This window comes from Oncorhynchus keta, chromosome 21, assembly GCF_023373465.1.
Source record: "Oncorhynchus keta strain PuntledgeMale-10-30-2019 chromosome 21, Oket_V2, whole genome shotgun sequence".
NCBI classification, from domain to species: domain Eukaryota; kingdom Metazoa; phylum Chordata; class Actinopteri; order Salmoniformes; family Salmonidae; genus Oncorhynchus; species Oncorhynchus keta.
Window position 1 is genome coordinate 25,294,002 of NC_068441.1, and position 139,204 is coordinate 25,433,205.

The window sequence follows — 139,204 nt, forward strand, 5'->3', positions numbered from 1 at the left end:
TACTATGTGAAATGACCATACAGACCACTGACTAAGGCTGAACACAGTGATGAAAGCAACTAATACTGTTACTGCCCCCTGCTGATACGAAGATAAACATTTGGTAAGTGTGATGTTTGTTACCTCTTGGATCAGGCAACTATAACACCACACACTACAAAGTCAAGATAATATCAATTAAGCATTGTATTATTTGGTCTGACAGGGACCGGACGACACGTATGGATGACATTATGCAGAACATGTAAAACAACATGGCATCAAGCTCTATGTAAGTTCAGACTATGAGTACTGGTGGTGGATGAGAGCAGGGACTGAGTGGCCTCATCGCCCAGGACCTCTCCCCTCCTCCTGGGACTGAACAATGAGGAGGATGGGTCCATGAGGGAGACCGCCACCTGCCCACACCCTCCATCACCAGGCCTCCCTGCACAGACCCAGCCTACCTCTTCGACCAGTAAATTCAAATGCAGCGTTGGCAGCCATATTACCTCCAGGACAGGTCTTTCTATGGTACCTGAAGTGGCACCTGACCAGGAGCGTGGCACAGGACAGGTTACAGGAAACCACCAGGTGGTAGACCACCATCAGGCAGTAGGTTAGTTGGCTGAAGATGAGCCACTTGGGATTGGAAAATGGCAGGCCAGAGTACATACACCAGATCAGGGTGTAAAGCAACACCCTATACAGGAGCCAGACCCAAGGGGCTAGAGAGTAAGTAGTCTAATTTTAAACAAAGACTACACCTGTTGCCCTTGGACAAGCTCGAAGACCCTAAGCCTACTCACAGAGGAGCATTATGTGGTGGTGATGTGTCAGTGAAAATTAGACTGAGTAGATCAGTATGACTGACATCTGTCTGTCTGTCCATAGAAACCTGTGGCTGCAGCAGGAGCTCAGGTGTTACGTTCACGGTCTTCAAACTCCCTGTCATAGATGAGCCAAGGCGCAGCGTGCATGTATTTCCACATCTTTTAATAAAGTGAAACTTTCACCGAAAAAAAACAGGTAAACAGAAACCAACCGTGACGCAACCGTGGCGCACAAAAACACAAACAGAAAATAAATAATTACCCACAACATAGGTGGGAAAAAGGCTGCCTAAGTATGATTCCCAATCAGAGACAACGATAGACAGCTGCCTCTGATTGGGAACCACACGAGGCCAAAAACAAAGAAATAGAAAACATAGAATGCCCACCCAAATCACACCCTGACCTAACCAAATAGAGAAATAAAACAAGTCTCTAAGGTCAGAGTATGGTCAGGTAAGCTCCTCCTTGATCTCCTCCTTCCAGCATCGTGTCCAGCTCAAAACCATATGGATCAAAGTCATAACAGGACTACCTATGCAGAAAGAGAATCAAAGGTCCCTTAAATCATTAACTCAAACAAGCCAAGGAGTGGTGTGATGCAAAACAGATACGAATCAAATCAAATATAATTTTATTAGTCACATGCGCTGAATACAACAGGTATAGACAGTACAGTGAAATGCTTACTTACTAGCCCCTAACCAACAATGCAGTTTTAAAAAAGTACAGATAAGAATAATAAAGTAACAAGAAATTAAAAAGCAGCAGTAAAATAACAATAGTGAGACTATATACAGGGGGGTACCGGTACAGAGTCAATGTGCGGGGGCACCGGCCAGTTGAAGTAATATGTACATGTTGGTAGAGTTATTAAAATGACTATGCGTAGATGATAACAACAGAGGGTAGCAGCGGTGTAAAAGGGGGGAGCAATGCAAAGAGTTTGGATAGCCATTTGATCAGGTGTTCAGGAGTCTGTCGGCTTAGGGGTAGAAGCTGTTTAGAAGCCTCTTGGACCTAGACTTGGCGCTCCGGTACGACTTGCCGTTCAGTAGCAGAGGGTACAGTCTATGACTAGGGTGGCTGGAGTCTTTGACAATTTTTAGGGCCTTCTCTGACACCGCCATGTATAGAGGTTCTGGATGGCAGGAAGCTTGGCCCCAGTGACGTACTGGGCCGTTCGCATTACCCTCTGTAGTGCCTTGCGGTTGGAGGCAAAGCAGTTACCATACCAGGCAGTGATGCAACCAGTCAGGATGCTCTGGTGCAGCTCTAGAACCTTTTGACGATCTGAGGACCCATGCCAAATCTTTTCAGTCTCCTGAGGAGGAATATGTTTTGTCGTGCCCTCTTCACGACTGTCTTGGTGTACTTGGACCATGTTAGTTTGTTAGTGATCTGCTCCACTGCAGCCTCGTTGATGAGAATGGGGGCGTGCTCGGTACTCTTGATCCTGCAGTCCACAATTATCTCCGTTGTCTTGATCACGTTGAGGGAGAGGTTGTTGTCCTGGCACCACACGGCCAGGTCTCTGACCTCCTCCCTATAGGCTGTCTCGTCGTTGTCGGTGATTAGGTCTACCACTGTTGTGTCATCTGCAAACTTAATGATGTTCTGGAGTCATGCATGGCCGTGCAGTCATGAGCGAACAGGGAGTACAAGAGGGGACTGAGCACGCACCCCTGAGGGGCCCCCGTGTTGAGGATCAGCATGACGGATGTGTTGTTACCATCTGGGGGCGGCCCGTCAGAGTCCAGGATCCAGCTGCAGAGGGAGGTGTTTAGTCCAAGGGTCCTTAGCTTATTGATGAGCTTAGAGGGCACTATGGTGTTGAACGCTGAGCTGTACTCAATAAATAGCATTCTCACATAGGTGTTCCTTTTGTCCAGGTGGGAAAGGACAGTGTGGAGTGCAATAGAGATTGCATCATCTGTGGATCTGTTGGGGTGGTATGCAAATTGGAGTGGGTCTAGGGTTTCTGGGATAATGGTGTTGATGTGGGCCATGACCAGCCTTTCAAAGCACTTCAATGCTACAGACATGAGTGCTACGGATCGGTAGTCATTTAGGCAGGTTACCTTTGCTTCCTTGGGCACAGGCATGATGGTGGTCTGCTTGAAACATGTTAGTATTACAGACTCAGGCAGGGAGAGGTTGAAAATGTTAGTGAATACACTTGCCAGTTAGTCAGCGCATGCTCGCAGTACACGTCCTGGTAATCTGTCTGGCCCTGCGGCCTTGTGAATATTGACCTGTTTAAGGGTCTTACTCACATCGGCTGCGAAGAGCATGATCACACAGTCTTTAAGAACAGCTGGTGCTCTCATGCATGGGCATCTCTCGGCTATGCTTCCTTTTGTAGTCTGTAATGATTTGCAAGCCCTGCCACATCCGACGAGCATCAGAGCCGGAGTAGTATGATTCGATCTTAGTCTCCTGTATTGATGCTTTGCCTGTTTGATGGTTCGTCGGAAGGCATAGCGGGATTTCTTATAAGCTTCTGGGTTAGAGTCCCGCTCCTTGAAAGCGGAAGCTCTAGCTTTTAGCTCAGTGTGGATGTTGCCTGTAATCCATGGCTTCTGGTTGGGGTATGTACGTACGGTCACTGTGGGGACGACGTCATCGATGCACTTATTGATGAAGCCAATGACTGATGTGGGGTACTCCTCAATGCGATCAGAGGAGTCCCAGAACATATTCCAGTCTATGCTAGCAAAACAGTCCTGTAGCTTAGCATCTGCTTCATCTGACCACTTTTTTATTGATCTAGTCACTGGTGCTTCCTGCTTTAATTTTTGCTTGTAAGCAGGAATCAGGAGGATGGATTTATGGTCAGATTTGCCAAATGGAGGGCGGGGGATATCTTTGTGTGCATCTCTGTGTGTGGAGTGAAGGTGGTCTCTGGTTGCACATTTAGCATGCTGATAGAAATTTGGAAAAATGGATTTAAGTTTTCCTGCATTAAAGTCCCTGGCTACTAGGAGCGCCGCCTCTGGGTGAGTGTTTTCTTGTTTGCTTATGGCGGAATATATCTCATTCAATGCTATTATAGTGCCAACCTCTGACTGTGGTGGTATGTAAACACCTACGAAGAATACAGATGAAAACTCTCTAGGCTCTAGGTAGAAAGTGTGGTCTACAGCTTATCATGAGATACTCTACCTCAGGCGAGTAATAGCTTGAGACTTCCTTGGATATCGTGCACCAGCTGTTATTTACAAAAATACATAGCCCGCTGCCCCTTGTCTTACCAGACGTTGCTGTTCCATGCTGCCGGTACAGCGTATAACCAGCCAGCTGTGTGTTGATAGTGTCATCGTTCAGCCATGACTCTGTGAAGCATAAAATATTACAGTTTTGAATGTCCCATTGGTAGTTTAATCTTCCGCATAGGTCATCAATTTTATTCTCCAAAGATTGCACGTTTGCTATCAGAATGGAAGGAATTGGGAGTTTATTCGATCGCCTACGAATTCTCAGAAGGCAGCCCGCCCTCTGTCCCCTTTTTCTCCATCTCCCTGTCATGCAAATCATGGGCCTGTTCCAGAGAACGCAGTATATCGTTCGCGTCGGCTCGTCAGAGTTGTGAAAGGAAAAAATCTCAGTCCTAATGTCCAGAAGTTTTTTTCAGTCAAAAGAGACGGTAGCGGCAATATTATGTACAAAATAAGTAACAAAATAAGTTACAAACGACGCAAATAAACAAACAAAAAAACACAATCGGTTGGGGACACGTAAAACGTCTGCCTTCTTCTCCGGCGCCAATCACACACCAGGTCTAGTCTTAACTATGTTAGCTGTCAGTATTCAATGCTCATGACTTGGCCCAAGTTGAGACATTCCTGCTACCTTGGCTATTCCTGCATCATCTAATGAGTTATTACACTGATCTGTGTTACACTGTGACTGTTAAATCCAATATTAACCTGGTGGAAAACAAAGACACACACATGCTTGACTTTGATGAATTGATTTTGGATATAATACTCCTAGTCTATCAAGAGGAAGCCAGGTGATATCACATATATGTATAAAACATCATTGTCTCCGGCATCAGGAGCCTGCTGGAAATAGGGTTTGATTGTATGCTTAAGCAGCAATGTTGCTGTTCCGCTGCGCTCCATAGACTTAATCATGTGCATTCCACACCTGTATACATTCAAGGGAACCTCTATGTCTAGTAGTCCAACGCCACAAACAACAGGTTACAGTAATATCAACCACTAATAAAGAACAACAGTTTTTAATTAGTCAAAACATTTCCATTAAGCACAATTTGTCAAACCCCAATGGAGGAATCACATCTGTTCTGGTGGGTACACTCAAAAGCCAGGTGAGGTGAGAGATCAGCAGTGGTGAGGAGTAACGTTGTGGTCAGGGATCCAGCACACTGTCCCAGGAGGAACAGCTCAGTAATATCCAGTGAGTCAGACAGGCTCTGTGGAGGGGCAACTCACATCACAGTACTGCTCCTAAGAACTCAAACTGCCTTATTAAATCACAGTGCCTATTTAGTCGCTACACTGAAGGAACAATTTAAAGCTCTCAGGACATAATGCAAAATATTGACTATAGTGCTCATCGGCATACTGTAACTTGCAGCATCTCTTCATGCGTCTGATTTGATTCTGTGAAAGGCATAGGATTGATCCCTATCCTTGTAATGAAAAACGTGCTCTAACATTTAAAGACCAGAAAACAAAAAGTGCAGTTCTAGATGGAAGCACGCGAGTACACGTCAGGTTAAATTCTGATCTGTTTCAGATAAACAACTAGAGAGAAGCTCAGAACAGCCACATCTGGATTCTGTACAAATGTATTAACTATACAAACTGTACAGAATGCTAATGACAGCATTTTATATGAACAAAAATATAAGCACAGCATGCAACAATTCCAAAGATTTTACTGAGTTACAGTTCATATCCCTAATCTATGGATTTCGCATGACTGGAAATACAGATATGCATCTGTTGGTTACAGAGACCTTTAAAAAATGGGCCTCACAATGGTGCACCTGTGTAATGGTCATGCTGTTTAATCAGCTTCCTGATATGCCACACTTGTCAGGTGGATGGGTTATCTTGGCAAAGTAGAAATGCTTACTAACAGGGATGTAAACAAATTTGTGCACCACATTTGAGAGAAATGCATGTGGAACATTTCTGGGATCATTTATTTCAACTCATGAAATATGGGACCAACAATAAGTGTTGCATTTATATTTTTGTTCAGTATATATGGAAGGAAAACAAATACACGAAATGGACAAGAACTAGCTTGGCCTGTGGTTAATAGAATGCCTGATATCTTAATTTTTTGTAGCTGTTGTACATGGCCACAGAAAGGAAGAACAAATAAAGTAAACCAAACAAAACACTTAAATAGCAAATGTACATGCTCCTCTTGTTCTTATAATTTTCACAGTGATGGGGATAATGGGGTAACAAGGGTGTAGGGGTGAGGAAGGAGAGGGCGGCTGTAGTCCCTGTTCACGCAAGCTCTATGAAGCGTGCAAAGATGGCCTTGAGCACGGTGTCCTTGTAGGTGTCCGATGCGTAGAGTTCGTAGTTGCTTCCCTTGATGCCCAGGCGTGTGCCCTTGGTCCGTAATGATGCCTGTGGGGAGAGGGCAAGAAGATGCCTATTAAAATAGACAGATTGGGGTCAGGGACCCCTCAGGTACACCTGCTAATTGGCCACACATATACAAACTCAACACACCTTCACACACCAACCCCATCTGCCAGGAAACAGCCCAGGGACATGGAACTTCAAGCCATCTTTGCAGGTGAAAAGGCCTGTATAGTTTCTAGTTTTGTCTGACAGTGATGCACGGCTAGTTGCGGCCCTGGCCCTTACCTTCTTGCCAGCTCATTGCCTGCAGCATCATGTTCCCAATGTTAGCATTAGTCAGACCGTCTTTGGTGGGCTGCTCATAGTTCCTGTGTGTCAGGTGGTTGAGAAGAGATGGGAATTAATCAAATTATATTAAATCAAATGTAATTCATTTATTAGTTATGTTAACTTGAATTGATCAAGGCTATAGTTGGACAATAACATATGTTAGGGGAATATGAGACCCCTGCTTTTGAGATAGGGGGGAACAGCAGGCTGATAGAATTTCTTCTTCTTGGGCGCTGGTGGTTCAGGAACACCATTCTTATCCCTTCTTTCAGCTGCTCTGTCTCTGTATTTCAGCAACACAGAGAATCATAGAATAATATCAACATGATACAACTCAGAGGTGTCTTTGAATATCTCAACTTTCTAAAAGTCACCCTGTAAATGGTAGAAATCTTCAAAGAGTAGAGCCTACCTCTATATATTTTCTCTCCAACTCCTCCAGCTCGGCTTCCAATAGTTTGGATCGTCTGTGAATTTCCAAGTTTTGCTAAAACGATTTTAACAGAATAAAAAGGTTAATTCCCCCCGGGAACTATGCAATTCACACATTTAAAAGGCACGACTAGTCTTGGCATGAAAGTGCAACAGAATGTATGTTCTCACCTTGTTTAAGCTAAAGGACAATTGCACACCCTGAGCAGATGGCAGGGCTAAAAATAACCCAAAATATTTCCACCCAGACTCATAGAGATTAAAGTGTCATCCTGCTGTTGCCATACTGCAGGTCTGAAGCTGTTGGTGCCGCAGCAGGGCGTCTTCGCTAGGGAACTGCCTGAGACAGAGCAGATAGTCCAACTTCCTCCAGTCTGTCGGCCTGTCTGACCGCTCATCGCCTCCAACTCCCTGATCTGGGTCTGCTGCCTCCTCTGGGTCACTGTCCCCACTGTAAAATGCCACCAGGCTACTCTGCAATACACACACAAACATTTTACTACTAAGTGAGAACCATGCTACAGTACACAAGCCACTGGAGAATCGAGGGCCGGGCTTTCCAATAGGGCTAGATACACAGTGACAAGAAATCTCACAACAAGATGGCCTCCAAGGAGCTAAAAACACTCCTAATCCAAACTGCAAATATATTTGTTTGCATCCTAAAACGCTTCATTGTCATCTAAAGGTGTCTGCATGCTTCCCAGACGAACAGCTCAGAAGAGTTTGTAAATATATTATGATGACATTTTGTGACGTTTTTGGCCTTCGGTTAGGAATTTGTCGGCTGTTCGGGCACACAAAAAATGTTCTGGAGGCAAGTTGAAGTTCCAAGCCGCATTCTACGCCCCCTCGTCAGTGATTGGTCAACAGTAGGGTTCTTCAATAAAGTTATTGTTGTCATTCAAGGAGAGACGACTCATTTTCATGCACAGACGGGCGGCTCTGGCAGCTCAGGACAGACGGGCGGCTCCGGCAGCTCAGGACAGACGGGCGGCTCCGGCAGCTCAGGACAGACGGGCGGCTCTGGCAGCTCAGGACAGACGGGCGGCTCTGGCAGCTCAGGACAGACGGGCGGCTCCGGCAGCTCAGGACAGACGGGCGGCTCCGGCAGCTCAGGACAGACGGGCGGCTCCGGCAGCTCAGGACAGACGGGAGGCTCCGGCAGCTCAGGACAGACGGGAGGCTCCGGCAGCTCAGGACAGACGGGAGGCTCCGGCAGCTCAGGACAGACGGGAGGCTCCGGCAGCTCAGGACAGACGGGCGGCTCCGGCAGCTCAGGACAGACGGGAGGCTCCGGCAGCTCAGGACAGACGGGAGGCTCCGGCAGCTCAGGACAGACGGGAGGCTCCGGCAGCTCAGGACAGACGGGAGGCTCCGGCAGCTCAGGACAGACGGGCGGCTCCGGCAGCTCAGGACAGACGGGAGGCTCCGGCAGCTCAGGACAGACGGGAGGCTCCGGCAGCTCAGGACAGACGGGAGGCACTGCATCACTGTGCCACTAGAGATTCTGGGTTTGAGTCCAGGCTCTGTTGCAGCCGGCCGTGACCGGGAGACACGTGGGGCGGCGCACAATTGGGCCAGGGTCGTCCGGGTTAGGGAGGGTTTGCCGGCAGGGATGTCCTTGTCCCTTCACACACTAGCGACATCTGTGGCTGGCCGGGCGCAGTGCACGCTGACACGTTTGCCAGGTGTACGGTGTTTCCTCAGACACATTGGTGCACATTGGACACCTTGACAAATGTGTCACAAGCTAGATTAGCATTGGATATTGTGAAGCAGTTCTCCAAAATCTCAGGTTTAGTATTAAATCCTTCCAAATGTGAGATGTTTATTCTGAAAGGAGCTGTCAATCCAGCAGATGGTAACATCTCTGAAAAATATACTGTAACCTACCTCGGTGTAAAGATCACCAAAAATCTTAAGGCTGTGACTGATCTTAATTTGAATCCTGTAACTGAATCTATCAAAATAAGTATCCTCATGGTTAGGGAGGGATACATGTCTTCAAGGGAGGGTGCTTTTATCCAAAGCTGAGGGGCTATCTTGTGCATCCTATCTTTTTTAATCTATTGACATTCCAAATCCACTTGCTGTACCTTAGATAGGCCATTGTACAACTTCATATGGAAAAACAAGCCACGTAAGATAAACTGGGTTAAAAGGTACTAGAGAAATCCTCATAGTTTCTGGAATATTATACCTCATATGGTTATTCATAAGTTTGGAGGGCTTCATTTCTTACTACAATGTCCATATATTGTGATTAAACTTCCTGTGAAATTGGTGGCTTTTCACAAACATGCTTTAATGTTCTGGGCTTTGATGAAAAACACAACTTTTCACTTCATACAGTATTGTCACGCCCTGGTCGAAGTATTTTGTGTTTTTCTTTATGTATTTGGTCAGGCCAGGGTGTGACATGGGTTTTTGTATGTGGTGTGTAGCTTAGTGGGATTGTAGCTTAGTGGGGTGTTCTAGGAGAGTCTATGGCTGTCTGAAGTGGTTCTCAATCAGAGGCAGGTGTTTATCGTAGTCTCTGATTGGGAGCCATATTTAGGCAGCCATATTCTTTGGTTGTATTGTGGGTGATTGTCCTGAGTGTCTTGATGTCCTTGTTAGATGTTAGTTGGACACATGTATAGGCTGTTTCGGTTTTTGTTTGTTTTCGTTTATTGTTTTGTAGTGTTTGTGTTTAGTCGTGTTTTACGTTTGTTTAAATAAACATGGATCGCAATCGACACGCTGCAGTTTGGTCCGACTCTCCTTCACCATTAGAAAACCGTGACAAGTATTTGTTTTATATGGAATAATGGGTCTATATGACATAGAAACAAATTATTATTTTACCGTAACTGGTTCTCGAAAAAAAATAGTCCCAACATCTGCATAGTATGGAATAAAAGTGGGGCTTTTGATAGTCTTAAAGGGGCAATCTGTAGTTGCGACATCCATTTTTGGATTTATAAATTATATATATTAATGTAAAGATATAATGTAATCATGTTATTATATTTAGTAGAACATCCATATTTGGCCAGCTATGTAAACTTTAACATTGGTTTATCCTGCAATAGATGTTCAATTGGTAACATACATTTTTGTTTTCTTCTAATGCCTCTTCAGTGGAAAGTAATCGAAAAAGTAACTGAAAGGAATCAGATTATGTTACTGAGTTTGGTTAATCCAAAAGTTGTGTTACTGATGTCAATTTTGGAGAGGTAACTAGTAACTGTAATGGATTACATTTAGAAAGTAACCAACCCAACCCTAATGACAAAACAGCATGGTAGCAACACAACATGACAACAACATGGTAGCAACACAGCATGGCAGCAGCACAACATGGTGGGGACCTTTAACAGAATGTGACTGGCAGAACGGGTGTTGTATGTGGAGGATGAGGGCTGCAGTAGGTATGTCAGATAGGGGGAAGTGAGGCCTAAGAGTTTTCTAAATAAGCATCAACCAGTGGATCTTGCGACAGGTATACAGAGATGACCAGTTTACAGAGGAGTGTAGAGTGCAGTGATGTGTCCTATAAGGAGCATTGGTGGCTAATCTGGCCGAATGGTAAAGAACATCTAGCCGCTCGAGACCACCCTTACCTGGCGACCTATAAATTACGTCTCCGTAATCTAGCATGTTAGGAGGTGGTAGGTCTGGTGAAGTCCTCGAAGGCCGAGGCTTGCCCGAGGGTCAGGATAAAGATGAGTCTGTGACAGTAGGAGTGAAGTTTTTGGAAAAAATTGACCCTTGCCTTTTGGCTGATCCATTTGTGGTTTAAGGGTGTGTGAAAACAGAGTTGGGTACTGTGGAATCGGTGAGGGTAACCAGAAGTGGTCTTGTGTTAATTGTTTGTGTTTCTGCTGGTCAGAGGGAGAATGGCATATATTAAGGCGCTCTGCATTAAACGAATGTGGGCAAGAAATGGGAATTGTTGCACTCTCAAGAAAAGGGCGCCATTGAAAGGAGTGATTACTGGGGTAGCAGTAAATGTTAAAGTTTACCAACTGAAGGGGAAGATTCCTGCTGTTTGTGATGCTCATTGTTTGGTGCGACGCAGACAGGGTGGCAAAGGTGGTGAAACAGAACAGTCATTGTCTGTTCTTTTGAGTTTTGATGTTGAGTCTTTGCCCGACAAAGTGATGTTAGGCTATATAAGTTATCCTGTACGAGATTTTGTACCGAATACATTATGTTGTTACAGGTGTCAAGCTTATGGGCATGTTGCAGTAGTGTGTATGAGGGAGGTTACTAGGTGTGAGAAGTGTGCAGAAGGGCATGAGACAAAGGAATGTATAGCATTCCTGAGAGGAGTGGTGTGAGTAGAAGATCTGTACCAGTACAGAGAGATAGGTCAACAAGTGATATATGTTTCAGTAAGATTGGATTTTTAGCATTTATAGCAATGGTTACCAACTGTACTGAAGGGATGGAACATAAGTCACAGAGGCAGCAGGTAGCCTAGTGGTTAGAGCGTTGGACTATTAACTGAAAGGTTGCAAGATTGAATCCCTGAGCTGACATCCGTCGTTCTGCCCCTGAACATGGCAGTTAATCAGTCTTTTATAGCCAAGATCCACCCCCTAGTCGACATAACAAACCAGATGTTTTGAACAGGTCACAGGTGAGAATTTTTAAATGAGAAAGGAGTATCCCATAGCCAGATAGCATTCGCTATAAATTATCGTTCAGTTTGGTCCCTAAGACAAGGTTTCAATCTCGTTCCTGGCACTTCATAGCACAAAAACACCAACTCATCAAATGGCATAAATCAATTGTCAACTCCAGATACTCCCATCTCAAGTAAAATCCCTTCTTGACCCCACTCCTGGACAAGCTCACTGAGGGGAGTGAGCCTCTAGGTCATACACTATCCCAGGATAAGTGCAACATCAGAGATGACATACAATGGTTCCAGACACTACCACACACATCCCCCATTGCCAAAGGAGGGAGTGACTGACGCACAGACATTGTGGAGACAATGAATTGGTTCCCCATTAATCACACCATCCCTTCACATGGTTTAGAATAGGTAAAGACACATTCACATGGTTTAGAATAGGTAAAGCCACATTCACATGGTTTAGAATAGGTAAAGACACATTCACATGATTTAGAATAGGCAAAGACACATTCACATGGTTTAGAATAGGTAAAGACACATTCACATGGTTTAGAATAGGTAAAGACACATTCACATGGTTTAAGAATAGGTAAAGACACATTCACATGGTTTAAGAATAGGTAAAGACACATTTACATATGAAGACAATGTTCCCTCCTGTCCTCTTCCCTTTCTGATATTCTGCAGAGCACCAGGGACATGTAAAAGACAAGCCTGACCTCTCCCCTCTCTGGGCCCCAGGTGACTGACCCCCAGCTGAGGGAGGAAGTGCAACTGCCAACACCAGAGTCCAAAGGGATACATTCTAATAACAAGTATATCACATAAGCATATTATGCAGATAAGACATCTTAATTATCTATGTTACACAACTAATTCTGATTCTTCCGCCACAGATGGTCACCTGAATCAGGGTTAGTTTGGCAGCTGGGGGGAAAGAGGAGCGATTACGATAAAGGAAACCAAGTCTAGATTTAACCTTAGCCTGCAGTACTTGTATGAGGTGACTACCTCAAGCTCTAAACACTCAGAAGTAGTTATCACATAGCTAAGGGATCAACCCTACTCCTCAGCCAGAGCGTCCAGTGTGCGCTCTGAGTTTAGTACGATTTTCGTAAGATGTCTAGCTAATCATTTGTTATGCTAGCAAGAGATTGCATAGCAACAGCATCAATTTCCGGTAGACAGGCAAAACGTTAGTAGGCTCAACTGAAAGTATACTGTTCATTTACAGGATACTAAAATGAACTAATAGTAAGTAGTATATACTCATGTAATATACAGTATGTTAGTATGGGCATTTGAACACAGCTACTGTCTGAAGCAGTTTGCAGAGGCAACAAACCAGGCGAGAAGCAGAGCTGCGCAGCATTGGCTGTATTTTGCCAGCGCGAGTTTCTTGATTGTTTTATTCTTTCAAGTAAAAACTACCAGAATACAGTGGCTACAGCCCTACAATCGATAAAAACATAGCCAAATACAACTGAATTGAAAATGTGCCCCATATGTCTCTTCTGTGCCTAGGCGGAAATGATTTGCTGCAGTTTATCCTTCCATAACTAGAGTAACTCATCAACACCAAAAACAACATTACAATATAACCCAACTCAGATGTAGACTTACCTTATAAGTAAGCAATGTTATTAGACTAGTAGCCTTCTGTGTTACAGTTCCGACTTAGCGAGAAGTGTGGGTCAGTGTTAAGCTATGTGTGATGTGGTGGGTGTGCTGTGTGAGTGTGTGGGGATGCTGAGAAGTGTGTCTGTGTTAGGCTGTGTGTGTTGTCGGTGGTGTATTAAGTATTTCATTTGCATAAAGTTGTATAAAAAGTTGTATTCTAATTTCTTTAATTGTACCGAGTTGGAGCGAGCGGTCGCATCCGCATTTCGCTCCGCAGGTAGTATAACTTTTTCATTACATTTCATTATAGTACAACGGTTTGATTTGTCTAATCTTAGCAATTTCTTCTTAGCTAGCTACATAGCCGTCTTTGTATCAAAGATAATTGCGTAATTATCGTATTTCGTCGTCCTAACGTAGTCTTCACTGCTCTGCCCAGCAGCTAGCCAGCTAGCAAACCTCCACCGATTAGCAGCACTGTAGAAACTATTACACTCAACTGAACGACTTGATTAGTGTAGTGTTAGCTAGCTACATAGCTGTCTTTGCTGTCTTCGTATCCAAGATAATTGTGTAGTCTTAGAGTGATTATCTTAATTTACCGAGGTTAGCTAGCCAGCTATTTGTCGTCCTTAACTTAGGAGACACTGCTAGCTAGCCAACAGCTAGCCAACGTCTTCCGAATAGAACTCAACAACCCGGTCGCATTCCGCTTCGCTCCACAGGTAGTATCACATTTTCATTTAATTTCATTACAGTACAACGGTTTGATTTGTTTGATCGTAGCTAGCTACCTAGCTAGCTACATAGCCGTCTTTGTATCAAATATAATTGTGTAGTCTAGAGCGACTTTCTAGGTTAGCTAGCCAGCTATTGTCGTTCTTTTAACGCAACGTAACGTAATCAACACTGCTAACTAGCCAGCTAGCCCCCGAATAGCAGCACTGTAGAAACTATTACACTCAACGGAACGACTTGATTAGTGTAGTGTCAACAACGCAGCCACTGCCAGCTAGCCTACAAAGTCAACAACGCAGCCACTGCCAGCTAGCCTACTTCAGCAGTACTGTATCATTTTAATCATTTTAGTCAATAAGATTCTTGCTACGTAAGCTTAACTTTCTGAACATTCGAGACGTGTAGTCCACTTGTCATTCCAATCTCCTTTGCATTAGCGTAGCCTCTTCTGTAGCCTGTCAACTATGTATCTGTCTATCCCTGTTCTCTCCTCTCTGCACAGACCATACAAACGCTCCACACCGCGTGGCCGCGGCCACCCTAATCTGGTGGTCCCAGCGCGCACGACCCACGTGGAGTTCCAGGTCTCCGGTAGCCTCTGGAACTGCCGATCTGCGGCCAACAAGGCAGAGTTCATCTCAGCCTATGCCTCCCTCCAGTCCCTCGACTTCTTGGCACTGACGCAAACATGGATCACCACAGATAACACTGCCACTCCTACTGCTCTCTCTTCGTCCGCCCACGTGTTCTCGCACACCCCGAGAGCTTCTGGTCAGCGGGGTGGTGGCACCGGGATCCTCATCTCTCCCAAGTGGTCATTCTCTCTTTCTCCCCTTACCCATCTGTCTATCGCCTCCTTTGAATTCCATGCTGTCACAGTTACCAGCCCTTTCAAGCTTAACATCCTTATCATTTATCGCCCTCCAGGTTCCTCGGAGAGTTCATCAATGAGCTTGATGCCTTGATAAGCTCCTTTCCTGAGGACGGCTCACCTCTCACAGTTCTGGGCGACTTTAACCTCCCCACGTCTACCTTTGACTCATTCCTCTCTGTCTCCTTCTTTCCACTCCTCTCCTCTTTTGACCTCACCCTCTCACCTTCCCCCTACTCACAAGGCAGGCAATACGCTCGACCTCATCTTTACTAGATGCTGTTCTTCCACTAACCTCATTGCAACTCCCCTCCAAGTCTCCGACCACTACCTTGTATCCTTTTCCCTCTCGCTCTCATCCAACACTTCCCACACTGCCCCTACTCGGATGGTATCGCGCCGTCCCAACCTTCGCTCTCTCTCCCCCGCTACTCTCTCCTCTTCCATCCTATCATCTCTTCCCTCTGCTCAAACCTTCTCCAACCTATCTCCTGATCCTGCCTCCTCAACCCTCCTCTCCTCCCTTTCTGCATCCTTTGACTCTCTATGCCCCCTATCCTCCAGGCCGGCTCGGTCCTCCCCTCCCGCTCCGTGGCTCGACGACTCATTGCGAGCTCACAGAACAGGGCTCCGGGCAGCCGAGCGGAAATGGAGGAAAACTCGCCTCCCTGCGGACCTGGCATCCTTTCGCTCCCTCCTCTCTACATTTTCCTCTTCTGTCTCTGCTGCTAAAGCCACTTTCTACCACTCTAAATTCCAAGCTTCTGCCTCTAACCCTAGGAAGCTCTTTGCCACCTTCTCCTCCCTCCTGAATCCTCCTCCCCCCCCTCCTCCTCCCTCTCTGCAGATGACTTCGTCAACCATTTTGAAAAGAAGGTCGACGACATCCGATCCTCGTTTGCTAAGTCAAACGACACCGCTGGTTCTGCTCACACTGCCCTACCCTGTGCTCTGACCTCTTTCTCCCCTCTCTCTCCAGACGAAATCTCGTGTCTTGTGACGGCCGGCCGCCCAACAACCTGCCCGCTTGACCCTATCCCCTCCTCTCTTTTCCAGACCATTTCCGGAGACCTTCTCCCTTACCTCACCTCGCTCATCAACTCATCCCTGACCGCTAGCTACGTCCCTTCCGTCTTCAAGAGAGCGAGAGTTGCACCCCTTCTGAAAAAACCTACACTCGATCCCTCCGATGTCAACAACTACAGACCAGTATCCCTTCTTTCTTTTCTCTCCAAAACTCTTGAACGTGCCGTCCTTGGCCAGCTCTCCCGCTATCTCTCTCAGAATGACCTTCTTGATCCAAATCAGTCAGGTTTCAAGACTAGTCATTCAACTGAGACTGCTCTTCTCTGTATCACGGAGGCGCTCCGCACCGCTAAAGCTAACTCTCTCTCCTCTGCTCTCATCCTTCTAGACCTATCGGCTGCCTTCGATACTGGGAACCATCAGATCCTCCTCTCCACCCTCTCCGAGTTGGGCATCTCCGGCGCGGCCCACGCTTGGATTGCGTCCTACCTGACAGGTCGCTCCTACCAGGTGGCGTGGCGAGAATCTGTCTCCTCACCACGCGCTCTCACCACTGGTGTCCCCCAGGGCTCTGTTCTAGGCCCTCTCCTATTCTCGCTATACACCAAGTCACTTGGCTCTGTCATAACCTCACATGGTCTCTCCTATCATTGCTATGCAGACGACACACAATTAATCTTCTCCTTTCCCCCTTCTGATGACCAGGTGGCGAATCGCATCTCTGCATGTCTGGCAGACATATCAGTGTGGATGACGGATCACCACCTCAAGCTGAACCTCGGCAAGACGGAGCTGCTCTTCCTCCCGGGGAAGGACTGCCCGTTCCATGATCTCGCCATCACGGTTGACAACTCCATTGTGTCCTCCTCCCAGAGCGCTAAGAACCTTGGCGTGATCCTGGACAACACCCTGTCGTTCTCAACTAACATCAAGGCGGTGGCCCGTTCCTGTAGGTTCATGCTCTACAACATCCGCAGAGTACGACCCTGCCTCACACAGGAAGCGGCGCAGGTCCTAATCCAGGCACTTGTCATCTCCCGTCTGGATTACTGCAACTCGCTGTTGGCTGGGCTCCCTGCCTGTGCCATTAAACCCCTACAACTCATCGAGAACGCCGCAGCCCGTCTGGTGTTCAACCTTCCCAAGTTCTCTCACGTCACCCCGCTCCTCCGCTCTCTCCACTGGCTTCCAGTTGAAGCTCGCATCCGCTACAAGACCATGGTGCTTGCCTACGGAGCTGTGAGGGGAACGGCACCTCAGTACCTCCAGGCTCTGATCAGGCCCTACACCCAAACAAGGGCACTGCGTTCATCCACCTCTGGCCTGCTCGCCTCCCTACCACTGAGGAAGTACAGTTCCCGCTCAGCCCAGTCAAAACTGTTCGCTCCTCTGGCCCCCCAATGGTGGAACAAACTCCCTCACGACGCCAGGACAGCGGAGTCAATCACCACCTTCCGGAGACACCTGAAACCCCACCTCTTTAAGGAATACCTAGGATAGGATAAGTAATCCTTCTCACCCCCCTTTAAAGATTTAGATGCACTATTGTAAAGTGACTGTTCCACTGGATGTCATAAGGTGAATGCACCAATTTGTAAGTCGCTCTGGATAAGAGCGTCTGCTAAATGACTTAAATGTAAATGTAATTGTTTAAAACTCTCAGTTTTGCATAAAGCATGAACATGTGTTAATATGACCACTCTATCCTAAATTATTGGGCTTATATTACTGAAATATGTATTCCTTACTGCCTAATTTGCATATGAAGTGCTTAATTTTGATTTGCATAATGTAACATTTTAATGTAATATTTTTTATTTTATTTGAATCCTCTATGTGTTCTACATCAGCCCTGAAAACGTCATAACAATATGACCATCCTATCTTGAGATATTGGACAAAACATGTTGAATTTAAGAATCCACAGGTGATTTGGTACCATTATTGGTACCATTACAGCCATTATTGCTGTCACACCAGCCTTCCCTTTGGCTCCCCCTCCTGTCCAGCTCAAGCGTTTGGCATCGCCAAACTTATAGCTGCTGCTGAACCTACTGCTGGCTTGCTAATTGTCTATAATTTCTACCTGTTGTCTATTCCATGTGCACAACAGCATGTGAAATTTATTGTCAATCAATGTTGCTTCCTAAGTGGACAGTTTGATTTCACACAAGTGTGATTGACTTGGAGTTACATTGTGTTGTTTAAGTGTTACCTTTATTTTTTTGAGCAGTGTATTTTGAGCACAACAGCATTTGGTTTTCGTCCCGCTTTGTTCTATGGTGCTTAAATAAATTCAGTAGTTCTAAACCTGCGACATAGGCAGGTTTCCATTGACCCAGTTATATTCGACAAAACCAATGTAGCAATTAATATATTTTTTTTCACATGTGTAATGAAAATGGCAGGGGTGGATTTGACTTTTGTTAAACTTTCTTTATTGTGACAAATTACGATGTAACCTGTATTTTTTTAAAGAAATTATAATTGCCGAATCATTTTGAAAGTACGCGGGGCACGTGATGTCGTCACGTAACCATAAAGCGCCACTCCACATTTAATTCTAAATGCCTACTCTGCTTGCAAAGTCATTTTCAACTATAACAATTGTTCTTTCAGGACAAGGATTGTCTTGACTTTCAAGAATGCCTGAACTGCTTCGCCTTGCTTTTCTGGTTGGCTGGCAAGTTTCACCATTCAATTATTTCAGATCTACAGGAGTGAAAGTTTCACCATGGCACGGACCATGGCGATATTTTGCCACACGTGACAATTATTATAATAGGGTCAAATATTAGTCAATTATTGCATTCTATCCATGCAGGCTTTCATGGGCTACCTGAGACATGAAATGGATGCAGTGCCTTCAGAAAGTATTCACAGCACTTGATTTATTCCACATTTTGTGACACAGCCTGAATTCAAAATTGATTCCATATATTTTTTCTCTCTCACCCATCTACATACAACATGTTTTCAGAAGTGTTTGCTCATATATTGAAAATGAAATACAGAAATATCACATTTACATAAGTATTCACACCCCTCGGTCAATACATGTTAGAATCATCTTTGGCAGCGAGTACAGCTGTGAATCTTTCTGAGTAAGACTCTAAATATTGCACACCTGGGTTGTGCAATATTTGCACGTTGTTCTTTCTACAATTCTTCAAGCTCTGTGAAGATGGTTGTTTATCATTGCTAGACAGACATTTCCAAATCTTGCCATAGATTTTCAAGACGATTTAAGTCAAAACTGTAGCTAGGCCTCTCAGCAACATTCAATGTCATCTTGTTAAGCAACTCCAGTGTATATTTGGCCTTGTGTTTTAGGTTATTGTCCTGCTGAAAGGTGAATTTGTCTCCCAGTGTGTATTGGAAAGCACTAAGTAGACTGAACCAGGTTTTCCTCTAAGATTTTGCCTGTACTTAGCTCTATTCGGTTCATTTTATCCTAAGAAAAACTCCCTAGTTCTTGCCGATGACAAGCATACCCACAACATGGTGCAGACACCACCAAGCTTGAAAATATGAAGACTGATACTCAGTGATGTGTCGTTGTGTTGGATTTGCCCCAAACATAACACTTTGTATTCAGGACCTAAAGTTAATATCTTAACCACATTCTTTGCAGTTTTACTTTAGTGCCTTAACAGGATGTATGTTTTGGAATATTTTTTATTTTGTATAGGTTTCCTTCTTTTTACTCTGTCATGTAGGTTAGTTTTGTGGAGTAACTACAATGTTGGTGATCCATCCTCAGCTTTCTCCTATCACAGCCATTAAACCCTGTAACTGTTTTAAAGTCGGCCTCCCGAGTGGCAAAGTTGTCTTAGGCACTGCATCGCAGTTGCTAGCCTTGCCACTAGGGATCCTTGTTCGAGTCCAGGCTCGGTCGCAGCCGGCCGCGACCGGGAGACCCATGAGGAGGCTCACAATGGGCCCAGCAACATCCGGGTTTGGGGAGGGTTTGTCTAGCAGGGATGTCCTTGTCCTCTAGCGACTCCTGTGGCGGGCCGGGCATGCACGCTGACACTTTCCTCCGACACATTGGTGTGGCTGGCTTCCGGGTTAAGCGGGCATTGTGTGAAGAAGCAGTGTGGCTTGGTTAGGTCGTGTTTGCATGGAAACCAACCTTTCAGGTTTATCCAAGTTGGATAAAAAAAAGTCAGGACAGGCCGGGTGGCAACAGCAAATGTGTCAATAAACTTCCCAAATGTCTACAAAAACATGCTAGACAAGGTGGGATCTTTTTGTATCTGTAGAGTTAATTGTGCGGTGAAAAAGCTTGTATGTGCAAATATTGATATAATAACCAAGTCAATTTGGAGCCACGCGATATTATGTAGACCTCTCACTACAACTCGGGAAAGCATGCCGTTTTTTAGGCTACGGATGAACGTGAAATTGCACGCCATTAGCTTGATGCTCCTTTCCAATAAATATCGAGGGTCTTATTTCTGGTCACATGATGATCAATGCTTGGCTGAGCTTCTTCTTTTTTTTTTTACATTTGACATTTTTATTAACAACAAATCAATACAGAAAGTACATGAGGGAACACAAGTATATATAGATTTTATAGATTATATACAATGGACAATCGAGCTAGGGAGTTGTTAGTAGAGTATTTAACTGTCTTAAAATACAGTTACATTTATTTTTGTAGGGTAAGAAAATTTGTTTTTTTGTTTGTAAATGTACATTTGTGTATAGGAAATTTGGCCAAAATAATAATGAAATTAATTACATAAAAAATGTTTCAGCTTATTTCTATCGTATGTAAAGACTCCAAGCAGTACATCTCTCCACAATAGTGTAACATTTTCATAAATGTGTTCAATTATAAATCTACTGATGTCTTGCCACAGTTTTCTTACATGAATACAATGCCAAAAAAGATGCAACACTGTTTCTAGGTGGTCATTACAAAAGGAGCAATTTGAGTTGATGTTTTCCTTAAACTTCTTCATATAGTGGTTGGCAGGATAATATTTATGAATCATTTTAAAGGAAAACAACAGATATTATCAATAAATCCATTCCAATAAGGCATGACATAAGGTACAACATCCTGCTGAAACAAGGTTCGTATCGCTCTGTTGTTGAATGGACCAAAAGAGAAACAAATCTTTCCTACTGATGAGTCAACAGGGTCAATAGAAGGTAGGCTCTCAGGGTCAGGTCTTGACATGTTGACATGTTCCTGAATAACATAGCAACACCTGAGGGAATGGCATCTAAAACAATTGCAAAATCTTTAGGTGTTACAGGGACCTTGTAAAGTGATAAGAATTCCTTATAACTGAGTAAAAGACCCTCTGCATTTACCAGTTGGCTCACCAATAGGATATTATTTCAGAACCAATATTCTAAAAACAAAGAAGTATTTTTATATAATATATCCCGATTATTCCATATATAATATCTGTGTGGAGAAAAATTGTGTTTATAAATTAAGGACCAGAACAAGAGAACATGCCGATGAAAGGCAGAAAGTTTCACTGGAATTTTGTCAATATTATAATTGCAAAACAACATGAAGTTAAGGCCACCAAAAGTAGAGAAGACATGATGAGGAATACAATTGAATGACCACAATACAGATAGAAGTGGGTCTTCTTAGGAATTGTTTTATCCAATTGATCTTAAAAGTATTATTTAAAGTAGTAAAGTCCAGAAGATTCAGTCCACCATTCTCATGTGTTCATTACAACAGTTTTCCTAATGTAATGGGTACGGTTTCTCCACAGAAAGTTGAAAAGCATCTGGTCTATCTCCTTGTTTATTTTAACATCACGATTTAAAGATAGAGCACCATATGTTAGTCTAGAGATACCTTCAGCCTTGGTTATTAGGGGACTCTACCTTTTAAAGATAAGTCCCTCTGTAGCCATTGATTTAGCTTCTGGGTATTTTTAATAAGAGGGTTAAAATTATATAAGCCTCTAGACTTTTGACCCTTTGTAATTGTAATGATGCTTGGCTGAGTTGTCGCCTAGAGCGCCAACCTGGTTGCGAGCACACATGCCAATACCAGAGTAGGCACATTCGCTATACAACGCAACATTTTATGACAAAACTATAAATTGAGTTGAAAATGTGCTGAAAACCAATTTAACTTGTATTTTTTATTCAGTACTTGGGAATGTAACAGCAAAGGTTATTTTTCATGTGCACAACATCATTACACACAGCCTTGTATCCTCAATGAGTCAATTTGATAGAAATCTCTGGGGAGATTTTAAAAAATATATATGGATTTCAGAATATTTCAGGTGAAAATCTGTAGCCAATTGGATGGAAACCTGATTTTTGTTTCTACACAGAATATAATTAAAAATGATTGCCTGATGAATACCTTTCTGATGCATTTTAGCACAGGAGGCTGGTGAGGGGAGAACTGCTCACAATAATGGCCAGAATGGAGCTTGTGCTTGATGTATTTGATACCACTCCACTAATTCCGCTCTAGTGATTAGCACAATCCTGTTCCCTAATTAAGTTGCCACCAACCTCCTGTGTATTTCAGTCACTTCAAACCATGTTTCCTTCAGATTGAAATACTATCAAAAGTACTATCAGGCTGATTTGTAAGACTGTCATAGTCCCAATTAAAAAAGTAAACATGGGCCTTTGATTACATGAACATTTTTACATGGTGGGGTCACAACTTGTTTTTTTATCAGAGGGGTCGCAGGCCAATAAAATTTGGGAACCCCTGACTTACCAGTTAAAAAGTATTGCTAACGGCCTGGCTTCCATAGCCTGCTGTATAACACTAACAATTAAAATAGCTTAGAATATTTCCCTCTGCTTCCTACTTTAGTTTTGGGCCAGCATACAGCTAAAGTCGTTAGCCATGTTGTGATTCCCAAGAAATGTTTTCTTTATGTGTATTCTAGAATATATATTCAGATGAAACTGTCGCCAATTGGATGGAAACCGAGCTCCACAAATCACTAGCCAGTATTGCTTTTTTTCCTGATGTTTTTGAGACAATCAACACAAAATGTGCATCCTAGAGTGCAACGTGTACCTAATGTTGTGTCAAATATTGCTATCCTTCTGTGGTCCAATGATATTTGGTGAATTGACTGGGACACTTTCTGACCCTCAAAATCATTTTGATCAAAATAGATGTTAATCAGTCCCTGTGGCAAATGTATGGCTGAGGGCAGCAACCAGAGGCTATATTGGCAGATGTTATGTGTATGGACTAACTATGAGAAAAGACAAGTCTTGATCCTACACAGCCTATACTATATTCCGGTAGCCCCTTCAACCAGTCATCTATGAATGCTACCCTTGAGCCAAACACTCTCAAGCCACTATGTCAAAAACATGGACAACTTACTTTTAAACAGTTTATTACAATTTGTTTGAACAATGAGGGAAAACACAATAACAACAAGTGAAAGACATAAGTAGAATGACCACAGTTAAAAGAGCTGACGACTCATTTTGGCACTCCCTCTTCCTGTGGCTCAAATTATAATAAGGATATTTCTGCAATGCATATTCTTTAAAATCTCCATAGGAGTGGGTACACTCCTTCACATAATCACTTTTGAATTAACCTTATAAAATAAACTTTCCCCTATTAGGATGTCCTTAACTAGTTTTGATTTGCACAAATACATTATGTTAGTCCGTGATCAAATAAATGCGATGCAGAGCTCGTGTGCAAAGTTTAAGATAGCATTAAAGAGTCAATCCATTGTAACATTGTGGGAGATGCTGTGGTATTATAGTCACCCTCCAGCAGCCAAATACACACAGTGTGACGTGTCTTTTGTGGTCCCACAGACCAAATACAAAATTGTAAAAATACATAGCTAGTTCAAAAAAAAAAAGGACAAACATGGAAATGGTTACAAATGTAGTTTTCAGCCCTCAGCCAAACTACAACACCCAGTCCAGCATACCATCTTGGTTTAGGTCAATGTCTCTCCCTTTGTGACCTAAACAGAAAAAGAGGGTTAGAGAACACATTATGATGACATCCAGTACTGTACAGGCAAAACAAACTGGAAACATTTAATGTATTTACAACGTAGAATTTGAGCGGCAATTCTGACACTTACCCTTGCTTCAATGTACTCAATTCTCCGCTCTAACGCTGTCAGCTTTTCGTTCAGGGTGGCCAAACGAGACCGGCAGGACATATCTAAAGCAAAGGAAATATATGTTCCACATATTTTCATTTCTGATCACATCAATGTTACTCATAAGAAAATATGGTTAATTGACTTTGAATAAAATTGCATCAATATCATAGGTTATGAAGTTAATGCACATGTTCATAATCTCCTGTAGGCTAACTATTGCACTGTAATATAATAATAATAATATATGCCATTTAGCAGACGCTTTTATCCAAAGTGACTTACAGTCATGTGTGCATACATTCTACGTATGGGTGGTCCCGGGAATCGAACCCACTACCCTGGCGTTACAAGCGCCATGCTCTACCAACTGAGCTACAGAAGGACCACTGTAGTTCAATAATGCAATTCATTTGTCTCAATTGACAGGATGCATAGGACAGGTAGGTAGGTACCAAAGGACATAGAGGCTAGCTAGAGGCTAAAAAAAGTACATCGAGGCTATTGTAAACGTGTTCAAGCTAATCAAATCAAAGTTTATTTATGATACAGAAGTGTAAACTGCACAATAGAATGAAATGCCTACTCGCAATTAAAGCGCTCTCCTCAAACAGTGCAATGCTACTTGTATTTACATTAGGCTACAGCCTACAAATAACTATACCACGTAGTCAAAGCTCGTAACCAACAATTCCGTTAAGAAAATACCTAATAAAAAGCAAAAAGTAAGAGAAGAATAACACAATTAAAGAGCAGCAGTAAATAACAATAGCGGACCTATAAACAGGGGGTACCGGTACAGAGTCAATGTGCGGGGGCACCGGTGTCGAGGTAATTTGTACATGAAGGTAGAGTTATTAAAGTGACTATGCATAGATAATAACAGAGAGTAGCAGCATTGTAGAAGAGGGGAGGGGGGGGGGGCAATGCAAATAGTCTGGGTAGCCAATTAATTAGCTGTTCAGGAGTCTTATGGCTTGGGGGTAGAAGCTGTTTAGAAGCCTCTTGGACTTAGACTTGGCGCTCTGGTACCGCTTGCCATGCGGTAACAGAAAGAACAGTCTATGACTAGGGTGGCTGGAGACTTTGACAATTTTTAGGGCCTTCCTCTGACACCGCCTGGTATAAATGCAAGTAAAACTAAATGCATGCTCTTCAATCGATCGCTGCCCACACCTGCCCGCCCGTCCAGCATCACTACTCTGGACGGTTCTGACTTAGAACATGTGGACAACTACAAATACCTAGGTGTCTGGTTAGAATGTAAACTCTCCTTCCAGACTCACATTAAGCATCTCCAATCCAAAATTAAATCTAGAATCGGCTTCCTATTTCGCAACAAAGCATCCTTCACTCATGCTGCCAAACGTACCCCCGTAAAACTGACTATCCTATTGATCATTGACTTTGGTGATGTCATTCACAAAATAGCCTCAAACACTACTCAGCAAATTGGATGTAGTCGATCACAGTGCCATCCGTTTTGCTCCATATACTACCCACTTGATCCCGTTGAAGGAGATGTTGTTGGTCTCTGACCTCTCTGACCTCTTCCCTATAGGCGGTCTCATTGTTGTCTGTGATCAGGCCTACCATTGTTGTGTCATCAGCCAATGCAATGGTGGTGCTGGAGTTGTGCCTGGCAGTGCAGTCAAGAGTGAACAGGGAGTACAGGAGTACAGGGGCTGAGCACGCAGCCCTGAGAGGCCCCCGTGTTGAGGATCAGCTTTGCGGATGTGCTGCTACCTACCCTCACCACCTGGGGGCAACCCATCAGGAAGTTCAGGATCCAGTTGCGGAGGGAGGTGTTTAGTCCCAAGGTTCTTAGCTTAGTGATGAGCTTTTAGGGCACTATGGTGTTGAACGCTGAGTTGTAGTAAATGAATAGCATTTTCACATAGGTGTTCCTTTTTTTCCAGGTTAGAAAGGGCAGTGTGGAGTGCAATAGAGATTGCATCATCTGTGGATCTGTTGAGGCAGTATGCAAATTGGAGTGGGTCCAGAGTGTCTGGGATGATGGTGTTGATGTGAGCCATGACCAGCATTTCAAAGCACTTCATGGCTCCAGACGTGAGTGCTACGGGTCAGTAGTCATTTAGGTAGGATACCTTAGTGTTCATGGGCACAGGGACTATGGTGGTCTGCTTGGAACATGTTGATATTACAGACTCGGACAGGGAGAGGTTGAAAATGTTAGGTGAAGACACTTGCCAGTTGGTCAGCACATGCTCGCAGTACACATCCTGGTAATCCGTCCTTCCTGCGGCCTTGTGAATGTTGAACTGTTTAAATTGCCTTACATCGGATGCAGAGAGCGTGATCACACAGTCGTCCAGAACAGCTGATGCTCTCAAGCATGTTTCAATGTTACTTGCCTCGAAGCGAGCATAGAAGTAGTTTAGCTCGTCTGGTAGGCTCATGTCACTGGGAAGCTCTCGGCTGTGATTTCCTTTGTAGTCTGTAATAGTTTGCAAGCCCTGCCACATCCGACGAGCATCAGGTGTAGTACGATTCGATTTTAGTCCTGTATTGACGCTTTGCTTGTTTGATGGTTCGTTGGAGGGCATAGCGGGATTTCGTATAAGCTTCCCGCTCCTTGAAAGCGGCAGCTCTACCCTTTAGCTCAGTGCGAATGTTGCCTGTATTCCATGGCTTCTGGTTGGGGTGTGTACATACAGTCACTGTGGGGACGACGTCCTCGATGCACTTATTGATAAAGCCAGTGACTGATGTGGTGTACTCCTCAATGCCATCGGAAGAATCCCGGAACATATTCCAGTCTGAGCCGATAAGGCGGCAGCCAACCCCTCCGGCTCCAACTTCCATAAAGAAGTCGTAAGCCTATTAGGTTATACTGCAACAGCAACAAAATAATCATGAACTGGCCGAATGGCAGAGCTATGATTCAGCTATGCTTCAGCACCACAAGTTGGTTCAACTTCTCTAACATCATTGCTCGATCCTAGCGCTGTCCTTTCAGAACCACAAAGGGCGCTCCGATAGTTTAAAATAACACTCAAGATATGTTGCCTATGCCTAATAGTCCTACTCATCACTTATTATTACAAATAAAATATTATTACTTCTCACAATTGTGTTAGATCAAAGCTGAAGCAGTGTCTCGCAAGATCACATCACGATTATTTAATATTTAACATAACCGAATATAACAGCATAGTTACTAAAAAAAAAATGTATAGTGAGATTTTATGATTTTTATTTAACTGGGCAAGTCCATTAAGAACAAATTCTTATTTACAATTGACGGACTAACCCGGACGACGCTGGGCCAATTGTGCCTGGATTCGAACCAGGGACTGTAGTGACTAATTGCACTGAGATGCACCCGGGAGCCCTAATGGTTAGATGATACTGAATAGTCACATTTTCTCATGCGCCAAAACACAACAGAGGGCGCCACTAAGCAGGATATATGCTTTGATTGAAAGAAAATACAAGAAAAGCTAATAGTTAACACCAACTGTGCTAATTTGCTCACAAAACAGTAATTCAAGAAGATCGAAATGCATAGGCTATTCCCATTAAAATAATTGAGATAAATCAAATGATTGAAAGTGCATCTGCATGCCACTGGTAAAATTGAAAGAATTATCATTCACAATTGACAGCAATGGCCTATTTTGAAATTAACTTGGTGTTTGATGGTATTAAAAATGTTTAAACTGTGTGGACATAGGCAGACGTTGCAATTTTATGCATATTCTATATATTCTCCCCAATCTGTTCCTGGAGGGCTACCATCCTGCAGGTTTTCATTCCATCCCTAATCTAGCTCACGTGATTCTAATAATTAGCTGGTTTATAAAATGCATCAGGTTAGTTACAACTGGGGATGGAGTAAAAACCTACTGGATGGTAGATCTCCAGGAACAGAGTTGAAGAGTCCTGTTCTATAATGATAGGTTTACTCAATACATTACATCTGTCGGTACAAACTATTATGCACCGCCAATGTCAAGAGCTGTTGTAGTCTTCCGACCTGCACGGATGCATGTACATTTAAGTTTGAAAGTACATACCGGCCTTAACGGGAGTAAATGGAGATAGTAGCGAAGTGATGCTCATTTGGTGAGTAAGGAAAGTATTTTGACTTCAACGCTTGCGGAGCTTCCTGGCCGTAGACGAGACACGTCATATACTCATCGTCGGCATCGCACAGATACACCCCTCCTTAATAATGCAAGTTCACACTCGTTGCAAACTGGTGCTAACTATCCATTTTAGAACACACAGATATAAAATCAGTGTTGGCTCACTTCATCCTATGTTAAGTTTATACTACATGTATTTAAAAAATAAACATACGTGTATCGAGTTCAGTCCAATCTCATCGCAATTAGATAGCAAGCGCAGTGAACCTGTTTCATCGATTGCGCGATAAAGTAAACGTAGCCATAACATTGCAAGTATAATTCTTAACCCGTGTTATACATATTAGTAAGAGAGGTGTACTACAGGTATATTATATTATACGTTAGCCAAGAAGACCAGCAGGGCTGGAAGTAGGTTAGGCCTTCACATTGACAGCCTTTTTGTTGCTGTTGCCAAGTCATCTAGCTACTGAGTACTTACCGAAGGAATTTAGAAAATCTGCTATTTTCTTGATACTGCTCGTGATAACCTCAATGTATTCTCGATTTGCCCAGTCTTGGTGAATCTCCCTCTGCACAGGATCTTCTTGACCGGCCATTTTCTCTGTTTTGAGGAAGCTGTGTTAGCGCTCGCTACCAGCAGGTAGCGACAGTTCCCTGAAAAGTGAACTACTTCTTTGGTGGGATTTATCGACATCCAACTTTATGGTGCATTACCGCTGCCTACTGTATTGGAGGTTGGGCCAGAGACTGGGAGAAACTAAATCCTACCTGCCTGCCCCGTTTCTCTTAAAATATAACAAACTATTTGAGACTATCTAATTACGTTCAACTCAATATACCCTTTAAACGAATGTAATGTATCCCCTTCATATTAGATATATGCATACTGCCCACACTATCAATACATGCTCCACTGTCTGTTTCCTTGCAATAATTACACTTTCCTATTGGATGCTTTCTTATCACATTTCAAGTATTATTTAACCGTTTGTGTCCCACCCTTAATCTTGTAAATGGCCTCCTCTCTTCTGTCCCTTCCTGCAATCTTTCCTGTCTTTCCCCTGTACTTGAAATAAATGCCTGCCCTTAGTATCTCTTCCACTGCTCCTGCCATCTCTGCACCATGACTGTCCCTATCAGACTGTTTGCCTCTGCCTTGCTAATTGAAGCAACAACATCAACATCCCCACTACTAAGTGCTTGTTTAGCCAGTACATCAACTGCCTCATTCCCCTCCACCCCCACATGGGCTAGGACCCAAGTAAATCCTATCTGTATACCCATCTGTCTAATCCTGCCATGGGTTTGTAGTACATCATAAAGCAGGTATTGTCTGCTATTTGAGCTAAAGGACTATGGAATCATCAACAATGCACATGAATCAGAGCAAATAACTACTCTGTCTGGCTTGACTCTCCCACCCACTGCAAGGCCAATAGTATGGCCATCAGCTCTGCCATATATATAGAGAGATGATCTGTAATACGTTTCCTGACTGCCATCCCACAATCCTGCATTACAAATGTTGATCCAGTATGTCCTGTTCTTGGATCTTTTGTAAATGGCCACAAAATCCTGATACAGTATTAAACAAATCAGATGGATCAACTCCCTCCCTATCTTTACCGTAATCTCTCCAACAGTTCTAGATCAAATACTGGAGGCTGGAGTAGCCATGATGGGTTTACAGGAATAGCTACTCTTGGACTAAACTCCCTTCCATACAGTCCCATCTCCTTCGCCTGGATATTACACACCCTCCCGAAGCTTGTGTTCTGTCCTCACTCATGTTCCCAGCATGCCTGTAAAATCCCTTTCACAGGATGAGACACCCCATGTCTTGGGCTCCTGAGTGGCGCAGTGGTCTAAGGCACTGCATCTCAGTGCAAGAGGTGTCATTACAGTCCCTGGTTTGAATTCAGGCTGTATCACACCTGCCTGTGATTGGGAGTCCCATCAGGACAATTGGCCCAGCATCGTCTAGGGTAGGCTGTCATTGTAAATAAGAATTTGTTCTTAACTGACTTGCCTAGTTAAATTATTAATTGCTAACTGTTGTCTCCTAATCTGCAGTGGCATATCCCTAATTTCCACCTGTAGTGCAGACACTGGGGACATCCGAAACACCACACTACATATTCTGAGTCCTTGCCCCTGTATGACACCTAACCTTTCCAATGAGGTCCGGGCTGCCGAACCATACTCTATACTGCCATAGTCTATTACAGATTGGATCAATACAACATACATGGTCCTCAATAAGGAACACCCATCAGACAGCGCATCACATTTAGCACCTTCTTACACTTTCACACCACTCTTGTGTGTTCTGCCCAGGTCAGCCTAGTGTCAAAGTACACCCGAAGGAACTTGAAGGCCCCCAACCTCTCCAAGTTTCTCCCATATAACCCCATCATACCTTGAGCTATGCTTCCTCCTGGTAAAGAACACTGAGTTTTTGCTACAGAGAACCTGAATCCCCATATTAATGCCAACTGCTCTACCTCATCAATTGCTTCCTGACTATATATGGCACATTTCTTCCCCTCTTTCATAAGGCCCCATCTTCTGAAAATAACAACCTCCTAACATCCGGCCGTACCTGACAGTAAACATCATTGATCGTGATTGAGAACAACAAAGGACTAAACACGCTCCCCTGCGGTGTACCTTTATCCACCAGGTAGCTGCCTGATAGAGACTTCTCCAATCTCACCTGGACAGACCTTCCAAACAGAAAATCCTTAATCCAGTTGTATGTTCTTCCTGCTACTACCATAATAGCAAGCTTGATTAACAACCCCTCCTTCCACATCATATCATACGCCTTCTCCACATCAAAAAAGAAAGCTACAACAGTCTCCTTGTTCACTGAGCCTTCCTGAACTCTGCTTATAATAAGAGCACTGGATCCATAGTTCCCCTCCCCTTCCTGAATCCACTCTGATGTGGTGATACTAGCCCCCACCTCTCCGGGAAGTAAGTTAGCCTTTCTGTAATCATACTTTCCAGAACCTTACATACATGTAATTTTAAAGCTATTGGCAGATAGCTTGTTTGCCTCAATGGGTCCTTCCTGGCTTCCGGATTGGTACCACTACTGCCTCTTTCCAGCTGCCTGGTAGTTTACACTTCTCCCACACTCTGTTGTACAACACCTATACCTTATCCTGTGCCTCATCACTAAGATGGGCCAACATATCATAGCACACCTCATCTTTCCCAGGCGAAGTTAACCCAGCCTTACCTATTGCCCTTTTCATCTCTGCCTTGGTAAATGGTGCATTCAACGCATTATTTAAATCAAATTGTATTAGTCACATGCGCCGAATACAACAGGTGTAGTAGACCTTACAGTGAAATGCTAACTTACGAGCCTCTAACCAACAGTGCAGTTTAAAAAAAATATGGAAAAAACAAGAGATCAAAGTAATTCAAGTGTAGCAGCAAAAAAAATAACAATATATACAAGGGGGGGCAGTGCTGGTACAGAGTCAATGTGCTCAAAGCTCCCAACCTGCTCCACTGCAGCCCCGTCGATGAGAATGGGGGCGTGCTCGGTCCTCTTTTTTCTGTAGTCCACAATCATCTATGCCTTGATCACGTTGATGGAGAGGTTGTTGTCCTGGAATCACATTGCCAGGTCTCTGACCTCCTCCCTATAGGCAATCTCGTTGTTGTCAGTGATCAGGCCTACCACCGTTGTGTCATCTGCAAATTTAATGATGGTGTTGGAGTCGTGCCTGGCCGTGCAGTCATGAGTGAACAGGGAGTACAGGAGGGGACTGAGTACGCAACCCTGAGGGGCCCCCGGGTTGAAGATTAGCGTGGCGGATGTGTTGTTACCTACCGTTACCACCTGGGAGCGGCCCGTCAGGAAGTCCAGAATCCAGTTGCAGAGAGAGGTGTTTAGTCCCGGGGTCCTTAGCTTATTGATGAGCTTTGAGGGCACTATGGTGTGGAACACTCAGCTGTAGTGAATGAATAGCATTCTCACATAGGTGTTCCTTTTGTCCATGTGGGAAAGGGCAGTGTGGAGGTGTTCTTCTTTCTTTAGATTTCCCTACAATGTCAAGCAAAGAGGCACTGAGTTTGAAGATATGGATGTATTTCAATGCCTAGGTATACCGCTAATTGACTCAAATTATGTCAATTAGCCTATCAGAAGTTTCTAAAGCCTTGACGTCTTTTTCTGGAATTTCAAAGCTGTTTAAAGGCAGTCAACTTAGTGTATGTAAACATCTGACCCACTGGAATTGTGATATAATTCACTGTAAGTAAAATAATCTGTCTGTAAACAGTTGTTGGAAAGATTGTGTCATGCACAAAGTAGATGTCCTAACCGACTTGCCAAAACTATAGTTTGTTAACAACAAATTTGTGGAGTGGTTGAAAAACTAGTTAATGACTCCAACCTAAGTGTATGTAAACTTCTGACTTCAACTGTATGCATCAAGAAGCCTTTGTCTGCCAAAATCATGTCTCCAGATGTGAAGATCTTCTCAAACCCTGCTTTCTGGACAATGGCTTTGTCCGACACAACATAATGCAGTGATTTATCACCTCATTAGGTGCAACTCCCAGGAGTTGCTTGAAGGAGTGCATTGAATGCTACACGGAGTAGGTTTGCTTCTGCAACTTGTGTCAGTATAGTCAATGACCATCAGGCAGTTTTTGCTGGACCCCTGAAAATATGCAGGCAAGCACATTTGGTTCTTCTCCCAACTTGGAACAGTCTTTGATGCAAAAACTTGTGGATCACGCAAATGAAAGTGATGGAAACAATGCTGACAATGCTTGCACTACAATTGAATAGTTGAGCCAAGGGCAAGTTGGTGTAGCTGTGACGCAACTTCATAAGCGCCATAAACACTTGATCCTCAAATGACAGCATCTCGACCTTCCACTTGGCAAAGTAGACAACACAGTCCTTGTAACGTTCCATGTTAGGCTGGGCGATATGGCCAAAATATGGTATTTTTCTAATTTGACAGTGTAATGGTATTTTATGTTTTTGATTCATAAAAGTTCTAAATTTGCTTTGAGTAGTGTGTGACCCTAGGGCGGCAACACATTCTAAATGATTTAAATGGGTCTTTCTCCATTTTGATCGTTTTATACTATCAACCTAAAATAATTTCCTGCATTTCCATCATTTTCTGCATTTCCTGTACTCATTTGAGAGCATTTCCACACTGCAACGAAAGGGGCAAAAATACTAGGCCTTATTTTTAACCAAATGTTGCAATTGCAATTTAAATCAAAATACTTGAGTGGACTTTTGGAATCATGGAAATAGAATATTTATTATAATTCTATAGTTAGAATGTATATAGTGGGAACTTTGAATACAGTGTTTAACATAACAATGAATGAAAATGCCATGGACAAGTTTTTGTGATAAGGTAGGAACCAAAGTGATGTTCAGTGTTTCCTATGGGAGACTAATCTTTGGCTACATGAAATCTTTATTCATATAGCCAACATTCATATTTTGCCTATTCCTCTTTAATTTAGAAAATACAGTTGCACAAACATGCTGATTTAAGCCTCCACCAGTACTTGCTAGCTACATTTGCTCTGACTCAGTACTCAGCTAGCTTGCCAGCTAACACAATTTAGCTTAGCTTGCTAAGAAAATACAAACTAGCTGTTTGCTGATGTAAGAAACAAACTAATATTGTAATTATAGAACGCTTGTGGATTGATATTAAGATCAAAGTGGAAACATTGTTGTCATCAACATTGTTGCATGTGTTGCATTGACCATGCAGACTGAACAAAAGTGTCTCATGGTCAAGCAACAACAAATCAAAGTTTGTCTCGTGAACTGAATACACCAGGTGTAGGTAGACCTTAGTGAAATGCTTACTTACAAGCTCTAACCAATGGTGCAGGAAAAAAAGGTGTGTAGGTAAGTAAAGAAATAAACAGTAAAAAGACATCTGAAAAAAAGAGTAGCCTATATACAGACAGCTGTTAGTCAGGCTTATTGAGGTAGTGTGTACATGTAGGTATCGTTAAAGTGACTATGCATATATGATGAACAGAGAGTAGCAGAAGCGTAAAAAGAGGCATTGGCGGGTGGTGGGACACAATGCAGGTAGCCAATGTGCGGGAGAACTTATTGGTCAGGCCATTTAGGTAGTATGTACATTAATGTATAGTTAAAGTGGCTATGCATATAAGAAACAGAGAGTAGCAGCAGCATAAAAGAGGGTGGGGGGGGGGGCACACAATGCAAATAGTCTGGGTAACCATTTGGTTAGATGTTCAGGAGTCTTATGGCTTGGGGGTAAAAACTGTTGAGAAGCCTTGTTGTCCTAGACTTGGCACTCCGGTACCACTTGCCATGCGGTAGTAGAGAGAACAGTCTATGACTGGGGTGGCTTGGGGTCTTTAACAATTTTTAGGGCCTTCCTCTGACACCGCCTGGTGTAGAGGTTCTGGATGGCAGGCAGCTTTGCCCCAGTGATGTACTGGGCTGTACGCACTACCCTCTGAAGTGCCTTGCAGTCGGAGGCCGAGCAATTGCCATACCAGGCAGTGATGCAACCGGTCAGGATGCTCTCGAAGTTGCAGCTGTAGAACCTTTTGAGGATCTCAGGACCCATGCCAAATCTTTTCAGTCTCCTGAGGGGGAATAGGCTTTGTCGTGCCCTCTTCACGACTGTCTTGGTGTGTTTGGACCAATCTAGTTTCTTGTTGATGTGGACACCAAGGAATTTGAAGCTCTCAACCTGCTCCACTACAGCCCTGTCGATGAGGATGGGGACGTGCTCGGTGCTCCTTTTCCTGTAGTCCACAATCATCTCCTTAGTCTTGGTTACGTTGAGGGATAGGTTGTTATTCTGGCACCATCCGGCCAGGTCTCTGACCTGGTCTCCTTGAGTGATAGGGGGTGGGACTAGGTCTGTAAGGAAAGAGAGAGAGAGATGAGCAACCTTCTCTAGTAAATACAGGGGTATTTCTCTTTGCCACCGGAAAATGGAAGCTGCAGATCCGAGTGTCCGGTCTAACCAAATAAAAAGTCACGATTTCTAGGGTAACTTGGTTGACTACTAAAATGGAAACATATTTAAATACCATAACCCACAGAATTGACTATAGTAACAGTTAAGTAGACTGGGCTTTGGTCTATCAGCACATCTAATATTGTACTATGTGGATGGGAAATTTCTGTGGAATGGAGGAATTATCTGGAATGCTCAAACAAGATGATCAGGACAGTCTAGGGTACCATTTGCCCGAAGAGGTTAAGTATTGCGATGAGCTATACAGCTGTACTTATTCTAATTCTCAAGAAAGTTAAAACCCTCTTCGGTGAGGTCCCTGAGGAGGACCAACAGTGTGGGGAGTGTCTGAAAGGTACTGAGATGCAGGGATGGAACATAAGAATTTTGGGCACTGGCCAGAAGACCACCATTTTTCTTCTAGCCCAGGTAACATTCAGGTCATAAGTCTGTGGCATGCAATGTTTGCAAAGGCGACATTTCACTGCTGTGCCACGCTAGTTTGGCATAGTCTACTAGCCCATTCTGAAAAGTACTAGCCTTGGGCTAGCTTACTTTCAATCCCGGGTTGACATTTCTAATGGACTTCACAAATCAAATCAAATTAATTTCTCACATACACCTGGTTAGCAGATGTTAGAGTGTAGCGAAATGCTTGTGCTTCTAGTTCCGACAATGTAGTAATAACCAACGAGTAATCTAACAATTCCAAAACTACTACCTTATACACACACAAATGTAAAGGGCTAAAGAATATGTACATAAAGATATATGAATGAGTGATGGTACAGAACGGCATAGGCAAGATGCAATAGATGGTATCGAGTACAGTATATACATATGAGATGAGTAATGTAGGGTATGTACACAAAGTGGCTAGTGATACATGTATTACATAAAGATGCAGTAGATGATAGAGTACAGTATATACATATACATATGAGATTAATAATGTAGGGTATGTAAACATATTAAGTAGCATTGTCATTTGATTAGTCATATACAACAGATGCACTCGTGGAACAAAACCATTTCTGTATTTTGTATGGGGAAAATATTGAGCCCACATGTCCTTTGAGCCAGCTAGCCACTTTTCCACGTGGTAACATGCAAGCTAATTTTACCCTAGTAGGGATAATTACCTAACGTTTAGCTAGCTAGTTACATTTGCTCATCATTCGTGTAGTCAGTCTTTTCCCCAGAACCCACGGGTGGTGACACGCTAGCTGGTCCACAATGTTAGCACTAATCGCTAATTTTCCCTAGTACGCCTGTCAGGAATGTCCAACTACACCACTGAGATACAGTGCAATGTTAGCTAGCTAATGTAGCCAACTAGTCAACCAAGGTGCCTAACTACCTAGCCCAACAAGCGATATTTAGCTAGGGGGCTAACGTTAGCTAGCATGTCACCATGTGAAAAAGTATGACTCCACAAACGGTGAGCTCACGTTAACTAGCTGGCTAGCTCACAAAGGACTTGTCAATGATAAGTTCACAACAGTCATTATGCTAGCCTATGTTGATGATAATTTAAAAAAAAAAAGTTTTTAAATCAAATCAAATTTATTTATATAGCCCTTCGTACATCAGCTGATATCTCAAAGTGCTGTACAGAAACCCAGCCTAAACCCCAAACAGCAAACAATGCAAGTGTAAAATCACGGTGGCTAGGAAAAACTCCCTAGAAAGGCCAAAACCTAGGAAGAAACCTAGAGAGGAACCGGGCTATGTGGGGTGGCCAGTCCTCTTCTGGCTGTGCCGGGTAGAGATTATAACAGAACATGACCAAGATGTTCAAATGTTCATAAATGACCAGCATGGTCGAATAATAATAATAATAATAATAAGGCAGAACAGTTAAAACTGGAGCAGCAGCACAGTCAGGTGGACTGGGGACAGCAAGGAGCCATCATGTCAGGTAGTCCTGGGGCACGGTCCTAGGGCTCAGGTCCTCCGAGAGAGAGAAAGAAAGAATTAGAGAGAGCATATGTGGGGTGGCCAGTCCTCTTCTGGCTGTGCCGGGTAGAGATTATAACAGAACGTGGCCAAGATGTTCAAATGTTCATAAATGACCAGCATGGTTGAATAATAGTAAGGCAGAACAGTTGAAACTGGAGCAGCAGCATGGCCAGGTGGACTGGGGACAGCAAGGAGTCATCATGTCAGGTAGTCCTGGGACATGGTCCTAGGGCCCAGGCCAGTTGAAACTGGAGCAGCAGCATGGCCAGGTGGACTGGGGACAGCAAGGAGTCATGTCAGGTAGTCCTGGGGCATGGTCCTAGGGCTCAGGTCCTCCGAGAGAAAGAAAGAGAGAAGGAGAGAATTAGAGAACGCACACTTAGATTCACACAGGACACCGAATAGGACAGGAGAAGTACTCCAGATATAACAAACTGACCCTAGCCCCCCGACACAAACTACTGCAGCATAAATACTGGAGGCTGAGACAGGAGGGGTCAGGAGACACTGTGGCCCCATCCGAGGACACCCCCGGACAGGGCCAAACAGGAAGGATATAACCCCACCCACTTTGCCAAAGCACAGCCCCCACACCACTAGAGGGATATCTTCAACCACCAACTTACCATCCTGAGACAAGGCCGAGTATAGCCCACAAAGATCTCCGCCACGGTACAACCCAAGGGGGGCTCCAACCCAGACAGGCCGACCACAACAGTGAATCAACCCACCCAGGTGACGCACCCCCCCAGGGACGGCATGAGAGAGCCCCAGCAAGCCAGTGACTCAGCCCCCGTAACAGGGTTAGAGGCAGAAAATCCCAGTGGAAAGAGGGGAACCGGCCAGGCAGAGACAGCAAGGGCGGTTCGTTGCTCCAGAGCCTTTCCGTTCACCTTCCCACTCCTGGGCCAGACTACACTCAATCATATGACCCACTGAAGAGATGAGTCTTCAGTAAAGACTTAAAGGTTGAGACCGAGTTTGCGTCTCTCGACAAGTTTCTGATTTTTGCAATATTACGTAGATGGAAAAAAGCTGTCCTCGAAATGGTCTTGATATGTTCTTCAAAAGAGATCAGGGTCCAGAGTAACGCCGAGGTCCTTCAGTTTTATTTGAGACGACTGTACAACCATTAAGATTAATTGTCAGATTCAACAGAAGATCTCTTTGTTTCTTGGGACCTAGAACAAGCATCTCTGTTTTGTCCGAGTTTAATAGTAGAAAGTTTGCAGCCATCCACTTCCTTATGTCTGAAACACATGCTTCTAGCGAGGGCAATTTTGGGGCTTCACCATGTTTCATTGAAATGTACAGCTGTGTGTCATCCGCATAGCAGTGAAAGTTTACATTATGTTTTCGAATAACATCCCCAAGAGGTAAAATATATAGTGAAAACAATAGTGGTCCTAAAACAGAACCTTGAGGAACACCGAAATTTACAGTTGATTTGTCAGAGGACAAACCATTCAGAGACAAACTGATATCTTTCCGACAGATAAGACCTAAACCAGGCCAGAACATGTCCGTGTAGACCAATTTGGGTTTCCAATCTCTCCAAAAGAATGTGGTGATAGATGGTATCAAAAGCAGCACTAAGGTCTAGGAGCACGAGGACAGATGCAGAGCCTCGGTCCGATGCCATTAAAATGTCATTTACCACCTTCACAAGTGCCGTCTCAGTGCTATGATGGGGTCTAAAACCAGACTGAAGCATTTCGTATACATTGTTTGTCTTCAGGAAGGCAGTGAGTTGCTGCGCAACAGCCTTCTCTAAAATTTTTGAGAGGAATGGAAGATTCGATATAGGCCGATAGTTTTTTATATTTTCTGGGTCAAGGTTTGGCTTTTTCAAGAGAGGCTTTATTACTGCCACTTTTAGTGAGTTTGGTACACATCCAGTGGATAGAGAGCTGTTTATTATGTTCAACATAGGAGGGCCAAGCACAGGAAGCAGCTCTTTCAGTAGTTTAGTTGGAATAGGGTCCAGTATACAGCTTGAAGGTTTAGAGGCCATGATTATTTTCATCATTGTGTCAAGAGATATAGTACTAAAACACTTGAGCGTCTCTCTTGATCCTAGGTCCTGGCAAAGAAATGTTACTTAACGTGAGTTAAGTACATGTACAGTTGAAGTCGGAAGTTTACATACACTTAGGTTGGAGCCATTAAAACGTGTTTTTCAACCACTCCACACATTTCTTGTTAGCAAACTATGGTTTTGGTAAGTAAGTTAGGACATTACTTTGTGCATGACACACGTCATTTTTCCAAGAATTGTTTAGACAGACTATTTCACTGTATCACAATTCCAGTGGGTCAGAAGTGTATATACACTAAGTTGCCTGTGCCTTTAAACAACTTGGAAAATTCCAGAAAATTATGTAATGGCTTTAGAAGCTTCTGATAGGCTAATTGACATCATTTGAGTCAGTTGGAGGTGTACCTGTAGATGCATTTCAAGGCCTACCTTCAAACTCAGCGCCTTTTTGCTTGACATCATGGGAAAATCAAAAGAAATCAGCCAAGACCTCAGAAAAGAATTGTAGACATCCACAAGTCTGGTTCATCCTTGTGAGGAATTTCCAAATACCTGAAGGTACCACGTTCATCTGTACAAACAATAGTACGCAAGTATAAACACCATGGTACCATGCAGCCGTCATACCGCTCAGGAAGGAGATGCGTTCTGTCTCCTAGAGATGGATGTAATTTGTTGCGAAAAGTGCAAATCTATCCCAGATCAACAGCAAAGGACCTTGTGAAGATGCTGGAGAAAACAGGTACAAATGTATCTATATCCACAGCAAAACGAGTCCTATATCGACATAACCTGAAAGGCCACTCAGCAAGGAAGAAGCCACTGCTCCAAAACCGCCATAAAAATGCCAGACTACAGTTTGCAACTGCATATGGGGACAAAGATCATACTTTTTGGAGAAATGTCCTCTGGTCTGATGAAACAAAAATAGAACTGTTTGGCCATAATGACCATCGTTATGTTTGGAGGGGGAAAAAAAGGAGAGGCCGAAGAACACCATCCCAACCGTGAAGCATGAGGGGTGGCAGCATGTTGTGGGGGTACTTTGCTGCAGGAGGGACTGGTGCACTTCACAAAATAGATGACATCATGAGGAAAGAAGAGTATGTTGATATATTGAAGCAATATCAAGACATGAGTCAGGAAGTTAAAGCTTGGTCGAAAATGGGTCTTCCAAATGGACAATGACCCCAAGAATACTTCCAAAGTTGTTACAAAAAGGCTTAAGGACAACAAAGTCAAGGTATTGGAGCGACCATCACAACACCCTGACCTCAATCCCATAGAAAACTTGTGGGCAGAACTGAAAAAGTGTGTGCGATCAAGGAGGCCTACAAACCTGACTCAGTTATTACACCAGCTCTGTCAGGAGGAATGGGCCAGAGTTCACCCAACTTATTGTGGGAAGCTTGTGGAAGTCTAACCCCCCCCCCCCAAAAACATCCCGAGCCCCACAACCCATTAAACGTTATATCATGCTGAAAATCCACCCTTGGGATTACTCAGCATGTCCACAACCATTTCAACAGTAACATCTGTTACCCCCAATAACTATTTGGCCGTATGAGCGCAAGACTTCTGAACAGGTTTCGAAACCATGCAAGGACCAGCAGAAGCACCAGCACTGACATTAAGTCCACTTAGTACAGGAGCAGCCATGGAAGCGCCATCATTCCACACTGTAGCTCCACCAATCTGTTTTACAGCCCTTGCATACGATATAGATCCAATCATGATGCATCTCTCTGCACCTGGCATCCACTAAATGTTGCACTATGTTCCCCCTCGCAATAACAAGACTTAACCTCCACATTGCTCCCACATTCACCGAGAGTTCTGTATGAAAGTCACATTAGCGGTTAATTAGCGGTATATTTTTTAGGGTAATTTACAGGGGAATATATTGATAAAAGTTACCTTGTCCCATAGAGATTTGCACGGTTAACAAAACGTCACGCCTGGGTAAGCCTACACGAAACACAGACCTTGCATGAGGTAGTTGTAAAATCCGCTACGGAAAAATGAATGGTGGAAAACAATTGGAACCATTTTTCGGGTTTTGCCGCTAGGTTTTATGGGTATTATGACGCGTCCAATGTGCCGGACTATAGACAGTACCCTAATTAGCATAGCAACGCCCGAGATATGTAACCACGACACAAGTCTTTGCCAAACGAAATAGCTACATTCGGTAAGATAAACATCAGACACACGGCAGCGTTTTGTTTCCTAACCGGTCGAATCGTGTATTATTAGCTAGCTGTAGCATCTTTCAACCTACTCATTCTCTCTCGGCTAGCTAACAGTCAGTAGTAGCTAGATAGTTGCTAGCCAGCCAGCTCTTTCTAGCAGCTCTTCTAGCTAGCTAAAGTACTTTTATTCTGTTTTTGGAAATTGGCAAGAATGCCACGATGGTACATGTTAACAGTATAAGTTATATAGTTAGCTGACGAGTTGTGCATTCACACGTAGCTTGCTATACGTCCAAATTGACAGTAACGTACTGACAGGTATTTGATCTAGCTACTGTAACTAGCTAACGTTAGCTCGTAGTAGCTAGCTAACATGGTGGTGCCAGTGAATCAGTCAGTAAGCTAAAATATGCGATTCATTGTTCGCTAGCTAGCTTAACGTTAGCAACTTTGGAAACAGGAGTAACGTTATATTGCTGCACTGTCCAGTTTGTTAGACGCCAAAATGTTTGTGCAATGCATTCACCAGGGCCTTGTTTCCCAAAGGTATCTTTTTAAGTTAGGAATAAGTTCGTCGTTGGGAAACCGGGCCCAGTTCTCTCGAAACATAGTGCTGATATTCACTTACTTCCATTTTCAAGATTTTGTCATATCAGAAGTTATTCCTATGAAACCTGCTCTTACACATGTTCTCTGTCTTATCACCTTGCTAGATATGGCTGAGCCTGAGCTTCTGCTGGATTCCAATATCAGACTTTGGGTGGTCTTGCCCATTGTCTTCATCACTTTTCTTGTTGGGGTGATTCGACATTATGTCTCCATTTTGCTTCAAAGTGACAAGAAGCTGACATTAGAGCAGGTATCAGACAGGTAAGGGTATTGTAAATATGTAGCCCTGCCTAGATGGTCTGTGCATTGACCGTTTATAAAAACGCTTTCAGAATATTTAGGGTTAAAGTAGAAATGTCTTACGTAAGTTGGTTTTTGACATATTCCTCTCCAATATTCAGCCAGGTTCTCATCAGGAGCAGAATCCTCAGAGATAATGGGAAGTACATTCCAAAACAGGTGAGATCAATGTTGGATATACCATAAAACACTGATTTGCACTTTGACTCTTCAAGTTTTTTAGTATTTAAAAAAAAAGTGTATGCTAGTTGCGCTCAGACTTTGAGAATTCTCTCTTTTACTTCAGTCATTTTTGATGAGGAAGTTTTACTTCAATAATCAAGAAGATGGATTCTTCAAAAATACCAAAAGAAAGGTTGTTCCTCCCTCCCCAATGACAGGTAAGAGAATCACATCATTCCTTCTCATATAATCCTATTCTCATACCATGATAGGCAGGTATTGGGCCGTGTATCACTATTAAACCCTGACACATGATATGGAGCATATCATTTCTAATAGTGTTTACCATTTACAACTCAGTTTGTTTGCGATTGTACTCTGTAAAGCTACGCTAACTGTTTCTTTGTCCAGACCCCAGCATGCTGACGGACATGATGAAAGGCAATGTGACCAATGTTCTTCCCATGATCCTCATCGGAGGCTGGATTAACTGGACCTTCTCAGGGTTTGTCACAAGTAAGTGACATCCTCCTCACTCACTGCACTGAGACTGGGTTGTTTGGATGATGATTGTCACTAGAGAGCTTCGATATCAACTTTATTTTATGGTACAGAAATTACCAGGTATTTACTAAGAAATTGCATGGTTAAATTGTTATTACATAGAAATAACCTATGAATAAGAGTAGTATATAATTAAGTTAGTTTCTTTGCTATAAGCAGTTTGTTCTACATTTGAATTGCCAAACTTACAATGTTCCTTAACTATTTTCTTGTTCCTCACAGCCAAGGTTCCATTTCCTCTAACCCTGCGCTTCAAGCCCATGTTGCAACAAGGAATCGAGCTACTCTCACTTGATGCATCCTGGTTAGTTGAGGAAATACCTACTTGTTAAATTATCTGAGTTCCGTGAAGTTAATATGGTATTATTGCCTCTGAGTCCTTTTGCTAGTGTAAACATTGATGAATTATAACCTCACCCTCATTTATGTTTTAAGGGTGAGCTCAGCGTCGTGGTATTTCCTGAATGTGTTTGGGCTGCGAAGCATGTACTCCTTAATTCTAGGACAAGATAATGGTAATTTTCACCAAACTTCATAATTCAGTTGAGTTTTTCCTGCAAAGGTTAATGATGCATGTGTTTCTGTAAACTAGATGTGACAGTATTGAATCATAGTTTGTAACCAACTTACAGCAGTATTTGTTATCAAAAGCAATAGGTCATTGACAGAAGGTCATTGACTTGATTTGAGGCAACAACAAATCATTTGGAGAAATGAGACTTCTAGTAGGCAAGCTGTTTTGCCTTGATTTGACAATAGGCATGTCTGCAACCATTCAGTGTCATGTCAGCAGCAAGGCTGGTTTGTATGGAACATGATTCCATAATGTCAACTATGTTGAAGTGGCAGGCCTCCAATTCTTAACAGTCCTGGTTTTGTCATTAAAGCGATATGAAATAACAAGAGTGTTGATGCTGGTGTAATGTGACACATGCAGGTGCAGACCAGTCCAGGATCATGCAGGAGCAGATGAGTGGTGCTGCCATGGCCATGCCTGCAGACACCAACAAAGCCTTCAAGGTAGAGTTGTCTCCTCTTGATAACATAGACTTACTCTCCATGGTGAATTCAATTCCTACAGGTCCCAGCAGAATCATCTGACAGACAGATGTTTATTTCCCCCTTTTAGGCAGAATGGGAGGCACTTGAGCTAACTGACCACCAGTGGGCACTGGAGAATATTGAGGAGGAGCTGATGAGCAGGGAACTGGATCTGGATGGAATGTTCAGTAAGGAGTTACCAACAGGTATCTTCTGATTGCCAGTTCATTACTGCAGGGAACCTGCCGCTGGACAACATTTTAGTTTTACTTAAAGTGGCTGACTTTGAGTTTTTCTAGGAAATGACATAGAGAATGATGTCTACATTAATTTCAGTGCCATCATTGTCCATTTAACTTTAATTGGAGATTAATAATAGATTAATTAACAGAAAACATTATAGTACCAAGTTCTATTAATACTTTTAACTATTTGGAAGATTCAGTGTCAGCTATGTAAAACTCATTACAAAAAAGGATAATAGTAATGGAAAACTTACAAATAATGTACTGTCAAAAACAAAACATTTAAAAGGTGAATGAAAATGTGTTGTATCACTACTTTGAATCATGTTTGACCTTGTAGTCTGATTACACCTACCTGCCATTTGTTTGGTCATACTTGTTGGTTATTTGTGAGCTTGTTGTAAAAAATTTAAAAAATATATATTATTAATAACTAAACCCATTTGTAAGAGTTGGCTCTTAGCAACATAACACAACTAGGTGTTGAAGTAAAAACAACAACAATTAAACATGGTCATTGCTGATGATTAAATTCCAGTTAACAATCTTTTATCATTCCTCTTTGAGTTTGTGTGTAGCATCCTGTCATGGCTGACATGAGGCAAATCTAGACATTGGGTGCTGGAAAACTACTGTTTGTGATAGTTTTATGCTATGTGTTATTTTTTAATATTTATTTCTCCCAATTTATTTTTTAACATTTCCCTTGTGTTTTTGTATAAAGACTGTTTTGACTAAATTGCAGTTGAGTTTTATTTACCTCTTAATTGCAAAGAGACACAAGGAACCCAGTTGTCATGGCAATGGCTTGGGACCTTTCTGAAGACAGCTAAATGATGCCTTCAGTGTTTGCTATCTGACTGTCGTGAACTTTGAATCTAAGAAAATTGTAAGCAAAGTATTTGCCTACCAAGTTGATGATAGTAATTACAGATAGTTCCAATACATTAAGAAGTTGCTGCTACTTTAGTGGAGCCCTATACCGTCGAGCTCCAGCAACTTTCTGCGGTTTATACTAGATATCACAGCCACAAAGTCTAAATTGGGTAGGGTTAGGTTTAAATATGAATTTTAAGAAATGTAATTTAAATGGGGGTGTTAATGACTTTGTGGCTGTGGTAACTAGTGATGACCCCCCAGATCACGGAAACAGCAAATCTCCCCAACATTGTGGTGCTCGTGCATCCGCGGTTCTTCTACTGCGCGTTCACGACTCCGGCTCACTCACTGCATGATGGCCGAGGGAGGCGGACCCGAGTCGGGTAGCGCGGCAGACCCCGAGCCCGAGTCTGTAGCCGCTCAAATACCGACACCTTCAACCGAGAGTCAAAAACAGAGTATTGGAACACTTCTCAAAACAACTCTACGAAAGAGCGACGAGTGGTAAGGAAGTGTTTTGAATGTATCTTTAGCAGCTAGACAATAGCTACGGTAATGTTAGCTAGGCTAGCTACTTTTCAGTTCACGGGAACTAACGTTAGCCAGCTAGCTACCAAGTAGCATAGGCCTGTCAAGAGACGGGTAAACCGGTTCCTATTGCATTGAACGGGAAATCGTTTGATATGTGGGGTTAGTTGGTCCAGAGTAGACATGTGACTAACATTAACAACTTAACGTTTCTTCTCGCCCGATAGTTACTGTAGCTAGTGCAAGCTAGTTAGCTGGCTAGTTGTACTTAGTTAATAACTAAGGTTAGCTAGCCGGCAAGCTATCCAAGCGAAGGCATTGCGCAAGTTAACTCTGTCTACTCACATTAACTTGCTAGCCGGCTAACTAGTTACGACATGACGAGGAGGTGTCGTCAAAAGGCCCCTGTTCAATGCAATAACGAGTGACTGCGAAGTAATGTTATCTAGCTAACGTTAGCTATTTTACAAGACAGCTAATGCTTTGTCATTGAAACTGGATAACACCCAGCGACTGTCCCTTTCAGATATTCAGTTGCCAAGGCCACAGGTTTCCAGTTAAGATCTTTGCAAGGTTTTAACTTTAACTAGTCATATCCATACTGAACAACAGGGGACGGGAAACAACCAATGTGGGCTCAGTAAGAGCAAGGCTAACCAGACAGGCACTGCCAGTACCTGCGACTATTAAACACTGAATCCCTGAACACGTTGTCTTGAGACAGCAAGCTGCCGGGTCATAACGTTGGGTTTGTTATGGTACATCTAAATAACCTTAACCTAAATAAACATGTTGTGAATTTAGCTAAGTAAGCAATCGTTTTAGTTGGGATCGTTGGCAAGTATGATATGTTTTTGGGGCAAGGCTACAGACAACTTCGATTGTTTTGGCCTTCGAGTCTTTCTAAACAGGGTAATGTCAACTGGGTAGGTGTTTTTAGCAACGCAGGTGTACAGTGCCTTCAGAAATTATTCACACCCCTTTACTTTTCCCACATTTTGTTGCTACAGTCGGAGTTTAAAATATATTAAATTTAGATGTCTCTTTGATCTACACAACACCCAATAATGTCAGTGAAATTGTGTTTGTAGAATTAAAAAATAATAGTAATACAAAATGAGAAGCTGAAATGTCTTGAGCGAATAAAGTATTCTACCCCTTTGTTATGGTAAAATTGTTATTAACAAATTGCATCATATGTTGCATGGACTCATTCTGTGTTGTTTAATAGTGGTTAACATGATTTTCGATTAACCAGTCCATCTCTGTACTCCACACAAACAATTATCTGTAAGGTCCCTCAATCGAGTAGGGAATTAAAAGCACAGATTCAACCACAAAGACCAAGGAGTTTTTTCCCAATGCCTTGCAAAGAAGGGTTAAAAACTAAATAAAAAAAAGTAGATGCTGAATATCCCCTCGAGCATGGTGAAGTTACTCATTTCACTTTGAATGATGTATCAATACACACAGTCACTACAAAGATACCGGAGTCCTTCCTAACTCAGTTGCCAGAGAGGCAGGAAACTACTCAGGGATTTCACCATGAGGCCAATGGTGACTTTATAACAGTTAGTGTAATGGCTATGATAAGAGAGAACATTGTGAATAGATCAACAACATTGTAATTACTACACAACGCTAAGCTAATTGACAGAGTGAAAATAAGGAAGCATGTACAGAATAAAACATATTCCAAAACATGCATCCTGTTTGTAACAAGGCGCTTAAGTAACACTGCAATGAATGTGGCAAATAAATTACTTTTGTCCTGAATATAAAGCGTTATGTTTGGGGCAAACAACACGTCTCTGAATACCACTCTTCATAATTTCAAGCATGGTGGTGGCTGCATCATGTTATGGGTATGCTGTCATCAGCAAGCCACTAGGGTGTTTTTTGGGGGGAGATCAAATTAAACGGAATAAAGCTAAGCACAGGCAAAATCATAGAGGAAAACCTGGTTCAGTCTGCTTAGTGCTTTCCAACACACACTGGGAGACAAATTCACCTTTCAGCAGGACAATAACCTAAAACGCAAGGCCAAATATACACTGGATTTGCTTACCAAGACGACGTTGAATGTTCCTGAATGGCATAGTTACAGTTTTGACTTATCTGCTTAAATCTATGGCAAGACTTAAATACCTAACAATGAACAACAATCAACTTGACAGACCTTGAAGAATTCAAAAAATAATTATGTGCAAATATTGAACAATCTAGGTGTCTGTTCACATTAGCTTGCTAGCCGGCTAACTAGTTACGACATAACGAGGTGTAGTCAAAAAGCCCCTGTTCAATGCGATAACGAGTGACTGCGAACTAAAGTTAACTAGTTCGCTATTTTACATGCTAGCTAATGCTTTGCATTTGAACTGGATACTCTAAAAGACTCAGCTGTAATCGCCACTAAAGTTGCTTCGACAAAGTATTGAATACTCTACATAGTGAATACTAATACAAATTAGATTAATGTATTTAATTTTCAATACATTTGCGAACATTTCTTAAAACATGTTTTTACTTTGATTAAACTGTATTGTGTTGCACAAAAACAGTTAGTGGGAAGCGAAGTTAAATACAACTCCATTTCAACTTACTGTGCCGGAGGGCAGGATTGTTGGGTATTTGAGGCCAAATATTTTAAAGGATGGTATTAATAAACATACTTTCCAGACGTTGGTGTGTTGTAGACCCACTCCCTCTGCTTACCTCATGAGCTCCCAAGTGGCACAGTGGTCTTAGACACTGCATCTCAGTGCAAGAGGCGTCACTGCAGTACCTGGTTTGAATCCAGGCTGCATCACATCTGGCCGTGATTGGGAGTCCCATAGGTTTGCGCACAATTGGCCCAGTATCGTCTGGGGTAGGCCATCATTGTAAATCAGAATTTGTTCTTATAACTGACTTGCCTAGTTAAATATAAAAACATGCTAAATAGGTGATAAACACACCTATCAGCTGGGCAGCTATGGGCTATCTGACAGACTATGGCTGAATTTACACAGGCAGCCCAATTGTTTTTTTTGCCACCAATTCATCTTTTGACCAAACAGATCTGATGTTTTGTCAATAATTGCGCAAAAGATCAAAATTGGCCTGGCTGTGTAAACAGAGCCTAGTATGCTGACTCCTGACCTCATTTTAAACACAGCTGAGATGGGTATTGTAAAGGCTTTAGTTGCATTACCATGTGTCTCATTTAAAGTACACCTAGCTAATTTAGTCACAAAGTTCTCAATTCTAATAAGGGTTCTTTAGAAATAAAGTTTCCCTTGCCTGGGCTTTGGACCATGTGTAATCCTGCTTGAGATGAGATTAAAGACATCCTAGCTCACTGTTACTATATGTGAATGTGACCTAGAGAGCGCAAGACAGTTTGTTTTGGAGTTGCATAATATGTTGACAGATTAACCATGCTTCACCGTAGGGATGGTATTGGCCAGGTGATGAGCGGTGCCTGGTTTCCTCCAGATGTGACGCTTTGCATACAGGCCAAATAGTTCAATCTTGGTTTCATCAGACCAGAGAATTTTGTTTTTGTGGTCAGAGTTCGTTAGGTGCCTTTTGACTATCTCCAAGCAGGCTGTCATGTGCCTTTACTGAGGAGTGGCTTCCGTCTGGCCACTCTACCATAAAGGCCTGATTTGGTGGAGTGCTGCAGAGATGGTTGTCCTTCTGGAAGGTTCTATCTCTACAGAGGAACTCTGGAGCTTTGTCAGTGACCATCAGGTTCTTGGTCACCTCCCTGACCAAGGCCCTTCTCCCACAACTGCTCAGTTTGGCCAGGTGGCCAACTCTCGGAAGATTCTAGGTTCCTAACTTCTTCCTTTTAAGAATGATGGAGGCCACTGTGGTTTGGAGACCTTCAATGCTGCAGACATTTTTTTGGTACCCTTCCCCAGAACGGTGCCTCAACACAATCGTGTCTTGGAGCAACGCAGACAATTCCTTCGGCCTCGTGGCTTGGTTTTTTCTCTGTCATAGACTGTCAACTGTGGGATCTTAAATAGACTGGTGTGAGCTTTTCCAAAACATGACCAATTAATTGAATTGACTGCAGGTGGACGCCAATCAAGTTGTAGAAACTTCTTCTCACGGATGATCAATGGAAACAGGACACACCGGACCTCAATTTCGAGTCTCCTAGCAAAGGGTCTGAATAATTATGGAAATACAGTGTTTCTGTTAAAAAAATAAAGCTTTTTTTTTTTTTGCTTTGTCGCAATGGGGTATTATGTGTAGATTGAGGAAAAACAAATGATTTAATCAACTTTAGAATAAGGCTGTAGCGTAACAATGTAGTAAAAGTGAGGGGGTCTGAATACTTTCCGAATGCAGTGTATCTATATTCCCAGTCATGCGAAATCCATAGTTTAGGGCCCAATACATTTATTTCAATTGACTGATTTCCTCATATGAACTGTAACTCAGTAAAATCTTTGAAATTGTGGGATGTTGCGTTAATTAAATGTATTTTTATTTTTTATTCTGTAATGTTTTTTTATTTGGTACAAATAATTTGGTACAAATCATCAAGGAACCCACCAGGTACAACCCTAAATCTGTAAACAAGGGCACCCTCATAGACGTCATCCTGACCAACTGGCCCTCCAAATACACCTCCGCTGTCTTCAACCAGGATCTCAGCGATCACTGCCTCATTGCCTGTATCCGCTACGGAGCCGCAGTCAAACGACCACCCCTCATCACTGTCAAACGCTCCCTAAAACACTTCTGTGAGCAGGCCTTTCTAATCGACCTGGCCCGGGTATCCTGGAAGGACATTGACCTCATCCCGTCAGTTGAGGATGCCTGGTCATTCTTTAAAAGTAACTTCCTCACCATTTTAGATAAGCATGCTCCGTTCAAAAAAATGCAGAACTAAGAACAGATATAGCCCTTGGTTCACTCCAGACCTGACTGCCCTCGGCCAGCACAAAAACATCCTGTGGCGGACTGCATTAGCATCGAATAGTCCCCGCGATATGCAACTGTTCAGGGAAGTCAGGAACCAATACACGCAGTCAGTCAGGAAAGCTAAGGCCAGCTCCTTCAGGCAGAAGTTTGCATCCTGTAGCTCCAACTCCAAAAAGTTCTGGGACACTGAAGTCCATGGAGAACAAGAGCACCTCCTCCCAGCTGCCCACTGCACTGAGGCTAGGCAACACGGTCACCACCGATAAATCCATGATTATCGAAAACTTCAACAAGCATTTCTCAGCGGCTGGCCATGCCTTCCGCCTGGCTACTCCAACCTCGGCCAACAGCCCCCCGCAGCTACTTGCCCAAGCCTCTCCAGGTTCTCCTTTACCCAAATCCAGATAGCAGATGTTCTGAATGAGCTGCAAAACCTGGACACGTACAAATCAGCTGGGCTTAACAATCTGGACCCTCTATTTCTGAAACTATCCGCAGCCATTGTCGCAACCCCTATTACCAGCCTGTTCAACCTCTCTTTCATATCGTCTGAGATCCCCAAGGATTGAAAAGCTGCCGCAGTCATCCCCCTCTTCAAAGGGGGAGACACCCTGGACCCAAACTGTTACAGACCTATATCCATCCTGCCCTGCCTATCTAAGGTCTTCGAAAGCCAAGTCAACAAACAGGTCACTGACCATCTCGAATCCCACCGTACCTTCTCCGCTGTGCAATCTGGTTTCCGAGCCGGTCACGGGTGCACCTCAGCCACGCTCAAGGTACTAAACGATATCATAACCGCCATCGATAAAAGACAGTACTGTGCAGCTGTCTTCATCGACCTTGCCAAGGCTTTCGACTCGGTCAATCACCATATTCTTATCGGCAGACTCAGTAGCCTCGGTTTTTCGGATGACTGCCTTGCCTAGTTCACCAATTACTTTGCAGACAGAGTTCAGTGTGTCAAATCTGAGGGCATGCTGTCCGGTCCTCTGGCAGTCTCTGTGGGGGTGCCACAGGGTTCAACCTTGGGCCGACTCTTTTTTTCTGTATATATCAATGATGTTGCTCTTGCTGCGGGCGATTCCCTGATCCACCTCTACGCAGACGACACCATTCTATATACTTCCGGCCCGTCCTTGGACACTGTGCTATCTAACCTCCAAACGAGCTTCAATGCCATACAACACTCCTTCCGTGGCCTCCAACTGCTCTTAAACGCTAGTAAAACCAAATGCATGCTTTTCAACCGTTCGCTGCCTGCACCCGCACGCCTGGCCAGCATCACCACCCTGGATGGTTCCAACCTTGAATATGTGGACATCTATAAGTACCTAGGCGTCTGGCTAGACTGTAAACTCTCCTTCCAGACTCATATCAAACATTTCCAATTGAAAATCAAATCAAGAGTCTGCTTTCTATTCCGCAACAAAGCCTCCTTCACTCACGCCGCCAAACTTACCCTAGTAAAACTGACTATCCTACCGATCCTCGACTTAGGCGATGTCATCTACAAAATTGCTTCCAACACTCAGCAAACTGGATGCAGTTTATCACAGTGCCATCCGTGTTGTCACTAAAACACCTTATACCACCCACCACTGCGACTTGTATGCTCTAGTCGGCTGGCCCTCGCTACATATTCGTCGCCAGACCCGCTGGCTCCAGGTCATCTACAAGTCCATGCATAAAGCTCCGCCTTATCTCAGTTCAATGGTCACGATGGCAACACCCATCCGTAGCACGCGCTCCAGCAGGTGTATCTCACTGATCATCCCTAAAGCCAACACCTCATTTGGCCGCCTTTCGTTCCAGTTATCTGCTGCTTGTGACTGGAACGAATTGCAAAAATCACTGAAGTTGGAGACTTTTATCTCCCTCACCAACTTCAAAAATCAGCTATCTGAGCAGCTAATCGATCGCTGCAGCTGTACATAGTCTATTGGTAAATAGCACACCCATTTTTACCTACCTCATCCCCATACTGTTTTTACTTATTTACTTTTCTGCTCTTTTGCACACCAATATCTCTACCTGTACATGACCATCTGATCATTTATCACTCCAGTGTTAATCTGCAAAATTGTAATTATTCGCCTACCTCATGCCTTTTTGTACACAATGTATATAGACTCCCCCTTTTTTTTCCTACTGTGGTATTGACTTGTTAATTGTTTACTCCATGTGTAACTCTGTGTTGTCTGTTCACACTGCTATGCTTTATCTTGGCCAGGTCGCAGTTGCAAATGAGAACTTGTTCTCAACTAGCCTACCTGGTTAAATAAAGGTGAAAAAAAATGTATATAACCGCAAAATGTATTTTTATATGCACTACGTCATCATTCAGACTTATCTGCAAGAAGTCAATTTGACGGAAACATCTCTGGTTTAAAAATGTGCATATTGCTTTTATGCAGATTTGGGAATATTCACTTGATAATATGTCACCGATTGAAACCTATCAATTGTTAGACATAATATAGAAACTAGTTGCACAGGTTGTCTGCATGCAGGGCAAGTTTATATAAAACATTTGTTTTACCGTTGTGTGATATACATTTTAACCTGCAAGTTATCATTCCACCCAATACAGTAGCACTTCTTTTTGCAGGTTTCTGATTGATAGTCGGTGGTTCAAGCAGTGGAAGAAATATGTGGGATTTGACAGTTGGGATATGTACAATGTTGGAGAGCACAGTCTCTATCCCGGCCCTGTTGACAACTCTGGCCTGTTCTCAGGTAATGCAGGCATCATATTCACTTCCACAAAATGTCACATTGTATTTTAATCTTTGTGTAGGCCTGTGTGTGTTCTTTTGTTTCTACTGTGAGCATAATTCTAATAAGTGCAAAACTTGTTATAAACGAGCACTCTAAATACTTGTTGTCATAAACTTACCTTGACACACTCTCTCTTTCTCCTTAGACCATGAGACCCAGATCCTGAAGGAGCACCTTATAGATGAGTTGGACTATGTCCTAGTGCCCACTGAGGCGTGGAACAAGTTTGTCAGCTGGTATGGTTGCCTTGAGGGCCAGCGTCCCATCGTCAGAAAGGTGATACCATTTAAACATTTATATTTTCACTCTTTTTGCTTTAGTCTCTCTTTAACCTTGTGCTTTCTATCTAGGTGGTTGAACACGGCATGTTTGTCAAGCACTGTAAAGTGGAGGTCTATCTGTTGGAGCTCAACTTGTGTGAGAATGACAACATGGACAATGTGGTCACACGTCATTTCAGCAAAGCTGACACTATAGGTGAGAGAGAACAGTGTACTGTACTGTGAGCCAGAGAGCAAACTGACGTGTGAACTAACTAAATATGTATCATCTTCAGCCACTTCTGACTTTTAATTAACTAAATATTGTGTGTGCCCTGTCCAGACACCATAGAGAAGGAGATGCGGTCACTATTTGAGATCCCAACGGGGAAGGAGACTCGACTGTGGAACAAGTACATGAGCAACACGTACGAGCAGCTGAACAAGCCAGACAGCACCGTACAGGATGCTGGTCTCTTCCAGGGCCAGGTAGAGTACTGGCTCCACCCCAACATCCAAATCCGCTCACTCACTACTAGACCACACACAGCTAGAACGAGACCCTTTGCCCACTGGCACTTTCTTCTTTAGACACACCGCACACGTGAATATTTTTGAGGGGAAGCTGCAATGGTGTCGTAATTTATAATCTCATGAGCAGGGTTCGCTTGAGGTGCTTAAAGTACTTGAATTTGGCACTTTGAAATTACAATACTGGAATACCTTGATACTTTAAAAGTACTTGAATTAAAATGAGAGGAGAACAGAAAATCATCTAATCTGAAAAATATTAGGAAAATGTATTGGTTTTACGAATACATTTCTAGGCAGACTGCCAAATTTGATTTTCTCAGGTGTTTTTCACGATCTGCTTGCCAGGCTCATTCCACTGCCACTCAGTCAGGTAGGCTTATAACTGACTAACTATGTGCCCCCAAACATCACAGCTAAATTGCCGGTCAAATGTACATTCATACATGTGTATGAGTATGTTATGACACATGTTATGTTATGACACAGTTGTTGAAATCAGCTGGGTTCAGCACGGCTCTCACTAGTGTGATGCCCACACAGGTGCTCGTGATTGAATGCAAGAACGAGGACGGCACGTGGCCCAGACAAGCCTCCCATCCAAAGTAAGTCTATCGTTATATGGTTACCCATCCGCAATTCTAGGACTTTGACTAAGTTTGCAAAGCGGCACTATATTACTGGATCTTTCGAAGTTCATCATTAAACTACTAGAATTATCTTTCAAGGATATTATGTTATCTAGCACAAGATGTCTAGTGGCCATTTTGGGTACTTCAGATTATCACAGGCGTCTGTAATATTATCTTTAGCCTTATTACATGTAAAATTTAAGAAATAATTAAGATTTTTAAATAAAAAAAGAATAGAATGACCAAGCTGTAAAAATTATCCTAAATATTAACCATCAACATAGTGAAACCCATTGGTGTTTTAATATGGGGGTTTCAGCATGAAATATCCTTTACATTTTTTTTTTTTTACACACATTGTTTTTACAATGTCAATATGTATTTGTTTTCAATGTTTTGACCTCAAACTGGTGACAGGTGTGAAAAGTAAATAATGCCATTGTTGATCATTTTTTAATTATTAGGCTATTTTCTCTTGAACCATACTAGATACCGTCTTGAACGTCTAGTGGAAAATATCAGGGGAAAAAATGAATATTATATATGAATACATAAAAAATCCCAAGTATAAATTACGATTGATTGTCATAGATTTTCTGTTTATTACAAAAATTACAGAAGGTTCCCGTAACTTTAATAAATTACCTGTAGCTTTGCAACACCACTTGTTGACTAAAATGGCTTAAATTGTCACATTTACTATTTTCTGTCTGATAGGCTTGGGCGGTATACTATATACCAGGGTATTTGGTAATAGCCACGAGAGTTTCAACGGTATTGAAAAAGCTTTGAAGTTGTAATATTTGTAGCTACTTTTGAAGTAAATACCTGTAGTCCACTTGTGCAATATGTTAGGAGGTAAAGCAGATCACGTTCTTTATTTTACATGTCACATTATTTTACATTTACATGAAGCCATGATTGCCATAGTTCCCCAGAACAGTTGAGCAAGTCATGTTTGTTTGTAAATGGCACAATGGGAGAAAGTGGGAGCAGGTGAGTCCAGCTATGTATTGACAGGGGTTGCTATTTATATAGAAAGTGTTTTATTTACTTCAATAGTCTAATCAGGGATATGCAACTATAGTTTTCCTTTGTAGAAAATACTTTAGGGCAACACATTTGGCAGATAGTAGCTTCATTTTCATCAGATAACAACCGAAGTGCAACAGTATTTGGTTGGCAGCCACCCAAGTAAATGAGCTTACAATGAAAAAGCAAGGTCTTTTTTGCAAAAACTATGCATGGCCATCATATTTCCAATGTTTTATCATAGAAAGAATGTAGCGGACTACATTTCCTAATGTTTTTCTGACAGAGAAAAGTAGGCTGACTACACCAAACAACACATCAGTCAGAGGAGCGCTGTCTGCTAATACAATGCCCATTCGTGAATTTTTATCTGAGTGGAGAAGTGTAACGGAAGCACAAAATGTGTCTGATACTGAGCAGAAATTACAATTTAAAAGCATTTTTAGATATGTGTTTACAAAAGGCAGCAATATATTTCTTATACACTTTATATTTTTTGCCTTGTGGAAAAACACAGAATTCCCTTAAACTTAACTTGCTAGTTATCAAAGTTAGTGACTTAATTAATAAGGTGACGGGGCATCAAATTGTGCTAGCTTTCTGCTGTGTTTCAGAAGTCTAAGCCCGTTTGGATGGGTTATCTGTACAGCTGATGCTGCCATCTTGGTTTTCTGTGTGTTTTCTTTCCTCCTCTCTGTTCTCGGCCTGACTGCTCCCCCCATACAATCTCTCTCGTTCACATTTGCTTGTAAATTTACAAAATTACATTCAGAGCTGGATTGCCTGTCTTTGCTATTTGTTTATTTTAGTTTGCTCTTGTAAGCATATTTAGCTAGCAACCTCCATGGAAATGAGCTTTTGTGCTGACTTTGTTAGCATTCTGGTAATAGACATCCAATGGGCTTTTTACCATTTCAGGCGCCCCCTTGTGTACTAAGACGGTAATACCGTAATTCCTGGGATGAGAGAGAAACTATATGAAAATCTGGATTTACCGCTCAACCCTAATGTTTGAATGCAGAAAATAGTATATATCAGATAATGTGTCTGAAACCTATCCAGTAAGTCTATGTTCATGTTATTCAGATCCAGTACGGCTACATCCAGGAATTTCACTACCTCTCCAAAGCTCTCTTCCAACTCGTCGACAACCATCTCCTCAACAGTAACAAATGGGGACAGCAGCAGCAACTCTGGCTATACACTGAACAACAGCACCTCCTCTGGCAATAGGCAAGCAAACTGTGTTTTTATCACTATGCCACAATATGCAGTCACTGGGATATCACTAGCCAGTCAGACCAAGTCAATGGAATCCCATTTACACTACCGGTCAAAAGTTTTAGAACACCTACTCTTTCAAGGGTTTTTCTTTATTTTTACTATTTTGTACATTGTATGAAATAACACATGGGATCATGTAGTAACCATATTTTATATTTGAGATTCTTCAAATAGCCTCCCTTTGCCTTGATGACAGCTTTGCACACTCTTGGCATTTTCTCAGCCAGCTTCACCTGGAATGATTTTCCAACAGTCTTGGTTCCCACATATATGCTGAGCACTTGTTGGTTGCTTTCCCTTCACTCTGCTGTCCGACTCATCCCAAACCATCTCAATTGGGTTGAGGTTGGGTGATTGTGGAGGCCAGGTCATCTGATGCAGCCCTCCATCACTCTCCTTCTTGGTCAAATAGCCCTTACACAGCCTGGAGGTGTGTTTTGGGTCATTATCCTGTTGGAAAAACAAATGATAGTCCCACTAAGCGCAAACCAGATTTGATGGTGTATCGCTGCAGAATGTTGTGGTAGCCGTGCTGGTTAGGTGTGCCTTGAATTGTAAATAAATCACCAACAGAGTCACCTGCAAAGCACCATCACACCTCCTCCATTCTTCACGGTGGGAACCACACATGCAGAGATCATCCATTCACCTACTCTGCATCTCACAAAGACACGGCGGTTCGAACCAAAAGGACACATTTCCACCAGTCTAATGTCCATTGCTTGTGTTTCTTGGCACAAACAAGTCTCTTCTTATTGGTGTCCTTTAGTAACTTTTTAAAATTGAAATGCAATCCAGGTGAAGCTGGTTGAGAGAATGCCAAGAGTGTGCAAAGCTTTCCTCAAGGCAAAGGTTGGCTATTTTGAAGATGCTCAAATATAAAATATATTTAGACTTGTTTAACACTTTTTTTGTTTTGGTTACTACATGAATCCATATGTGTTATTTCATAGTTGTGATGTCTCCACTATTATTCCACAATGTAGAAAATAGTAAAAATAAAAAGCCTTGAATGAGTAGGTGTTCTAAAACGTTTGACCGATGTTTTGGAATATTTGTACAATCCATTGATGTTTGACCTGTTAAACAGTGGACTAAACCTTACTGTTTCTACAGATTGGGAGGTTACAATTCATACAGCTCCTCCTACAACTACAGAGAGTCACCATCCCAACCTGGCCTCTGTGGTCTCAGTAACCTAGGCAACACCTGTTTTATGAACTCCGCTCTTCAGGTAACACACACACACACACACACAAGGTCTGTGTGCAAACTCACATTAGCATGTACTGCACAAAGAATTCATATGGACCCCACAGCAAATATTGGGTACTGTAAAACTAAATTAAACTCAGTCCATAGCCACCTGCGCCTTTTTTTAATAGCTGGGCAATGGCACGCATTTCAGCAAATAAAAGCCCTTTTCAAAGAAATAAACACCAGTCTAAATGAATTGTTTACGAGTTTACCATTAATTATTTACTTGGTTTAATGTTTGATTTATTACATTAAATAATTCCGTAATGACACAAACATTTTGGCAATCTATCTCCAGTAAGAAACTGCTAACAGCTAAGAATGGCTAGCTAACTGGCAAGCACAAAAACAGTAAACGTCTTCGGGAGTAAAGACAACCCCCCCCGAAACCTGACAGTGTGTAAATGCTAACACATTTAATGCAGGAAAGAAAGAAATGTATTAAAATGCTGAAATTAAACAAATCACATTATGTCACATGCTTCATAGACTAATAGTGAAGTGCTTACTTACGGGTTCATTTCCAACAATGCAGATTTAAAGATTTAATTCAAAATATATAAATAGTCACATGAGAAACAAGTACACAGTGACTATCTTTGCTTATTTGAGCTGTTCTTGCCATAATATGGACTTGGTCTTTTACCAAATAGGGCTATCTTCTGTATATCACTCCTACCTTGTCACAACTTATTGGCTCAAACGCATTCAGAAGGAAAGAAATTCCAAAAATGATCTTTTAACAAGGCACACCTGTTAATTGAAATTGCACTCCAGGTGACTACCTCATGAGCTGGTTGAGAGAATGCCAAGAGTATGCAAAGCTGTCAAGGCAAAGGGTGGCTACATTGCAGAATCTCATATAAAATATATTTTGATTTGTTTAACACTTGGTTACTACATGATTCCATATGTTGTTTTATAGTTTGTCTTCACTATTATTCTACAATGTACAAAATGGTAAATGTAAAGAAAAACGCTTGAATGAGTTGGTGTGAGCAGGCAAGCAGAACCTCAAGACTTCCTTATTATTAGGATTGCACATCAGCTGTTGTTAACAAAGAGACCCATGCCCTTGAGTTTACGAGAAGCTGCCGTTCTGTCCTGTCGATGCATACAAAAACCAGCTAGATTTATGTTAACCGTGTCCTCGTTCAGCCACGACTCCGTGAAGCATAGGATATTACAGTTCTTCAGTTAACTATGCAAATGAGCAAAAGCTGTGTGCCTTAAGGAAATAGACGCCTGGCTCGAATAGAAGCCCGTCTCTAATAAGCTCCCGCTGGGATCAGTGATTTAAGCAAATGAACGCCTGACTATTAATTTAAATTTCAGGATATGTCTTGCTATAGAGCATATTTCCCTTGTCTAAGACATCCAATTATCCCTTCTCTAAGACATCCAATTATCCCTTGTCTAAGACCGAGCTGTACTTACCTCTCTAAATCAGTTGATGGTGTGGAAGAGCAGGCCACAGACTCCCAGGCTTAGACAGGCTCTCTGACTCACACACACATACCAAACAAAGTTTGAACTGTATATTTCCCCCTTATTCACCTCACTGTTTTGTTACAGTGCCTGAGCAACGCGTGTCCTCTCACGGAGTACTTCCTAGATGACCAGTATGAGGCGGAGATCAACCGGGAGAATCCATTAGGAATGAGGGGGGAGATCGCAGAGGCCTATGCAGACCTGGTCAAGCAGATGTGGCTTAGCCGCAGCAGCTATGTGGCTCCCCGCACCTTTAAAGTGAGCATCACCACGGATACATGAGACTGAATTTCTATAGGTTACTGCAATGTAGTTCTGTTGGAGTGCACCTTCCTCATCCTCTTTTTGACCAGTAGATTTTCCAATTGTCAGTTAGCAGTAGATTTATCCTATAGTCAGTAACTAATTTACGAACTCATTGCAGACAGCAATGAGCATGAAACACTCTGTCATAATTACTAGAACATGTGTGACTAACAAGCTGCACAGTCTGCTAACCTCCACCCTGTGTTCCCCTTCTATCTCAGACCCAAGTGGGTCGCTTCGCCCCCCAGTTTTCAGGATACCAGCAGCAGGACTCCCAGGAGTTGCTGGCCTTCCTGATGGACGGGCTCCATGAAGACCTGAACCGTGTTAAAAAGAAGCCTTACCTGGCCCTGCAAGATGCGGGGGGGCGGCCAGACGAGGTACACATACACACAATCTTGGTGATGCTAGAAAGGAGGATTTCCCATAGCATTGTCATTAAGTCCTATCTCGTTTGTGATCACCTCTGTACAAATCTCTTAACAGTTTTTTTCCCTTCTTCTGAGTGACAGATTGTAGCTAAGGAAGCATGGACTAATCATCGCCTGCGCAATGACTCAATCATCGTGGACATATTCCATGGCCTGTTCAAATCCACTCTGGTGTGTCCAGAATGTGCCAAGATCTCTGTGACTTTTGATCCATTCTGCTACCTCACACTCCCTCTGCCCATGAAGAAGGACCGCACTATGGAGGTGTTCTTGGTCCGCATTGACCCCCAGTCCAGACCCACACAGGTAACACACACACACACACACTGGATGTGTGCTGCGTTTCCCCCTCAACGTCGTTACACTGTCATTATTATAACAATATTTTTTCATTTATTAAGGATTTCATAACAACGACAAAAAGGACAAGACAAACACAGAGTAATATAAAACCAAACAATGATATCAGACACACCAAAAACAAGAGAAAACTAATAGATAATAAATAATAGCACCACCGCTATACCCCATTATAAACTGACTTTAGATACAGTTCACCTTTTAAGGTCCATTTGACCAAGCAATGAAAGGGGCCCCAAGTATATTCAAAGTAGTTTATCCAGAAGCGAGTAAGAAACTCTCATAGCTAGCCAGCTGTGCTATGGTACTGGCCCGTTCATCAAAGGGGGGTCTTCTTTCTTCCAATGCCTTAAGAGTAAGTGAGCGGCAGGGTAGCCTAGTGGTTAGAGCGTTGGACTAGTAACCGGAAGGTTGCAAGTTCAAACCCCCGAGCTGACAAGGTACAAATCTGTCGTTCTGCCCCTGAACAGGCAGTTAACCCACTGTTCCTAGGCCGTCATTGAAACTAAGAATTTTTTCTTAACTGACTTGCCTAGAGGTAAAGGAAAAATAAAAAGTGCTTAGAAGTTGTGATGGCCAGGATAAGCCATCTCTTTTCAAAGGAAGTGAAAACATAGGCTCAACAGCTGAAGATGAGGACTAACATATACAGTTTTACTGTGATCAGGAACCTTCTTAATAACCTCAAAATCAACTTGTTGTATATTATTCCACCAATCTCTTAGCACTTGACATGACCAGAGAGTGTATTAGAGGCATCATCACCTTTACATATCCAACTTTGGTCTTCTGGTATTAACTTTGTGGAGTCCAATTGAATAAATGTGTTTACCATTTCTTTATACATAGTATTCAAATTAGACAAGCATTATTTCCACTCTTCGTGGGATATATGTAGAGACAAATATTTTGCCCATTTGTACTTGATCTTTATTTAAAGGATCAGACCATTACTCCTGTAGCAGATTATAAATGATTTATTTTATCGGGCTGGCTATGGGACATGTAAGGGTGTTTCCCAACCACTTTGACAAATAACTTCGTAGCTGGAGGTGTCTCCAATATTCATTATGTGGCAGCTTATATTTCTCTGTAATTTGGGTAAAGCTTAAGAGTTGCTTAGAATGCTCATCAAATAGATCTAACAGATAATGTATTCTGTACCTTAAATGTATTACATCCAATTAGGATACTCTTTTTGTGCCACGGAGGAGATTTATACCCCACAAGGTTCTAGTGTTTGTAACAGTGGGGTGATTGTTCAGTTGTGGTCTTACTCTGCCAAAAATTCCAAGCCAGGTCAAAATCTGGTACCAGCTGTGTTTTGCCCCTCCCTTCCAACATGACAACTAAATACTGATATGTTTGACATTGATAGCCCAGTAGTACTTCCTGAAGTTATGGAGACCAGATCCACCTTTTTTGGGGGAAGACTGACTTACATAAAAAAATATATATATATATATATTATACCTAAACTGCTGAGAGTTACCCCAAATAAAATCTAGAACATGCCTGTAAATATCTTCAAAGTAATTATCTGGGATATATAGAGGGAGATGAGGTAGAGGATAATATATTACAGGTGCCAGCATCATGTTAATAGAATACATTTTACCCCATAATGAAATGTATATATTTGACCATCTAGCAAAGTCCTTCATTTTTAGAAGAAAGGGTTTCATATTCTCTCCAACAATATCCCTGTGGCTGGGTGTTATTAGAATGTCAAGGTATCTGATACTCTTAGTGGACCATCTACACTACCGTTTCTAAGTGACCCCAAACTTTTGAACGGTAGTGTTAATATTCTTAAGCACAGCCTCAGACAAAACATTCATTAGTTTAAACCTGGGCTAGTTGAATTTCATTCAAATATAGTGTCTGTGTATGGTTAATGTTCAGAGGTGCCCCTATTGTGTTTCTGTTTTCGTGATGAGGTCTGCAAAGTAAATAAGATATTTGCCTATACTCATTGAGGTGGTTCTCAAAACAAGACTAGTTTTTTAATGGGGAACTAGAAACAGTGGTCTTTGTACATACTGCTGCGACGCCTTCGATTTCAGAGTTGACGGCAGTCATACCATCTGTGTCGAAGTCAAAATATTTGTGTCTCCATCCTTCTCTTTCTCTCCCTCTGCATCTCTTTTTTTCCTCATCTCCAGTACCGAGTGGTGGTCCCCAAGCTTGGCTCAGTGACAGACCTGTGCAGCGCCTTGTCCCGGCTTTCTGGAATCCTCGCTGAGAATGTGAGAGCTTTACCCTTTATGTGCTGCTAGTTGAATAAGGGCCATTGTACTTTTAGACTTTCCCTGCCTGGCATTTGCACACATGTCCTTTATGCTTGTGTGCTCATGATCACATTTTTGTTGTGACTTGATAGGATTAAAAGTATCGGTCAGTAGGCTTGGCAATACTCTGGCATATATTTCGACATTTCAATACAGTAAAAAAATTAAAGGGGGGGGATTTGGGGCATCCATGCCTGGTGTCAAGATCAAGCTTCTTGGTTACAGCAGAGACATTCTAGCCTGAGTACCAGTCTCTTTAGCGAACAGAGACGGGCCTTTCTGCCATCTACAAATATCTTCTATTGTTAATAAGCTTGAGGAGATCAGAGGAGTTGATCCTGATTCGATAACCCTCAGCTATTCTTCAATCACAATGATTATCCAAATATTTGGACTATATCACTGTTAACATATATTTTTTAACACTCCTCAGAACAGAGGTATCAGGTTTGCTAAGCAACCGTTTTTTGTTTGTCCACACAGCACGTCTAAATTCAGAAACTACGGGTGCTTTCGTAGATTCTGGCTATCTACTCTGATTTCAGAGCACTCTCGTCTGAGTTGTGCCAGAGTGCAGAATAACTGATGAATTTACGAACGCTCAACACCTGTTGATAATGGCCTGTGTAAGTAAATGTTGGCAAACAAAGCGTAATTAAATTGTTGGCAGCACCACAGCTACATTCCCAAATGCTATGGATAACATGAAAACAGCTTAACCAGCTCTGCTAGGGCAAGTAAAATTGGCAGAGTGAGTTGTTTGGAAGTAGCTAGCCAACATTAGCCAGTTAGCTTGGGTGCTTGACTCTCTTTGTGGGGTCAGAACTCTCGGATCAACCCTTCTCCTCGGCCAGAGCGTCCAGTGTGCGCTCTGAACGCTCCGAGAGCGAAACTCTGAATTTACGAATGGATAATCTGACAACACTCTTAAATTTACAAATGCCCAGAGCGTACTCTAGCACTCCAGATTGAATTTACGAACAATCTAAACACATTGCAATTCCAACCACAAAACCTATTTGCATTGATTTTAAGCCTCAAAATACAACGTCTTGCCTATCTAACAGCTAAATATTTGTTTTTGACATTGTTATAATTCTAATTCCTATTTTAAGGTTCAACATTTTGCCATGGAAAATATTAATGTTATTTCTAACAACCAATGAGCAACTCTGCCGTATATCCAACTGCATATTGAATGTTGTGATTGCCGAAATGCCAGTCTCTTTGGCAATGGCATGGAGTGGCAAGGAGTGGAACGTTAGCTAAAGACTGGTGCCCAGACTAGAGAAATTCACACACCAAAAAAAAAAAAGATCGCTTCCGGTAATACTGTATACCCCAGTAAAGTACAGAAACGGTATGAAAATGTGGATACCACCCAACCCTATCGGCCAGTAAATGTGTAGATTAGATTAAAATTATTTAATGCTTTGTAGCCTTTTTTCAATTGTGAGGATAACATTTTGTGCCACTGACGGGTCTGATAAAGGGACTCCAGTTGAGAGGAAACCATAAATGCTCCCTCCTGTCTTCCAAGATGGTGGTGGCTGATGTTTACAATCACCGGTTCCACAAGATCTACAGACGAGACGACGGACTCAACCAAATCATGGAGAAAGATGACATATTTGTGTAAGCCTGGTCTCTTCTCTTGCACTGGAAGATAACATATTGAACAGTGGTTGGGTATGAGCAGATGTCAAACAGTATCTTTATTGTCCCAGGGAAATTAGTTTACAGAATAACCACTTACAGTGCCTTCAAAGTATTCACAATCCTTGATTTAAAAAAAAAAAAATGTTTTGTTACAGCCTGATTTTAAAAAGGATTCAATTGAGATGTTGTGTCGCTAAGGGATACACAGATAATACCCAATAATGTCAATGTGGAATTTTTATTTTTAGAAATGTTTACAAATGAATTAAAAGCTGAAATGTCTTGAGTGAATAATTATTCAACCCCTTTGTTATGGCATGCCAAAATAAGTTCATGAGTAAAAATTTGCTTAACAAGTCACTTAAGTTGCATGGACTCATTGTGTGAGCAATAATAGTGTTTAACATGACTTTTGAATGACTGCCTCATCTCTGTACCCCACACATACAATTGTCTGTAAGGTCCCTCATTCGAGCAGTGAATTTCAACCACAAAGACCAGGGAGGTTTTCCAATGCTTCACAAAGAGGGGCACCTATTGGTAGATGGGTAAAAAAAAACAAAAAAAGCAGACATTGAATATCCCTTTGAGCATGGTGAAGTTATTAATTACGCTTTGGCTGGTGTTTCAATACACTGTCACTACAAAGATACAGGTGTCCTTCCTAACTTCGTAGCCAGAGAGAAAGGAAACCCCTCAAGGATTTCACCATGAGGCCAATTAAAACAGTTTACAGAGTTGAATGGCTATGATTAGAAGAAAACTGAGGATGGATCAACATTTTAGTTACTCTGCAATACTAACCTAAATTACAGTGTGAAAAGAAGGAAGTGCATCCTGTTTGCAATAATGCACTAAAGTAAAACTAAAAATGTGGCAAAGAAATTAACTTGATGGCCTGAATACACAAACACAACACATCAGCATATCACTCTTATATTTTCAAGCATGGTGGTGGCTGCATCGTGTTATGGGTATGCTTGTCGGAAAGTTCTTTAGGATAAAAAGAAACAGAATAGAGCTAAGCAGAGGAAAAATCCTAGAGGAAAACTGGGAGACAAATTCACCTTTCCGCACGATGGTAACCTAAAATACAAGGCCAAATATATGCTGGAGTTGTTTACCAAGACGACAGAATGTTCCTGAGTGGCCTAGTTACAGTTTTAACTTAAATCTATGGCAAGACTTTAAAATGTCTGTCTAGCAGCAACTAACTTGACAGAGCTTGAAGAATTAAAAAATATATATAATGTGCACATATATTACAATTCAGGTGTGGAAAGCTTTTAGAGACTTTACAGTTGACTGTCTTTCTGGGTATGCTGCCAAATGTGATTCTAACATGTAATAACTCAGAGGTGTGAATACTTAAGTACATTAGATATTTCTGTATTTCATTTTCAATAAATTTGCCAAATTTTTCCAAAACATTTGTGCTTTGTCATTATGGGGTATGGTGTGTAGATGGGTGACAAAAATTTGTTTTTATACATTTTGAATTCAGGCTGTTAACACAACAAAATGTGGAATACGTCTAGAGGTATGAATACTTTATGGAGGCACTGTACAGTATCCACCACAGATACGAAATGTATTAAAATCATAAAAACGGAACACCCTAAGTGTGCTACTGTACCATTCTCCATGTTTGTGGTCCAGGTATGAGGTGGCGGAGGAGGACAGGGAGAGGATGAACCTGCCTGTGTACTTCAGAGAGCGCCACTCCAAACACACAGGCGGCTCCACGGGAACCATGCTGTTCGGCCAGCCCCTCCTCATCACTGTTCCCCGGCAGAACCTGGCTGCTGACATGCTCTACGAGAAGGTGCTGGAGAGGATCGGGTGGGTACTCTGTCTGTCTGTGGGCCTGCTTTTTGTTTCCACTTCTGCTCATATGTACAGTATGCAGCACATAGACTTGAGATATTGAACATGTACTTAGTGTGCTAAATGTGGGAATAGCACGTGGCAAAAGGTTAACATGCGATATTTACCCACTGTTTTCCCGTTCCAGGCGCTACGTGAATCGCGCTCAGAGCTCCACCAGTGAGGGGAGGGTGAATGCCTCTGCCTCCTCGGCCAGCTGCAGCCTGGCAGCTGAGTGCTCCGCATCATCCTCCAATCACAACACTGCAGGGAGTGGTAGCCCCCTGTCAGAAGGGGCGTCCTGCAGCTCCAGCAACGGCAGCAACCACTCCGGGACCTCCAACAGGTCCAACGGGAATGGTGTGTGTGAGGGTAAGCAACAACATGGATCAGAGTGCTCCAGCAGCAGTAAAGGAAGCACAGTTATTTACATCTCGTACACCTATTGGTTTCTTTATTATCCCATGATAAATTGTGTACTAAGCATATTTTAGTTTTGCATTCATGTAGAAGTGCAATATTTCATTGCCACAGGCTGACATGGCTTGTGTGAATCTGATATTGGGATTTCAGACTTGTGTGTGTGTGTGTTGGTTCCAGGTGAGGAGGAGGCCATGGATCACCAGGTGAGCCCGGAGCCAGAGAACGGACAGTCGGGGGAGGAGGAGGAAGCCTCAGACCTGGAGAATGGCCCTAAAACCAAACAGTGCTCCAGCACCCCGCCCAAACTCTTCTCCTTCAGCATGGTCAACTCCTACGGAACGGCCAACATCAGTCCACTGCCTTGTGACGGAAACTTCCTCAAACTCAATAGTTAGTATTCAGTCTCACCTCTGGTTTTCAGTGTTTTGACCAGTTACAAGAGGAGAAAATGTCTTGAAATACATGTTTTAAACTTTTTTCACAATGTTTATAGTTAAAGGCATGTGGTTAAAATATGTTTGTTGAGTTGCCATAAGAAAACCGTCTTTCGATGTGTGTTGAGGGCTGACCAAACTTCCTAATCTCCTCCATAGCACATTCCACAGTGGCGATTGACTGGGACTCGGACACAAAGAAACTGTGTTACGACGATCAGGAAGCAGAGGCCAGTACAGTTTCAGTTGACTTGATTAGGATGACCTAAAGCCCTTTTATTAATGTCAAAATGTGGATGCCAGTCTGTGTGTATCTGTCTGTGTGACTCAGTCCTCTATCCTCTGTGTGTACTGTAGGCCTATGAGAAGCACGAGAGCATGCTGCAGGCCCAGAAGAAGAAAGCCACAGTGGCTCTGAGGGAATGCATGGAGCTCTTCACCACCATGGAGACGCTAGGAGAGCATGACCCATGGTGAGACCAGGCGCAAGAGAAACAGGCCTTCATTACTCTACTCGCTAAATCATTGAAACCACTACTTTTTAATGTTGTTTTCTGTGTTTCTGTCTGTTTCACTGATATCAATGATGCCTCACCTTGTCCTAATAGGTATTGCCCCACCTGTAAGAAGCACCAACAAGCCACAAAGAAGTTTGACTTGTGGTCGTTGCCTCGCATCCTGGTGGTCCACCTAAAGCGTTTCTCATACAACCGCTGCTGGAGGGACAAGCTGGACACTGTGGTGGACTTCCCTGTCAGGTACAGGCAGCACTATGCCAAGAGGTTCTGACAGATACGTGTCCTCTTTTAGTTTAGTTTATTTGCACACATAGAAATAGTTAGTAACAATAAAAGTCCAGCTACTGGGGATGTAGAACTGTGATGTACAGTATGTACCTCTTTAAAAAAAAATCTAACAATGACGGGATAGCTTGGCAAAATCAGTTGGGAGTGAGTGCCAGATCATAGAGCCTCTGTAGGTAATTCAGAATTGGTTGTTCTTGAATGTGGGTGACGTAGATGTCTGTTTCTTGTTGAGTACTTATTGAATTTATATGTGGTGGTGAATTAGAAGAAAGAGTGTAAAACTGATTTTAAAGAGCCGTAAAAAAAATGGAGCAACTTTTTAAAGAATTCATTTTCTAAATATTCAGGAGTTCTCTTTTTGTTTTTAAAGTCATGTGCAGTATGGTCTAGGGAGGGGCATGAGTAATTGAGTATTCAAACCTAGTCAAAACTCAGTCTTTACCAGATATAAAAAAGAAAAATACTGAACCTATTTTGTCTTGAAGACAACTTTAATATACTTTGACTCTAGTGTTCCATTTGTACATGTGTTGTTTGCGGGACACAACAAAAAGGAAGCCAAGCATCACAAAGTTCTGCTCCCTATATTCCCTTTCCCCTCCATGTCCGACTCACTCAATTGTGTTCCGAATGCTGCCTACACATGCGTGCTGTGTGCGCTTACACAAAATAAATACCTATAAAAATGTATCAAACTGATGGGATACACAAGCTACATTCCTTGCCAAATTATGACAGTTTTATCACAAATTCAAAATGGACTGGTTGACTGAAGTGGGGAAATATGTGTTCCAACATGGGGATGAATTATGATTGTATCAGTTTGGAATAATTGCACCCCCCCCTAAAAATGAAGGTTCCACAATAAAAATAATCAAAAACATTAGTTTGATAAAGACTAAGCAAGAACGGGGAGATCATTATGTAATAGAGACAGAGAAGTGCTTCTGTTTGAGATATAATTTTGCCAAGTATCCTGGCATTTTTGATGATCTTGGAGGTTGTCTTTGTGTGTCCATGACAATTCATCAATCAAAACACCAAGAATGCGTATTGTACTGGGTGGATCAACAGGTATATTATCAAAATGGACACCTATATAGTCTCTTGTATTTTCTGTTCTTTGGACCAGATAGTAAAACATTTGTTTGTTTTAGATTTAGTGATAATTTGTTGATTTTTAAACCACTCTTATTCATCAATTCTTCACATTAAGAAGGGACATTGTCTGTGCTCTTTATTCTTTGTACTTTAAGAGGTGAAGTTATGAAAGCATCCTTTTGATTTTGTAGTAAACCTTTATGGACCCATGGTATTGACAGCCTTTACACTAGAGGGTGCTGGTTTGCTAGATATGTCAGAAAAAGGTCTTTGTCCATTTTGAGGAAATCATGGTCACATATTTGTGAAGTGTGTCTAAACTGTCAGGGAGATTGACGTCACACTCCAACAGACAAAGATAATTCTAACCATATATGCTATCCGGTAATAACTGCTCACAAGGGAATTTCACAATCACAAAAAGGGCCTTTCAACTAAACCATAAAAAAAAAATGTATTTTCCATTTGCAGAATACCCAAGTTATTCCCCAGGTGGTGACATGAAGCCAGTGGAATGCTGTGCCGTGGTATAAAAGCAACCTGTGTGGAGGTTGTCTCGCTGAATGCCTGGGAGCCTCCCTGTGTTCACTGACCCCTACTGAGTCACATTATCCAGCAAGATGTAGAACTAAATGTTGCTGACATAGACAACCACTGCTGCGTCCAAGAACCTGACTCATGCTTACTGAGGAGTTTTGAGACCGACAGAGCCATCTGTTGAACCTCACCCCACTCACCATCATATCAGCTGTACTTCTGGCTGACCATCACCCCCCCCCCACACACACTGGGTTCAGTGCTGATGACATGTCCAATATTAATCACATTTGATATAATAAAAAAATTATTTCTGTACAGCCCTGTGCTTATGTTTCTAGCTGGCAGTTATTGTATATGGGTGTAAAAGGCAGGTTTTGTGGATGACATGTCTTCTCTCTCCACACAGGGACCTGAACATGTCTGAGTTTGTGTGTGACCCCAAGGCCGGCCCCTATGTTTATGACCTCATAGCAGTCTCCAACCACTATGGAGGAATGGGAGGAGGCCACTGTGAGTAATGTTTGCCTCTGCTAGCAACACCCTGGTCAGGTCCATCCTTATTGCAGACCTAGATAATGAGATACACAGTACACACACCCTACCCCACCCACATTAATGACACAGTCCGCTCTCACTTTGTTACATTTTAAATTTCTGTTTACCTGGGAAATAGTGTGAAGCAGTTGGTGCTTTTTGAGGTTGGTTCAGATTCGATTATTTAAAAAATCACATTTCGGTTTGAATTTTGTTCAGCATTAACCCACATAATGCTTAGTGCATTTAAGTGCTGTAACACAGAATAAAACAATTAATACAAGTCCCATGATGGTAGTGACTGCCTATTACTGTTTAGCACTTATTAACCATCATTAAGTCACATTCTATTTCAGTTGTGTATTTTACATTTGTTTTGTTTGATTACTTTATTTAATTCCAAGTCACCTCATCTCTATAGAGCTGACAAAAATCACAATTTTATTAGTTCTTCAAAGTAAATAAGGCATACTTTTATGAATACCATCTATTGATCACTTAGATAATGTATCTCCAGGTAGATGCCTTGCAAAGCAACTGCTTTCTACCCCTCTCGATCGCATGTGTTCTGTCTCTTCTCTTTGTCTGTCCATAGACAAACAAGTAGGCGCGCAATGGATGATAGTCATTGTAGTTAATTACCATGTTTTCTGTGCTAAACTATGTAGAATATTGGCCGGTTGGAAACTACAACTCCATACTACATCGCACAGTTTGGGCTTGATCTGATTCATCTCTGGAGAAATTGTGAATTGAACTCATCGAAAGAAAAAAATGAATTAAATGTTTTTAGTGGTTTAAAACTAAAATAACCGAAATTGGAGTTAATCGCTCTGCACTGCTGGGAAAACAGGGAACAGTTTGCTGAAAGACAGGTTTAACTGCAGTTGATCGGAGGCCGTTGTTCTTCACTCTGTTCCTGTTATTTGAATACTACTATCTGCTAACATGGGTATTTGTTTTAGTACCTGGTAACCTGAAGCAGGCCAACTATGTAGAATGTATGATAACAGATAAGGTGTCTGGCTTATGCCTTTTCTCTAAGGAAACTGAGCTTATAATCAGCAGTATTTAATTAGACTGTTGGTTCCCACTTACTCACTGTCAATTTCGATTTGCTCAAACCTTTTTGTGTGTTTTAGCCAAGCTCTTGTTTGGTGACTAACCAGGCCTGCTAGTAGAAACCAGTTCATCAGATAGTCATCCTAGCTCAACTTTAGTCCACCATGACCATAGTTTTATAATGTTCCTCCAATATCTTTTACCTGCAGACACAGCCTACGGCAAGAACAAAGCTGATGGGAAGTGGCATTACTTTGATGACAGCAGTGTCTCAGCTGCCTCAGAGGATCAGATTGTGGTGAGTGAGCCACCTCAACCCTTACTTTCATGTGTAACTCTGTTTTTTTAGAAAATGTGATTATGTATATACATTTCTGACGTGGGACTCGTTATTACCCGTTTGAAAGCTATACACAGAGTATACAAAACATTAAGAACACCTTATCTTTCCATGACAGACTGACCAGGTAAATCCAGGTGAAAGCTATGATCCCTTATTGATGCCACTTGTTAAATCCACTTTAATCAGTGTAGATGAAGGTGAGGAGAGAGGTCAAAGAAAGTTTTTTTTTTTAAAGCATTGAGGCATGGGTTGTGTAAGTGTGCAATTGAGGGCGAATGGGCAAGACAAAATATAAAGTGCCTTTGAATCAAATCAAATTAAAGTTTATTTGCCATGTGCTCTGAATACAACAGGTGTAGTAGACCTTACAGTGAAATGCTTACTTACAGGCTCCAACCAACAGTGCAATTATTATTATTTTTTAAAGAAGGTATTAGGTGAACAATAGGTATGTAAAGAAATAAAAAGGCTGAAAAATAACAGTAGCGAGGCTATATACAGGCACCGGTTAGTCGGGCTAATTGAGGTAGTATGTACATGTAGATATGGTTAAAGTGACTGCATATATGATAACCAGAGAGTAGCAGTAGCATAAAAGAGGGGTTTGGCAGGTGGTGGGTGGCGGGACACAATGCAGATAGCCCGGTTAGCCAATGTGCGGGGTCACTGGTTGGTTGGGATAATTGAATGTAAAGTTAAAGTGACTATGCATATATGATAAACAGAGTAGCAGCAGCAGCATAAAAGAGGGGTTGTTGGGGTGCAGGCAATGCAAATAGTCCGGGTAGCCATTTGATTACCTGTTCAGGAGTCTTATGGCTTGGTGGTCAAATCTGTTGAGAAGCCTTTTTGTCCTAGACTTTGCACTCCTGTACCACTTGCCATGAGATAGTAGAGAGAACAGTCTGACTGGGGTGGTGGGGTCTTTGACAATTTTTAGGGCCTTCCTCTGACACCGCCTGGTGTAGAGGTCCTAGATGGCAGGCAGCTTAGCCCCAGTGATGTACTCGGCCGTACGCACTACCCTCTGTAGTGCCTTGCTGTCGGAGGCCGAGCAGTTGCCATACCAGGCAATGATGCAACCAGTTTTGCAGCTGTAGAATCTTTTGAGGATCTGAGGACCCATGTCAAATCTTTTTAGTTTCCTGAGGGGGAATAGGCTTTGTTGTGACCTCTTCATGACTGTCTTGGTGTGTTTGGACCATTCTAGTTTGTTGGTGATGTAGACACCAAGGAACTTGAAGCTCTCAACCTGCTCCACTACAGCCCCGTCGATGAGAATGGGGGCGTGCTTGGTCCTCCATTTCCTGTAGTCCACAATCATCTCCTTTGTCTTGATTACGTTGAGGGATAGGTTGTTATTCTGCCAGCAACCGGCCAGGTCTCTGACCTCCTCCCTATAGGCGGTCTCGTTGTTGTCTGTGATCAGGCCTACCACTGTTGTGTCGTCTGCAAACCTAATGATGCTATTGGAGTTGTGCCTGGCCATGCAGTTGTGGGTGAACAGGGAGTACAGGAGCAGACTGAGCACGCACCCCTGAGGGGCTCCAGTGTTGATGATCAGTGTGGCAGATGTGTTGCTACCTACCCTCACCACCTGGGGGGCGGCCCACCAGGAAGTCCAGGATCCAGTTGCAGTGGGAGGTGTTAAGTCCCAGGATCCTTGGCTTAGTGATGAGCTTTGAGGGCACCATGGTGTTGAATGATGAGCTGTTGTCAATGAATAGCATTCTCACATAGGTGTTCCTTTTGTCCAGGTGGGAAAGGGCAGTGTGGAGTGCAATAGAGATTGCATCATCTGTGGATCTGTTTGGGCGGTATGCAAATTGGAGAAGGTCTAGAGTTTCTGGGATAATAGTGTTGATGTGAGCCATGACCAGCCTTTCAAAGCACTTCATGGATGTGAGTGCTACAGGTCTATAGTGATTTAGGCAGGTTGCCTTTGTGTTCTTGGGCACAGGGACTATGGTGGTCTGCTTGAAACATGTTGGTTTTACAGACTCAATCAGGGAGATGTTGAAAATGTCAGTGAAGACACATGCCCGGAGCACATGTCCTGGTAATCCGTCTGGCCCCGCAGCCTTGTGTATGTTGACCTGTTTAAAGGTCTTACTCACGTCGGCTACGGAGAGCATGATCACACAGTCGACCAGAACAGCTAATGCTCTCATGCATGTTTCAGTGCTACTTGCCTCGAAGCGAGCATAGAAGTTATTTAGCTTCTCTGGTAGGCTTGTGTCACTGGGCAGCTCACGGCTGTGCTTCGCTTTGTAGTCTGTAATAGTTTGCAAGCACTGCCACACAAGACGAGCGTCGGAGCCGGTGTAGTACGATTCAATCTTAGCCCTGTATTGATGCTTCGCCTGTTTGATGGTTCGTCGGAGGGCATTGCAGGATTTCTTATATGCTTCTGGGTTAGAGTCCTGCACCTTGAAAGTGGCAGCTCTACCCTTTAGCTCAGTGAGAATGTTGCCTGTAATCCATGGCTTCTGGTTGAGGTATGTATGTACATACAGTCTCTGTGGGCACGACGTCCTCGATGCACTTATTGATAAACCCAATGAATGATGTGGTGTACTCCTCAATGCCATCGGAAGAAGAACTGGGTGTGGTAGTAGGTGCCAGGCACACTGGTTTATCAAGAACTGTAACTCTGCTATGTTTTTCATGCTCAACATTTTTCCGTGTGTATCAAGAATGGTCCACCATACAATGGACATCCAGCCAACTTGACACATCCCAATATTAGGAAGGTGTTGATAATGTTTGTTTTGCTCAGTCTGTTGTTCCATGTGTCCCTTGTCTATTAATGAATAACGTCAGCAGTGATGAAAGCTCCCATTGACTTCCTGTCCTTTGGTGTTGTCAGTGTTGCTACAGTGTAACACTATCTCCACCTCTCCCCTCCACAGACAAAAGCAGCCTACGTGCTATTTTACCAACGCAGAGACGCGGGCGATGTCCCTGCCAAGCCTCCGCCCTCTGCCTCTCTGGGGGGTGCCACCGCTGAAGCAGCCGATCACATGGATACCAACTGAGCAGCGCTGATGCTCAGGGACATGCACTGAAGCAGAAAATAATGACAAAAGAGATACTTTGATGCACACACCAAGCTACTTCAGTGACATAAGACTTCTCAGTCGATATTATTAACTCCCCCCAGCCCTGTGTTTTATTTTGCTCATACATCGTCACAAAGAGCCAAAAGCCTTGTTGGATGCGTGACCCTCGAGACTCCCTCCCAGAGCTGGTGGCCTGCTGATGTATGAAACCTAGTTTACTCGTTTGGAAAAAATAAGGGGAATAGAAGGCAAAGAATCCTCTCACTGGACAAACAGAATGTTAGTTGTACCCTAAAATGCATAGGTATTATTAACACAAACTTTTCTGTTACCCACTAGAAAAGTACAAAATAAAAAAAGCCAAATGAGAATCTTGTTTTTACCAAAGTGTTCCAAATTGTTCATCGTAAACAACTGTACCAACTTCACTGACGGATTGGGGGAAAGAGAAACCTGTCCTTGAGTTGTCTCTGAGTGGTATCTGTGATGATAACGCTCCAGTGCAGGGTGAATTTATGCAAAGTTGTATTTAACATTGAAATATGCACACAATTCAACACATGACACCGGTGGATCCTGTGACCTTCTACCTCCTGTGAATGGATCCAGTTAGAAAGTCACACTGGATGTGTTCCCTCTACACACTCACAGAAACAAACGCACTCAGGCCCTCTCATTTTAGTCTTTCTCTGGGTTGGCTTGCAGGGCCTGTGTTTAATTGATCAAGGTCCTGTTTACTGGGCCTTGATGTAAGCTGTGGCAGAGGCTATTTATTTTCATAGACACAAGTTCAGTCAGACCTTAGCGCCTGCTCTTTATGAAGCCCAGCATGCTAACTCTCTCATTCATACACTGCCCTCTGTATTTATTTGGACAGTGAAGCTAAAATATGTACATTTGCTCTATTTTCCAGCATTTTGGATTTGAGATCAAATGTTTCATGAGGCGACAGTACAGAATGACACATATTTCGTACATCTGTTTTATCATTTAGAAATGAAAGCACTCAGTCTAGTTTTTTTTTTTTCTCCACAAGTGCACAAATTTACTGGAACAGAGAGCCAAGTGTACAATTGTTTGCTTCACTGTACAAATAAATATTGTGGGAAGGGTACCCCTTTTTCTCTGAGAAGTCTCATCCTGATAAAGGTGTGCTGTGCCCCCTCGTCACACAAAAGCAACAGCGGCCTTTTAATCCTGCAACCTGTTTAAAAAGGAGGCACTTCTAGTTTTACTTTAGTCACATCTGAAATTTTAAATATGTATGACGTGGCGAGGCCCTGACCATTTGTACATTTCTGGATAATTTTGCTGTAGTTTAGAAGAAAATTTGATTGCTGACTGAATGGACCCCCTCGACTGCCCCGCTATGACTTATCCTTAGACTACCTGTCCTGTATGGTATTACGGTCCTGCATTGAAATTGCTTTTGTTTTTTCTTAAAAGCACACTGCGTGATGCAAAATGTGATGTGTATGAAAGGTGCTAAATTTATGAAACTTGAAATTGTTGCTGTTCACAAGGCTCCTATCCGTTAAATAGAATTTGGACAGCAATAACTTAAAGGGGTCCTCAGTGTGTTTAGGACTGCAGGCATCTGTGTTCTCTCAACAATGGACTTTCAGACAACCAATCAGCTGTTAAATAAAATATGTTGGTGACATGACAGTTTGTTCATCAATGGATGGAACAAGGACTCCAACAAATCGGTCTGCTTGTATGTTGGACTGTTGCTACGTAGCTCTATATTCTTAACTGACACTTAAATGTGTCCCATTGAGTAGTAGTAGTCTTCAGTAGTAGCTGTTCAGCTTGTGAGGGCTAGTGGTGACAACACAATACATGATGGCAGGAACCAGTGTCTCTGATACCAGTTACCCAGATTCAACACCCTGACCGTACCGTAATATTTCTCTATGTCGCCAAGTGTCTTGTAAAGGTTCATACGGAGCTGTACAGTATATGGCTCTGCCAGTAACTAATTCATGGATCAATTTCCCGTAAGATCATTTCTAGCTCAGTGGCATTTGTCTTGTTTTTTTCATGTGGCACAACAGCATGTAAATGTCTTTGGGATTGCAGATGTCATACTTGCTGGTCAGTCCATTTCTGATTATGCCCTCCTAAAATGATTACATGATTAATATAACCATATTTATGCCAATGAATAGAAACTCTTTATATATCTGTAATTATTATTATTCTATAGCAAATGAAAAAGACAAAGTTGATTTTCTTTACAATCCTCGTGAGAAACTTAGCCTTTTGAGCTTCAATTTGATGTCAAATATCTTGAATAGATCTAAATATCAAATCAAAGTTTGTTCCCATACACAAATTTGCAGATGTTACTGAAGGTGCATCAAAATGATTGTTTCTAGCGCCGACAGTGCAGTAATGCCAAGCAAAACAATTCACATAATCCAAAAAAGTACAATTAAGAAATATAACGAGCAATGTCAGAGTCCGGAATATAAATATATATATCATATGGTGTATAGACAGTATCAACAGTATATGAATGGAAACGATGTGTACAGCAGTAGTTATATAGAATGGGCCATGACTATAATACAGTATGTAAATATTAAAGTGACCCATGTTAAATTACTATGTACTTAGGGCAGCAGTCTCTCAATGTGCAGGGAAGAGTACCGGGTTGTAGCCAGCTAGTAACATGTTACTAAGGTTCAGGGCAAGGTACTGGCTAATGGCCACTGTAATAATCACACTATTTCAAAAATAGGAACATAACTGTTCTAATAATCATATTGCCAATATCTGCAATATACATTTTTAATGGAGAATTATTTGGAATGAAAATACAATAAAGACTGGAAGCCTAAAAGGGTGTCTTGTTTGGACAAGTTGCTTTTCAGAACAGTAGGAATTGGAAGAAAACAGCTATTTCATCACATTTGACATTCTTGCTTAAAGTGTATTGCGTGAGTACACACTGTTATTCACCATATCTTTAGGCAATAATGTGATGCAACCTGAAATTGCATCCATTTCCTTGGTGTTTTTTACAGAATAACTTCCTGCAGTCGTCGAATGAGCTAAACAAATGGCATTCAAAGCATCTAAGCAAATAAACATCTTTCAGGAAATTCTTCCTTACAGTGGTATGTGGTTGTCTCACCTAGCTATTTTAAGATTAATGTGCTAACTAAGATGCACTGGTTAAGAGCATCTGCTAAATGACACATTTTAATATCAGGCTATTTCCTCCCTCAGATCATTTAAATCCCCTCCCCACTCAAACGGTGCTATAAATTCTCAAAAATAAAGTTCACAATCTACTGCCTGTTCACACAACCACACTGGTAACCTTTTTTGGTTGTGTTCCAGATGGGAACTGGCGAGGTAATCCTGCTATGATTCATTGACCTACTTATAGGTCAGCCTCAATGATTCAGAATGGCATTCACCTGAGAACCTGAATAACCCAATTTTGCCTGTCAGAATGGCTTGCACTTCCTCGCCTGGCTATTCTGAGAAAAAAAATCCATTCTCTTTCAGCCTTTTTGGCTCAGGTGCACATCGAGTATCAGCAGCTTCCCCTCCCCCAATCCTTACCTTAACCCTAAGTGGGGAAAATATTAACTGACCAAAGATCCTCATCTAAGGGCAACAGCACATTTTTGCTCATGCCACACTTTCACATTTGACCTGAGCATTAATCACATGAAACTCCTGTAAAAGACTAAGACAGACAACACAAAGGGGGAAATAATTTATTTGGCCAACTTCTTACACTTCTTGAAACACAGTCGTGCTTTACATGGGCCAAAGGCAACTGTTATGTTAAGTCTTTTACATTTCATCAGACATCCCTCTCACAAAAGGCTTGGTTTCAATGGATGCCTTCATTTAATAAAAGTTCAGAACACAGCAGCTTTTTGCATATGAGAGCACGGCACATGATTTGAAAAGATAATGGGTGTGCTGCTGTCACACAGAAGCTAATCTTGTATGGAGGAAGTATTTGTTGAATGGGGAGCTGTTGAAAGTTGTTTATTTTTTTAAGTTATGGCCAAGCACATGTCCCAAAGTGTGACAATACTTAATCATTTGAAAAGCCATTACAAGTCATTGACATGATTTCCACTCCCCACCATTGCTTCTGTGTGGCCAACATGGACGGTTTAGTTAGCCGTATTGAGAAGCTCCTTGATGTCACCCTCAATGTTGCTGGTAAGGAATCTCCTGCCATAACGCTTGAATGGCTCTCCAGCTGGCCCAATGAGGAACTTCTCAAAGTTCCAGGCGATGTCAGTCCTGCAGACTGGACTCCAGATGATGCACTTGGGGTCATTCATTAAGGCCATGGGCTCGTCACTTGGGAATGGCAACTTCTCCTTGAGGTACACAAACAGCGGGTGGGCGTCCTTCCCATTCACATCCACTTTCTCAAGGAGCTGGAACTTCGGCTCAAAGCCATTTCCCGGACGGACATACTTTAAGGACATCAGGATCTCTTCGTTCTTGCAGTTCTCCTGCAGGAGTAGATGGGAAGAATATGTAACATGTACAGAAGAAAATGTGTTAGATGTTTGATCTCAAAAGTGGCCTAATATCAAGGTGAGTCCATTGTCAAAAGCCATAGCTAGAATCCTCAAATTGGATGGACACCATCTAATTTCATAATTGATAGTGCCCTTCCCCTTCATTAGGAATCGAGACTAGGCCTATAGCTATATACAGTATAAGGACACTGAAGCCCAACCTTGGTATTTTTTCCCAGCCGATGGCAAAATTAGTAGAATTGCGTGAAATTACTTATAAAATTGCCTTTGCTACAGCAACCAAAGTGATAATGGCTGGTTCATTTTTAACTTGTTTTTGCTGTTCTCAACATCGAAAGAGTTTTAAAATTGTATAGAAATGGTTTAGTCCTAAATTACCTTACATTTTCTAAACTGGATGGGGGGAGGCTAAGATGAGAAAGAATACAGTGACATTAGCCCATATTTAGAATAAGAAAATGCATCCCCTCTTACCTGATGTCCGAACTGATTGCAGGGCACCCCCAGAATCACTAGCCCCTTGTCAGCGTACCGTTCATGGAGCTCATTCATCTGGGTGTAATCCCTGGTGGTCGTGCCTCAGAGAGACGCCACATTCTCGATCAGCACCACTTTACCCTGAAGAGACGAGAAATTAAACAATTCTCCTGTAAGGAGCTTTGCTGTCAGGTCGTAGAACATCTTACATACAGCCATTTGCCTTGTAAATTTCACTCCCCGCTTCTGTCTGCGAAAATGCTCTGTTGGACTTTTTATACAAGGTATCAACACGGAAATGGGAGGTACTTCATGAACATTTTAGGGTCTAGAAATATTGGGATATTTTGAACTAAAATCGCACGAGTATGCGTTATCCAGGACAAACAACTATGTACACTTGAAGAATACAATACGATACAAATTATAATGACACCCCTTGGACGTCAAATGTAGAGACAAAGATTGTTATAACTAAACCAAGATAGACCACTGCTTGTCGTTTCCAACGTGAACAAATGAGTCATAGTGGGCAGAACAAGCAAGGATGGTCGGGCAGAGCCAAGCATGCGCAAGCGATATCCTATTGGCGCATTATAATATACATCTGCATATTTCCGTTAGGGAACGCCTACTATGTGAAGTGCGCATGTGCAATAACTCCTAAACAGCGCAATTTAAAAAATATTAAAAAACCTTTGCAAAGGGTGAAGTCTAGTTTTGGGAACAGAAAACTGTATTGAGATAAAATGTTTAATTGATGAGAAGATTTGCAGAATGTCGGTCAAAATCCACCTGTTCCATCTTCTCCCACAGCCCACAGTGGGCTTCCTCTCACTACCATATTTGGATTAGTGTTCCCTCTACCATATTTGGTAGTGAGTGGAAACAAACCGGATGCTTCGCATTTACACACCCAGTCAAATATCTGTATCATTGTTCTTTCTGTGTTAGAAACCTAGTAGACAGCTAGAGTTTCACTGGTTTCACAATATTGCTACTGTCTTGACTTTATACAAGGTCCCTCACTGCATTGCAAAACACGGGTGGGAATTCTTACAGTAGAATTCTTACAGTACGTCTTACAGTACGTTTCATTCTCTATAATCCTTCCTAAGTAAGTAAAATGAACAAATTATTGCAGGCCACGCTTCCGTGAAACATCTGTCTAATTTACAATCTATCAGTTTAGAGCGTTAGCTAACGTTTGTCAATGAATAATTGAGTAACACTAGACTAGTCTTATACTTGTGGCTACTCAAACTCTACGGGATTAGTGCACACCTCCAACTCAATCATTAAGTTTGCGGACGACACTATAGTGGTAGGCTTGATTACCAACAACGACGAGACGGCCTACAGGGAGGAGGTGAGGGCCCTCGGAGTGTGGTGTCAGGAAAATAACCTCACACTCAACGTCAACAAAACAAAGGAGATGATTGTGGGCTTCAGGAAACAGCAAGAGGGAGCACCCCCCTATCCACATTGACGGGACAGTAGTGGAGAAGGTAGTAAGTTTTAAGTTCCTCGGCATACACATTACGGACAAACTGAATTGGTCCACCCACACAGACAGCGTTGTGAAGAAGGCGCAGCAGCGCCTCTTCAACCTCAGGAGGCTGAAGAAATTCGTCTTGTCACCAAAAGCACTCACAAACTTCTACAGATGCACAATCGAGAGCATCCTGTTTGGCTATATCACCGCCTGGTACGGCAACTGCTCTGCCAACAACCATAAGGCTCTCCAGAGGGTAGTGAGGTCTGCACAACGCATCCCCGGGGGCAAACTACCTGCCCTCCAGGACACCTACACCACCCAATGTCACAGGAAGGCCATAAAGATCATCAAGAACAACAACCACCCGAGCCACTCCCTGTTCACCCCACTATCATCCAGAAGGCGAGGTCAGTACAGGTGCATCAAAGCAGGGACCGAGAGACTGAAAAACAGCTTCTATCTCAAGGCCATCAGACTGTTAAACAGCCACCACTAACATTGAGTGGCTGCTGCAAACATACTGACTCAACTCCAGCCACTTTAATGATGGAAATTGATGGAAATTGATGTAAAAAAAAATCACTAGCCACTTTAAACAATGCCACTTAATATAATGTTTACATACCCTACATTACTCATCTCATAAGTATATGTATATACTGTACTCTATATCATCTACTGCATATTGCCATCTTTATGTAATACATGTATCACTAGCTACTTTAAACTATGCCACTTTATGTTTATATACCCTACATTACTCATCTCATATGTAATATGTATATACTGTACTCTATATCATCTACTGCATCTTGCCATCTTTATGTAATACATGTATCACTAGCTACTTTAAACTATGCCACTTTATGTTTATATACCCTACATTACTCATCTCATATGTATATGTATATACTGTACTCTATATCATCTACTGCATCTTGCCATCTTTATGTAATACATGTATCACTAGCTACTTTAAACTATGCCACTTTCATGTGTACATACCCTACATTACTCATCTCATATGTACATACTGTACTCTATACCACATTTACATTTAAGTCATTTAGCAGACGCTCTTATCCAGAGCGACTTACAAATTGGTGCATTCACCTTATGACATCCAGTAGAACAGTCACTTTACAATAGTGCATCTAAATCTTAAAGGGGGGTGAGAAGGATTACTTATCCTATCCTAGGTACCTACTGCATCTTGCCTATGCCGTTCTGTACCATCACTCATTCATATATCTTTATGTACATATTCGTTATCCCTTTACACTTGTGTGTATAAGGTAGTAGTTGTGGAATTGTTAGGTTCGATTACTCATTGATTATTACTGCATTGTCGGAACTAGAAGCACAAGCATTTCGCTACACTCGCATTAACATCTGCTAACCATGTGTATGTGACAAATAAAATTGGATTTGATTTGAGGTTGTAAGTAAAAAAAAATTACATCCCAGGACATAGACATATCTGATGTCGGCATAAAGCTTAATTCTTGTTAATCTAACTGCACTGTCCAATTTACAGTAGCTATTACAGTCTACCATCATCAAAGATGATGGTACAAAAAACAAACAAAAAGCGCATGTTTTTTCATTGTATTATCTTTACCAGATCTAATGTGTTATATTAATATATAATAATAATATATGCCATTTAGCTGACGCTTTTATCCAAAGCGACTTACAGTCATGTGTGCATACATTCTACGTATGGGTGGTCCCGGGAATCGAACCCACTACCCTGGCGTTACAAGCGCCATGCTCTACCAACTGAGCCACAGAAGGACCACCATATTCTCCTACATTAATTTCAACAAACTTTAAAGTGTTTCCTTTCAAATGGTATCAAGAATATGCTAATCCTTGCTTCAGGTCCTGAGCTACAGGCAGTTCGATTTGGGTATGTCATTTTAGGCAATTAAAAAAAAATAGGAGTTGGATCCTTAAGAGGTTTTAACTAATTTAGCTGCTAGACAATTTCTCAACCCAACAATAGCAGTGTGGCTAGCTAGCTAGTTCCATCTATGTACTTACGAGAACAAATTGGGTCAATAACATTGGGGACTATAAAATGGCTAACCTTGAACTTTATCATCATGTCATCATCAAATCATTTCTCTTTTTTGTAAAAGGTAAGGTGCCAGAAACAAAAAGTGAGCGCAAGAGGTAAAGGATCAATATCATGGCAAATGTATTGTGAACACACAGCATGCATTTTGTATTTGTGTATCATGATCTGTACAAATATGTACCAATCCACAAATGTAAATCACCAATTCACAAATGTAAATCACTTTCCACAAATGTAAATCACTTTCCACAAATGTAAATAACTTTCCACAATTATATATCACTATCCACAAACGCAATTCATTATCCACAAACAAACACCTTTTATTTGTATTTGTAAATCAATATATTGCATTCGATTTTTTAAAGAACTGCAGATATGCAGGTAATTTCCAAAGGCCTTAAAAGTGAAATGACTGCCATAAAGATTTGCACATAGGAGAGATATGCGCAAACATGGCAGATATGGCAAAGCTGCAACTCCATATTTGGAAGCGCTTAGGTCACTTGACTTTTGGCAGCAATTTGACGACAAGAAAATACAAAAAGTTATCATGCGTAGAAAGCGATTTGTAGTCGTAGAAAAAAAGTTTGTATTCATAGAAAGCGATTTCTATACGTCTGCAAGTCTCTTGGGATATGGCTCTATAAGCTTGGCATATCTAGCCACTGGGATTTTTGCCCATTCTTCAAAGCAAAACTGTCCACCTCCTTCAAGTTGGATGGGTTCCTGCTAAATAATTAGCTGTAAAGTGGAAGCTAGGTGCTGACAATTTCTTAGCTAAGCTATCTATACTGAACAAAAATATAAACGCAACATGTAAAGTGTCTGCCATCTGCCCTGTACAGTTGAAATCAGGATTCATCTGAGCATACTTCCCCAGCCTGCCAGTGGCCAACAAAGGTGAGCATTTGACTACTGAAGTCGGCAGTCAGATCAAGAGCCTGGCGAGGACAACAAGCACGCAGATGAGCCCCAACGCAGCTTTGCGGACTGCTCCATTGACAATTAATGACTTCTGTCAGAACGCAAAGAGTTTGATGCATCTGGTGGAAATGAGACTTAAAGCTTCGTTTACATTTCCCATAAGCACCATTATGTTGCGCCAGATGTCATGCATTTCAATGGGGACGTCGGTAACAGAGTGGAATCGCAACACCCCCTTGCGGTTGAAGGCTCTGTTGCGAGACAAACACTGCATATTTTGACATTTTCCAAACTTTGCATCATCTTCAGTCCAGCCAGAGTCTATCGAAGAACAGGAAGTTATCAACCCATAAGAGAAGATGAAAATGTGGTTTTCACTGATGTCTTTATAGGATAGCTATCAAATTGTAAACCATTACACATTCCTATAATGAGTAGTATTTTAATAGTAATGTTAAGTAATACAATGTGTTAAGCCAATTATATGAGTGCTGCCTCCAGTTTAATTTTATTGTGATGGTAATGATGTTTGTTTTTGATGATAGTTGCTCTCTACTGGTTTCTTCAACCTAGGCTAGCTTTTAGCTAGCTAGCTGCTCTGCAGTGCAAACTAGCTTGACTTGATATGAGGTTAGAGAAACATGTTGAGGAATAAGTAACTTAACAAAACATGTTCTATTATCACCTAAAACAATATATTGATCCTGCCTTGAATGAACAGGTCATGTTTTGGAATCTCCCAAAATAAATGTGATCTCTGACTAGACAGGTTCTCTTCAATCTTGCATTACAAACACTACAGTTGTGGCCAAAAGATTTGAGAATGACACAAATATTAATTTTCACAAAGTCTGCTGCCTCAGTTTGTATGATGGCAATTTGCATATACTTCAGAATGTTATGAAGAGTGCTCAGATGAATTGCAATTAATTGCAAAGTCCCTCTTTGCCATGCAAATGAACTGAATCCCCCAAAACATGTCCACTGCATATCAGCCCTGCCACAAAAGGACCAGCTGACATCATGTCAGTGATTCTCTCGTTAACACAGGTGTCAGTGTTGACGAGGACACGGCTGGAGATCACTCCACGTGCCGTCATCATTGCTTTGCACAAGAAGGGCTTCACAGGCAAAGATATTGCTGCCAGTAAGATTGCACCTAAAGCAACCATTTATCGGATCATCAAGAACTTCAAGGAGAGTGGTTCAATTGTTGTGAAGAAGGCTTCAGGGCGCCCAAGAAAGTCCAGCAAGCGACAGGACCGTCTCCTAAAGTTGATTCAGCTGTGGGATCGGGGCACCACCAGTACAGAGCTTGCTCAGGAATGGCAGCAGGCAGGTGTGAGTGCATCTGCACGCACAGTGAGGCAAAGACTTTTGGAGGATGGCCTGGTGTCAAGAAGGGCAGCAAAGAAGCCACTTCTCTCCAGGAAAAACATCATGGACAGACTGATATTCTGCAAAAGGTACAGGGATTGGACTGCTGAGGACTGGGGTAAAGTAATTTTCTCTGATGAATCCCCTTTCCGATTGTTTGGGACATCCGGAAAAAAGCTTGTCCGGAGAAGACAAGGTGAGCGCTACCATCAGTCCTGTGTCATGCCAACAGTAAAGCATCCTGAGACCATTCATGTGTGGGTTTGCTTCTCAGCCAGGGGAGTGGACTCACTCACAATTTTGCCTAAGAACACAGCCATGAATAAAGAATGGTACTAACACATCCTCCGAGAGCAACTTCTCCCAACCATCCAGGAAGAGTTTGGTGACGAACAATGCATTTTCCAGAATGATGGAGAATCTTGCCATGAGACAAAAGTGATAACTAAGTGGCTCAGGAACAAAACATCAATATTTTGGGTCCATGGCCAGGAAACCCCCCAGACCTTAATCCCTTTCAGAACTTGTGGTCAATCCTCAAGAGACGGGAGAAAAAACAAAACCCCACAAATTCTGACAAACTCCAAGCCTTAATTATGCAAGATTGGGCTGCCATCAGTCAGGATGTGGCCCAGAAGTTAATTGACAGCATACCAGGGCGGATTGCTGAGGTGTTGAAAAAGAAGGGTCAACACTGCAAATATTGACTCTTTGCATCAACTTCATGTAATTATCAATAAAAGCCTTTGACACTTATGAAATGCTTGTAATTATACTTCAGTATTCCATAATGCGTACCTGTACCTATGTTTGTCCTGTATAACTGCGGTCCTTCCGCGGGGAGCTGAAATTCATATTTGAATAAAAACTTTTATCTAATACAACCACCAACTTTTTCACCATTTGTGTTGCTCAACTCAGCACGAATGTGCATGTTCCAATTGAATCTCAGCTTACATAGTAAGTAGTTCTAGCAACACAAATGAGGAAAATGTCAGTGGTTGTATTCGCTGAAAGTTTTATTAAAAGTATGAATTTCAGCATCATGCGAAGGACCGCTGTCGTACAGGAAAAACATAGGTAGCTACAGGTAAGCGTTTTCAGAATTGACATTTTTACAAGTATCGACAGAAGGTGACTCCATGTTGTTGCTTGCAAATCCCACGACCAGCTATCAAAACTTTGTTCCGCCTCGATATAAGAGAATGGAGTTGAACGTTTCTCAGCTAACCAAACTATTGCCCTGTGTGCAGACCCAGCACCAGGATAATGTTAATAAGGGGGCAGTTGAAATTGGCAAGGTGGCAAACATTTTTGGGTTCTTGCAGTGGAATTATATTGAATTACGCGTATATAATCAGCTCTACCACAAACATAAAGTTCAAATGCAGAGACTCCGAGATCATTGAGTGCTTTTGAAATATGTAGCCTCTGCTATCAGCACAATGGACAGTGCCATACAGCTAGGCCGTTTTGGTAATGAATATAGGCTACGAGTTATGGCAATTCACATTACAAACAACCTATGTGAATGCAGCAGTACACACAGCTGTCTTACCAAAATAATGCAAACTAAATGCTGAAAGTAGTAGCCTAGTTATTCGTACATGCAAACAGTTCAGCAACATGTTGTGATATGGTACATTTTGGTGAATCAAATTCGACCCACGTAATCAATTAAGCAATGCCAGCCTACCATAAACATGTTTCCAAAACGTACAGTTCCATTTAAAACAACGAAAACCAATAGGCTACCAAGAAGACCATAATAGAAAGTAGCCTATGTATTTATATATACTGTAATTTGGGTTTTTACATTGGAATTATATTAAATTCTGCTTATACCACAATAAAAAAACAACTTTAAAAAATGCTTTTGACCGACCTTGAATATGTGGACATCTATAAGTACCTAGGTGTCTGGCTAGACTGCAAACTCTCCTTCCAGACTCACATCAAACATCTCCAATCGAAAATCAAATCAAGAGTCGGCTTTCTATTCCGCAACAAAGCCTCCTTCACTCACGCTGCCAAGCTTACCCTAGTAAAACTGACTATCCTACCGATCCTCGACTTCGGCGATGTCATCTACAAAATGGCTTCCAACACTCTACTCAGCAAACTGGATGCAGTCTATCACAGTGCCATCCGTTTTGTCACTAAAGCACCTTATACCACCCACCACTGCGACTTGTATGCTCTAGTCGGCTGGCCCTCACTACATATTCATCGCCAGACCCACTGGCTCCAGGTCATCTACAAGTCCATGCTAGGTAAAGCGCCGCCTTATCTCAGTTCACTAGTCACGATGGCAACACCCATCCGTAGCACGCGCTCCAGCAGGTGTATCTCACTGATCATCCCTAAAGCCAACACCTCATTTGGCCGCCTTTCGTTCCAGTACTCTGCTGCCTGTGACTGGAACGAATTGCAAAAATCGCTGAAGTTGGAGACTTTTATCTCCCTCACCAACTTCAAACATCAGCTATCCGAGCAGCTAACCGATCGCTGCAGCTGTACATAGTCTATAGGTAAATAGCTCACCCATTTTCACCTACCTCATTCCCATACTGTTTTTATACTGTTTTTATTTATTTACTTTTCTGCTCTTTTGCACACCAATATCTCTACCTGTACATGACCATCTGATCATTTATCACTCCAGTGTTAATCTGCAAAATTGTATTATTCGCCTACCTCCTCATGCCTTTTGCACACATTGTATATAGACTGCCCATTTTTTCTACTGTGTTATTGACTTGCTAATTGTTTACTCCATGTGTAACTCTGTGTTGTCTGTTCACACTGCTATGCTTTATCTTGGCCAGGTCGCAGTTGCAAATGATAACTTGTTCTCAACTAGCCTACCTGGTTAAATAAAGGTGAAATAAAAAAAAAGAAAGAAAAAAAAAGAAGTGTGTCACGGCGGTTGAATGAAGAGGACCAAGGCTCAGCGTCGTGAGCTTACATATTCCTTTATTAAGAATGACAAAAACAATAAACACTACCAAACAAACCGTGAAGCTTAATGCTATGTGCCATAAACAAAGTCAACTTCCCACAAAGACAGGTGGGAAAATGGCTACCTAAGTATGGTTCTCAATCAGAGACAACGATAGACAGCTGTCCCTGATTGAGAACCCGGCCAAACATAGAATACCCACCCCAAATCAATCAGGGGTGACAAAGTGACAGGGTCAATGGAACGAAATCTCACTGCACTCTATCAGGACCATGGAGAGTGGCCTACACACAAAAGCAAGATTTTTATAAAAACCAACCAGCTAGATTGTTTCAGTCATAACTTTTCAGAAGAGTTGCAGCTTTCTAAATTCTCCGTGGAACGTCCTGAGTAATTGATTATTCCATTCTCCCCTAAATGAACTTGTAAGATCCCCCTCAAATACCAGTTGGGTTAGTTGAGCTTTCTTCGGGTGTATTTACGCCTCTTCTCTGCTGACTGAAAATGTTTGTTGAAGTGGATAATTTGTTCTCGTATTTAGCTGTGGACTCCCCAAAAGTCAGTCCATGTTTCAGTGCAGTAAGTATGATCAGGATAGTAAAAGAGAGGACCAGAAAATCATTGCAGGGTATCAAGTGGGGTCCATTTGTCCTCATTGGATCCAGAGCGGGTGACTTCGGTCTGCAAGAACTGGCGAGCAACACTAAACTCAGCTTCCACCAAAACACACCAAGACAGTCATGAAGAGGGCACAACAAAATGTATTCCCCCTCAGAAGACTGAAAAGATTTGGCATGGGTCCTCAGATCCTCAAAAAGTTCTACAGCTGCACCATCGAGAGAATCCTGGTTGCATCACTGCCTGATATGGCAACTGCTCTGCCTCGTACCTCAAGGCACTACAGAGGGTAGAGCGTATGGCCCAGTACATTGCTGGGGCCAAGCTTCCTGCCACCCAAGACCTCTATACCAGGCGGTGTCAGAGGAAGGCCCTGTAAATTGTCAAAGACTCCAGCCACCCTAGTCATAAACTGTTCTCTCTACTACCGCATGGCAAGCGGTACCGGAACGCCAAGTCTAGGTCCAAAAGGCTTCTTAACAGCTTCTACCCCCAAGCAATAAGTCTCCTGAACAGCTAATCAAATGGCTACCCAGACTAATTGCATTGTGTGTGTGTGTGCGTCTGTGTGTGTGTGTGTCCCTGTTATGCTGCTGCTACTCTCTGTTTATTATCTATGCATAGTCACTTTAACTCTACCTACATGTAAATGCTACCTTAATTACCTCTACTAAGCTGTGCCCCCGCACATTGACGATGTACCGGTCCCCCCTGTTTTATAGCCTTGCTACTGTTATTTTACTGCTGCTTTAATTTTTTACAAAACACTTATTTTTCTTAAACCTACATTGTTGGTTAAGGGCTTGTAGTAAGCATTTCACTGTAAGGTTGTATTCGGCACATGTGACAAATACAATTTGCTTTGATTTGATTTAAACTGTTTTGCTTAGATCCAGAAGTGGTTTCACCTTTTTCATATCTAGAAAGTAATACCTCTCTGGGTCAAGGGCACACAGGGCCTCCACCAGTTGGCTGTTGCATTCGCTGAATCGTTCAGACATTTCACCAATGACAACATCCAATGTGCTGAAGAACAGTCTTATAGACTCAGTCTCTTCTCCTCTGTCCTGCAGGCCTACTGTACTGTCCACCACGTATTGCTGGAAATTTGTACGTACATAACGTTGTCGTTTGCTTGGAGCTGGTGGTGCGTCATTGCCACTGACACTGCATTGTGCCCAAATGGCTTCAAACTCACTGTTGCACCTCAAAATCTCGACAAACTCCAGCGCACTGCAGACCACTTTGACTCCAGTGTAAAGATCTGTTGCTTTTGTCTGGAATATTTGGTTTGGAGGATTGTGAAGACTAAGGATTCTGTGGAGCATGGTGGCTGTAAACCTAAAGCTGGGTACCATCACTGCCTTCAGAAGCCCTATTGCCTCCACTCTTACTTCTGTGTTGTTCAAATGCATGCATTTCCCCCCACTTTTTATGGAAACCCAAAGGAGTCATACCTAACCGCCCAGTGGCTTTCTATAGAACCCCTACACACCGCGGCGCACCCTGTTCATTGTGCTGACACGGTGCAGCAGAGATACAGATTTTGCACCAACCTGTCACTCAATCATTGAAACTTTCTTGCTATTTTTAAATAGAGACATACCACTAAAACTGTGGGGATAAAGTTTGAACTGAAGGGCTAAGCCCCCTTGTGGAACCGGGCCTGCCTGTGGATGACCTCTTCATTTGTCTCTTTGCATTTTCCAGACAATGATGCGCAAGAAGAGACCCTCTGTGGAAAAAAGCGAAAGTGCTGCTCCACCAGATGTGTCAAGTAAGTAATTTAAGTCCTTCAGGCTCTCAAACAAACAAGGAAACCAGACTGTGTCTATTGACTTTGTATGTCCCATGAGAAATACACAAACTAGCTAGTGTCAGTCAGTTCATTAGGGATCCATCCCCATCTCATTCAGAACCCAAGAAGAGTAAGACCACTGGGCATCATCCAAGGCCACTACTCAGGAGGACACCAATAATGACTCTGTCTTTGGTCAATTTCTGTGCGCGGGCTGGTGTCATCTTGAGAAAAGGAAGTATATCCAATGAAATTGGTAAGACACACACCCTCAATAGTCATTCATCAACATATTGACTAATTATTGTTCTTAACTGGCAATTGGTGGATAATGCATCATTATATTGCTTTGTAAGCTGTAGAACAAATGGTTTTCCAAAAGAGACTCCAGCACTGACTGAAAAAGAGTCCCAGATACCCCGGTGTGAGTATAATGTTTCCAAACTGTCTTTGGTATTGCACATTCTATAAAGCATGATGCCTGATCTTCTGACCTTGATGTCTAAGATTGTCCAGGAGTTAATCAAAGGACTGGAGTCTCACATTGACGATCCTGAGAGGTTCAGGAACTGTCTCCTCCCTGTGTACCACGCCTGGCCGATGGGATCTGCAGGTAACGCCACAGATCACATAGCCCCAAGGGGAGCAGGGCACCTGGCTCTCTCAAATTCTCTCAAATGTTTGCTCAGTGGCAGTAGAGAATTGTTACATGGAAACATCACTTTGTGTCCTGTCTGTGGTCCAGCTCTGTCAGTTCATTTTAGGAGAGTCTGCTGTGCATGCTGCTGGGGATTTAGATGCTGCAGGTTTGACAGCCTCTCTTTATGCAAAAACACATTGGTCTAAGTAGTGTTGGGGTATTTATCCACCATCCTCCACTGGATGTGAAATTCAAATATGATCACAATTTTGTAAAGCCTTTCCTTTTTTCTTTTTGTTGTAGACTTTGGTCATTAACACTATGACAGCAGATCAAACCTATACTCTACACTAATTCCATCTGTATATTCCCACTAAGTAGCAAGACTAGACTGACTTTCCTCAAACCTCACTGTAACCTGTCACTATCAAGGCATAAGGCGAGACCCAAATGCAGACACAGGAGGAAGATGGTTGGAGTCTTACAATGTTTATTAATCCAAAGGGGAAGGCAAGAGAATGGTCGTGGACATGCAAAAAGGTCAAAACCAGATCAGAGTCCAGGAGGTACAGAGTGGCAGACAGGCTCGTGGTCAAGGCAGCCAGAATGGTCAGGCAGGCAGGTACAGAAACAAAGTAGAAAAACAAGCAAGGGTCAAAACCGGGAGGACTAGAAAAAGGATAAGGCAAAAAGCAGGCGAATGGGAAAACCGCTGGTTGACTTGGAAACATACAAGACAAACTGGCACAGAGAGACAGGAAACACAGGAATAAATACACTGGGGAAAATAAGTGACACCTGGAGGGGGTGGAGACAATCATAAGGACAGGTGTAACAGATCAGGGCATAACAAGGAGTTAGCAGGTAAGCTGATGCAGCTGGTTTCCATGGTGCAAGTGGAGATTCAGCGTGACATCAACAGTCTGCCAGAGATCTTGGAGGACTCCCAGCACAGTGACATCACCAGCGAGCTCAAGTGGGTGGAGCCCTGTTAGTCTAGTGTTTTCTCTGGGGATATGTGATGCCATGACGTAATTTTTCCAACAATTGTTCAGACAGATTATTTCACTTATAATTCACTGTATCACAATTCCAGTGGGTCAGAAGTTTCCATACACTAAGCTGACTGTGCCTTTAAACAGCTTGGAAAATTCCAGAAAATTAGCTCATGGCTTTAGAAGCTTCTGATAGGCCAATTGACATAATTTCAGTCAATTGGGGGTGTACCTGTTGATGTATTGCAAGGCCTACCTTCAAACTCAGTGCCTCTTTGCTTGACTTCATGGGAAAATCAAAAGAAATCAGCCAAGACCTCAGAAAAACAATTGTAGACCTCCACAAGTCTGGTTCATGCTTGGGAGCAATTTTCAAATGCCTGAAGGTACCACGTTCATCTGTACAAACAATAGTACACAAGTATAAACACCATGGGTGTAATGCTCCGGGTGTCGTGGGTGTGGAGTCAAATGCAGGAGACAGAGTTCAATGCTGTGCGTCTTTTAATAGCACCAACGCACCACAGGGTGCTCACAAAAGTTACGTTCCCAACCACAGGGAATCCAAAAATACAATGGAAAAAATCACGACCAGGCACTAACACGTACCTCTACAACAGAGCTGAAGGTTACATTGAAATAATCTCGCACAACAACCAGGCGGGCCGGCTGTCTAATAAAGACAAACTAATTAACATGAACAGGTGCTACCACTAAACATACAAGGAGGGGGAGGAAAAACAATCAGTGGCAGCTAATAGGCCGGTGACGACGACCGCCGAGCGCCACCCGCCCGGGAAGGGGAAACACCCTCGGATGGACTCGTGACAGTACCCACCCCCCCCCCTTGACGCGCGGCTCCAGCAGCGCGCCGACACCGGCCTCGAGGTCGCCCCGGAGGACGAGGTGCAGGGTGATCCGGATGGAGGCGATGGAAATCCCTCAACATGGATGGATCCAAGATGTCCCCCACCGGTACCCAGCACCTCTCCTCCGGACCGTACCCCTCCCAGTCCACGAGGTACTGCAGGCCCCTCACCCGGCGTCTTGAGTCCAGAATGGCCCGGATTGTGTACGCCGGGGACCCCTCGATGTCCAGAGGGGGGGGACCTTCGGTACCTCATTGTCCTGCAGGGGACCAGCTACCACCGGCCTGAGGAGAGACACATGAAACAAGGGGTTAATACGATAATAGGAAGGGAGTTGTAATCGATAACACACCTTGTTTATTCTCCTCAGGACTTTAAAGGGCCCTACACACTGCGGACCCAGCTTCCGGCAGGGCAAGTGGAGAGGTAGGTTTCGGGTCGAGAGCCAGACCCTGTCCCCGGTACAAACACGGGGGCCTCACTGCGGTGGCGGTCAGCACTCCTCTTCTGCCGTCCACTCGCTTGTCGTAGAGATTCCTGGACGGCCCTCCAGGTCTCCTTGGAGCGCTGTACCCATTCCTCCACCGCAGGAGCCTCGGTCTGGCTCGGATGCCATGGTGCCAGGACCGGCTGGTACCCCAACACACACTGAAAAGGGGACACGTTAGTAGAGGAGTGGCGTAGTGAGTTCTGAGCCATTTCAGCCCAGGGAATGTATCTTGCTCACTCCCTAGCCGATCCTGGCAATACGACCGCAGAAACCTACCCACCTCCTGGTTCATTCTCTCCACCTGCCCATTACTCTCGGGGTGATAACCGGAGGTCAGGCTGACAGAGACCCCCAAGCGTTCCATGAACGCTCTCCATACCCGAGACGTGAATTGGGGGCCCGATCAGAAACAATGTCCTCCGACACCCCGTAGTGCCGAAAGACATGGGTGAATAATGCCTCCGCAGTCTGTAGGGCTGTAGGGATACCGGGCAATGGGAGGAGACGGCAGGACTTAGAGAACCGATCCACAATCATTAGAACCGTGGTGTTCCCCTGAGACGGCGGAAGATCGGCCAGGAAATCTATGGACAGATGTGACCATGGCCGCTGTGGAACGGGGAGGGGTTGTAGCTTCCCTCTAGGAAGGTGCCTAGGAGCCTTACTCTGAGCGCACACTGAACAGGAGGAGACATAACCCTTAACGTCCTTAGCCAACGTAGGCCACCAATACCTCCCCTGAAGGATCCCCACTGTCCTCATCACCCCAGGGTGACCCGAGGAGGGTAGGACGTGAGCCCACCGAATCAGTTTGTCCCGAACACCAAGCGGCACGTACCTTCGCCCCGCTGGACACTGAGGAGGCGCGGGTTCAGCCCGTAACGCCCGCTCGATGTCCGAGTCCACCTCCCATACCACTGGGGCTACCAGCTTTGAGGCGGGAAGGATGGGAGTAGGTTCGGTGGGCCCATCCTCCGCGTCGTAAAGGCGAGACAGTGCGTGAGCCTTCACGTTCTGGGAGCCCGGTCTATAAGACAAAGTAAACCGGAAACGGGTGAAGAATATGGCCCACCTTGCCTGACGTGGGTTAAGTCTCCTAGCTGCCCGAATATACTCCAGATTTTGGTGGTCAGTCCAGATGAGAAAAGGGTGCTTAGCCCCCTCAAGCCAGTGTCTCCACACCTTCAGAGCTCTAACCACCGCTAGCAACTCCCGGTCCCCACATCATAGTTACGCTCCGCTGGGCTGAGCTTCCTTGAGAAGAAAGCGCAGGGGCGGAGTTTTGGTGGCGTACCCGAGCGCTGTGATAGCACGGCACCCACCCCAGCCTCAGACGCGTCCACCTCCACTATGAATGCTAGAGAGGGGCCGGATGTGCCAACACGGGCGCATCAGTGAACAGCGCCTTCAACTTGTTGAATGCTCCGTCCGCCTCTGCTGACCACTGCAACCGCACCGGGCCCCCTTCAGCAGTGAGGTAATGGGAGCCGCTATCTGGCCAAAACCCTGGATAAACCTCCGGTAGTAGCTGGCAAAACCCAAAAACCGCTGCACCTCCTTTACCGTGGTCGGAGTCGGCCAATTACGCATGGCCCTAATGCGGTCACCCTCCCTCACTACCCCGAGGTGGAAATGCGATATCCCAGATAAGAGACGGCTAGTTTAGAGAACACGCATTTCTCAGCCTTGACGTATAGGTCATGCTCCAGCAGTCTACCAAGCACCTTGCGCACCAGAGACACATGCGCGGTGTGAGTGGCCGAGTAGATCAGAATGTCATCGATATAAACAACCACTCCCTGCCCGCACAGGTCCCTGAGAATCTCGTCTACAAAAGATTGAAAAACGGCTGGAGCATTTTTTTAACCCATACGGCATGAGGAGGTACTCATAGTGGCCGGATGTAGTACTAAATGCGGTCTTCCATTCGTCTCCCTTCCGAATACGCACCAGATTATACGCGCTCCTGAGATCCAGTTTTGTGAAGAACTGCGCTCCGTGGAACGATTCCACCGCCGTAGCGATGAGAGGTAGAGGGTAACTATACCCCACTGTGATGGCGTTTAGACCTCTATAATCGATACACGGACTCAAACCTCCCTCCTTTTTCCTCACAAAAAAGAAACTCGAGGAGACGGGTGAAATGGAGGGCCGAATGTACCCCTGTCCCAGCGACTCCGTGACATATGTCTCCATTGCCAACGTCTCCTCCTGGGACAGCGAGTACACGTGACTCTTGGGAAGCGCAGCGTCTACCTGGAGATCTATCTTACAATCCCTTCCCGGTCGATAAGGTGGTAATTTAGTCGCTTTCACTTTACTGAAAGCGATTGCCAAATCGTCATACTCGGGGGAATGCACACCATGGAACCCTGGTCTGGCCTCTCCACCGACGTGGCACCGATGGAAACTCCCAAACACCTTCCAGAACACTCATCTGACCACCCCTGGCGAACCCCCTGTCTCCACGAAATTTTAGGATTGTGCCGGGCCAGCCAGGAGTCCCCAGCACCACTGGAAACGCAGGCGAATCAATAATAAAGAAACTGATACGCTCCCTATGATTCCCCTGCGTCACCATGTCCAGTGGGACCGTGGTCTCCTGACCATCCCTGACCCTAATGGCCGGCTATCTAGGGAGTGCACGGGGAAAGGAGAATCTATCGGCACCAGTGGAACCCCTAACTTAAGGGCGAGTCCGCGATCCATAAAGTTCCCAGCTGCGCCTGAATCGACTAGCGCCCTATGCTGGGAAGAGGGAAAAAAGTGAAGGAAAAAGGTTAAGACAAACATGTGGCCAACAAGGGGTTCTGGGTGAGTTTGATGCTGACTCACCTGGGGTGACCGAGAAGCGTTCCGCCTGCCATCTCTACTCCCAGACAGACCCCCAGCACCGATCAGACGTGTGTCCTCTCCGACCACAGTTGGTGCAGGGAAGGCCTCCTCCTCCGGTACCCGTCGGCGCAGCCCCTCCCAACTCCATTAGAATGGGAGCGGAGGGGCTGGGTGGTGGAACGCACAGAACCCTCTCTTGCAGCCAGCAGATTATCCAGTCGAATGGACATGTCAATCAGCTGATCCAGTGACAGAGTGGTGTCCCGACACGCTAACTCCCGGCGGACGTCCTCTCGGAGACTACACCTGTAGTGGTCCATAAGGGCCCTGTCGTTCCACCCAGATCCAGCTGCCAAGGTCCGGAACTCCAGCGCGTAATCCTGGGCGCTCCTCCTCTCCTGCCTGAGATGAAATAGTCATTCTCCCACCGCTCGGCCGTCTAGAGGGTGATCAAACACGGCACGGAAGCGGCAGGAAAACTCTGTGTAGTGCTCCCGCGCTGAGTCTGGGCCATTCCAGACTGCGTTCGCCCACTCCAGAGCACGACCCGTGAGGCAGGAGATGAGGACACTCACCGTCTCTGCTCCTGAGGGAGTGGGTCTGATGGTGGCCAGGTATAGCTCCAGCTGAAGCAAAAACCCCTGAAACCCGCCGCCGCTCCATCATAAGCCCTTGGTAGCGTCAGACGAAGGGTGCTGGAGTCGGGAGATGGGGAGTCCGGAACCGTGGGTGCCGAAGGTGGAGAGAGGAGACCACTCCTCTCCCATCTGTCCATTCTCTCTATCACTTGATCCATCGCGGATCCGATCCGATGGAGGATAGTGGTGTGGTGGAGAACCCGTTCCTCCATCGATGGGAGAGGGTTGGCTGCTGCTCCTGCTGACTCCATTCAATTTGATAGGCCCCTGGATTCTGCAATGCTCCGGGTGTCGTGGGTGTGGAGTCAAATGCAGGAGACAGAGTTCAATGCTGTGCGTCTTTTAATAGCACCAACGCACCACAGGGTGCTCACAAAAGTTACGTTCCCAACCACAGGGAATCAAAAATACAATGGAAAAAATCACGACCAGGCACTAACACGTACCTCTACAACAGAGCTGAAGGTTACATTGAAATAATCTCGCACAACAACCAGGCGGGCCGGCTGTCTAATAAAGACAAACTAATTAACATGAACAGGTGCTACCACTAAACATACAAGGAGGGGGAGGAAAAACAATCAGTGGCAGCTAATAGGCCAGTGACGACGACCGCCGAGCGCCACCCGCTCGGGAAGGGGAAACACCCTCGGTCGGACTCGTGACAATGGGACCACGCAGCCGTCATACCGCTCAGGAAGGAGACGCATTCTGTCTCTTAGAGATGAACGTACTTTGATGCGATAAGTGCAAATCAATCCCAGAACAACAGCGAAGGAGCTTGTGAAGATGCTGAAGGAAACCGGTACAAAAGTATCAATATCCACAGTAAAACGAGTCCTATATCGACATAACCTGAAAGGTCGCTCAGCAAGGAAGAAGACACTGCTCCAAAACCGCCATAAAAAAGCCAGACTATGGTTTGCAACTGCACATACAACTGGGACAAATATCATACTTTTTGGAAAAATGTCTTCTGGTCGGATGAAACAAAAATAGAACTGTTTGGCCATAATGACCATCACTATGTTTAAGGGTAAAGGGGAGGCTTGCAAGCCGATGAACACCATCCCAACCGTGAAGCTTGGGGGTGACAGCATCATGATGTGGGGGTGTATTGCTGCAGGAGGGTCTGGTGCACTTCACAAAATAGATGGCATCATGAGGGAGGAAAATTATGTGGATATATTGAAGCAACATCTGAGGACAATGGGTCTTCCAAATGGACAATGACCCCAAGCATACTTCCAAACTTGTGGCAAAATGGCTTAAGGACAACAAAGTCAAGGTATTGGAGTGGCCATCAAAAAGCCCTGACCTCCATCCTTTTGAAATTTTGTGGGCAGAACTGAAAAAGCGTGTGCGAGCAACGATATGCATCTTATCTTTTTTTACAACAAAAAATAGAAACAGGACATTTTCCTATTGATATAGATGTGCAGGATATGAATATGAAGTTTAAAATGCGTGTATATGTGTGTGTATGTATATATATGTGTGTGTGTGTGTGACTTTCCTGAAATGTAACTGTTTACACAAACACGTGCCATATCCTGAACTATCTTCAAACAAACCTGACTCAGTTACACCAGCTCTGTCAGGGGGAATGGGCCAAAATTCACCCACTTGTTGTGGGAAGCTTGTGGAAGGCTAACTGAAACATTTGACCCAAGTTAAACAATTTAAAAGCAATGATACCAAATACTAATTGAGTGTATGTAAACTTCTGACCCACTGGAATGTGATGAAAGAAATAAAAGCTGAAAAAAATCGTTCTCTCTACTATTATTCTGACATTTTACATTCTTAAAATAAAGTGGTGATCCTAACTGACCTAATACAGGGAATTTTTACAATGATTAAATGTCAGGAATTGTGAAAAACTGAGTTTAAATGTATTTGGCTAAGGTATACGTAAACTTCCGACTTCAACTGTATACTGAGATCATGTGATAGATCATGTGACACTTAGATTGCACACAGGTGAACTTTATTTGATTAATTATGTGCCTTCTGAAGGTAATTGGTTGCATCAGATATTATTTAGGGACTTCATAGTAAAGGGAGTGAATACATATACACTCAACATTTTAAACGTTTTTATTTTTTAGATTTTTTTGAAACAAGTTATTTTTTTCATTTCACTTCACTAATTTGGACTATTTTGTGTATGTCCATTAGATGAAATCCAAATAAACATCTATTTAAATTACAGGTTGTAATGCAACAAAATAGGAAAAACACAAAGGGGTGAATACTTTTGCAAGGCACTGTAACATGATGCTGCCACCACCATGCTTGAAAATATGAAGTGTGGTACTCAGTAGTGATGTGTTATATTGGATTTGACCAAAACATAACAGTTTTTATTCAGGACAAAACTTAATTGCTTTGCGACATTTTTTGCAGTATTACTTTAGTGCCTAGTTGCAAACAGGATGCATGTTTGGGAATATTTGTATTCTGTACAAGCTTTGTTATTTTCATTCTGTCAATCAGGTTAGTATTGTGGAGTAACTACAATGTTGTTGATCCATCCTCAGTTTTCTCCTATCACAGCCATTAAACTGGAACTGTTTTAAAGTCAACATTAGCCTCATGATGAAATCCCTGAGCAGTTTCCTTCCTCTCTGGCAACTGAGTTAGGAAGGACACCTGTATCTTTGTAGCGACTGGGTTATTGATACACCACCCAACGTGTAATTCATAACTTCACTATGCTCAAAGGGATATTCAATGTCTGCTTTTTTTGTTTTTACCCATCTACCAATAGGCGCCCTTCATTGTTAGGCATTGGAAAACCTCCCTGGTCTTTGAATATGTGGGGTACAGAGATGAGGTAATCATTCAAAAGTCATGTTAAACACTATTATTGCACACAGAATGAGTCCATGGAACGTATGTGAGTTGTTAAGCACATTTTTACCCCTGAACTTATTTTAGCTTGCCATAACAAAGGGGGTGAAAGGGGGTGAATCCTTATTGACTCAAGATATTTCAGCATTTTTATTTGTCAAAAATTTGAAAACATAATTCCACTTTAACATGAAGAGGTGTTGTGTGTAGGTCAGTGACAAAAAAAATCTCAATGTGATCCATTTTAAATTCAGGCTGTAACAAGGGGTGTGAATACTTTTCTGAAGGCACTGTAAATGTCCTTGATAATGGTTGGTACTGTCAGTGTCGATCATCTTTGTTTTATCGGCCCAGATATACGTATAAGTACAAGTACTTTTTGAAAATGACAACATGCAGACACCTGCATGTTTCGACTCAGCCTGCTGTGCTGGAAATGGAGTAGACATGCTATGGTTCTTGCCTTTCTAATGGAGTGTGTGTGTGTGTGTGTGTGTGTGTGCGTGTGCGTGTGCGTGTGCGTGTGCGTGTGCGTGTGCGCGTGCGTGCGTGCGTGCGTGCGTGCGTGCGTGCGTGCGTGCTGATCCTGACTGACATGGATGTGGTGGAGAAGTCAGAGAGCCTGTCCAAGCCAGGTACAGTTCCTCTCTGGCCTGCTCTTCCACACCATCAACTGGTTTAGAGAGGTCATTACAGCTCTTTCTTAGACAATGGGGTAATGGGATGTCTTAGACAAGGGTTTTATGGTCTACAGCAAGGTGTGGACTCCATTCATAGGGCATATTTGTGGATCTGTCTTATCTTACATGTCACACCTATAAGTCACTCTTCATGTTTCCCATGTTCATGTTACACACCTCTCCCACCCGTATCTGTGTTTTCATGTTTATGTCACCTGTATCTACAGTTGAAGTCGGAAGTTTAAATACACCTTACCCAAATACATTTAAACTCAGTTTTTCACAATTCCTGACATTTAATCCTAGTAAATGACAATTTCTTAGGTCAGTTAGGATCACCACTTTATTTTAAGAATATGAAATGACAGAATAGTAGTAGAGAGAATGATTTATTTAAGCTTTTATTTATTTCATCACATTCCCAGTGGGTCAGAACTTTACATACACTCAATTAGTATTTGGTAACGTTGCCTTCAAATTGTTGAACTTGGGTGAAACGTTTACGGGTAGCCTTCCACAAGCTTCCCACAATAAGTTGGGTGAATTTTGGCCCATTCCTCCTGACAGAGCTGGTGTAACTGAGTCAGGTTTGTAGGCCTCCTTGCTCGCACACACGTTTTCAGTTATATGGGATTGAGGTCAGGGCTTTATTGTCCTTAAGCCATTTTGCAACATCTTCAGAAGTATGCTTGTGGTCATTGTTCATTTGGAAGAATCATTTACGACCAAGCTTTAACTGATGTTTTGAGATGTTGCTTCAATATATCCACATAATTCTCCATCCTCATGAAGCCATCTATTTTGTGAAGTACATCAGTCCCTCAAGGTCGGCCTTGAAATACATCCACAGGTACACCTCCAATTGACTCAAATGATGTCAATTAGCCTATCAGAAGCTTCTAAAGCCATGACATCATTTTCTGGAATTTTCCAAGCTGTTTATAGGTACAGTCAACTTAGTGTATGTAAACTTCTGACCCACTGGAATTGTGATACAGTGAATTATAAGTGAAATTATATGTCTGTAAACAATTGTTGGAAAAATGACTTGTGTCATGCACAAAGTAGATGTCCTAACCGACTTGCCAAGACTATAGTTTGTTAACAAGACATTTGTGGAGTGGTTGAAAAACGAGTTTTAATGACTCCAACCTAAGTGTATGTAAACTTCAGACTTCAACTGTATCTATCAACACTTGACTCACTAATCAAATTAGCTAAGTCTGATCACATCTGTTTTACCAATGTGTTTGTGTTTGTCTGTGTTTACTCAACTCACCTGCTTGTGTGTGTGTGTGTGTATATGTGTGTGTATACAGAGATTGTGAATGCATTCTGCAGTCAGAAAGACCCTGAGACGAAAATGACGGTGGTGACTCGTCTTCAGAACATCACCTACCTCCAGACTCTATTGGACAGGACTTTGGCAGGTACAATACTGCACTGAAACAATACTATAACAACGGACAAGAAATTAAAATGTAATTTGATTAACATTTTTCTGATCAAAATGTTTAAATATTACATGCTTTGAAAATGTGAGAATTCCATGGACTGTTAATTTGACCATTCTAGCTTTTGTGTTTCAGAAATCCCTGGCTATGCTCCTCCTCTAGCCAACTTTGATGGGGAGAGTACAGTGGGAGCTCCCGTGTCTAGCTCCACTGCTATTCCAAAGAAGGGAAAGAAAATATATATTTTTAAAACTTTTTCCTGAGCTGAGATTCAACACTTATTGTGGTGCCACAATCTGCCACAATCACTTCCAGGTACACAAGACACAAACACAGCTTCATGTTTTTCTGTGTCTCGGCACACATTTAGCTCATTGTTGTCGTCCCCCTTTGTGACTGTCTTTCCTGCTGTCTAAAAACCAGGGGGTGGTGGACACCCCAGGTCCTGATGTGAAGGAGCACCAGCTGCTGTCCCCAGCCTACCAGCTCCTCCTACAGGTCCTACACACCACCTTCAGCTGGTCAGTCACACTTCAACACAACACCACCTGCACACTCCTGCCTTTCAGGACAATATCAAATGACAATTACTCAGGGTTTGGCAACTGTGGTCCTGGAGAGGTTGGTGTTGGCTTGTTTTGTTTCAGCCCAGCTCTAACACACCTGATTCAACAAATGGGAATCAGGTGTGTTAGTGATCTGCAACAAAAGCCTGCAGCTATTGTGTGTTAGGTCTGGTTTTTCCCAACCAGAGCACCATAGCCTGCTGAAGAGAGCTCTGGGACTGCTGGCTGACCGCCTGAAAGAGGGAGGGCCTGAACTGACCTTGGACCAGCTCATCCATTGAGAGGTGAAACATTCCCTGTCAGATCACAGCCAGTGTTGTGTGTGTGACAAGTATGGTAAAGCGGTTCTCCCCTATCTCTCTGGTCTTCAGACACAGCTTTAAGTACATCCTGAACTTCCGCAGTACAGTGCCCAGCCTCAGCATAGCTCTGTGTCTCTCTCAGCTGCTCACCACTGTGGCTGAGAGAGGAGGGCACCAGGCTACAAACAGTGAGCAGACTGGTAAGACACGCACTAAATCAATGTCTATAGGATTGATGCAACAGTAAAATGGACTGTATCAGGATCAATTCCATTTCAATCCAGTCAATTCCGAAGATGTAATGATATTCTGAAAAGTTACATTTATTTTCAATGAGGATCTGTTCAGTATATAACAGTCTCTGCCTCTAGCAACCCTAGCCTGGCAGTTCCTGTGCCAGGAGTTGGTGACTACGAGCGGAGACCGAGAGAAGCAAAGAGGACCCAAAGACAACGAGACTCTCCAAACTCTCCTCGTGTGTGTCCCACATGGATTCATGGATGATGTAGAGCAGTTAATGAATTAAGGTGGCCATTAGGTGTCAGTATACCACAGACACTGGAAATGGGAATTTACTTTATTGGATAGACCCAACCCTCTTGTAACCTCCATTTATTGTAGCTCTCCTCCTGCTATTGTGGTTGCCATGCTCCCACTGGCTATAACGTGAATAATACTATTCAGAGTGTTCATGGTGTTTGTGCTCCCTTCTCTTCCTCTCTGTAATATTTCCATGGAGCACACTGATGATGTTCTGAAGGCAGTGGAGGAGATAGCTGGAGAGGGCATCCCTGAGATCCTCAACGTAGTAGCCAAAGACACCAGCTCTAGAACTAGGCCCACTCTCAACAGGTAGGTCCTGGTACATAACTACCACTATCCCCCCCGCCTCAGGAGCAGTCAGAAGATGAGGTACTGGCCATAAAGAACTTATGAAGCTACTGAGTTAAATGTCATTTCTAAAATAATTCTCTCTTTGTTACATATTTGACTGAAACACTATTCTAAATTCCCATAAGGAAAACAGACAAAAGCTTTTATGTGTCGTTTTATAATCTTTCATTTTCTGCAAGCTTTCTGTCTATTGTAATCAAATCAAATTGTATTTGTCACATGCGCCGAATATAACAGGTGTAGACCTTACAGTGAAATGCTTACTTACAAGCCCTTAATCAACAATGCTGTTTTTAGAAAATACCTAAAAATAAAAAAATATGGGAAAATAATAACAAATAATTAAAGAGCAGCAGTAAATAACAATAGTGGGGCTATATACAGGGGGTACCGGTACAGAGTCAATGTGTCAATGTGCGGGGGCACCGGTGTCAAGGTAATTATGTACATATAGGTAGAGTTATTATGGCTATGCATAGATAATAACAGAGAGGATTAGCAGCAGCGTGGGGGGCTGAGGGTAGAAGCTGTTTAGAAGCCTCTTGGCGCTCCGGGAATCTCAAGAACATTTCGATTTGTGGAGGATCCTTATGTAGTGAATATACATTTACATTTAAGTCATTTAGCAGACACTCTTATCCAGAGCTACTTACAAATTGGTGCATTCACCTTATGACATCCAGTGGAACAGCCACTTTACAATAGTGCATCTAAATCTTTTAAGGGGGGATTACTCAATCCTATCCTAGGTATTCCTTAAAGAGGTGGGGTTTCAGGTGTCTCAGGAAGGTGGTGATTGACTCCGCTGTCCTGGCATCGTGAGGGAGTTTGTTCCACCATTGGGGGGCCAGAGCAGCGAACAGTTTTGACTGGGCTGAGCGGGAACTGTACTTCCTCAGTGGTCGGGAGGCGAGCAGGCCAGAGGTGGATGAACGCAGTGCCCTTGTTTGGGTGTAGGGCCTGATCAGAGCCTGGAGGTACTGAGGTGCCGTTCCCCTCACAGCTCCGTAGGCAAGCACCATGGTCTTGTAGCGGATGCGAGCTTCAACTGGAAGCCAGTGGAGAGAGCGGAGGAGCAGGGTGACGTGAGAGAACTTGGGAAGGTTGAACACCAGACGGGCTGCGGCGTTCTGGATGAGTTGTAGGGGTTTAATGGCAAAGGCAGGGAGCCCAGCCAACAGCGAGTTGCAGTAATCCAGGCGGGAGATGACAAGTGCCTGGATTAGGACCTGCGCCGCTTCCTGTGTGAGGCAGGGTCGTACTCTGCGGATGTTGTAGAGCATGAACCTACAGGAACGGGCCACCGCCTTGATGTTAGTTGAGAACGACAGGATGTTGTCCAGGATCACGCCATGGTTCTTAGCGCTCTGGGAGGAGGACACAATGGAGTTGTCAACCGTGATGGCGAGATCATGGAACGGGCAGTCCTTCCCCGGGAGGAAGAGCAGCTCCGTCTTGCCGAGGTTCAGCTTGAGGTGGTGATCCGTCATCCACACTGATATGTCTGCCAGACATGCAGAGATGCGATTCGCCACCTGGTCATCAGAAGGGGGAAAGGAGAAGATTAATTGTGTGTCGTCTGCATAGCAATGATAGGAGAGACCATGTGAGGTTATGACAGAGCCAAGTGACTTGGTGTATAGCGAGAATAGGAGAGGGCCTAGAACAGAGCCCTGGGGACACCAGTGGTGAGAGCGCGTGGTGAGGAGACAGATTCTCGCCACGCCACCTGGTAGGAGCGACCTGTCTGGTAGGACGCAATCCAAGCGTGGGCCGCACCGGAGATGCCCAACTCGGAGAGGGTGGAGAGGAGGATCTGATGGTTCACAGTATCGAAGGCAGCCAATAGGTCTAGAAGGATGAGAGCAGAGGAGAGAGAGTTAGCTTTAGCAGTGCGGAGCGCCTCCATGATACAGAGAAGAGCAGTCTCAGTTGAATGACTAGTCTTGAAACCTGACTGATTTGGATCAAGAAGGTCATTCTGAGAGAGATAGCGGGTGAGCTGGCCAAGGACGGCACGTTCAAGAGTTTTGGAGAGAAAAGAAAGAAGAGATACTGGTCTGTAGTTGTTGACATCGGAGGGATCGAGTGTAGGTTTTTTCAGAAGGGGTGCAACTCTCGCTCTCTTGAAGACGGAAGGGACGTAGCCAGCGGTCAGGGATGAGTTGATGAGCGAGGTGAGGTAAGGGAGAAGGTCTCCGGAAATGGTCTGGAGAAGAGAGGAGGGGATAGGGTCAAGCGGGCAGGTTGTTGGGCGGCCGGCCGTCACAAGACGCAAGATTTCATCTGGAGAGAGAGGGGAGAAAGAGTTCAGAGCACAGGGTATTGAGGTTTACAGACAGCTGTAAGGGAAATGGGAAGCTGTGTGTGGAACACTGGGCTGATAAGATACGTTGTACTGTTTTTGTTCCTCTCTAATCATTAATGGCTAGATCCAGAAAACAACAGTGAGGCATGTTCAGGCGCACTGAGCCATGTTGTTAGACAGTAGACTTCTATTTTAAAGTAAGGGGGTGATTTGCTGTACAATACAGCATCCTTCTTAAACACTGCTCAGTTTGTTTATAACACATAGCTACTTCCCCAGCTTCATCTGCTTGCAAAGTGAGATGTTTTCCTGTCTAATGCCCTGCTGTGGCAAAATTAGAGAGCTCAAACAAATGTTTTACTGTTTCTTTCAGGCCCAGGAGAGTGACTCTGAGGAGAGGAAGAATGGCAACAGGAAGGAAGAGGGGGATAACGATGAAATTGCAGATGACTCAGATAATTAGGACAATGTGTAGGAATACTGTCAACTCTGTGAACTCTTGACCTTTGTGTCAACAAACTCTAACCTTGCTTAACCCATATCCCTTTGCACCCTCAGATAGGAATAGGTCAGGGAGAACCAAGAGAGGATTCCTAGTGCGTTGCTGCCATTGAGAAAATGGACAATTAGGGGATTACTGTGGAAGGAGGGGTCACTATGTTAGTGGATGTTCAAAACGCTGCAAACAGCATTAGAGTGCTGCATTTTTTCAAACACTAATGGCTGAGAAAGGGTCTTATGAAATTGTGACGTTTTGGAAAGCTGTTGAGTGCAGAAAAGTTAGATTTACTTTGAAGATACAGTATGTTGCAATGAAATACTTCAACTGTAAAATATGATTATTCATGTATAAGAATCTCTTTAAATATTTTACAGATTTTCTCTATAAATATGTTAATCAAGTTTAGCATGTTTTAAAGTAACTGCCCAGTTAAAATCTCACTTTTAAAAGTTAACATTCTGTTAACTCATATCCAAATAATGTTGTTGACTCGTCCTATACTCGTATTTGTGGCCAAAGCATAAATTGGAGAAGAAACACTTAAAAAACCCCACCTCAAACTTTTTCTCAAACAGACCGTTTTTAAAAATGCATGTTATTTCCTCATAGAATATGTCATCTCCCTTAGGATGAGCTGGCCAATCAGCGCTCTACTAATATTTTTTTATGACTGGTATGGTATACCAGCCTGGTAACATAGACTAGATGCAAATATAGTAAACGTAAATCCGGAATACTCCAATTAGTATGATATGTTACTACATAAGACAGATGGTTACAAAAGTGGGGTGGGTGGGTAGGGACATAACACAATGTCTAGCAACCCAAAGGTTGCGAGTTTGAATCTCATCACATACATCTTTAGCTTTTTAGCTAATTAGCAACCTTTCAACTACTTAATACTTTTTTAGCTACATTGAAATGACTTAGCATGTTATCTAACCCTTTCCCTAACCCTAAACAACTTAACCCTTTTAGCTAACCCATCTCCATCTCTTGACCATAACCCTTTAACCAAACTCCTAAACTTAACACTAACCTTAACCCTAGTGCCTAAGTCCTAGCCTAGCTAACATTAGCCAGCTAGCTAACGCTATCCACCTAGCTAGAATTCGTAACATATCATACATTTTGCAAATTTGTAACATATAATATGAATTGTAAATTGTAACATATAATACGAAATGGGTGAAGGACATCCACAAATGAACACATACATTATGAAACATATCATATGCTGTATGGAGTACCTCGATTTACGTACAGAATAATACAAAATGCTCTGAGACCAGGTTGCAGCAGGCCTGGCTACAACTCTGATGATAGAGCTAAATGTGCGCAATTGTTTTGCATGGAATAATCAAAAATGTATAGTTCTGACTACGGTCTTCAAGAGGTGATGCTATTAAAACCAAATAGTTATCATATATAATGTGACGTACTGTATCATTCAAATATATACAAGTTCGTATTGTTTCCAGTCTCACAAGCTTGATTGATTGCCTGAAACTGTAGTAGATAATGCAATGGGCTCATTTTAGTGGTAAGGCGAAAACAACCAACTGTAGACGAAGGTTGAGGAGTGAAGTTGGGGAGGTGCATGAAGTTGAGGGAGGTGCATCTGTAACAGCTGAAAGTAGGACACTAACCACATTTCCATCCACAGTTTTGCGAGTAAAGTCATACCGTATATAAAAAAAATCAGGACAGCTGTGATGCAAAAAAGACATTTCGGTAGAATTTGATAAATGCCAAAAGAAAATTTGTTTGCTCGATATGGTGGGATATTTTTGTGTCTAAAATTAATATTGCGAGAAAGGTCGGTGGAAACTCCTTTATGCGCAAATATGAATATAATCACCATCATATTGAAGTAAACCTAGTCACACGATATGGTGTGTGTTGTCCTCCCACTACGACTCAGGAAACCAAGTAGTTTATAAGGCTACAGGTGAAATTATGTATGATGAACTTCACAGGGTGGTGAATGTGCACAGTGATCTTGATGCTCCATTACAATAAATACCGAGGGTCTTATTCTGGTTGATCGATGATGATTGATGATGATCGATGCGTAAATATTCTGGCTCTTATCCATAATAATCTCATCATGTAAAATAGCCTACCCGCACTGTATCTGCGAGCTGTTGGCTACAACGCATGTGCCAAAACCATAGTAGGCACATTTGTTATTTAACTCATCAGTTTTGTGACTAAACTATCGGTAGGGTTGAAAATGCGATGGAAACATTTAACTTTCGATTTTGAAAACTTCAGTGAAAAGTCAATTTCGTGTGCACTGTCATCATGCACAGATTTTTATCTGCAACAAGTCCATGAAGTTGAAACACCATTTGTGAGAAAATTTACATGTTTTCTTTATGCGGATTCTAGAATATTTGCATGAAAATCTGTCGCCAATTGGATGGAAACCTGGCTACTGATGTGGTTTTCCAACAAGGCTAAGTACAACATGGCAGTGTTGCCATTGTTTATGAAAGTTGTTCTTCATGTCGAAATAAATGTCTCTAATCCCCATAAAACACTTAAATTGCAGTTGACTGTCGTGAAAACTTCTTGACCTTTGATCAAAATAATTTTTGTAAAGTTCATGCAGTCGACATGTAATTGCAAGTCTGCCAATTTTTATCCCCATAATGCAACACTGTGAAAGGCGGTGACCAACAATGATAAAAGTGATCAGCTCAACACGCCCCATTATTAAATTATTATTATTAAACACGCTCATTATTAAATAATGATATAGTGAAATTTGAGGTTAAAGATCTGCTCTCACACTTTTGGGAAAGGACTTGTGAAGAAAAATCTTATTGCAAGAACTGGGAGCTCTTTAAATTTGAGGTGTCCAAATATCTTAGAAAATATGGTAGTAATCTGTCTAAGACCCATCAGAGCTGAGGAGGAAAAGGTGATCATTAAGATAACTTCCCTTTCTCAGAGGTCCCCAGCCGACCTCTTGGGGGAGGAGAAGATGGAACTAATTGAGTTACAAAATAAACTGGATAATATATATAGATTAAAAGCAGAAGGAGCCTTTATTAGATCTAGGAAAAAATGGATTGAGGAGGGAGAACAGAATTCATTTCTTTAAACTTGAGAAATGTCACTCTAAAAATAACACTATCCATAAGTTAAACATTGATGGTGTTATTACAGATGACCAAAAATGAATTGCTAAATACTGTAGCATTTTTTACAGAAAATTGTATAGCTCAACGTACTGTCAGGAATCCACAGATATGTTTTTTAACTCACTGAATAATGTTCACTCAGTGATATAGAATCTAAACAGTGTGATGAACCCATCAAAGTTGAAGAGATTATAGAGTATCAAACATCTAAAGAACAATAAATCACCAGGTGTTGATGGAATTTCATCAGAATTTTTCAAATTATTTTCTGAACAAGTAGCTCCCTTTCCTATTTGAAGTCTTTTTAGAGAGTATTAAAAAAAATGTTCTCCCTCCTACAATGAGTCAGGGGTTAATAACACTGATACCTAAGCCTAAAAAAGAAGTGCTGCTCATCGATAACTGGCGTCCAATTTGTCTTCTTAATAATGACTATAAGATATTAGCCTTAATACTAGAAAAAAATAATTAAAGAAGTCCTGGATGCAATCATTGATGAAACACAGTCTGGCTTCATGAGGAACAGACATATTTCTAACAACGTCAGACTAGTATTAGACGTACTTGACTACTCAGACCTAATAACTGAGGGAGGATAGCTTCATATTAGTTTTTGATTTTTATAAAGCATTTGACACAGTAGAGCATCAGTTTATCTTCCACTCCATTGAGAGACTTGGCTTTGGGGATTTTTTCTGTAAGGCTATTGAGACTCTCTATGCAAATGGTAACAGCTCTATCAAATTGAAATATGGCACCTCACCTAGATTTGAGTTAAAGAGAGGAATTAGGCAAGGTTGTCCTATCTCTCCGTACCTGTTTTTATTAATCACACAACTTCTTGCAAATTATTTAAATAATAGTCCTGTACAAGGTATTTCCATAGCTGGTAAGGAAATTATTATACGCCAGCTGGCTGACGATACTAGACTTTTTCTGAAAGACGCTAACCAAATTCCCATATCGATCAATGTGATACAATCGTTTTCCAAAGCGTCTGGTCTATATCTTAACATGAATAAATGTGAACTCATAGCTGTCAAAGATTGTGTGACACCTTCATATTATGGTATTCCAGTAAAAGAAGAACTAACATATTTAGGCATAACCATTACAAAGGATCAGAAGTCTAGAGGCTTACTCAATTTTAACCCTCTTATTAAAAAAAAAACAGAAGAATCTAAATCAATGGCTACAGAGGGACTTATCTTTAAAAGGTAGAGTCCTAATAACACAGGCTGAAGGTATCTCTAGACTAACATATGGCGCTCTATCTTTATATCGTGACGGTAAAATAAACAAGTAGATAGACCAGATGCTTTTCAACTTTCTATGGAGAAACCGTACCCATTACATTAGGAAAACTGTTGTAATGAACACTTATGAGAATGGTGGACCGAATTTTCTGGACTTTACTACTTTAAATAATACTTTTAAGATCAATTGGATAAAACAATTCTGAAGAAGACCCACTTCTATCTGGAATTGTAGTCCTCATAATGTCTTCTCTACTTTTGGTGGCCTTAACTTCATGTTGTTTTGCAATTATAACATTGACAAAGTTCCAGTGAAACTTTCTGCCTTTCATCGGCAGGTTTTCTTGTCATGGTCCTTAATTTATAAACACAATTTTTCTCCACACAGATATTATATATGTAATAATCGGGATATGTTGTATAAAAATACCTCTCTGTTTTTAGAATATTGGTTCCGAAATAATATCCTATTGGTGAGCCAACTGGTAAATGCAGAGGGTATTTTACTCAGTTATAAAGAATTCTTATCACTTTACAAGGTCCCTGTAACACCTAAATAACACCTAAATATTTTGCTTGTTTTAGATGCCATTCCCTCAGGTGTTGCTATGTTATTCAGGAACGTGTCAAGACCTGACCCTCAGAGCCTACCTTCTATTTACCCTGTTGACTCATCAGTAGGAAAGATTTGTTTCTCTTTTGGTCCATTCAACAACAGAGCGATACGATTCTTGTTTCAGCAGGATGTTGTATCTATACCTTATGTCATGCCTTATTGGAATGATTTATTGATATCTGTTGGAAAAAAGTTTGGATGTTGCCACACACATACCTACTTGTTTACAAAATTAAGGAAGTTTCCTTTAAAAGTATTCATAAATATTATCATGCCAAACACTACATGAAGAAGTTTAAGGAAAACATCACCTCAAATTGCTCCTTTTGTAATGACCACCCAGAAACAGTTTTGCATCTTTTTTAGCATTGTATGCTAATTGAACACATTTATGAAGATTTTACACTATTGTGGATAGATGTACTGTTTGGATTCTTTACATACAATAGAAATAAGCTGAAACATTTTACGTAATTCATTTCATTATTCTTTTGGCCAAATTTCATATACACAAATGTAAATTTACGAACAGAAAACCACATTTTCGTACCCTACAAAAAGAAATTGAACTGTATTTTAAGGTTAAATGCTCTACTAACAAAAAAAGCTGTTAGAATTGTAAGTATATGAATGTCCCTTAAGGTCCTTGTGTAATTGTAATGTGATATTGTACCCCCTAGCTCGATTTTCTATTGTTTGTAATCTATGTATGCTTGTGTTCCCTCATGTGCTTTATGTATTGATTTGTTGTTAATAATAATTTAAAAAATAAAATAAAAAACACGCCCCATGTACGCATCTCTTTGGTCAGTGAACCTACGAAGTTTACACAACAATAGGGTGTAACAGGATGAGGATATAGTCTCGTGGTAATATATTTTAGCTACTTTAAAATAAATGGCACCTGGACTAGCCAACCAGCCGATTGATAATGTAATAATAATTCACACAATAATGCACAAATGTTATGTTATTTTTTATGATTTTAGCTTCGTCGAAAAGGGACACCCCTTCATACGAGGCAAGATGGTTTATCCGGGAAGCATGTTCCTGTGTTTAGGGAAATAAACGGTGTTAGGCTATATAACGCCACCGTCCTACCACAGATGAGCAATGAGCCAGATATCTCACAGGATGTATACATGTGAAGCATCCTGTTGGCGTTTCAACTCACTACCAAATATGATGAGGAGGAAGCCCAAGCGGCCGGCAGTGGGAGAAGATAGAGCGAGATGGATTTTGGCGAAGATTCTGCAAATGTTCTCATCGATGAAACATTTGATCTGCATATAGTTTTCTGTTTCCAAAACTAAAATTGGTAACAGAGTGGTATGCGTTTCGTTTAATGTACCCTTTGCCAAGGTTTCTAAAAATTGCGATGTTTAAAAGGAGTGCAAGAGCGGGCTTATTGTTATTGCACATGCGCAGTTTAGAGTAGGCGTTCCCTAACGAAAATATGCAAATACATTCTAAAACGCGCCAATAGGATCTCACTAGCTTGTGCTTGGCTCTGCCCACCTCCGTGCCTGTGCTGCAGACTATGATTAATTTGCTCCATTGGAAACGACAGGCTCTGGTCTATCTTGGGTTAGTTATAAAAATCTTTCGTCCTACCTTCAGTTATCACGGAAAATCGTATGAATGTAAACAAAAGTTGTACGGATTATTCTCGTTTTTACATCACAAGCAATTCATATGCATCTTCTTTTCAAATGTCGGGGATATCTTATTCATGACGTGTGCGCTTTGTAGTTTGTAGACTGTCCGCAAATTTGTACATTCCGAGGAGGCTCTTCTTGACACTTCATATAGAGCTTGACATAATCAAAATAGAACGTTTCACTTGGAAGAGGTTGAGTTGCATCAGTGGCACCAGTGTTAGTGTATAAAATGTCTGACTCTATTATTTTAGCACTGATAGTGTTTCTCATCTTGTGTTTGATTGTAACGGTGGTTGCAGCTGTTGTGTACTCTGGGCTGTTCACTGAGGTCAATATCAAGACAGGGTCGCCTTATATCAAAAACGTTACTATTGCCTACAAATTCCATAAAGGACCGCATAAAGACTGTGGTGCAGCCTTCACAGAGACTGTCAGTATTGGGCCAAAGCTCAATACCATCCGTGTGTCCTACGATGACTCCACAGAGGTAAGGCACCTGAAGTGTGTGTGTGTGTGTGTGTGTGTGTGTGTGTGTGTGTGTGTGTGTGGTGTGTGTGAGAGAGAGAGAGAGAATAACTGAAATAAATAAACTGTCCTCACTTTCAGACGTTTTCTCACTGGCCACTCTTTTCAAAGGGACATGCCTTGAATCCAGAGAGCTGAATGTGAATTCTGATTTGGGAGCATTAATAAAGTCAGCTGTACAATGCCACGTTGCACAGCTAATGATTTCCCCCCTATTGTGGTTCCAGTTTACTTTGGTATTAGCATACAACTGACTCATAAATGTCAAAGGGGAAAATCCTCCCTCCCATGGGTCAGATGAGAACGGAACTTAATGACACTAAATATAGTCTAGTAAGTACACCCTGACTAGTATTTATGCAGTTCTGTTCATTTTCATTTATAGGGCTTGCAGGGAATTTCTTCTGACACAGTGGCTGTAAGAACAAACTGTCTTGAGGGTTGTTCCTAGGCCAGTGTCAGGCCTCCTTCTCGATGCCCCACTGTTTAGTAATTTTACACTGCAACAGTTCGTGGAGTATCATGGTTACATCCTTGTTAATGTTTTACTATACCTGTACTGTAATGCACCACTATAAATATACAGCTGGGAACTGTATTTTGATTCAGTCCTTACATGAGCCTGGGTGTTTAGCTGTGGCAGCCACACAACAGCTGCCTGTTAGATAGGATCTCAGTACACATCTAGGCTAACTGATGATAAGGGCTGAACACATACTGGGTGGCGAGTGGGACGGGCTGGCTATGCTCATGTGATCCAAAGGTAATAGGAGCAGACAGGCTACAAGAGAAACAGGTTGAAGATTACATTTGTGATGTGAAATTCCTGCAAGACCAGGATTGAAAGTAAGCCAGGATGGTAAGGCATACCGGCAAAATAAATAGTTGGGGTACACCGTACCGGTAAAAGATGAGCCTATCACAATAATTAAAACACACTGAGTGTACAAAACATTCTGAATATGTCATGAAAATAGCATGAACTGACCAGGTGAATCAAGGTAAAAGCTATGATCCCTTATTGATGTCTCTTGTCAAATCCACTTCAATAAGTGGAGATAAAGGGGTGGAGATGGATTTTGAGAAGCCTTGAGACAATTGAGACATGGATTGTGTATGTGTGCCAATCAGAGGGTGAATGGGCAAGAGAAAAGATTTAAGTGCGTTTGAACAGGGTATGGTAGTAGGTGCCAGGCACACTGGTTTGAGTGTGTCAAGAACTGCAACACTGCTAGGTCTTTCACATTCAACAGTTTCTCGTGTGTATCAAGACTGGTCCCCCACCCAAAGGACATCCAGCCAACTTGACACAACTGTGGGAAGCATTGGAGTCAACATGGGCCAGCATCCCTGTGGAATGCTTTCGACACCTTGTAGAGTCCATGCCCCATTGAATTGAGGTTGTTCTGAGGGCAAAAGGGAGGGGTGGAACTCAATACTAGGAAGGTGTTCTTAATGTTTTGTATACTTGGTGTATATTCCAAAAAAACTGTAGGCTATTACACTATTTATCATTACTGTATGTCAGTCGGATGAAAAATGAGCGAATAGACTTAAACTTGTGGATTATGTTCCAAAATGCGGCATGGTTCAATGATAGCACTGACATTTTGTCAAGGCAAAGATGAGTGGCCGAGACAGTTGCCCGCGGACAGAAGTGTACGCATCAATTCATGTTACAAAACTTGTGTAGGCCTAATGAATAACAATCACCAAATTTAATTCAAAACACTTTTTGGTGTTTTGAAAGGGATATCTCTTTGGCAAGAATTATTTGAGAGTTTTGTAGCCTACTGGTTGGAATAGTAGACTAACTGAAGTCTGGACATTGACTGTAGGCCTCATATTAGGGCTGGGCGGTATACTGTATTTTATGATATTTCGGTATTGATGCAGGGACCGGTTTGGGTTTTTACTCTACCTTCTATACCGGTATTTGAATATTTAGTTTGTTAAATGTAATATGCCATGTGTAATGTCAATTTTTATAGTTTACTTCGCTACTTGAGTCATCTCTTTCTCGCCATGCTACTTTCCACACAGACCTAGCCACGCCCCCTGTCACTCAAGGAGCACATTTGATGTTTCTCAACCACGACACTTGCTTTCAGTCTGCATGGATAATGCAGCACATGCAACAATGTTGATGACAACAATGCTGTTATCACTTTGCTTCATAATATAAATCCACTAGCGTTCTATAATGACACTATTAGTTTGTTTCTTACATCAGCAAACAGCTAGTTTGTCTTTTCTTAGCAAGTTGCCCTAAATCTTGTGAGATGCTAATTGCTAGCTAATAAATGTACTGAGTAAGAGCAAACGTAGCTAGCTAATACAGCCTGATAATACCAGTGATGGTGTAGATCTAAATCAGCATGTTGTTTATGCAGCAGTATCTTCTAAATCAAAGAGGAATATGCAAAGCAAGAATATGTTAGTTACATGAAGTAGCTATGAGAAAACATGCAATGTAGCCAAAGCCTATAGGATCCCCTAGGGAACACTTATCAACACTTTAGTTCCTACTCTGTCACAATATTTATTTTTAATTAGTTGGCATCTCAAACAAGACTGTTTTCAAAGTGCCCACTATTATATTCTAACTATAGAATTATAATAGTAATTCTATTTCCATGATTCCAACAGTTTTGCTGTAATTCGCAAGTCAAATCGCAATTGCAACATATGGTTAAAAATAAGTCCTGGATTATTTGCCCATATCGTGCAGCCCTACGTAGCAGTGTGGAATTTCTCAATTGAGCAGTGGTGTAAAGTACTGTAAGTAAAAATACTTTCAAGTACTACTTAAGTAGTAGTAGTATTTTTTTGTTGTTGTTGGTATCTGTACTTTACTATTTTTTTATTTTTGACAACTACACTACATTCCTAAAGAAAATACTGTACTTTTTACTCCATTCATTTTTCCTGACACCCAAAAGTACTCGTTACATTTTAAATGCTTAGCAGGACAGGAAAATGGTCAAATTCACGCATTTGTCAAGATAACATCCCTGGTCATCTACTGCCTCTGATCTGGAGGACTCACACAAATTCTTTACCTGTAAATTATGTCTGAGTGTTGGAGTGTGCCCCTGGTTATCTGTAAATACAAAAGAAACAAGAAAATGGTGCCATCTGGTTTGCTTAATATAAGGAAATTGAAATGGTTTGATACTTAAGTACATTTTATCAATTACATTTACGTTTGATACTTAAGTATATTTTAAACCAAATACTTTTAGACTTTTACTCAAGTAGTATTATGCTGTGTGACTTTCACTTTTAATTGAGTAATTTTCTATTAACATATCTTTACTTTTACTCAAGTATGACAATTGGGTACTTTTTCCACCACTGCAATTGAGTGCAGGAAATGAAGAAATAATAAAAGTGCTGAAATTAATTTTAGTTGAAGTTGAATTGAAAAGTATTACAAAATCAGAATGGAGAAAGACTCTTAGAATGTACAGCTGAATAATATAATAATAATATAATATAATATAATAATAATAATATAATATAATAATATATGCCATTTAGCAGACGCTTTTATCCAAAGCGACTTACAGTCATGTGTGCATACATTCTACGTATGGGTGGTCCCGGGATCGAACCCACTACCCTGGCGTTACAAGCGCCATGCTCTACCAACTGAGCTACAGAAGGACCACGAAGTCGGAAGTTTAAATACACCATAGCCAAATACATTTAAACTCAGTTTTTCACAATTCCTGACATTTAATCCTAGTAAAAATTTCCTGACCTAGGTCAGTTAGGATCACCACTTTATTTTTAAGGATGTGAAATGTCAGAATCATAGTAGAGAGTGATTTATTTCAGATTTTATTTCTTTCATCACATTCCCAGTGGGTCAGAAGTTTACATACACTCAATTAGTATTTGGTTGCATTGCCTTTAAATGGTTTAACTTGGGTCAAACATTTCAGGTAGCCTTCCTCAAGCTTCCCACAATAAGATGGGTGAATTTTGGCCCATTCATCCTGACAGAGCTGGTGTAACTGAGTCAGGTTTGTGGGCCTCCTTGCTCGTACATGTTCTTTTCAGCTCTGCCCACACATTTTCAATAGGATTGAGGTCGGGGCTTTGTGATGGCCACTCCAATACCTTGACTTTGCTGTCCACAACTTTGGAAGTATGCTTGGGGTCATTGTCCATTTGGAAGACCCATTTGTGTCCAAGCTTTAACTTCCTGACTGATGTTGCTTCAATATATCCACCAAATTTTCCCTCCTGATGATGACATCTATTTTGTGAAGTGCACCAGTCCCTCCTGCAGCAAAGCACCCCCACAACATGATGCTGCCACCCCTGTGCTTCATGGTTGGGATGGTGTTCTTCGGCTTGCAAGCCTCTCCCTTTTTCCTTCAAATATAACAATGGTCATTAATGGCCAAACAGTTCTATTTTTGTTTTATCAGACCAGAGGACATTTCTCCAAAAAGTATGATCTTTGTCCCCATGTGCAGTTGCAAACCGTAGTCTGGCTTTTTTTATGGTGGTTTTGGAGCAGTGGCTTCTTCCTTGCTGAGTGGATTTTCAGGTTGTGTCGAAATAGGACTCGTTTTACTGTGGATATAGATACTTTTGCACCCGTTTCCTCCAGCATCTTCACAAGGTCCTTTGCTGTTGTTCTGGGATTGATTTGCACTTTTCGTACCAAATTACATTAATCTCTAGGAGACAGAATGTGTCTCCTTCCTGAGTGGTATGACAGCTGCTTGGTCCCATGGTGTTTATTCTTGCTTACTATTGTTTGTACCGATGAATGTGGTAACATCAGCCGTTAGGAAATTACTCCCAAGGATGAACCAGACTTGTGGAGGTCTACAATTTGTTTTCTGAGGTCTTGGCTGATTTCTTTTCCCCATGATGTCAAGCAAAGAGGCACTGAGTTTGAAGTTTGAAATGGATCCACAGTGTCATGACGTTTCCCTCTTTGGGTATAGCAAGCCCCATCCCCCTCTCCCTGCCCCCCCCCCCCTCTGCCTCCTTCAACTAGGCTGCTGTGGTCAGAGAGAGGTCGTAAATTCCTGATGAGAAGACCCTGCCACATGGCCACACAGTTTGAGGCGGAGTGAATTGGCATAGAGAACGAAGGAATTTCTTCCACCTCACAGAACTTGAGGTCCGAACAAATTTCATGTTCCGGACAAGGTATAAAAGATCGGTGAAGAATCCAGCTACGAACTGGTCCATTTGTTACATTTTGGGGAAGCTCATAGGAGACCCATTACCATAACACTGTTTATATAATAGCCTCAGATATGAGGTTTACATCTAATTGTTGTATAAGATGAATGAGTGAGTATGATACTATTTACACAATTGTACAATGTGATTTTGAACTGTTTAATGAAGGAAAATCCAATTCCCTTTTGAATTTAACTGAATCAGAGGACCGCCCCCTGAGCCCAGTTAGGGTCAGGCATCCTGGGACAGCCCCCTTTCTGCCATTCCGAATAAAACCCAACTTTGAGAAATTATCACCAGACCATGTTTTTCTCCATTAGGAGAGGACGAAGGTTGTAGACCATTGCTGAATCTTTTAACCATACTACGTGGTTAAACTCTTAGACTATCGATACCGACATAATAAGAACAAGTCTTTGATATTAATTACTAGTCTGCAGCTAGGAATTTGGTATCATTGAACGCGAAGAACGACAACCGCCGAAAACATCCATTCTATAACGAATGAAGGAATGTCACTCTGAACAATCCACTATAACCATAACCAAGAGAGAGAGGGAGAGAGACGGACAATTCTACAAAAGAAACAAACTTTTCACCAGCGTTCAAGACGACACACTGAGCATAAATATATATATTGATTGCAATTTTTCCCGAATGAGTGAGCGTTCATGTGCAAAGGATTAACATTTCAATTGTTATATAATTATCAACTCTGTAGTGACTTCTCAGCTGACCCCACTCCGCGTGTTGTCCACCACACCGCGATGCCGGTTTAGCCCACTAGGGCACATTCCCTTATCATTTCTTATAACCATATTTATTTATGCATTTCTGTGAATTACTTAGTAATAAATAAATGATTTAAGACAATTGATGTATGGATGACTCATAGTGAAGACTGGGTTCGTGCAGATAACCAACAATTTACGACGTTTGGAATGAGACTAACATGAGGTAAAATAAATAATTCATTAATCAGAAGACTATTGATAACATATGAAAAGATCTGAAAGGTTATATTGTGAAATTATATCTTTGTAATCTGAATATTTTCCTTGGTGCCCCGACTTCCTAGTTAATTACGGTTTCATGATTAATCAGTCTAATCGCGTAATACGAATTACAGAGAATCTTTGATAAAATTAAGTCTTCAATTTAATGATAGTAAAGACATGACAATAGGTGCACCTCCAATTGATTGAAATGTCAATTAGCCTAAGAAGCTTCTAAAGCCATGACATAATTTTCTGGAATTTTCCAAGCAGTTTAAAGGCACGGTGAACTTAGTGTATGTAAATTTCAGACCCACTGGAATTGTGATACAGTGAATATTAAGTGAAATTATCTCTGTAAACAATTGTTGGAAAAATTACTTGTGTCATGCACAAAGTAGATGTCCTAACCGACTTGCCAAAACTATAGTTTGTTAACAAGAAATTTGTGGAGTGGTTGAAAAATGAGTTTTAATGACTCCAACCTAAGTGTATGTAAACTTCAGACTTCAACTGTATCTGTTGCCACCCTAGGATTATTCATAAAGCAAATGTAGAACCTTAATTATTTGAAAACTAAAAATATTGTCATACCGCGCAATTTTTTTTTTAAATACTGTGATATTGCAAAAATATTATATCGCCCCGCCCTACCTCACATTTTTTATTTCATTTATTAGGATCCCAATTAGCGGACGCCAATGGCGACAGCAAGTCTTACTGGTATCCAAAACATAGTGAAAAATATATTAAAGACAAAATGATTTCCAATTTAAAAACATTAACATGTAGTGTGTGTGCATTTATCAGTTAAACATCCGTACATCCGTACATACACACAACAAGTAGGTCACATTGGGGAGAGGGCTTGTGCCGTCAGGTGTTGCTTTATTAGTTAAAAAAACAAGTTTTGCTGTTCACTTGCGCTATATAAGATGGGAGTTCCATGCACTCAAGGCTCTGAAATAATATTTTGCGTTTCATTGTGAAACAAAACCCATGGTGGCACATAAGTGTGTGGGGGTGTGTCAGTGCTGTTTGTAAGTTGACTATGCAAACAATTTAGAATTTCCAACACATTCATGTTTCTTATAAAAAAAAGAAGTGATGCTGTCAGTCGCCTCAACTCTCAGCCAAGAGAGACTGGCATGCGCAGTATTAATATTAGCCTGCTCTGTTCTGGGCCAGCTGCAGCTTAACTAGGTCTTTCTTTGCAGTACTTGACCATATGACTAAACTATAATCAAGATAGGATAAAACTAGAGCCTGCAGGACTTGCTTTGTTGAGTGTGGTGTCAAAAAAGCAGAGCATCTCTTTATTACAGACAGGCCTCTCCCCAACTTTACAACCATTGAATCTATATGTTTTGACCACGACAGTTTAACACCAAGTACTTTAGTCTCCTCAACTTGTTCAACAGCCACAATATTATTTTTGGATGCAATGTTCAGACATTCACAGAAGTAGCTACAGCATAACACAATCTTACAAACCGGACAATGTAGGCTACATTTTTTGTTTTTTTCCAATCTTTTTTTAATTAACAACAAATCAATACATAAAGCACACGAGGGAACACAAGCATACATAGATTACAAACAATGGACAAATCGAGCTAGGGTGTACAATATCACATTACATTACACAAGGACCTTAAGGGATATACATATACTTACAATTCTTACAGCTTTTTTGTTAGTAGAGCATTTAACCGTCTTAAAATACAGTTTAATTTCTTTTTGTAGGGTAAGAAAATGTGGTTTTCTGCTTTGTCAATTTACATTTGTGTATAGGAAATTTGGCCTTAATGAAATTAATTACATAAATGTTTAATCTTATATCGTATGTAAAGACCAAGCAGTACATCTCTCCACAATAGTGTAAAATCTTCATAAATGTGTTCAATTATAAATCTACTGATGTCTTGCCACAGTTTTCTTACATGAATACAATGCCAAAAAAGATGCAACACTGTTTCTGGGTGGTCATTACAAAAGGAGCAATTTGAGTTGATGTTTTCCTTAAACTTCTTCATATAGTGGTTGGCAGGATAATATTTATAAATAATTTTTAAAACAATTTCCTTTAACAAGTAGGTATGTGTGTGGCAACATCCAAACTTTTTTCCAACAGATATCAATAAATCATTCCAATAAGGCAGCCTTGGATATTAGGACTCTACCTTTTAAAGATAAGTCCCTCTGTAGCCATTAATTTAGACTCTTCTGGGAATTTTTAATAATAGGGTTAAAATTTAGTATGCCTCTAGACTTCTGATCCTGAAGGGAGTGGAAGATAAACTGATGCTCTACTGTGTCAAATGCTTTATAAAAATCTAAAAATAATATGAAGCTATCGTCAGTTATTAGGTCTGAGTAGTCAAGTACGTCTAATACTAGTCTGACATTGTTAGAAATATGTCTTTTCCTCATGAAGCCAGACTGTCTTTCATCAATGATTGCATCTAGGACCTCGTTAATTATTTTTGCAAGTAGTAAGTTATTATTAAGAAGACAAATTGGACGCCAGTTATCGATGAGCAGCACTTCTTTTTTAGGCTTAGGTATCAGTGTTATTAACCCCTGACTCATTGTAGGAGGGAGAACATTGTTTTTAATACTCTCTAAAAAGACTTCAAACAGGAAAGGGAGCTACTTGTTCAGAAAATAATTTGTAAAATTCTGATGTAATTTCATCAACACTTGGTGATTTATTGTTCTTTAGATGTTTGATAGACTCTATGATCTCTTCAACTTTGATGGGTTCATCACACTGTTTAGATTCTATATCACTGATAGAGTGAACATTATTCAGTGAGTTAAAAAACATATTTGTGGATTCCTGACAGTATGTAGAGCTATACAATTTTCTGTAAAAATTGCTACAGTATTTAGCGATTAATTTTTGGTCATCTGTAATAACACCATTAATGTTTAACTTATGGATAGTGTTATTTTTAGTCTGACAAGTCTAAAGAAATAGGATGAATTCTCTTCTCCCTCAATCCATTTTTTCCTAGATCTAATTAAGGCTCCTTCTGCTTTTAATTTATATATATCATCCAGTTTATTTTGTAACTCAATTAGTTCCATCTTCTCCTCCCCCAAGAGGTCGGCTGGGGACCTCTGAGAAAGGGAAGTTATCTTAATGATCACCTTTTCCTCCTCAGCTCTTCTGGTCTTAGCAAGATTACTACCATATTTTATAAGGTATTTGGACACCTCAAATTTAGGTTACATAGGCTACATTTGACAGAGCGCTACCCGAGGAAAGATTGACGTAACACAAGTGGTCATAATTTTATAACTCTCGGCTGACAGAAACTACAATTTGAATGAGTTAATAGCAGTTACTATTTATAATTAATCCCATAACAGGTGAGCTCACCATTGATCAAAATAATTGATAGAAAAAAACGCTTTCTAGAAATCTAAAGTCATTCGCATCAACCAAAGATGATAATAAGAGGAGACGATGAGTTTGGTCTGTTTATAGTATGCATGTTGAAAGGGGGTGTGTCGTCTACGATCATTCACTTCCCTTTATTCACTTCCGGAAGTTTACCTGAAAGATGAGTGAACCATTCCTTCACCTCCTTTTGTTGTAACATCTTTGGTTTGAGAGACGTTTAAACATGGCACCACTTATAGCTGGTAAAGAGCTTAGCATTAGCTCATTATAATCAGTACAACCTTCAAAAAGGTATTAGGTGTCCATTACATGCTATGCGATAATCAGAATGCATTATTTGTCAACAGTACTTGAAAATGTGAATTAAACTGTAAATACTGTAATGAAACAGCAGGGAGCAGGTCTCGAACCCTATGTGCCTACAGTAGAAACGACAACACGTTTACAGAAAATAAGGAATTGACTTTGATAGGAACGTTCACATGTCCAAAGTTATTATTTGTAAGGAAAACGACAGGGAAGGCAATGCAAGCACCAGCCAGAAAATGTATGTGAATTAATGAGGAGGCAGGAACCCACCGCAATTCCAACTGTTGATCGAAAATACAACTTAGTCAATAATATCAAAGGCTGCAATGAAATCTAAAAGTACAGCTCCCACAATCTTCGTATTATCAATTTCTTTCAACCAATCATAGAATGGACCTATCCCAAAAATAAATAAAAAATCATTCTGAACAGAACCATTTTTCTTTTCATTCCGTTACACAGATCCGACCTGAAGTTTAGTTCTGAACCGGTTCGAACTCACAAAAAGTTCCATTTTTTTCTATATCGTTCCATTTTAAACCTAAGATTTTTATTTACATTTAGCTCAAAATTAAATTACTTCACCAATCAGTGCGAATAGAGTATCTTGCTATGGAGCAGGCAAACTATTGGACAGATGAGTGTAGGGTGCAAGAAGCAACAGAAATTTTGTGGGGCGAGAGACGATGGAGAAGGAGGCTTTGCTTGAAGCACTGGCAATCTTGTTGTTATGACATGCATTATCTGAATTAGGCCCACCGAATTATACCAACTGAGGAGCGGCTTCTATGAAGGTTGGCTAGCTAGTTAACAAGCTTCTGTGTGCAGAGTGGCATCAGAATTCAAATAAAAACACCTTACCTTTTCGTACTTTACTATTCCAATTTGAAACGTGAACTATAGTACCTTTTTTAAGTAGCATTGAAAAGGTTAATCCGGTCTTCTCTAATAAAAAAAATCTCTCTAATTTCTGAATCACGCATGTAATGTCAGTAGGCTGCAGTAGACTGTATTTCAGAGGGAGGGGCAGGTAGCCTACACACAGAAGCACTGGCAAATATTTTCAGCTGGCAGGCAGGTAGACACTGGAATAAGTTTCTGAGCGACAGAGTGAGGTCTTTTATGGGACTAGAAAAAAATGGCCAGAACATTATTAACGGGTTCCCATGCTTTTAAAATAACGGTTCTGTTCCAGAACGGTTCCTCAACATTTTTTGTTCATCTCTGGTATTCGGTTCTGTTCCCTGAACCGGGTTCAACCCCTGCTTCAGACCACTGCAATTTAGCTGGTATACATTTTTATTGGATTGAAATTGTAACTTCTAATTACTACCACAAAGATGGCCTTCGGTCCACCTACTATTGAATATCAAATTAAATGATCATGTCTATTCTATGATCTATTACATTTACATTTAAGTCATTTAGCAGACGCTCTTATCCAGAGCGACTTACAAATTGGTGCATTCACCTTATGACATCCAGTAGAACAGTCACTTTACAATAGTGCATCTAAATCTTAAAGGGGGGTGAGAAGGATTACTTATCCTATCCTAGGTATTCCTTAAAGAGGTGGGGTTTCAGGTGTCTCCGGAAGGTGGTGATTGACTCCGCTGTCCTGGTGTCGTGAGGGAGTTTGTTCCACCATTGGGGGGCCAGAGCAGCGAACAGTTTTGACTGGGCTGAGCGGGAACTGTACTTCCTCAGTGGTAGGGAGGCGAGCAGGCCAGAGGTGGATGAACGCAGTGCCCTTGTTTGGGTGTAGGGCCTGATCAGAGCCTGGAGGTACTAAGGTGCCGTTCCCCTCACAGCTCCGTAGGCAAGCACCATGGTCTTGTAACAGATGCGAGCTTCAACTGGAAGCCAGTGGAGAGAGCGGAGGAGCGGGGTGACGTGAGAGAACTTGGGAAGGTTGAACACCAGACGGGCTGCGGCGTTCTGGATGAGTTGTAGGGGTTTAATGGCACAGGCAGGGAGCCCAGCCAACAGCGAGTTGCAGTAATCCAGACGGGAGATGACAAGTGCCTGGATTAGGACCTGCGCCGCTTCCTGTGTGAGGCAGGGTCGTACTCTGCGGATGTTGTAGAGCATGAACCTACAGGAACGGGCCACCGCCTTGATGTTAGTTGAGAACGACAGGGTGTTGTCCAGGATCACGCCAAGGTTCTTAGCGCTCTGGGAGGAGGACACAATGGAGTTGTCAACCGTGATGGCGAGATCATGGAACGGGCAGTCCTTCCCCGGGAGGAAGAGCAGCTCCGTCTTGCCGAGGTTCAGCTTGAGGTGGTGATCCTTTATTATGGTGTGGTGCCTGGACAATGATTACATAGTGGCGCAGCCAGTCCACAAGATGTTGCAGCGCCCCTCTTACATTCTTTACCACAAAGACAGTTAGATGTCACACATCAGAGAAGGTTGACTATATTTCAATAGGTTTTCTATGGAGGATTAAAACGGCAGATATTCCCATTCAAGTCAACCTTCTCTGATGTGTGACATCAAACTGTCTTTGTGGTAAAGAATGTAAGAATGTAAGAATGTAAGATCCTGCTTCTGTTGCCTGTTTAAGGGTTTGTTTAATAGCCGACTCATTCTGTGAGCAACAATCCTCTGTGAGCACCAACCACAAATTGTTTGTCTGATAAACAATTTAGAAAATTCGTCTTTTTAATTTTGGCTATGCTGTAATAAGAGCTTTACACTTTTTTCATTAGAACAGCCTCTCTTCTATTATTTATAATTGATTTAGTGTTCCAAATTGTCCCAAATATTCTAATAATAACCCTCCCTTTTTCTTGATCTCCTTATTGTTATTTTGACTTATTGTTATGATCATCATTATTCGAATAAGTCATGTCATTATCATTAGTAGGTTTACAAAGCAGCCTTGTATAACCACAATCGAGCTGTAGGCCTAAGAGCGTTTAGTCTTAATACCATAATTTACTTCGGGACTTTATTTAAATACTTATAAGCTGCTGTACTGTATCAATCAATCATTAATTTGTTCATGTCATCACACAGCATACGAGTCTTTCATGAATTGCAATGCAATCAAGCATTTTAGTTTTAAAATAACATAACAAAGTGACCCTTGAATAATTAGAGTAAATCATAAATAAACCGTTCCATTTTGGAAATTGCATTCAAGAATGAATGCGACTGGTTTTAGTCTTTGTAGCAATAAAGGCTTTAAAAAGAATAAGTACAATAAAAAGCACGTTACAACAGACTCTGGTACGCTTATCATTTATTTAGTGTTGTTTACAAAGTTCCAAACGGGCAGAGAAATTATGTTGTAATCTAACAGCACATGTTTGGCACACACAATATTCACACAGCGCTTGCTCCTTACCTTATTTTTCTTGATCTCCAGCATTTTCTGCAACTAGTCAAATTTATTCCACACTTCTGACTTCCCCTTTACCTCTTGAGCAAAAAGTAAAAAGTCCCCCATTTCAAGTTTATTTGTCACGTCCTCTGCATCCATTATGCTGTCACGTGTTTTGAGTTTGTTATAACCAGTTTATTGATGTGATTTCTCATATGCTACAGCTGTATGCGATGCATACATGTGTCACTTAAAGAGAGCAAGGGTGGAGGGAATAGGGAATGTTTTTCCTAAACAAATGAGGGATCTTCAGTCAAACTTTTCAGCCCGTAATGGCTGTAACCTAACACGGACAGCGTGATAAACACTATTAATGTTCTGTGGTGGTCGCTGCGGCAGGGAGGAGAGTGAGCTAATGGGTGCTAGTTATTTGATGTCATTAAAAAAAACACAGCATTGCAAGTCTGAGCCCGGTTGGCACAATAAAATCAATTAAGGTCAGACTAATTTGTGTGTCTAAATTATTTCATCAAACAGTGCGTTTAAAGCATCGGACAAGCTCACTGGATATAGTTGATAGGATGTATCTATATATGGAAAAATATAAGTTTGAAAATGTCGACCTACCGATTGGTCGAAAGAACAGGCAACTTGGTTGACAGAGATTTATTTTTGTCGGGGACAGGCCTAGTGCCCTGACAAGCTACTACAGTGCCTTCAGAAAGTATTCACACCCCTTGACTTTTTCCACATTTTGTTGTGTCAGTCTGAATTTTAAAATTGATTACATTTAGATGTTGTCACTAGCCTACACACAATTCGCCATAATGTCAAAGTGGACTTTTTTTGGGGGGGACAGTTTTACAAATTCATTTAAAAAATGAAAAGCTAAAATGTATTCAAGTCAATAAGTATTCAACCCCTTTTGTTATGGCAAGCCTAAATAAGTTCAGGAGTAAAAATGTAATTAAGTCACATAATAAGCTACATGGACTCTGTGTGCCATAATGGTGTTTAGCATTATTTTGGAATGACTACATCATCTCTGTACCACACACATACAAATATCTGTAAGGTCCCTCAGTTGAGCAGTGAATTTCAAACACAGATTCAACCACAACGAAGGTCACCTATTGGTAGATGGGTAAAAAATAAAAAATCTGACATTGAATATCCCCTTGGGCATGGTGAAGTTACTAATTACATGGTGTATCAATACACCCAGTCACTAAAAAGATACAGGCGTCCTACCTAACTCGGTTGCTGGAGAGGAAGGAAACCGCTCAGGGATTTCCCCATGAGGCCAATGGTGACTTTAAAACAGTGACTGAGCTTAATGGCTGTGATGGAAGAAAAGTGAGGATGGCTCAACAACATTGTAGTTACTCCACAATACCAACCTAAATGACAGAGTGGAAAGAAGGAAGCCTGTACAGACTAACACATATTCCAAAACATGCAGCCTGTTTGGAATAAGACACTAAAGTACAATTGCTAAAAATGTGTCTACGAATATGATTATTTCCTGAATACAAACAATATGTTTGGGGCAAAACGAACACAACACATCACTGAGTACCACTTCATATTTTCAAGCGTGGTGGTGGCTGCATCATGTTATATGTATGCTTGTCATCGGCAAGGACTAGGGAGGTTTTTTAGGATAAAATTTAATAGATCTAAGCACATGCAAAATCCTAGAGGAAAACCTGGTTCAGTCTGTTTTCCCACAGACACTGGGTGACATTCACCTTTCAGCAGGACAATAGCCTGAAACGTAAGGCCAAATATACACTGGAGGTGCTTTCCACGACAACATGGAATGTTCCTGAGTGTTCTAATTACAGTTTTGACTTTAATCGGCCTGAAAGTCTATGGCAAGACTTGAAAATGACTGTCTAGGAATGATCAACCAACTTGATAGAGCTTGAAGAATAAAAAAATAAATAATAATGTGCAAATATTGTAGTCGTGGCCAAAAGTTTTGAGAATTACATAAATATACATTTTCACAAAGTCTGCAGTCTCAGTTTGTATGATAGCAATTTGCATATACTCCAGAATATTATGAAGCGTGATCAGGTGATTGCAATGAATTGCAAAGTCCCTCTTTGCCATGCAAATGAACTGAATCCCCCAAAAACATTTCCACTGCATTTCAGCCCTGCCACAAAAGGACCAGCGACATCATGTCAGTGATTCTCTTGTTAACACAGGTGTGAGTGTTGATAAGGACAAGGCTGGAGATCACTCTGTCATGCTGATTGAGTTCGAATAATAGACTGGAAGCTTCAAAAGGAGGGTGGTGCTTGGAATCATTGTTCTTCCTCTGTCAATCATGGTTACCTGCAAGGAAACACGTGCCGTCATCATTGCTTTGCACAAAAAGTGCTTCACAGGCAAGGATATTGCTGCCAGTAAGATTGCATCTAAATCAACCATTTATCGGATCGTCAAGAACTTCAAGGAGAGCGGTTCAATTGTTGTGAAGAAGGCTTCAGGGCGCCCAAGAAAGTCCAGCAAGCTCCAGGACGTCTCCTAAAATTGATTCAGCTGCGGGATCGGGGCACCACCAGTACAGAGCTTGTTTGTAGATTGGTGAGGGAATTTAATTTTAATTTAATCCCTGTTGAATTCAGGCTGTTGCACAACAAAATGTGGAATAAGTCAAGGGGTAAGGAATACTTTCTGAAGAAATTCTGTCATGTCACGCCTTGGTCTTAGTATTTTCTGTTTTCTTTAATTATTTGTTCAGGCCAGGGTGTGACATGGGGTTATTGTATTGTCGTATTGGGTTTTTTGTAGGCATTGGGATTGTGGTTGATTAGGGGTGTAGCATAGGTTGGCTGCCTGAGGCGGTTCTCAATCAGAGTCAGGTGATTCTCGTTGTCTCTGATTGGGAACCGTATTTAGGTAGCCTGGGTTTCGCTTTGTATTTCGTGGGTGATTGTTCCTGTCTCTGTGTAGTTTCACCAGATAGGCTGTAATTAGATTTCACGTTCCGTTTGTTGTTTTGCATTTGTAATAGTTATTTCATGTATCGCTCTTCATTTATTAAAGACATGACTAACCACCACGCTGCATTTCGGTCCGACTCTTTCGACAAACGAAGAACGCCATTACATGTCAGTTATTCATTTAGGCAACTGGTGTGTAACACATTAACCTGCCGGTCTATTTCATTGTCATTCTGTCTGTCTTTTGCTCTCGCTTACTCTCTCTCTCCTGCTTGCTCGCTTTCATTCTCTCTCTCCTGCTTGCTCGCTTTCATTCTCTCTCTCCTGCTTGCTCGCTTTCATTCTCTCTCTCCTGCTTGCTCGCTTTCATTCTCTCTCTCCTGTTTGCTCGCTTCCGTTCTCTCTCTCTCCTGCTTGCTCGCTTCCGTTCTCTCTCTCTCCTGCTTGCTCGCTTCCGTTCTCTCTCTCTCTCCTGCTTGCTCGCTTCCGTTCTCTCTCTCTCCTGCTTGCTCGCTTCCGTTCTCTCTCTCTCCTGCTTGCTCGCCTCCGTTCTCTCTCTCTCCTGCTTGCTCGCTTCCGTTCTCTCTCTCTCCTGCTTGCTCGCTTCCGTTCTCTCTCTCTCCTGCTTGCTCGCTTCCGTTCTCTCTCTCTCCTGCTTGCTCGCTTCCGTTCTCTCTCTCTCCTGCTTGCTCGCTTCCGTTCTCTCTCTCTCCTGCTTGCTCGCTTCCGTTCTCTCTCTCTCCTGCTTGCTCGCTTCCGTTCTCTCTCTCTCCTGCTTGCTCGCTTCCGTTCTCTCTCTCTCCTGCTTGCTCGCTTCCGTTCTCTCTCTCTCCTGCTTGCTCGCTTCCGTTCTCTCTCTCTCTCTCCTGCTTGCTCGCTTCCGTTCTCTCTCTCTCTCTCCTGCTTGCTCGCTTCCGTTCTCTCTCTCTCTCTCCTGCTTGCTCGCTTCCGTTCTCTCTCTCTCTCCTGCTTGCTCGCTTCCGTTCTCTCTCTCTCTCCTGCTTGCTCGCTTCCGTTCTCTCTCTCTCTCCTGCTTGCTCGCTTCCGTTCTCTCTCTCTCTCCTGCTTGCTCGCTTCCGTTTCTCTCTCTCTCTCCTGCTTGCTCGCTTCCGTTCTCTCTCTCTCTCCTGCTTGCTCGCTTCCGTTCTCTCTCTCTCTCCTGCTTGCTCGCTTCCGTTCTCTCTCTCTCTCCTGCTTGCTCGCTTCCGTTCTCTCTCTCTCTCCTGCTTGCTCGCTTCCGTTCTCTCTCTCTCTCCTGCTTGCTTGCTTCCGTTCTCTCTCTCTCTCCTGCTTGCTCGCTTCCGTTCTCTCTCTCTCTCCTGCTTGCTCGCTTCCGTTCTCTCTCTCTCTCCTGCTTGCTCGCTTCCGTTCTCTCTCTCTCTCCTGCTTGCTCGCTTCCGTTCTCTCTCTCTCTCCTGCTCGCTCGCTTCCGTTCTCTCTCTCTCTCCTGCTCGCTCGCTTCCGTTCTCTCTCTCTCTCCTGCTCGCTCGCTTCCGTTCTCTCTCTCTCTCCTGCTCGCTCGCTTCCGTTCTCTCTCTCTCTCCTGCTTGCTCGCTTCCGTTCTCTCTCTCTCTCCTGCTTGCTCGCTTCCGTTCTCTCTCTCTCTCCTGCTTGCTCGCTTCCGTTCTCTCTCTCTCCTGCTTGCTCGCTTCCGTGCTTGCTCGCTCTCGTTCTCTCTCTCTCTCTCCTGCTTGCTCGCTCTCGTTCTCTCTCTCTCCTGCTTGCTCGCTTCCGTGCTTGCTCGCTCTCGTTCTCTCTCTCTCTCTCTCTCCTGCTTGCTCGCTCTCGTTCTCTCTCTCTCCTGCTTGCCCGCGCTCTCGTTCTCTCTCTCTCTCTCCTGCTTGTTCGCTCTCGTTCTCTCTCTCTCTCTCCTGCTTGCTCGCTCTCGTTCTCTCTCTCTCTCCTGCTTGCTCGCTTCCGTTCTCTCTCTCTCCTGCTTGCTCGCTTCCGTGCTTGCTCGCTCTCGTTCTCTCTCTCTCTCTCTCTCTCTCTCTCCTGCTTGCTCGCGCTCTCGTTCTCTCTCTCTCTCTCTCTCTCTCCTGCTTGCTCGCGCTCTCGTTCTCTCTCTCTCTCTCCTGCTTGCTCGCGCTCTCGTTCTCTCTCTCTCTCTCCTGCTTGCTCGCGCTCTCCTTCTCTCGCTTGCTCGCGCTCTCGTTCTCTCTCTCTCTCCTGCTTGCTCGCTTCCGTTCTCTCTCTCTCCTGCTTGCTCGCTTCCGTTCTCTCTCTCTCCTGCTTGCTCGCTTCCGTTCTCTCTCTCTCTCCTGCTTGCTCGCTTCCGTGCTTGCTCGCTCTCGTTCTCTCTCTCTCTCTTGCGCTTGCTCGCTCTCGTTCTCTCTCTCCTGCTTGCTCGCTCTCGTTCTCTCTCTCTCCTGCTTGCCCGCGCTCTCGTTCTCTCTCTCTCTCTCCTGCTTGTTCGCTCTCGTTCTCTCTCTCTCTCTCCTGCTTGCTCGCTCTCGTTCTCTCTCTCTCTCCTGCTTGCTCGCTTCCGTTCTCTCTCTCTCCTGCTTGCTCGCTTCCGTGCTTGCTCGCTCTCGTTCTCTCTCTCTCTCTCTCTCTCCTGCTTGCTCGCTCTCGTTCTCTCTCTCTCCTGCTTGCCCGCGCTCTCGTTCTCTCTCTCTCCTGCTTGCTCGCGCTCTCGTTCTCTCTCTCTCCTGCTTGCTCGCGCTCTCGTTCTCTCTCTCTCTCTCCTGCTTGCTCGCTCTCGTTCTCTCTCTCCTGCTTGCCCGCTCTCTTCGTTCTCTCTCTCTCCTGCTTGCCCGCGCTCTCGTTCTCTCTCTCTCCTGCTTGCTCGCGCTCTCGTTCTCTCTCTCCTGCTTGCTCGCTCTCGTTCTCTCTCTCTCCTGCTTGCTCGCGCTCTCGTTCTCTCTCTCTCCTGCTTGCTCGCGCTCTCGTTCTCTCGCTTGCTCGCGCTCTCGTTCTCTCTCTCTCCTGCTTGCTCGCGCTCTCGTTCTCTCTCTCTCCTGCTTGCTCGCGCTTGTTCTCGCTCGCTCGTTCTCTCGCTTGCTTGCTTGTTCTTTCTCTCTCTCCTGCTTGCTCGCGCTCTCGTTCTCTCTCTCTCTCCTGCTTGCTCGCGCTCTCGTTCTCTCGCTCTCCTGCTTGCTCGCGCTCTCGTTCTCTCGCTCTCGCTTGTTCACTCGCTTGTTCTCTCTCTCTCTCCTGCTCGCTCTCGTTCTCGTTCTCTCGTTCTCGCTTGCTCGCTCCTGCTCGCTCTTGCTCTCTCCTGCTCGATCAAGGGGCTTTATTGGCATGGGAAATATGTGTTAATGTTGCCAAGCAAGTGAGGTAGATAATATACAAAAGTAAAATAAACAATAAAAATGAACAGTAAACATTACACATACAGAAGTTTCAAAACAATAAAGACATTAAATGTCTTATTACTTATATATACAGTGTTGCAACGATGTACAAATGGTTAAGGGTACACAAAGGAAAATAAATCAGCATAAATATGGGTTGTATTTTTCTATCCTCTTGTCTCTGTCAATATGTAAGTGCAGGTTGTGTAAACTCTGACAGTGAGTCATAGTCGAGGAACATTGGTGAGGGCCTCTATGGAGAAATGGAAAAGCCTCAGTCCTGGTTGATATCGACTGGTGTATCTGCAGTGCAGAGGGAGGGAGAGATGCCAGTACCAGATCTAAAGCACAGCATAGCTATCATTACTACTGAACACAAGGCATTATGCAGCAGCAGCAGCACACGAGCCTAGACTCACCTTCCCATGAGTTGATATTTGGTAGCTGAATGTGATTATAGCTGTTCTTTACATTCATTTCCATCTAATGACTGTAGGCTAATTCAAACACTGATGTAATGGTGGCCTTTTGTCATGATAAATCGTCTGCTCCTATGAACGTCACGTTGGTGCTCATGGTTCCCTTTCCATGGAAATGCCCAGTACTACTTCTGAGTTATACTGTTTACTTTCTATACTTGAGCTGCCAATGCCACTTCACCATATTCCTTCATCCAAATAAGGAACGATCCAAATTGTGCGTGAGGAGTTCCTGAAGGGGGAAAAGCAATATTTGAAAAGGGGGAAGAGTGACATGCTGCTCGCTGTCTGTTTCCCTTGTGCATTAATATTTTAGTGAGTGTGTTTTGACAGGCTCTCCAACAGAGCTGTTTTAGTATGCATGTGGGGTGTGCAATTAATGTCTCCTCACAAGCGGAACAGATGAGAAGAGCGAGAGAAAAAAGTATGTTTCAACCCCACCAGCAGGGGAATGGAGTCTCAGTCCTCTTTGTCTGTCTTCCCTGGGGGAAAGGATGCCCGATCGATGCAGACGGAGCTGGAATTATCTTCTAACGAGCCTCAAACTATCTCTTTTGCTTATGTTACAGTTTCAACACCATGTCTTACAGGTCTGCCAACGAACTGCCACATAACTGAGGATGTTTGTCAATGGCTCTTTTGGTTAGACATTCCTTTACTGCTCCAATGTAATGCAGCAGCTGTCAGTCATAATATAGGCATAAGCTTAAGCTCTATTGGTTGACCCCTCGTCAACCAGTGCACAAGCCTACTGTTTAGAAGTATTTCAGACCTTATGTATTGGAAGATTTTAAGAGCAATGTTTGAATGGTTATAAATGTGTTATTATGTCTGTTCATGTAAGGGCCTATAATTTACCACTAGATGGCAGTGATGACATGCCTTTAGCAGAGGGATCTTTTCTGGAGGGCACAAACACACACACACACACTATTAGCATAACTAACAGTATTCCGGTAGCATATATGCATTGCATGTTATTTTGATATTAGATTAAGCATCTTAATTTGATCTAGGTCTATAGCCAGTGTGTCCAATATGAATCTGCTGTTGTCACTCTGCTGTGACTGGCATCCACACCACTCTACGCTGGGGCATCACTGTCACAGACAGCACCCAGACAGCCAATTATCTTTAGACCTGGCTGGCTCTTTGTCCTGGCTGCCCAGTGTTGGGCGGGCGGACAGGTGTGTGTGTGTGTGTGTGTGTGTGTGTGTGTGTGTGTGTGTGTGTGTGTGTGTGTGTGTGTGTGTGTGTGTGTGTGTGTGTGTGTGTGTGTGTGTGTGTGTGTGTGTGTGTGTGTGTGTGTGTGTGTGTGTGTTTGCTTTAATTGGCTTAATGCTCTGATCTCATTACCACAAAGGCATGGGTGTCCTAACAGGGTTGCTGACAGTCACGGGTCAGGTCTCCGGTCAGTCTACCTCGTAGCAGAGTGGACAGGTAAATATGTAGACCACAATGATGTCATCGTTTCCTCCGCTTATTAGACTGTTTGAGTGGAGACACAGCAGGTCTATGGTGCTCTTTAGTGTGGTAATAGGGAGAGGTTCAGCGGAAAGCAGCCAGAGTCTACCTGTCTGATTCGATTGGCCAGAAGCATTAAGCCTACATGGGAAATGGCCTGGAATTAAAAGCTTGTTTCAAAGTTTATTCGCTACGTGCACAGGATACAACCAGTGTAAAACCGGTGTACAGTAAAATTCTTACCTTGAGAGCTTTTTTCCAAACAATGCATTGATAGTAATAATATACACTGAACAAAAATATAAACACAACATGGAAAGTGTTGGTCCCATGTTTGATGAGTTTAAATAAAATATTCCAGAAATGTTCCATATTCACAAAAACCTTATTTCTCTCAAATTTTGGGCATAAATTTGTTAACATCCCTGTTAGTGAGCATTTATCCTTTACCAAGATAAATCCACCTTACAGGTGTGGCATATCAAGAAGCTGATTAAACAGCATGACCATTACACAGGTGCACCTTGTGCTGGGGACCATAGAAGGCCACTCTAAAATGTGTAGTTTTGTCAAACAACACAATGCCACAGATGTCTCAAGGTTTGAGGTAGCATGAAATTGGCATGCTGACTTCCGGAATATCCACCAGAGCTGTTGCCAGATAATTTAATGTTAATTTCTCTACCATAAGCCAATGTCGTTTTAGAGAATTTGGCAGGACGTCCAACCGGCCTCACAACCGCAGACCACATGTAATCCAGGACCTCCACCTGCGGGATTGTCTGAGACCAGCCACAAGGACAGCTGATGAAACTGGGTTTGCACAAATGAAGAATTTCTACACAAACTGTCTCAGGGAATCTCATCTGGGTGCTCGTCGTCATCACCAGGGTCTTGACATGACTGCAGTTCGATGTCGTAACCAACTTCAGTGGGAAAATGCTTACCTTCGATGTCACTGGGATGGTGGAGAAATGTGCTCTTCATGGATGAATCCCGGTTTCAACTGTACTGGGCAGATAGCAGACAACGTGTATGGCGTGTGGGTGAGCAGTTTTCTGAGGTCAACGTTGTGAACAGAGTGCCCCATGGTGGGGTTATGGTATGGGCAGGCATAAGCTACTGACAACGAACACAATTGTATTTTATCGATGTGCATTCAAATTGCCCAAGATACCGTGACGAGGTCCCGAGGCCCATTGTCATGCCATTCATCTGCCGCCATAACCTCATGTTTCAGCATGTTAATGCACAACCCCATGTACTCAATTCCTGGAAGTTGAACATGTCCTCGTTCTTACATGGCCTGCATACTCACCAGACATGTCACCCATTGAGCGCATCTACTCGCAACCCGTCATGCTGTAAACACAGTCCAATTCAAAGTGAATGGCACAGATCCATACAGTGCCTTGGGAAAATGTTAAGACCCCTTGACTTTTTCCACATTTTGTAACATTACAGCCTTATTTTAAAATGGATTAAAAAAAAATCCTTAGCAATGTACACACAATACCCCCATAATGACAAAGAAAAAATCTTATTTAAATACCTTATTTACACAATTATTGAGGCCCTTTTCTAAGAGATGAGAAATTGAGATGTTTATCGACTTGATTAGAGTACACCTGTGGTAAATTTAAATAAATTAGATATGATTCGGAAACACACACCTGTCTATATAAGGGCCCACAGTTGACAGTGTATGTCAGAGCAAAAACCAAGCCATGAGGTCGAAGGAATTGTCCGTAGAGCTGCGATACAAGATTGTGTCAAGGTACAGATCTGGGGAAGGGTACCAAAACATTTGTGCAGCATTGAAGGTCCCCAAAAACACAGTGGCCTCCATCATTCTTACATGGTAGAAGTTCAGAACCACCAAGACTCTTCCTAGAGCTGGCCACCCAGGCCAAACTGAGCAATCTGGGGGGAAGGGCCTTGGTCAGGGAGGTGACCAAGAACCAGAGTTCTTCTGTGGAGATGGATGTCCTTCTGGAAGGTTCTCCCATCTCTGCAGCACTCCACCAATCAGGCCTTTATGGTAGAGTGGCCAGACAGAAGCCACTCCTCAGTGAAAGGCACATGACAGCCTGAGTTTGCCAAAATGCACCTAAAGGACTCTCAGACCATGACAAACAAGATTCTCTGGTCTGATGAAACCAAGATTGAACTCTATGGCCTGAATACCAAGCGTCACGTCTGGACGAAAACTTGCACCATCCCTACGGTGAAGCATGGTGGTGGCGGCAGCATCATGCTGTGGGGATGTTTTTCAGCGGTAGGGACTGGGAGACTAGTCAGGATTGAGGGAAAGATGAACGGAGGAAATTAGAGATCCTTGATGAAAACCTGTTCCAGAGCGCTCAGGACCTCAGACTGGGGTGAAGGTTCACCTTCCAACAGGACAACGACCCTAAGCACACAGCCAAGACAACGCAGGAGTTACTTCGGGACATGTCTGAATGTCCTTGAGTGGCCCAGCCAAAGCCCGGACTTGAACCCAATCGAACATCTCTGGAGAGACCTGAAAATAGCTGTGCAGCGACCCTCCCCATCCAGAATGGGAGAAACTCCCCAAACACAAATGTGCCAAGCTTGTAGCGTCATATCAATAAGGCTGTTATCTCTGATGAAGGTGCTTCAACAAAGTATTGAGTAAAGGGTCTGAATACGTATGTAAATGTAATATTTCTGTTTTAAATTGTTATACATTTGAAGAAATTCTAAAAACCTTTTTTTGCTTTGTCATTATGGGGTATTGTGTAGATGAGAACCCCCAGATTGAATCAATTTTAGAATAAGGCTGTAACATAACAAAATGTCGAAAAAGTCAAGGGGTCTGAATACTTTCCGATTGCACTTTAAGAAATTGACCGTCTCGACCTCAATTTTTAGCCAGTTGTTTTCCTGAACTACTTTTTGCTGCCCCTTTAATTCGGCCTGAAACAGCCCAACGTCATAAAATATCTGCAGTCTTTCCACTGTGAACCCCTATTAGTTTCAATTTCAGTCAGCCTGGGAATGTCTTTG

The 139,204-nt window shown here is 42.6% G+C and overlaps 4 protein-coding genes, 1 long non-coding RNA gene and 1 pseudogene across 10 annotated transcripts in view; 3 read left to right on the forward strand and 3 right to left on the reverse strand.

The window, feature by feature from the left end:
* Positions 1 to 5,090: 5,090 nt before the first annotated feature.
* Positions 5,091 to 13,661, reverse strand: LOC118399779 (uncharacterized). Its single transcript, XR_004828907.2, has 5 exons — positions 13,410 to 13,661; positions 7,325 to 7,627; positions 7,134 to 7,208; positions 6,677 to 7,004; positions 5,091 to 6,433 (listed from the first exon to the last, which is right to left on the reverse strand). It is a non-coding gene; the product is annotated as an uncharacterized LOC118399779 (long non-coding RNA).
* A 9,733-nt stretch (positions 13,662 to 23,394) lies between these two features.
* LOC118400331 (probable protein BRICK1) lies at positions 23,395 to 28,910 on the reverse strand. The gene is made up of 3 exons (XM_035797045.2): positions 28,743 to 28,910; positions 24,129 to 24,211; positions 23,395 to 24,005 (listed from the first exon to the last, which is right to left on the reverse strand). Exons 1-3 carry the CDS (start codon positions 28,858 to 28,860, stop codon positions 23,979 to 23,981), a joined length of 228 nt encoding a protein of 75 aa, XP_035652938.1. The 5' UTR covers positions 28,861 to 28,910; the 3' UTR covers positions 23,395 to 23,978.
* On the forward strand, positions 27,972 to 45,129 carry LOC118400330 (ER membrane protein complex subunit 3). Of its 4 annotated transcripts, none has more exons than XM_035797042.2 (9): positions 27,972 to 28,238; positions 42,183 to 42,339; positions 42,480 to 42,537; positions 42,665 to 42,758; positions 42,952 to 43,056; positions 43,327 to 43,408; positions 43,540 to 43,619; positions 44,042 to 44,124; positions 44,234 to 45,129. In XM_035797042.2, exons 2-9 carry the CDS (start codon positions 42,185 to 42,187, stop codon positions 44,360 to 44,362), a joined length of 786 nt encoding a protein of 261 aa, XP_035652935.1. In that variant the 5' UTR covers positions 27,972 to 28,238; positions 42,183 to 42,184; the 3' UTR covers positions 44,363 to 45,129. The 4 variants fall into 4 exon arrangements, with proteins under 4 accessions (XP_035652935.1, XP_035652937.1, XP_035652934.1 ...); XM_035797044.2 differs by lacking the exon at positions 27,972 to 28,238 and adding an exon at positions 41,218 to 41,239; XM_035797041.2 differs by lacking the exon at positions 27,972 to 28,238 and adding an exon at positions 41,319 to 41,468.
* Positions 45,130 to 45,543: 414 nt separating this feature from the next.
* LOC118400332 (ubiquitin carboxyl-terminal hydrolase 4-like) lies at positions 45,544 to 76,872 on the forward strand. Of its 2 annotated transcripts, none has more exons than XM_052473574.1 (22): positions 45,544 to 45,773; positions 53,332 to 53,459; positions 53,647 to 53,777; positions 53,852 to 53,978; positions 54,105 to 54,250; positions 54,836 to 54,897; positions 57,043 to 57,189; positions 58,357 to 58,474; positions 60,073 to 60,246; positions 60,516 to 60,674; positions 60,807 to 61,031; positions 63,251 to 63,334; positions 64,869 to 65,011; positions 66,695 to 66,877; positions 67,050 to 67,273; positions 67,502 to 67,714; positions 67,918 to 67,988; positions 68,116 to 68,231; positions 68,367 to 68,516; positions 70,612 to 70,715; positions 72,011 to 72,099; positions 75,057 to 76,872. In XM_052473574.1, exons 1-22 carry the CDS (start codon positions 45,622 to 45,624, stop codon positions 75,180 to 75,182), a joined length of 3,072 nt encoding a protein of 1,023 aa, XP_052329534.1. In that variant the 5' UTR covers positions 45,544 to 45,621; the 3' UTR covers positions 75,183 to 76,872. The 2 variants fall into 2 exon arrangements, with proteins under 2 accessions (XP_052329534.1, XP_035652939.1); XM_035797046.2 differs by having other exon boundaries at positions 45,545 to 45,773; positions 64,917 to 65,011.
* Positions 76,873 to 78,929: 2,057 nt separating this feature from the next.
* On the reverse strand, positions 78,930 to 80,601 carry LOC118400333 (glutathione peroxidase 2-like; annotated as a pseudogene). The gene is made up of 2 exons (XR_004828998.2): positions 80,210 to 80,601; positions 78,930 to 79,705 (listed from the first exon to the last, which is right to left on the reverse strand). The product of XR_004828998.2 is annotated as a glutathione peroxidase 2-like (transcript).
* A 33,153-nt stretch (positions 80,602 to 113,754) lies between these two features.
* LOC118400334 (testis-expressed protein 264 homolog) overlaps positions 113,755 to 139,204 on the forward strand; it is a 119,057-nt gene continuing 93,607 nt past the window's right edge. Inside the window, exon 1 of the mRNA XM_035797049.2 lies at positions 113,755 to 114,676. Within this exon, the coding sequence (XP_035652942.1) occupies positions 114,419 to 114,676 (258 nt within the window). The 5' untranslated portion in view covers positions 113,755 to 114,418. The remainder of the gene's footprint in view (positions 114,677 to 139,204) is intronic.

Excerpts from the sequence above, each read along its gene's own strand:
- LOC118400331 (XM_035797045.2), bottom strand. The coding sequence starts at position 28,860 with ATGGCCGGTCAAGAAGATCCTGTGCAGAGGGAGATTCACCAAGACTGG. Across the intron at positions 24,212-28,742 it reads AGATTTTCTAAATTCCTTCG|ATATGTCCTGCCGGTCTCGT; the intron begins GTAAGTACTCAG and ends CCTTTGCTTTAG. Across the intron at positions 24,006-24,128 it reads TTGAGTACATTGAAGCAAGG|GTCACAAAGGGAGAGACATT; the intron begins GTAAGTGTCAGA and ends TTTTCTGTTTAG.
- LOC118400330 (XM_035797042.2), top strand. The coding sequence starts at position 42,185 with ATGGCTGAGCCTGAGCTTCTGCTGGATTCCAATATCAGACTTTGGGTG. Across the intron at positions 43,409-43,539 it reads CTCTCACTTGATGCATCCTG|GGTGAGCTCAGCGTCGTGGT; the intron begins GTTAGTTGAGGA and ends TTATGTTTTAAG. Across the intron at positions 44,125-44,233 it reads ACACCAACAAAGCCTTCAAG|GCAGAATGGGAGGCACTTGA; the intron begins GTAGAGTTGTCT and ends TCCCCCTTTTAG.
- LOC118400332 (XM_052473574.1), top strand. The coding sequence starts at position 45,622 with ATGATGGCCGAGGGAGGCGGACCCGAGTCGGGTAGCGCGGCAGACCCC. Across the intron at positions 63,335-64,868 it reads CTGGAATCCTCGCTGAGAAT|GGACTCCAGTTGAGAGGAAA; the intron begins GTGAGAGCTTTA and ends GGTCTGATAAAG. Across the intron at positions 67,274-67,501 it reads CGGGAATGGTGTGTGTGAGG|GTGAGGAGGAGGCCATGGAT; the intron begins GTAAGCAACAAC and ends TGTTGGTTCCAG.